The 103,861-nt window shown below is 42.0% G+C and overlaps 1 protein-coding gene across 1 annotated transcript; it reads left to right on the top strand.

Annotated features, from left to right (window-relative positions):
* Positions 1-43,013: 43,013 nt before the first annotated feature.
* On the top strand, positions 43,014-97,756 carry LOC133385118 (amine oxidase [flavin-containing] B-like). The gene is made up of 15 exons (XM_061627492.1): positions 43,014-43,291; positions 62,926-63,020; positions 63,992-64,129; positions 73,628-73,732; positions 75,161-75,252; positions 84,422-84,563; positions 85,038-85,187; positions 86,055-86,214; positions 87,378-87,474; positions 88,133-88,186; positions 89,959-90,016; positions 91,219-91,316; positions 94,465-94,576; positions 95,768-95,830; positions 97,236-97,756. The coding sequence occupies exons 1-15, from the start codon at positions 43,243-43,245 to the stop codon at positions 97,386-97,388; spliced, it is 1,566 nt and encodes a 521-aa protein (XP_061483476.1). The 5' UTR covers positions 43,014-43,242; the 3' UTR covers positions 97,389-97,756.
* The last annotated feature ends 6,105 nt before the right edge of the window (positions 97,757-103,861 follow it).

Below are 103,861 nucleotides of genomic sequence, written 5' to 3'. Positions count from 1 at the left end.
CATTGAGTCCAACCCCCTGCTCACAGCAGGAAATCCACAGCTAGAGCATCTCCCGCAGATAGCTGTCCAGCCTCTGCTTGAAGACATCCAGCGAAGGGGATCCCACCACCTCCCTAGGCAGTCGGTTCCATTGCCGAACTGCCCTTACTGTCAAGAAGTTCCTTCTAATGTCCAATCTGAATCTACGCTCCTGCAACTTAAAACCATTAGACCTAGTCCTGCCCTCTGGGGCAGCAGAGAACAAATCTGTACCCTCCTCTATGTGACAGCCCTTCAGGTACTTAGAGTGTAATCATGTCGCCCCTCAGCCTTCTCTTCACCAGACTGAACATGCCAAGTTCCTTCAACCTTTCCTCATAAGACTTGTTCTTCATACCGGCTATCATCCTTGTCACCCTCTTCTGAACCCGCTCTAACTTGTCTATATCTTTCTTAAAATGAGGCGCCCAGAACTGAACGCAGTATTCCAGATGAGGCCTGACTAATGCAGAATATAGTGGGACTATTACTTCCCTCGACATGGAAACTATAGCTCTGTTTATGCAGCCCAAAACCGCGTTTGCCTTTTTTGCTGCAGCATCACACTGCTGGGTCATGTTCAACTTGCAATCCACTACAATTCCAAGGTCCTTCTCACACGCACTACTGCTAAGCCGGGTATTTCCCATCCTGTACCCGTGCATTTTGTTTTTGTGGCCTAAATGCAGAATCCTGTATTTGTCTTTATTGAATGTCATTTTATTAATTTCAGCCCAATTTTCTAGTCCATCCAGGTCCCTTTGGATTTTATTCCTGTCTTCCATTGTGTTAGCTATCCCTCCCAGTTTAGTATCATCCGCAAACTTCATAAGGCTTGCCTCCACCCCATCATCTAAGTCATTGATAAAAATGTTGAAGAGTATCGGCCCCAGGACAGAACCCTGTGGCACTCCACTTGAAACCTCCTTCCAGTCCGAAGCAGAGCCGCTGACGACCACTCTTTGAGTGCGGTTTTCCAACCAGTTGTGAATCCACCTGACAGTATTTCCATGTAGTCCGCATTTGACGAGTTTGCTAATCAAAAGGTCGTGGGGGATTTTGTCAAACGCTTTGCTGAAATCTAGATAGATGACATCTAAAGCATTTCCACCATCTACTAGGCTAGTGACCCGATCAAAAAAAGAGATGAGATTAGTTTGACAGGATTTTTTCTTGACAAACCCATGCTGGCTCCTACTAATCACAGCATTGTCATCTAGATAGTTGCCAATGGACTCTTTTATTATCCGTTCTAATATCTTTCCCGGTATTGAAGTCAGACTGACTGGCCTGTAATTCCCCGGATCTTCTTTTTTACCCTTTTTAAAGAGCGGGATGACGTTTGCCCGTCTCCAATCCTCCGGCACCTTTCCCGTTCTCCAGGATTTCTCAAAGATGATGGCAAGAGGTTCCGAGAGTACATCCGCAAGTTCCTTCAATACTCTGGGATGCAGTTCATCAGGCCCTGGAGATTTGAACTCATTTAGGTTTAACTAGGTATTTCCTGACTATCTCCTTATCAATCTCGAACTGCAATCCCGACCCCTTACTGAGATTGCTACCGATGCAAGGTTGCACACTGTTCCCTTTTTGGGAGAAAACGGAGGCAAAATAGGTGTTGAGCAGTTCTGCCCAAAGACCCATCTAATCCAGCATCCTCTCCTCACAGTGGCCAAGCAGATGCCTGTGGAAGTCTGCAAGGAAGAAAACAAGCACAACAGCACTCTTCCCACTTATGATACTTAGCAACTGGTATGCAGGTGCATACTACCTCTGACAGTGTAGAACATAGCCACCGATAGACTTAGCCTCTGTGAATTTGTCTAATCCTCTTTTCAAGCTATCCATGTTGACAGCCATCACGACATCTTGTAGGAGCAAACTCCATAGTTTAACTACTCACTTCCATAGCTGAACCTTTCTTTTGTATATCCTCAGTCTTCCAACATTCAACTGCACTGGATGGCCCAGGGTTCTAGTATTAGCAGAGAGGGAGAAAAGCAGCTCTTCGCCCATTTTCTCCATACCATGCATAATCTTACGCATCTTTATTCTGTCCCCCCTTACTTAACCTTTTTTTTTTCTAAAGTAAAAAGCCCCAAGTGGTGTAACCTTTCCTCACGGGAGTTACTCCAGCCAGCTGACCCTGGGAGCTGACCCTGGCACAGATCGTGGAATGGGAGTGCCACCCCCCACCTTAAGAAGGGGCCCTTTAGGGGGGGCCCTGGCCACCCTCTGGCGCAGGCCCTGCTATGCAGCAAGGGAATGGTCACCAATCCCAAATTTGCAGATTCAAAGAATGTTAAATATATATTCATCCAGAACAATTATTTTAAATTTCAACAATGGCTAATACAAGCTGCCCTATATTTAATGCATGTATATATTACACTGAAACTTCCATAGAGTTTCTGCATCATTAGTAGCCTAGCACTGTAGCCGGGTTCTTCTAATAGTTCCAATAGCTGAATAATATTAATTGGTAAAATGCAATGTCTTGTTATTCAAACACTGCAGCCATATTATGTAGCTATGCCAAATGCTGCATTTCGTATCTCCATCCTTTCCCCACCCATCCTATAACATTTTGAGACACTGATGTGTGTCAGTCATCTTTCTAAACTACGAAGTAAAAACAATGAATAATGCCACATAATAGAAAAAGAACTGGTTGTGCCTCTCTCTCGTAAAATATATATATATATATATATATTTAAAAAACACTTTCACTCCAGAACCAACTTAGAAAAATTATTTATAGTAAGACAAAAGAACTCGGACTGTGTGTATTTTCAAATTCCCTTTGCTACCACAGTAGCAGAGCTAGTATCACCACAGTAGGATGCACAAAATATATTTGTCTATTATTGATACTTTGACATGGAATCCTTCCCTTTTGCTACAAAATAATCACAATAATATTCTTTTTGTGACACCAAAGTCACCAATTAACTGTAATGCCATTAAGCCATCTATTCAAACATTAACTGGAGCAGAACAAACGAGTATACAAGTAAGCTGTAAACAGCGTAAACAAGTAGATTTAGGCTGCAATCCAACCCCCCCTTACGCTGACCACCAGTGGAACCCTAACACAGAACAGGCATGCAGGTGGAAAGCCTGCTGGTGGTACCCCACCAGTGAGCCCAGCCCTGAAATGGGGTACCCCAAGGATGAGGCAGGGCTGAGTCAGCCTGGGGCCCACTGAATCCTTAGCTGGTCTCACAGCTGGCACCAGCCAGTATCAGGCCCAATCTGTCTGCTCCCCCCACATTCTGCCATGACACCATAAGTGACTGAGCTTGGAATGTGGCAGTGGCTTTACTGCTCCACAGTGTCATGGCGGCAGTGGGGAGTTTGGATTGTTCTGCCTGGCTGCAGTCCTCACCCTACATACCTGGGAGTAAACCCTATTGACTTCAGTAGGACTTACATTTGAGTAGACATGGTTAGGATTGTGCTGTTAGTAATTCCTAATTAGTCATTAAGCTCTGTGACTAAGTACTTGGTATTTAAAGCTGAGCCAAAACGGTCACTTAATTTTGCTGTTCTGTTGGTAGATAGCAAAATCGCAGGAGTGCCCTGGGGCTTTTAAGGGAGATAGGGTTGGCAAAATTGATGATACTTTGATGCCTAAAGTCAAAGCTCATAATTTATTTGTAGGGAGCTCTATGTTTGGGTTAAAAATAAAAAAAATATACATGTGGAACATTTTTCTCTAAACTTTGGGAACTCTCTGAGGCAGCATTTAAATACAGATAGCTTGTCTCTAGTTCTGATATTTCCCAATATTAGTGGGGATATTGAAGTCAGGTACCATACCTGCTAATATATTTCTCAGGTTTATCTCAGTTCTACTCTCTATGACTGAGTGAGGGGAGTTATTCCCATTTCACAGATGGTGAACTAAGACTGAAGGTAAAATTATGATTTTTATATCAATGTAACTGTCATACTTTCCTGAGATAACCTTGGCAATTGTAGCTTATTGAAAGTTTTGAGATTCTCTTTTAGAGATAGCCAGTCTCCCTCTCAAGACTACAGTTCCCTAGCATGACTGGCTCCAGAGGGTAACAAGATAGGGTAACTGCTGAGGCCCCAGAAGCCAACAGGGGCCTTATCGAGGAGAGCAAAAGAATCTATACAAAACCTTGCCAGGGAATCACACTTCCTAGACAGCATTTTTACAGAAAATGATGAAGCTGCTATGAACTTGGAAGGTGAAATGGTTTGTTTTTTTAAAGAAGACTGTGACAAGTGGAAGGTTTCCAACATGAGTTATTTGGGCAGATGACACTGGGGTGTTCACCCTGCCCCTTGCCCACAATGCCTCTTGCTTGGCAAGAGGAGGCAATCATGGTCTCCTGCATGAGGCCCTCAAAATCCTTGAGCTGGCCTTTTCCCTTGTGGTGAACGAATAACTATTAAACCAATAGAAGACTGTGGCGTATAATATACAGCCCAAGAGATAGTGGCTGTTTTCACATTTTTGTTTTCTCTATTGCATTTTCAAGGTTGGCATTTTACGGCACATGTATGCACACACACTTGAAAACAGAGTCCAGCTTTCACATCAGTGTTGCATTTCCCTTCCTGAATGTGAATAAAACCAGTTCGATTGGGACAGGAAAAACAGCAAAATCTCTCTTGTTTGGCTCTCTCTAATTTAGCTCTTTTTTTATTACAGAATTTGTCACGTCACATGTCCCTATCTGCCTGTCCATTACTAGCTATTGTTATCAAGGCCACGTGTGAAAATGAGCAGGAATTTGTCAAACTAGTTCTTTATTTCAAATAGGGGGGGAAGCTAGTTAAAAAAACCCGATTCATTGAGGTGGATCACTAAGATTCTAGTGAATCATACAGGCATCTTCCTCACTCACACTCACTACGCACAGGGAGCTCCTGGAGGTGTTAATTGAATCTTGTAGCATCTTCAGAGAATGATGTAAATCCAAACATTCCTCACATTTCATTGGAGTGGAATGAACAGTATCCATTTTCCCTCCCCAAGCAACAGCAATCATATTCTGAAGAAAGGAATCAATTTCCCCATTTACAAAGGTTCCAGTTAGGATATTATGGAATGTAATGGGCATGTCCTGAGGGCTAGTTCCTGGTGCCTCCTTCCTGTGTTTTGGTTTTGGAAAGTTGCCTCTGTGTGCTACTGGGATTATTTCCTCATGTCAATATCCATTATCACTGAATCCAGAGACAGGTAGAGGCGGCATTTGCTAGTAATATTCCATCGCTGAAGATGGAGTCTTGTCATAAGATGGCTCTTTTTTATAAGGTGGCTGAAGCCTGCTCATGCTGGTCATGTGCATATTATCCTAATCCATGCAGTCTCTGTTTTGAATAAAGAATGTTCATATTCCTCTTCAGGATTCATGTCTGAGGGAGGATCTAGTATATTATGAACAATGTAGGGAAAGGTTATTTGTAGCATTCTTAAACCTGATTCTGCCCTATTATTCATTCATTCATTCATTAAATTTATATCTCTCATGTACTTCATACATTCTCAAGGTGAGGCCACCCTTAGGTATATCTTTAATAATGTTCCTTGACCGGCTGGGTGGAGGGATAGTAGTTTAAGACTGAAAGGCTAAGCACAGTTACTAGGGAGTAAGGTGAAGGACTGGTGAAGTGCCAGATGACTGGAGAAGAGCTAATGTTGTCCCTATCTTCAAAAAGGGCAAAAAGGAGGAACCGAGGAACTACAGACCAGTCAGCCTAACATCAGTCCCTGGAAAAACTCTGGAGCAGATTATAAAACAGTCAATCTGTAAGTACCTTGAAAACAATGCAGTGATTACTAGAAGCCAACATGGATTTATGAAGAACAAATCCTGCCACACTAATCTTATCTCATTTTTTGACTGAGTAACCTCCCTTGTAGACTGTGGGAATGCTGTGGACATAATACATCTCAACTTCAGCAGAGCTTTTGACAAAGTGCCCCAAGGTATTCTGATTAGCAAGCTAGCTAAATGTGGGCTGGATGGAACAACTATCAGGTGGATCCACAGTTGGCTCCAGAATCGTACTCAAAGAGTGCTTATCAGTGGTTCCTTCTCAAACTGGGCGGAAGTAACGAGTGGGGTACCACAGGGCTCGGTTCTGGGCCCAGAAGACTGAGGGGAGATATGATAGCACTCTTCAAGTACATGAAAGGTTGTCACACAGAGGTGGGCCGGGATCTCTTCTCAATTGTCCCAGAGTGCAGGACACAAAATAATGGGCTCAAGATGCAGGAAGCCAGATTTCGACCGAACATCAGGAAAACCTTCCTAACTGTTAGGGCCATACGACAATGGAACCAATTTCCTAGAGAGGTAGTGGGCTCTCCGATACTGGAGGTATTCAAGAGGCAGCTGGACAGCCATCCGTCGGGAATGCTTTGATTTGGATTCCTGCATTGAGCAGGGGCTTGGGCTTGATGGCCTTATAGGCCCCTTCCAACTCTACTATTCTATGATTCTATGATTCTAAGCCCTGTTGAACTGTGGGGATAATGTTAGATTAAACACATAGAATTGTGTTGTAAATAGGGATGGGTGAGAATTTCAATTCAGTTCACATTTCAAACAGAATTTATCAAGTTCGCACTTTCTGAATCAATATGAGAACTGAAACACAGCCATCCTTAGAAATTTGCATTTATTACAAGGCCTGAACTTACAAAATATGAACAGGGTGGTTTATAACAGATGCTATTGGAGGTCGCTGATTCATACGGTCACCATAAGTCAAAATCAATTTGAAGGCACATAACAACAAAACAATTTTGTCATGTAGTTTGCCAACTAAACAATAGTTTGCATCCACTTGCACACTCTCGCTCTCTCCCAGTCCTCTTTTCCTTGCTGAGTAACCGTTCTCAGCCGGTTAAATCTCCTCCGCCCCTTGCAATTCCCATGATGATTAACCCCTCTGCCCTTCCTCCTCCCCTCCCTCCCCATCCCCTGCGGACAGTTTCACATATCTTAAGCATGATTGCAGGGGAGTAAATCCCATTGAACTCAGGAAGCATGCAAATGATCAATCCATTCTCAGCAAACTTGCACAGCATCCCACTACTTACCTCCTGGATTAAAAAGCAGAGAAATTCACTAACAGACAAAAACCCTTGCGGTTTACGAATGTACCTGTAGCCAACAGATATTTCTATCAACCTTGAAAAAGCAGGGAAATTGGGCAGCTATAGTGAATGCACCAGGGGAGCAGGAGACCTGACCTCCTTTCTGAGATATTGGACTGCCCTACAAATTTGTCAAAATGCCAACACAATTTGAGTTGGTCTTTCACAGTCTAATCCACTTCCTGTGTAGCTTGGAAGAATTTGGTAACATGTGCCTCTGAGCATATGGTGAGTGGTGGCAACACTGCAATCAGCCCAAATAACAGAAACAAGACAAGTGCTGTGATGATGTTGTTTTAGCAGGGAAGAACAATATTAAAACAGTTGATATGTTCACATAGTCACTGTAAATATGTTTGATTTACTTTGCAATTTTAGTGAAGTGTAGTAAATCATTTTCTTTTGCTTCTGTTTCTGTGAATATATAAAGTACAGCAATACTTTGCAAAATTTATACTAAAAAAAAGGTCCAGAAACAATTGTGGAATAATGACACTGACTATTCTGCAGAATAGTTTCCAGTGAACATGAGGAGTGTCTCAGTTTGCACAAGATAAAACAGTGGGAGGTGAAATATATTCTAGCAAAATTCTAGGTGTGCTCTATGTTTTTAATCGACCTTGCCCACCTTTCCTTAAGTGCAGTAGTTTAAGTATAGCAGACTGAAAACATGCATCTTGGGCAGGCCAAGTTTGTTTTTTCCCAACAGCTAGAGTCATGGGAAGGGAATTTGCAGTCATACAAGGCAGCGCGAAGACCTGGATTGCTCTTTTGCTTTTCTAAACAAAGCAGAAGTGCAAGCCCGACCTCTCAGCCAGCATGAAGAGGAGCAAATCGGATGAGCTACAGCAACCAGAGGAAGAGTTTGCTGGGGCTGAAGATGTCCCTATTCTGTCTACCATGGATACCAAGCCTGGGGATTGGGCTACTGCCCTGTCAGATGTGGCTGCCTCAAATCCAAACCCTGCACCTCATCCTGTTACCCGGAGTAAGCCTCCTGATTTAAAAGCAGAAAGACTCGAGGGGCCTCTGCAGAGAGCGGAGCCCTTGGTTCAACAGCGTTACAAGCGGCCGAGACCCTGAGGATCTCTCTGTGGTGGCATCCGAGGGAAAGGCACAACAGCCCTGCCTCAGCAAAAGGGGGCCACCCCACCCGACGCTGCTGCCATCAAGTACATCTCCCCCAAGCACCAGCTTATCAGAATCAAAAGCAACGAAGGCTGCAAGGGAGGCAGCGGTGTCCCCATCACCTGGAGTCCTTTGGCAAGTGCTGGGCCTGGCCAGAAAAAGCTCAATAAGTGTGTGGAGCAAGCGGAAGGCAGCAACATCTCCAGCACCAAGAAGGAGAAATGGACACAGGAAGGCCGCAGCGAGGAAAGGCCTCCGGTGGCTTCTTGCTCTCCCTCCCTCCCCACCGGACTCCACCTTTGGGACCCTCACAAGGCAAACTGGTGGCTCCAGGGCCAGAACCGCCATCCCACCGCCATCGTAAGCAGGAGCCCCGGCTTCCGTGGGCTGAGAGGGCCGCGCCTCTCCCAGAACTATGGGAATAGGACTATGACTGAGGGAGTGTGGCTAGCCTTGCAAAGTAGCCCAATGCCTATAATACCTATTTTGCCAAAGTGAGGGGGGAGGTAGTTTGTGTTAACTTTGAAATGTATTACCCATTGTATTGTTTTTATTGTTTATTGTTTTATTTATGTATTATTGATGTTTTATTGATATATTATTGTTTTATTGGTGTGTTTTTATATGGGTGCTTTTTTGTAAGCCGCCTTCAGGGCCTTTTGGCCGGAAGGCGGGGTAGAAATATTAAAATCAAAATCAAATCATTGCTGAAGTAGCAACTTACTGTAATCACTCTGATTTTACATCAAACTGCAGTTTTAGATTCAACTGTTATTGCACCCAAAATAGAAATAGAGCATAACCTCCAGCTTAAAACTCAAAAGGCTGTCTTCACCATCATATGAAATTGACCAATAAAAAGGCTTTGAAATTAATAACAATAAATTTGACACAGATTTCTAGGAATAATGAGTAATGACCAATGAATAATGAGAGAAATATAATTTTCTAGGTTAGACTCTCTGTAGAAACAGCAGTAACACAGAAAAGAAGCAAAGTAAGAAGAACAGCAACAAACATACAAAAATGTTATTCTCCATCTTTGGAGAGGCAGGTGTTGCCACCACTCACCATATGCTCAGAGGCACGTTACCAAATCCTTCTAAGCTACACAAGAAGTGGATTGCACTGTGAAAGACCAACCCAAATTGTGTTTGCATTTTGACAAATTTGTAGGGCAGTCCAATATCTCAGTGAGGAGGTCAGGTCTTCTGTTCCCCTGGTGCACTCACTATAGCTGCCCAATTTCCCTGCTTATTAAAGTAGATAAAACAGATAGAAATATCTGTTGGCTATAGGTACATTCATAAACTGTAAGGTTGTTTGCCTGTTAGTGAATCAATTACATGTTGCAGAATGCACCCACACAAGAAAAATAAAAAGGTTTGGGTGGGCCCTAAAGCTACTTTCTAGTCTTCAGAGGCAGCAAAGTGTCTTGAACTCAACACAGTGAATTTATGCTAGGCGGTAAGTTCCCATTCTTAAAGAGACTTACTACATTAACAATACACTTGCCATATATTTGGGGCATTCTGAAAGGCTACATTTGGAAACAACCTTGTAATACTCTGTGATATTCCACAGTTCTACCCATTTGGATTCAGAAAACTGGCTCCTGTGAAGACACATTCTGATGAGTTTGTATAAACACCATCTCGGCAAACATTCAAAATACAATTTTCAAAACTCACACTTACATGATCTGCATATATGCTGAACCCTTCCCATGGTCCTGATCTGCATGGGGTTTGAAAAACAAATCATTTGATAGCATGAGAAAAATAGCTGTGTGAACCCACCCTGAGCCTCCCCCTTTCTCCCTTCAGCTCACATAGCTTGACAGCAACAGTCTCTTTCATATCCACACATCTCATTGTGATATAAAGTTTAAGGCTGATGGTATTAGCTTTCTGCTCATGTCATATCACTGTATCAGCAGCAGGACGGTTAAATTTCAGTTAGATAAACTAATAATTTAGTGGGAGTCTGGAATGTTCTGAAGCCAAGCAGTGAGAGATGGGAACTCTGAGCACACAGAATATAATATAACCAAGTTCCTCACTGGTATTGTTTATTTGTAAGAAGTACAGTAAAATGTTTTATATCATGATCTGTCAGGAGGAGGTTGTGATGTCCCAGAACACAATGCTCATTTAAACGCCTAGTAAACTTTGAAGGCTAGGGCATGGGTCCAACAAAGCAGTGATGTGTATGAATAAATTTAAGCACAAAAGTTGCTTTGTTGGTGGGATTGCTTGCTGTTTAAAGTTCTCTACTCCATGCTTAACAGCTTTGGCAGATCAGCCTGCAGAGAAAGAAAACAACTAAAGCAGGCTTCCCCAGCCTGGTGCCCTCCACATGTTGGGACTACAACTCCCATCATCCCCAGCCAGCCTGACCAATGGTTAGGGATAATGTGAATTGTAGTACAAAATTACCTGAAGGGCACTAGGTTCGGGAAGGTTGAATTAAGGGACTCTTTCACATGTGAATTCAGGGAACCCAGAGGGTAACACAATGAGGACTGCTGGCTTGGTGGCAGCTGTTTCTCTACTCAAGCTCTGGCTGATCCAGCTTATTTTCAGACAATGTAATAACAGCAGTGTTGCCTCCAGTTGACCCCATTAATGTAAATAAAAGCTTTTTACCATGGACTGCTGTGTTAATATGTCAGCCCAGCATTTATGTGACCTACTGTTTGTTCAAGGGAAGTGTATATGTAAGCGTGATGCATGATTCAGAATGGTTTCATGATTGTAGCCTTAAGGTTTCATTTCTCTTCCCTAAAGTTGCCATCAAAGAACTTGGAACATACTAAATCCTTTCTGTGACTTATCAGCTAGGACACATTAATGAATTAATTCATTAATTATTTGCCTGCCTCTGCTTGTCATTATATGGTGCCTTCTATGAGCCATTTGGGCAAACAATCCTAAATTGCAAAAAATGAAGCATTGGCTAAATTGCAAACTGACAACATTGCACAATTCCAGATAGATGTGTTTGGTCGCATGGCAAACTGTGCTGGTATTTTTTTGTCAGGCATTGAAATGTGCTATAGTTAAATGTAGTATTTTTATGCTTAGGCAAAGATGTTTAGAATGCAAAGTTCTGGCTGTAATAAGGGATGTTCCAATATTCTTCTGTTCCTGTCTGTGCCCCTTTTTAGTACTGCCTTCACACTTAAGCATGAAACAACATCTGAAAAAAGGGGGGGAACATCTGCTCTGAAGGAACAAATGATGATGTATCATTTTCTGTAAAATAAAATGTACTCAGTGTGTGATCGTATGCCATGAAAGCTGCTGGGAGATTTGCAACTGAGCACAGCAGGAACAGGATAAAGTCCTAATAACAGAAAGACAACTTTGCTTGGCAGAGAGCTTTTGGAAATACAAAGGAGTTGTTGAGAATATCCAAAAGGCATATCAGGAGAGTGGAACAATGGTGTGGAGGAAGACATTTTGTAAGGATGTTGTTATTTCTTTTGATGACTCAGTTGATCTTAAAAAAAAAATTAAAAAAATTGACAGCTCACCTCAAGAGATCACACACCTAATCAGAGCTGGCTCCAGAGGAGGCAAGGTCAGGCATCTGCAAATGCCCCAACAAGGTTCAAGGTCTCACTTCCCCACCAAGGCTGTCATTCTCATTTTTTATGAAGCATCCAAGGAGATCAAAGGTAAGTAGGTGTTGGGTTGCAGTATTACCTTTCCTAGATTCAGGAGAGCATTGTGGGTGCCCTGTCCAAGGACTCCCCAAATCTTTCAGCCAGCTCTGTTCCTAGGTAGTAGACACTGTTTGAGGGGCACTTCAAAAAGTGCCACAGGCAACTGATGAGCCCGGGGCCAGACCAAAACATTTTACCACCCTGAGTAGATGCACTGAATGATATAAGGGATGTACCCCAGGATCCTGTGCAATGATGCAGAGAACGTTGGGACAGGAGACTGGGATTGCACATTCTTTTCACTGGTACTCCTAAAATATTCATGTCTAAAATCACTGCTTGTGTTGTTTGTGTTGAGCTGGCCCTATTGGAAAGTGCAGCAAGTTATGGTTATGTTCTAAAAGGGCATAGAAGTGCAGTCTCTACTTCCTCCAGTGGATGAGGCCAGACAATCATAACCCTGCCTCCTTTTTAAGAAAGAAAGTTAAGTGTGCATATCGGAAGAAACAGGGGCACCCTTTCCATTATGAAAACTGAGGCCTGAGGTGTTGGCTGGCAGCAGATTAGCCAGCCTTGTGAAGAAAAGACCATGGAGAAATAAAGGATAATATATTCTCCAGTAATTGGGAGCTAACTACGAAAGAGATATTTTTAATTTGGTCTTTTTCTGAGAATTACATTTTTTAGAAATACAGATTTCCTAAGCATGCCATTTGATAAACATATCATCTTAAAAAGATTTGGAAGGCAAGATGTTTACAACTGCCCTCTAACAAAAATAAGCTGTCACAGAGTCAGCCTTGGGCTTGCATACTCTCCCTTCCCTCTAATGCTTCACAGCATGACCATGAGGAGACTCGAACCTTTTGCCTCTGTTTTGCTTCACCACAGCTTCTTGTGTCATCTAAAGCAAACTGTGGTTAATCTTAACTATGGTTTGTTTGAAACAAGCCAACTTTGACTAAATGTAACATCCTAACTGAGCCATCAGGGCCTGTGCAACAGATGTTGCTGTTTGAGGCAGGAGAAGGCTTTGCTGGCACCCCACTTCTTCTCTCACTCCCATGCAACTATTGCCCACCTCTCTTCCTCTTCCCACCTGCTTCTGCCACTCCCACACTATCTCTCCTGCCATTCGTTCTTGGTCACCACCACATTCCTTGCAGCAGTAGGAGCTGTTTCCCTGTCTCCACTTCCTTCCTGCCTAACTTTGGGGAAGGGCTGAGGGGGCCCTTCCTCACTCTAGGAGAGGTGGCCAGGGGAATGCCTGTAGTGCTGCTGCTGCTGAGGCAACTAGAAATGCTGTTTAAACTTAGTGAAAAGTTCAAAGTTACCTGAAACATTTTACTAAGTTTAAATATAATCTCTTGTCACTGTGGCAAACCACAGTGACTGTGTAGGTGTTCTCCTGACCACCCACCCAGAATGCCTCACTCTGAGGAAGAACTCCCTTGGCCCTTCTTCAGAGTGAGCAGGGTGGATGGGGAAGCAGAGCAGGGTGGTGGCTGGTGGCAGTGGCAGCAGCAGGGCTGGTGGGCAGGAGATGAGACAAGCAAGAAAGGGACTGTCGGGAGCACCAATTTGCTGGTCCCTGCACCTGCCGCCTCAGCTTGCCTCATTAGAGCACCAGCCCTGTAATGTCCATCATGGTGTACGTGCATGCTTGTAGCTCAGACTGGTATGAACATGTCTACAAAAAGCTAACAAAAATTATCCACAGATAATTTTTAAAATGTTATTTTGTTGAATTACAAAGTTTCAAAGAAAAATTGTGAAATTCAGCCCCAGAGCATTTCACATGATTTCCCTTTCTGCACAGCTAAGAACCACCATTGCATCACCCCCACCATCACCCCCAGGAACAGAAAAAGAACAAAAAGACTAAAAAGATGACCATAAGAATTTCTGGTTCCCAGAAAGTATTGGGATATTCAAAGGGTAAAACGAGGCATTTTAAGAGACATGGTTATCCATGCTCCAGAACCTCCCAATTGGATTACTGCAGTGTGTTATGCTTGGGGCTGCCTTTGAAGATAGTTTGGAAGCTCCAATCAGTACAGAATATAGCAGGGCCAAAGTTTTACTAGGCACTATTTGTTTTGATCATATTATTTACACCAGTATTGAAAGCTTCAGCGGCGTGCTTGTGCTTAAAGTCCTAAATGGCTTGCTGAAGTCCTAAATGGCTTGCTCCAGTTACCTGAAGAAGTGCCTAATCCCCCATCACCCTGTCTGCAGTTTATGAGCAGAAGCTTTTGTCAGTGTGTTGCCCCCAGAAGAAGTGAGGTTGACAACCACAAAGAAGAGAGCCTTTTTGGCTGTAGCACCTGGAATGTCCTCCTCAAAGAAGCTCGCCTGGTACCAACCCTGTATCCTTTTGGTGCCCAACAAACATCTTTTTATTCACCCAGGCACTGTAAAACTTGCTACTCATATATTTTTTTAAAAATGCTAGACATTAATTTGAAGCTTTAAATGTAAATGTACTGCCTTCAAGTCGATTCCGACTTATGGCAACCCTATGAATAGGGTTTTCATGAGGCTGAGAGGCAGTGACTGGCCCAAGGTCACCCAGTGAGCTTCATGGCTATGTGGGGATTCGAACCCTGGTCTCCCAGGTCATAGTCCAACACCTTAACCACTACACCACACTGGCTCTCATTTGAAGCTTTTATGGTACTGTGATTTCTTGTTGTGTTTTTAATTCATCATAAATTGCCTTGAAATTCAGAAATGAAGGACTGCATATAAATATTTTAAAATACAGATGTCTCCCTTCATAATGCAATATGTGACTTAGTAATGGGGATGAAATTCGATTCAGGTTGCATTCAAAAGTGAATCTATCTAATTTGCACTTTCTGAAAAAAATAAATGAACCAAAACACAGCCTTCCTTCAATATTTGTATTTCATTGAATTTTGCAATGCACCTCTCCAGCCAAATAATGTGTACTGAAATTCATATACTAGGATGTGAGTATAAAAATGCATATATTAGTGAAAATAACAGACAAAGGTACATTACATTTGGGGAAATTGTGTTGTAAAAATGTGTATATTAAGCAAAATTCCACTGAAATGTGTACATTAGGAGAAATTTACACTAAAATATTGATTAATTTTCATGAGGCTTTTTCTTTCTTTGTTCTTTTCTTTTTTACTTTTGTCTTTTTACAAAAATTATAAACTGATGTGGAAATGTGGAGAACTTAAGACTGGACAAACGAGAAACTGTGAGAAACGGAAACTGACGGATTAGCCCATCCGTGGTGTGATTTTACACCACTGCATTGTGCATATCCCCACTGTCACCTCACACCACTGGCTAGCATGGGCAAGGAAATGCAATGAACAGACTGATTACATCACATTACACAGTATATTGCAATAGATGTTATAAAGAAGAGAGAGCCAAGAGATTGAGAGCAGCAGCAGCAGCTCCTTATCTCTTATAATGTCTAGTTCCGCCCAGAGAGTACATGGAACAAAGCCATAACCAACTGGTTAGAACCAAAACAGTTCTGGAAAGTCCTGTTTACTTGGCAACCTCAACAGAAAATTATATAATCAGTGGTGGAGCCTAAGCAAAACCACACTTACAAAACAGAAACCCTTGGAACACATAGTACTCTGACTCTTTTCAGGCAAAATTTATCTTCAGTGCCTCTCTGCCAATAACTCATTTTTTTTTACTTTCTTCCTCTTCCCTCCCAAGCTTTGCCTCATTTCATTTAGCCAGCAGCAAGAGAAGTGGCAAGCTGGAACAGACCTCACTAACTGGCACTTGGGAAAAGACTCCAAAAGCATATTCAGTCCCAGAAAACACAAAAAGCGTATTGAGATGGCTGGCTACCTCTTGGCCCTGATACCCTCTTTGGAGGCCCAGCATGGCTCATAGTCCTTCCTGATGCTATTTTTAAAGGGACATAGAAGAAAGGCATATGTAATGTTCTTGCACTTAGGATATCATGCTCAGGACCAGCCCATGACATTTGTGAGCAGCAAATGGCACCTCTCCACTCCCTATCCCAAGCCAAAATACATAGTACTCAAGGTCAGTGAAGTTATTTTGGCACTTGAGGCAGAAAACCTCACAAGCACCTCTCCTCCTCCCTGGCAGTAAAAAAATACAACAATAATAAATGAAATTACAATTTGCTGCTCTTTTATGCCTACAAAAATTAGTTGCCAGAGGTAGCCACTTTCATTCTTCCTAATGGGTTAGGGCCACCCCAACTGGAGGTATAGGGAGCACTTTAAAGATTAAAAAAAGAAAGGAAAAAAGAAAGAAGGATTTAAATTTCCAGATGTAAGTCTTTACCATAAAGCATATCTGTTAGCATGTATGAATGACTGGCAACTCTCTTTTTCCATAACATCATATTTTAGGGATGGCTTTCTGAGAACCTCTTTTTGGATGAGTGGTGTTTGATTACCTAAATGCCCTTGCTATATTTCAGAGTACTGTCAGTAAAAACCAACTTTGTTTGGATACATATTTGGACATTTGAATGGCATATATTGATCTATATGTGTAAACTAAAATGGATGTATAGATGTTTAAATGTTCTGTTAATGTGAGCTGACAGGGTTTTTCCTCATTTTTTCTTTTCATCCTTTTTTCTTTCTTAATGAAGTTGCAATGAAAAAATAAAGATATAAGCTTAAAAAATGAAACAAAAGAAAGATATGACCACTCAAATGTGCCTATGACCAAGGGCGGTCTGTTCATTAGGTTGTAGGAGGGGCCAACATAATCAAACCTGACCTCTGTGCTGTTTGCTAAGACTCCTTTAAAAGCAGCATTGGTGCTAATGGCTGGTAAGAGCTGAGGCTGACTGAAACCAAGCTTCTGTTTGAGCTCCCCAACTATTAGGTTTAACAGCACTTTAACAGGCAGTGCTGATGCAGTAAAAAGGGCTGCAAGTTTATTGTGAGGCCGATTTTAAACAACCAAGTAGATAGCTTTCAAATCAGCCCTTAGATCAGGAATGGAAAACCTGTGGCTTTCCAGATGTTCTTGCGCTCCAACTCCCATCTGCCTGAGCAATGGACAGGGATGAGCTTATGCTAATAGCTGAAGTCCATGCTGTCTATTGACCTGGCTTCAATCAACGTATTCTGAGCAACTAGAAGCTGTAAGGCTTAGTCTTGGCTATATGTGCTTGATGGTTGTCAATGTGCGATCTTGGAACTTCAGCCATTCTCTGAGGAGCTGGAAGAAAAAGGGGGCTACATGACAGCTGGGTAGATGAACACTGCATGGAGATATATGGCATCTGCTGCTGAGGGTCAGGTTGCAGTGGAAATCATAGGTAAACTGGTGCAATGGGATGCCATATAGCAATGTGACCAGGGGCAGCATTATTTGCTGCCATGTGTGGGCATCATCAGCCACAGAAGTGGTTAGAACTGTATTCAGATTTTGGAACATGGCTTTTTAATTTCAGATGAACAAGCTGAAAATTAAAAGGGGAAAAAAGGATTCACATCTTGCATATATAAACTGTTCTTCCGCTAAGATATAATATTATATCCACTTTCAGACAACTTCTGCAAAAACAGCAGCATCCCATTAAGAATTAATTCAATAGGTGCCATTCTTACTTGTTTTTGTTGTTACCTGTTTGAAATCAAGTGAAGTACCTTTGTGATAATTTGATTTGATTGTCTATATATCTTCTGTATTTGCTTGCTTGTTGTCTAATTATCCTTTATTTTCATCCATCTTCCTTCCCCCCTTCTTCTGAATGGTATCTTGTTTGTTCCTATATTGCTATATGAAAAATTGTTTCCAAGAGTTGAAATAAAGAGTTACAATACATACAGTTTTCTTAACCCGCATGTTTTTGGAACATCTTTATCTATCTGCTGGTTTTCCTAGGCTTCTTTCCCATCTGTTACTCTTTTTCCAGGCATGATAAAAAGTTTTATTTAATTAACCAGCAGGTGTCATGATTGACTAACATGAATAATTTCATCCAAGGATGCTTTGTCCCCAGTCATCTGTGCTTTGCAGTTGCTAAAGAATAAAAAAAATTGCTGCAAAACCACACTGACCTTTATTTTGAAAAAATATTTCAACCTAAGTAGGCAAGTATAAATTTTTGTGATAAAAAAGGAATGTTAGCTTGAGTGTGCAATGTCATAAATCTGTAATCTCATGAAACAGGTACACTTTGAGTATGTAGTAAATTGCTGCCTTTAATCTCCAGGGCTGTAATAGCTGCTGTGTAAGAAACAGCTTTTGAGTGAGTATAAATGCACCTTTGTGGGTGATAAACACCACCTCAATGGGCAGATGAACTACCCACCAGCAGGACCTCTACCGTGATTAAACTTTTTGTCACAAGTGGTAGTAACCTGAGGGTGCATTATGTTCTTTACATTTAGCACTCAGCTGGTGCTAAATGAAATGTGTTTACTTATTAAAAAGCATGCATATCCTACTTAATGTCTTTAGTGGTGTTACATTGCATAACAGCATAAATATTTTTCCCCAAATCATTCCGTTCTGAGATCTATGGAGAATTACATCAAACAGAGCATATGATCTGCTTCTAACACTTTTAATGATACAGCTTGAAGTGTTTTTAATTATGCTTTATTGTTTTAATGCTTTTTATGATGCTTGTTTTTGTTGTTTTGAGGAGTTGCACACCACCTTGATCAGTTTCAGGTCCATTTGTAATTGTCTCTCCAGCCTCCTCTGTCAAGGTTTTTTCCTCCCCCAGAATTCTGGGACAAGAATAAACTTAATACGAGCAACAAACATGAAACTGAGTCTGTACTTATCTCTCAATATACTCAGTGAGCAGACTGTTCATGAATCCTGAACACTGAATAGCTATTCTGGCCTACTCTATTCCAGACCTTCCTTGCCTAGCTTCGAGAGGTAGGTTGGCAACTTCCATGGAAAGGAGTAATCACAGTTGAGGCTGCTGCCTTAGGGTGAGTGGGACACTGCCCTACCAACCACAGTTAGGCCCCATCTACCTGCCTTCTTACTTACAACTATCCCAGGGGGTGGCTTGGATAGCACCTTCCTCCTCTTCAGTCTCACTTTTGTCCTTGTTGAGTTGAACTGAGCAGGAAAGAGAATGCAAACAAAACTAGAATGAGTTTGCTCTGCTTGACATTGGGTCTGGCTCCACCTACCATTGCCCTCCCTGCCTTCCACCCTATCAGTCTCATTGAGTAACAGAACTACTGGATAGTCATGGTAGTCTCTTGCAACAAAAACACCAAAAGGGTTTTTGTGGCCCTCTTGTGGCACCTTAAAGACTAACACATTTATTATGGCATAAAAGATTTTGTAGACTCTAGCCTACTTTGTGAGATGCATGAAGTGAAATCATAGTTGGCAGATATATAAAAGAGAAAATCATAAGGTGGAAGGTGCCCACCTTATCTCCCATCTTACCATTTTCTCCAAAGAAAGCATATCTTTCCTTTTTCCACCACCCCACTTCCACTTCTGCACTACTCTTTGCCAGTCAAATTAGTACTAGCAGAACAGATGAGATGTATACAGAGTGCATCACTCCTGTTGAGACAGTAAGATATCAGAATCAATAATATAATGTAGAGTGTTCTGCAGGATATAGAAAATATTACTACTATATCATAAGAATTGGCTTTGGATGGTATTTTTTTACCATTATGATAGATTGATTGGATGACTGGGGAAGGGATGAGAAACATAGGGCTTTCCATACTACAGTTACAATACATTCTGCAGGCAATACCACATGTTATGAGATCCAAGTGTGTGACAGACAATAAGCAAATAAAATGGTTTAAAGATGACAATAAGACACAAAACTGAAAGAATAATTAAATCTGTGGGATTTAATCCAGCTGGCACCATAATCAATTGCTTCATGAAGAAAAAATAAATTGTTCGTGCAGAAAGCAGGGAGTGGAACATTTTGCTTTATTTTTGTACTGGTGATCTCATTACCAGTCAAAGAAACATACTTTTACCAATAGACTTGTATTTCATGCCTTTTATTCTTCTGGAAGGGAAGAGTATATTTTACAAATGGTTGACAAGATTCTTGCTATCACAGTGGGTTCCAATTCACTTGATGCGTATTTTAAAGTAATTGCAAAGGAGAATGTGTACATGCCTCCTTTAGGTGGTGCTAATTCATTGCTGAATTTTGAAAGGAACAACCCTTTTGTTCCTGAATGATGCTAAAATGATGTCTTCCAGTCCCATTCTCTATACAAAATGGACAGTTATACTATTGTCCCAGCATTCTCAATTTGATTTCACAGCAGCCTTTCTCTTAATGATAAACAATGTTTTCTGGGATAATAACACAATATCCTAGAATATCATCAAAGATGTAGCTTGGAGCACTTGGAACAAATGAAACATTTGTGGCTGCAAACTATTTAAATGATTAATACAGAAGACTGGAATCATAAATAAAGGCATGAATACTGTATCACCACCTCAGGTAACAAATAGCTACTATTCTTGGTTCTTTCTTGTAAACATCAGTTGAACATTTTTATTCATATAGAGTCTTCATAACTATAATTGCATCTATATATGGCACACATTGACTGTGGATTAATCTTGTTCAAGATTTCTTATCCTCCAAGGCATTGGAAGGATGAGGATGGATGTAAGATACAAAAATGATATAAATATGTTTGGAATAATGCACTAGCATATAAGCTAACTCAACAAATGTGAGCATTGAGATGGCTGGAAAGTGAAGCTGATTTGTGGGCCAGTGGGGGAGGAGACCAAAGACCTATCCAGACTGAGGGGTGTGTGTGTGTGTATTCTGTAGCATGTAACTGATGCAATTATAGTGTGCTAGTGGTAGATTTCTACTTGACTGTCCACACACACATCATTACACTTTATTTGTTGTTCTGCAATATCACATTATTACTAAGAGTGGAGAGGCACTCTTACATTGTAGTGCAACAAATCAGGATGAAAAAACAAAAAGAGGAATATCTGTGGTATGAAAAGTTGCAGCATTTCAGCTGGAAGCTACTGGATATGTATAGATTGGAAATGAAGTTGAATGTTTTCACAGCAACTATTGAAGGTACAAAGTGTTGAAAGTGGGATTGTGTATAACCATCCTGACACCATAATGAACCCTGAATTCACAATAAAAAAGACATCTGGAGGGGCCTAAAATGAAATAATAACAGTTCACACATGGCTCCACTATAGCATGATCTGCTGAGAGATGAAGAAGAAAAAACTTTATAGGGACATTATTTATAACCATCTCTGTCAAATCCAAATGTATAATGTACCATATGTCATACTTTTTTGTAAAAACAAAAAGTTAATTTTTTAAAAAGGCATTTGGAATTCACCTTTAATCATGAGAACTGAAAAGGTAACTATTGTCAAGCTTTGAGGTGCTTTCAAAATCTGTAAAACTGGTTTGAACATGATATATGATAATGGGACTCCCTCCCCCCATGAACAGATATATCTTGGCAGTGAATGCTGTGCAATGCAACCTCAAAGTCTCTGAAAAACAATTGTTAATACACATCCTTTAGGCCAAATTTCATGCTATATTATACAGCCACAAGAGTGGCTGTATACTATAGCCAGCATGGCTTTTTCACATTCTACCATGTTAAATTGAAAATACCCCCAAACCATTCTGCTGCTTCCCATAAAGTTCATTTCAAAACAAAATCTTATGAAACTTATAGTCCTGAACTCAGAAACTCTTCCTTAACAAGCCTCTTAAGTTTTCATGGCAATACACAAAACGCTCAGAAAGAATCCAGAGTTCAACGTGTAAAATGGGGAAAAAATCTAGACCCCTGTAGGACTTTTTTCTGTCAGAGTTCTCATAATTTGTTGAAATTAATTAAAAATCAGCCATGTTCACAGAGTACCTGTAATCATGTTACTGACCTTGTCTCCTACTCTGACCTTCATCACCTGCAGTTTAAAATTTTCAAAAAATTGCATGGCTGATTTTTAATTAAAGAAGGTTAACATTGGAGTCTATGATAGCGCAGGCATGCTCAGTAAGAACCAACTGTCAGTGTTCTAAAAGCCAGACTCACAGCTCTTTGGCTTGGCTAATCACGGGGCCACACCCACACCAGACATTTGTTCCACTTCGAACAGTCATGGCTGCCCCCAAAGAATCCTGAGAAGTGTGGTTTGTGAAGGGTTCTGACAGTTGTTAGGAGACTCCTATAGCTCCAGCATGACTGTTTAAAATGGAATAAAAGTCTGGTATGGATGGAGCCAGGGACAGCTTTGGTTGAAATTTGCATGGGAGACTACATGTGTCTGCTGTAAAACACAAGCTGGGAAAACCATAAAAAAAATGATATTGTTTACAATGTTTTCCTTTTGGAAAGGAAAAGGGTTTTCACTCTGCCCAGTGCCCACCTACTCAACCTCCTCCCCCTCCCCCTTTCCCTTCCTTTCTACCCATACCATTCCTCATCTCCTTCTCCCTCCCCCACATCCATTTCATGTATCCTAAGCATAATTGCACAGGAGTAAATCCCAAATGAACTCAATAAGCATGCAAATGATCAAACCTACCCTACCCTCCTCCTCCCTTCTCCTACTTCCTTGTGGTTAATTTCACCTATCCTAAGCAATGGGGAATTTTTGGGTTCTTGGACCGGGGCTCCTTGAAGAAACTGAAGACACAGGCTTGCACCAAAAGGGTAGGCCTTTATTCTTTACAAGCTTACGCAGGGTCAGTCTCACCAGAACACGTGGCGAAGATTGCAGTGTGGATCTGCATGGATCTTTTATATAGTTCCAGGACAAAGAAATTAGCATTTCCCAGTCATGACACTACAACTAAGCATTACATAGAGATGCTGCTGCTTACATTATTATCTAGCTCAATCAGATAATATCTAGTTACAAGAGCACATGTACAGGTAATGTTTCATGGTATGCACACCCCTTCTTTGAACCATTGTGCTGTCCACTTGACTAATGCTACTAATATTCTGCTATTTCCCTAACTAATGCACTTGAGGGCACAGAGTACTGGACATGACATTCCACCTTTGTCGTTGGTCTGATAAGCCTAACCAGTGCATCTATCACTAGTGAAGCATTTGCTATGTGCCCCCTTTCCCTTTAACAATATACTTATTAATCAAAATTTAATCAAACACTGGCCTGCTTTGCTCCATCACAGGGGTTCAAAAGTTTAAGATGAACTCCACTTGCCCCTCTGAAGAATAATAATACTGAATCTTAAAGCCTCACAGATCTGTAGGCCTGTTGGTTTATTCCTTGTGATTTTCTTATAGCTCTTAAACATATACCTTCCAATATCTAATGTTATGTAGATATATACAAATTCTCCATTATAAGCTTGATTGCATGGGAGTAAATCCCATTGAACTCAATGAGCATGCAAATGATCGGACCTGCCTTTCCCCTCCCTCTCTCCCTCCCTCTCTGCATTCCCCTCTCCCCTCCTTCCACTTTTCTTTCCCCTCCCCTCCCCTATCCACTCCTTTCCCCTACTCCTCCCTTCTTCCTCTTCCCCCTCTTCCTTCTTCCTCCTCCCCTGCCCACTCCAGCCCTCCCTTCCTTCCCCTTGCTCCTCCTCCCTTGTGGTCAGGGCCAGCCAAAGGGCTGCCAGGTTGAGCCCTGGCCAAAGGCCCTGCCGTCCATAGAGGCCCCTGGAGGGCCTCTCATTAGTGTGGAGGAGTAGCACATCCCGTCCCTGCCATGGGACTTAGGGAGCGAGCTGCCCACTTGCCCGCACCCTCTCGCTGGCTCCTCCGCTTGCCCCCTGCCCACTTGCCCGCCCGCTCACCCCGCCCTCCCACTTGCTCACTCGCCCGCCCTCCCACCCTTCACCCGCCCACTCACTTGCTGTGTAAAAATGCAAACACAATTTGGGTTGGTCTTTCACAGTCCAATCCACTTCCTGTGTAGCTTGGAAGAATTTGGTAACATGTCTCTCTTACAAATTTGTAGGGCAGTACAATATCTCAGAGAGGAGGTCAGGTCTCCTGCTCCCCTGGTGCATTCACTATAGCTGCCCAACTTCCCTGCTTTTTAAAGTTTGATGGAAATATGTGTGGGCTATAGGTATGTTCTTAAACTGCAAGGTTTTTTGATTATTTGTGAATTAGGTGTGTGTGTGTGTGTGTGTGTGTGTGTGTGTGTGCGTGCGCGCGCGTGTGTGTGCGTGCGTGTTTTAAAAAATACTCTGTGGCGGGGTGTCCTGATCTTGACTGAACCGCAGTGCAGGTGATGGGAGTTCAGTTATCTCCACTGCCAAATGCTGCTGTCCAGCTGAAAATCACCACTAAAGCTGCTATTTGCCCTGGGAGAGAAACTGCTATTGCTGCTAATACCAGTTTCTTTCCTCCTGGGGCAAATAACTTCCCCGGTGTGGGTGGGTGGCTTTCATAATTTTTCATAATGGTTGCAGTTCAGGAGGAGGACTAAACACCCACACTGTAGAAGTGATGCAGATCATGGCCTCAGATGGCTGCTTTGAACAATAAAACACCACATAATAAATACATGCCAAGATGCATTTAACACAATGTAGAGTTTGGCCCTTGGAATAGTTATGGTTTACTCAGGTGCTATAGAAAGAATTTGGGCAATATGTAACCATGGTTAAAAGACAACATCTGCCATTCCTCTGCTTGGGCTATGCTTTCTACGTTTCTTTTTTAGATATGTTTACCGGTTCTCAACGACTTTTGCAAAATATGACATGATCAAATTTAGCTATGAAATTTGTCAGCATTCCCTACCACAATTTTGAAATGATAGCCAGTTACCTTTATTTACTTAGAGAGTATTATTTCTAGTGGGCAATTAATTCTTGACATTTTAGAAGACAGAAGTAATTACTGTTATAATGAGCTTGGGGTATTTGAAATCACCAGGCAATATTCTAAATGACATTTTCTTCATCTTGGTTTGTAACTGAAATAATCCTAAAGGGATACTTTGGAGCAAAATATATATGAGGTATTTTGGTGGGTGTGGGAACCCTTCAGAAACATGAAAAAAGGAAGTTCTTAAAGAAAGAAATGTACTTGAAGAATGTAGACTCCTCTTGTCCTATAAAAATACTCAATATATATTCTTTAACTTCACAGTGTGAACAAGTAAACATGGAGGTTCCTGCAGCAAATATCACAGTTGCAGTGCTCCTGTCCCAGTCCTCCTACTGCCACACTAAACTAGGCCTAACCCATGGTTTGGCCTAGCATTATATCCAAATCTGGACTCCTGGTGTGTCCTATTCCAGACAAACCACGGGCTGTAGATAAGGTTTGTTCTATGGCTTACTGCTTGTCATTTGTCTGGGAAAAGACAAATCATAAGCCAGGTTCACATGTGCTAAGCCAAACTATGGTTTAGCTCATAGTAGTGCCTGAGCAGGATTGACATGTCTCAGATGCTGAAACAACTTGGCTGGTTTTGACTTCTCTCTCCCTCTGTGGGGCACCATTTATTCAGGGCATGCACCAGACTGCAGCGGGCTCTCAAAGATGGTGGTGGGAGGCAATGTTGCAGCACTGCACCTGCAGCCATCAGGGGCTTAAATAGGCCCACCTGTGCCAGCTCATTAGCATGCTGTACGTGCATCTGTGCCATCACCCAAGATGGCAGCGGGGAGGGCTGCTGATGCTCCCCCACCATCTTGAGTGAAGGCAAGCATATGCTCATAATGCACTAATGTGCTACTGTGGCCAGACCTACTTAAACCCCTGGAGCAGCAACACAGGAAGTGGTATGGCCAGCCCACACCCGCCAGTGGTGGTGGTGGTGGGTGTTTTTTGGGAGGGTGTCTGCTGCTCCATGATCTGTGCAAGCTACACCAATCCAGTCCCAGCAGCAGGGCCCCTCTCAACTGTACAGGCCCTCAGCCAGTGCCCAACCTGGCCACCCACTGGCGCTGGGCATGCATTTATTGTTCTGGTTTGTGCAACAATGTTTTGTTTTGGCCTTGTTGTATGGTGATGATTATGATCTTCATCTAATATTTGTGTATGGTGCTTTACAGAGTAAAATTTACAAGTATCCTATTTGGATTCAATAGTTTTATTGTTGCATTTTAGTGATTGTTTTTGATGTATTTGAGTGATTATATATTTGTGAGACTATTGTTTTGTAAAGCAGTATGTAGCCTTTTAGAGAAACAGATAAGGTCAGGTCCATGCCCCTAGCAGGTTACATTCTAAATATCAATAGCAGTGGAGATGGAGGGAGGATGCAGAAGGGAGAGGCAAGTAGAACAAACCAAGGAGAAGTGGGAGGGAGGGGAGAGGCTTCATTTGTATGGGAGCAGATGAAGTTACTGTGTACTTAAAACATCATTCCATTTCAGGATAAGAAATAATATTAACCTTACCAAAATATTTATCATTTGTGCATAGTGTTCTGATTCTGACTTCAGAGGTTGTCATTTGCACCTCTGCTGCCTTTCTTGAAGTCTTAGCAAGAGTTTCCCAGAACACTCCTTTCCTTATGTAATTCTTGGCCATCTAAGCACTATGCAGATATTTATTTTTATGTAGGGGTGGGATGGGAGGAAGACCTTCTGCCACCGTTTCCCTTTCCACATGTTCAGTTGAAGGTCTGTAAAGAGCCTTTTCCCGTGCATTGAAAGAATATCTGCATCTAGGGCTCTAGAGAATACTTTTTTTTTTTTGAATGAAATGGAAAAGTTGGCCTGCTACAATCTCCATGAATCACTCTAACAACTGTTTAATGCAGGTTCAGCTGGTACAATGGATATAGCCAAAATGTACACAAATGTCTAGATAGCTAGGCATTAAAAAAAAAGATAGTGCCACACTAACACACTGTGGTTTTTCAGCAACATTGATAACTAATGGGAGCCCTGTGCCAAAACAAATATGAGTATCTATTCCACAGTAGAGGGGGGTGATGCACTCGTTCGGTTCTCTCAGAAAGCAGTGACATCATGCCAGACCAGGAAAGGATAGGTCAGCCTCTTTTCAGTCTGTACCAGTTCTGCATAAGTGATCATAGGTTTCATCCTTTCCATTTCCCCCTAAAACATGCAGTTTTGAATTTATTTCCTCCAAAAATATGCATTTCCCCTTAAATAAGAAGCTCGAGGAAGCTTTGAGCTGAGAACTTTATCACAAAATTTGTGAGAGTGCTAAAACATTAGGGCTGTGCTCTATGTTTGGTCGCTTGCTCAGCATCACTGGTGCACCCCCCCATTGATCAGTTTGTTCAGTGGAGGACTCAGTTCTGCATGGTGCGGATGATGCTCTGCAAACAAGGGAATATCATGAACACAGGATTGCCCCCTCTGCTGATCAGCTGTTCAGTGGAGGGGGTAATTCTGCAGAGTGCTGCAATGCCTCCTATCCCAATCAATGCCTCCGTTGAGGCATTGGTCGGGGGGTCATCAAGGTTTCCTTTCCCCATGCCTCTCCCTGGTACATGTTTAACTCAGAGCGTGGAAAAGTTACTTTTTTGAACTACAACTCCCATCAGCCCCAGCCAGCATTGCACTGGCTGGGGCTGATGGGAGTTGTAGTTCAAAAAAGTAACTTTTCCAAGCTCTGGTTTAACTAAGGTTTTAAAACCCTAATTAAACAGTAGCTCTGCCCCCAAACTTGTTTGGGAGTGAATCCAAGGCAGGGCAGGGGGTAGTTGTTCCAAGGTCAACCCAGACCCCCAGATTGGAGCCACTGGGTGGGTGGGGGGCTGTGCATAGCCTTATAAAATATCATTTGGAGAAGTGCTAAATCCAAAGGATAACTGGGTTCTGATGCATCTATTAGTGTGGGAAGCACCAGTTAGGTCAGTTCATTTAAACAATGTGAATGTAATGAATTTTTCCTCTATTCCTATGTCAGAAAAACTGTATTTACAACTACAGATAGGCTTCATCTACTATATGAAAAGAAAGATAATTTTACAGGTGGGAGTAGCATTTTCCCACCCTCACAAAACCACAATGTTATATATCAGCTCCGGACCTTATACAAACAGAATGAATGAACAACTGTAGGCCAGACTTTCCGAACCTGGTGCTCTCCAGATGTTGTAGATTACAGCTCCCATCAGCCCCAGCCAGCACAGCTTCTCTGCCAGAGCTGATGACAAAGTCCAAAACAGCTGGAGGGCATCAGGTTGGGGAAGGAAAGCTGCTGTAGGCTGTGAAGATGCACAAATGTATTTATTTATTTATTTATTTATTTATTTATAAAAGCTTGCCTTTTGATTAAAAATTTATGAGGTGGATTACAATAACATTAAAACAATTCAATCAAGTGATGGTTAAAAAAAATACTCTAACTGATTACTGCCCTGTTTGAAACTTTATCAATACTTTAACAAAATACCATTTCCAGACCCTGGTTCATAGTCTGGAGAACTGAATACCACTGGTTATCCTGCTCTGGATACTGCGACAACAGGGATGTTGTCAAAGCTCAGTCAGAAGCCACAGAATCACCCATGCCTGGAAATCTTGGAGGGGGCATGGATCTGATTACTTTGATGCAGTATGGCAAGGGCATTACTTAATTTTTTTAAAAAAATCTTCTCTTCATTGGAAGAATCCAACAAAGCTTATTTATTTATTAAAAAGCAGATGATTCCAGTGCACAAAAGTGAGAATAAGATTTTTCACAGATCATATGGATACAATATTTTTCAAAACCAACAAAATAAAAAGATAAGTTAACAACAAACAACAATGAAGGAACAAAGGGGGCAGTTTCTATTAGTACCATTGGGAGTAATGCACCAATGCTTGCAACAAGCAACCTGACCCAGTGTGGGTGGGGTGGGGTAGGGTGGCAGTAGGCAGAAAGACAACTTATTCTTCTCTCACTGGTTCCTTCTTTGGTAACTACTTGTTGACATGTAATTATTTGTCTCAGGGTAGAAACATACTCGCTGTTCTGCCGGTTCCAGTGCATCTCCACCTCTCTTCTGAAAACAGGGACACACAATGCTGATCAAACCCCACCCCTTCTTACTGTAAAACTTGGTGGAGGCAGCTTGTGTGCATTTTTTAAAAAAATTCAGCTTCAGAGAGAATTCACAGTTGATCAGCAGATCTATCCATTCTCCCTTCACATGTGGCTAATGGAAATGCTTTGAGGTAGGCGACTAATGTGTTCACAACCTCACACTCTCCTTCCTGCTTCTTAGTTAGTGTTAACCTCATGACTCCACAATGATTACATGTATGTCTGTACTCAGAATGGCTTTATTTTCCAAGATTAATAAACCTTAAGTTTCTTCATACTTTCAACCGCCAGTCTTGACAGATGATAAAGTCCAATCAATACATCATCTAAAACCCCGAGGCAAAAAGTAAGGTCTTGTAAAGATTATAATGTTGGTGCCAGACTTGTCTCCAGTGACAGTAGGTTGTGCCAAAGTCAGGGTGCTGCCATAGAAATTAGGTCAAAATGATCAATGACCACAATGAAGAATTCATTGAGTGTGCTGATATATATACACAACCCCAAGTACCTAAATGCAGGTGTAACAGGGAATTCCATACAACTGAGGAAAAAGAATGTGAAAGGGATCACCAATATTTTGTGAGATTCACAGGAGAGGAAATTCTAAGCCCTCATTGAGACCACTAGGGGTCAGCATTTTTAGTTCCAAAATCCAAGCTATTTCTCTCAATAAAACATGGCTTTTGACCACACTTATTTTTTTCTAAAACCTCAAATTTAAAGTCAGCAAATGATGACATTTTGTAAAATGCTCCACCAAGGAGCCCCAGATCTCTTATTTTTGATGTTGCTAATATGTTCCCCTATACGTTTCTTGACATTTCTTGATGTTTGGCCTATGTAAAATTTATGGCAACTGCACTGCAATGCATAAATGACATTGGCAGTGTTACAAGTGGAAAATTGATTCAAAGTGTATTTTTTATGATTGACAGGATTAACAAACTCTGTCATCTTGCATGTAAATCTACAGTAGGCACAATCTCCACAGGGATGATGAGCCTTAGGTGCATTTGTGCCCAGTACAGAGTTAAAATCCGGGTGATCGTTATCCCTAAATTCACTTCTGATCAAAATATCCCTCAAGTTCTTAGTTCTTTTAAAGGAAATCATAGGTTTCTTGAGACAAGCAGGAATATGACGTATAACATGCCAATGCCTTTTATGTTTCTGAAAAGCAACTTGCTAACTTATTATGCATGGTAACATAAACATTAAACATGTTCAGGTTTGAAGTTAACAAAATATGTTCTTTTGTATTTTATAGTGTGTCACACAATGGGCAGATTGGTACTTATTTTCATTGCGTTTTTTTCCCTAAGGACATCCTTATTTTCTTTAAAACCTTCTTCAGGATTAACATAGAAACATAATTATTTTGTGATTTTCATACTGCAATTAAAGTCTTTTGAGGAAAAGCTTAAAATAAATGAGAATATATTTTGAGGGGTATGGAATAAGACAGAAGTAGAATATGGAAAATCTCACTAAGAATTAGCTGAGAAATCCAACTAATTGGATTAATCTGAGGTCTTGAACTCTTAATTTTATCTATCAGTGTCCTGGATTAAGCAGAGTATATTGCAGTTTTTGAATATTCAGAAAAAACAGTGTCACACAATGAAAATATAATTGAAAGAATTTGTTGAAGAGTGGCAAATTGTTCAGCATAGCCACCTGTTTGAGTGTGACTTACCAATGTTTGAAGCTAATAAGATTGTATGGTACTTGTATTTCTGCATCTAGAGGAAAAGGAAAATTGGTATGCACTGTTCACCTGCTAAAATAGCAATTTATTGGGGAAACCAAATTACTTCTTTTAAAATGGCTACTTTGGCCACATAAGAGAAGACATGATTCACTAGAAAAGGCAATAATGCTGGGAAAAACAGAAGGGAATAGAAAAAGAGGAAGGGCAAACAAAAGATGGATTGATTCCAAAGGAAGCCACAGACCTGAACTTACAAGATCTGAACAGGGTGCTTTATGACAGATGCTATTGGAGGTTGCTGATTCATAGAGTTGCCATAAGTTGCAAGTGATCTGAAGGCACATAACACATACAAACTGCAACCAGATTTTAAAGGGGTGAAACTAAACATTCATAGATAAGGCTGCCGCTGAAAGCATCACACTCAAGTTGCTGTTGTGCAGTTGCATTGCAAGCTTCTCCTAAGCCCACTGAACTTGATCGGTTGCTGCTTGCTGAGGTAAAGAAATTTGCATCACATCATACATTTTGTATTGTATTTGGGACCAAATTAGATGTGACATTAATTATGTGAATGTGATTAAAGCATTGTTCTTAAAAAATACAGTGAACAGCATATATGGGGGAGGGGGGCTGAGTAGCAGTGAAACCACAGAAGGGGGGGAATTTAAACAATCCCTCTCCAGCCACATTGCTGCTTGGGGAGGGGGGCTGCAGCTGCTATTTACACTTTTCAGAAAAATATATTAACTGCATTCACTCAATTAGCATCAAGTCTCGTTTGACCCACAGGACACATTATTACAGAGGAGGGGAGATGTGGGGCTGCTGCTGTAGGCAGCACCCACTTGTATTCTACTCTGTAATGATATCTAGTTCTAGTGTGTCATTTTCCCATGAGCATCTGGTTGGCCACCATGAGAACAGAGTGCTGGACTGCATTGAGCAGGAGTTGGACTTGATGGCCTTATACGCCCCTTCAAGATTCTATGAAGTTGCTACTACCATGCCAACTTGGTTATGTATGAATTGAGCTTGGAGTTTCCCTCCAGTATCCCCCGCCTCACCCTATAGGACAAGGTGTAGAAAACAGCATGAAAGCTTGATGTGGCTTTAGAGGGCTTCCAGGGCTGGTCTTAACATTAGGCAGAGTGAGGGATCTGCCTTGGGCAGATGTTGAGAGGTAGGGAGCAGCAGTGAGACACTGGAGAACAGAGCTGTGTATCTCATGCACCTGCCCTGTGCCCCCAACCTAGCTTGCCACACTCAGATATGGTGGAGGATGGTGTCCCAATGACACCACTAAAGTAAGATTCACCTAGCAGTCCCGCTGGCTTCTGCACATGGAATTGCAGTTGCCTGTGGCCTCAGGAACCAAAATGTTTTTGGCCAGCCCTGTGTTCTTCCTATTCACTTTGCAGGATGTGGAGGGGGTGGTAGGAAGGAAGATGTACCAGGCTTTGCCAGCAAAACAAGTCACCACCACAAACCTGTTATTGTGTCCTCCAGTCTCTTTCCTGCATCTTCATTTCAGGGAGCACAAGGGTGAGCAAGAGGAGGGAGCTCTGCTTGGATAGGCCAGGAGGTTGCTCTGGGGGTGGCCTTAGCCTTTCTGCCCAATCTCTTATTCACAAACGGTTGGGGATAAACTAATTGATGTCAGCAAGATGATCAAATTACATGAACCATGTATTTTATTTTTATGGCATACAGTGACTTGGCTGAGCCAGTGGCCTCACACCTATCTATTCTTTACATTCTACAGAAAGTGTCAGCATCCAAACACTGGCTGAAACACAGGCTTTGTACCACCCTAGCACTGACTGCAGAGAGGATCCTAGGAGCATAGGAGGTTGCCTTATACCAAGTTAGAACGGTACATCTGGCTCAGTATTGTGAACCCAGACTGACAGCAGCTCTCCAAAGTTTCGGGCAAGAGCCTTTCTGGGCCCTATCTGGATTGAACCTGGGACCTTTATTGTATGCAAGACATGTGCTCTAGAGCCCTTTCCCTTATTTGTCCCTTCCATATTCATGGCAAAGGATACCAAGCATAATGCGCTAGTACTACTTCATGAGTTATGGCATTGCACTGGGGCAAAGGAACACAAATTATGTACTAGTTCAGCAGATCAGCATAGTGTAGTTATATATGTGAGCCACACCGTTCTATTTTCCTCTGCCTCCCACCCCCCCCAGCTCAGTTAGCCAGCATTCTAAGCTGCTCAGTTTTTATGGGGCTATTTTGTTTTTTTCTAAAGATTTTTTCTTCAAACCATTGGGTTAGCCTGAGTCTTCCAATAGCTTTCTCTTGTTTGTAGGTGGTATGGTTTTGGCTATATAAGCATACACACTCAGAAAATTTAGCTGATATTATTGTACTATACAGCCACAAGAATGGCTGTATACTGTAGCCAGTGTGGATTTTTCGTATTCTGCAATGTTAAATTAAAAATACCCTTCATGCTATTCTGCTGCTTCCCATAAGCTTATTTCAAAACAAAACCTTACAAAACTTATAGTCCTGAACTCAGAAACGCTTGCTTAACAACCCTCTAGGTTTTCATGGCAAAACACTCAGAGAGAATATGGACTTGAAAGTCTGAAGTCCCTCATTGGACTTTTTTCTGTCAGTGGTCGCATAATTTCTTGAAATTAATTAAAAATCAGCCATGTTCACAGAGTACCTATAATTGTATTATTGACCTTGCCCCATACTCTGATCTTCATCTTCTGCAGTTTAAAAGTTAAAAAAAAATGCATGGCTGACTTTTAATTAATTTAAGAATATTAACATTGGAGTCAATTATAAGTGCAGGTTTGCTCAGTAAGACCCAACTGTCACTTTTAAAAGCTCACAGCTGTTCGGCTTGGCTAATCAGTGGCAACACCCATGCCAGACATTTATTCCACTTTAAACAGTAATGGCTTCCCCCAAAGAATCCTGGGAAGTGTAGTTTGTGAAGTATGCTGAGAGTTGTTAGGAGGCTCCTCCTCTCCTGACAGTGCTCCAGTGGCCAGAGTGATTTAACAGTCAGCCCCTCTTTTCAGAGAATTCTGGGGATTGTAGTTCTGCGAGGGGAATAGGGTGTCTCCTAACAATTCTCAGCACCCTTCACAAACTACACTTCCCAGGATTCTTTGAGGGAAGCCATGATGGTTAAAGTGGAATACATGTCTGCTGTGGATGTGGCCAGGAACAGCTTTGGGTGGGAGACTACACATGTCCACTGAAGAATAAAAAGGTGGGGGGAACCCTGAAAAATAATTCTGTTAACAATGTTTTCCTTTTGAAAGAGGCTTTCCCTCTGCCCAGAGCCCACCCACTCAATCTCCTCCTCTCCCTCCCCCCTCCCCTCCACCTTCCTCCCTCACCCTCCCCTCCCTCCCCTTCTCTCCCCCTGCCCCCTCCCTGCTCCTCCCCCAGGGTCAGTTTCACCTATCCTAAGCATGATTGCACAGGAGTAAATCCCATTGAATTTAACAAGCATGCAAATGATCAAACCTTCCCTACCCTCCTCATCCCTCCTATCCCGTCTCCTGCCCTCCCCTCTCACTTTCTTACCCCTCCCCTCCCACCTCTCCTCCCTTCCCTTTCAATCTCATCCCCCCTTCTTCCCCTCCTTCCAATCCCCTCCCCCTCCTTCCTTTCCTCTCCCTCTTCCCTCCCTTCTTCCTTCTCTCTCTCCTCTCCCCTCCTCCTCCCTCCCTCCCCCTCCTCCTACTCTCTCTCCCGTGGTCAGTTTTATCTATCTCCCAGCCTGAGGGACAGCTAGATCAAGGAGGGGAGTCAGATGAGAATGAGGTTCCTTGGGAAACTGGAGGAAGGGGAGCGAGTGTGGAGGAGTTGGGCAGACCTCAAACTCCCATGCCCAGCACTTCCTCGGAGGCAGCTCCTGCCCCTCCTGCAAGCCCAGCGCCAGAACAATTGGGAAGCAACTTCCTGATTGCGCCATCCATGCCGGTACAAGAATCCAGGAAGTCCAAGATGGCGACGGGGAAGGAGGATGACAGCGGCTGGGACTCCTTATACCTACCTCGAGAACTGATGGGGATTCAAAGCCATCATTGCTGCCCAGTACACCAGTGCCGATATTAAGATTCTCTGCACTCCGCCACAGTTTTGCTTTGGACAGACCAACAAGACCCCGGAGTTCCTGAGGAAATTTACAGCCAGGGAGCCCTGCCACGGCCACGCTTTTTGAGCCACCGGCCCCCACCTCCCACTCTTCCCCATCTCCGCCTGAGCATGTCAAGCTGGAGCCGAGGTGGAGCAGCCACTGGAGAGTGAGGGAGAGTGCGCAACGGGAACGGGAGCCGGGGCCCAGCAGTAGCGCTTTTAGCGGCAGCAACAGCCCTGCCACCAGTGCCACCAGTAGCACCGCCAACACCAGCAGGCCCATCGAGACTCTTCCTCGCGCAGCATGCCCCTTCCTCATGCCGGTCCCGCAGCGACCTAATCTAACTGTTGCCTTCCTGAGCCGCTTCAAGGAGAGAGTTAGCTACCGGGAAGGGCCTACCGTAGGCACGAAGCCTCCTTCCATCATGGGACTCAAGGCAGCGTATGTGAGGTTTCTTTGCAGATATCCATCCAGGCCTGACATACCCAGACCTGCTTAGTTCCAGTTAGGTAGTGGACTCATGGACTTATGTGCTTTTAGACGGTACCTTGCGGCCAATTTTAGCACTGCAAGTGTTAAGTTGGAAATGTAGGTTGTGATGGTTATTGTCATTATTGTTATTTAACTCTTGTAAATTGTGTTTTGTAAATCGTATTGCTTTACTGTATTGCTTTATTGTTTTATTGATGTATTCTTATATTGTATTTTGATCGCCTTGAGGGCCTTGGGCCAAAAGGCGGGGTATAAATAAATAAATAAATAATCCCCACCAGACACTTCAAACGCTTCCCAGCCAGTCAGTGTTCAGCTTCCAGAGGCCATGCTATCACCCTGCGAAGCTCTGCCATCTGATGTGCCATCTGAGACTCATCCCCCCTCACCCCATGCGAGGAGGTATGAGAAGACAGACTTTCAAAAGGTGAAACTCAGCCAGAGCCGCCACTTGTGTGTGAAAACCTTCCCTACTTAAGCCAATGTCTTCCAGTCAACTCTCCCCAAACGCTGCAGAGACTGCTTAGTTTGGATAGTTAGGATAAGTAGTGAGTCAGAATAGACAGGTATATGAAGCGCACTGCTTTGAATGTAACCAGAACTTTAATAAAAAAAAAAGACATCACCTCGCCTCAGTCTGAATCCTTTGACTCAGGACAGGACAATCCTAAGGATTGTTGCACAGGAGTAGATCCCATTGAACTCAATAAGCATGCAAATGATCACACCTGCCTTTCCTCTCCCTCTCCCCTTCTTCCACCTCTCTCCTTCCTCTCCTCCTTCCCCTTCTTCCCCTCCCCTTTCCCTCCTCCCTCCTCCTCCCTTTTTCCTCTCGTCCCCTCTTCCTTCTTCTTCTATCCCTGCCCGCTCCAGCCCTTCCTCCCTGCCTAATGGTCAGTTTTACCTATCCTAAGCATGATTGCACAGGAGTAAATCCCACTGAAATCAATAAGCATTCAAATTATCAAACCTGCCCTCCCCTCCCCCTGCCTGCTCCCATTCCCCCCCCCTTCCCTCTGCACCAGGGGAGCAGGAGACCTGACCTGCTCTGAGATATTGTACTGCCCTACAAATTTGTCAAAATGCAAACAGAATTTGGGTTGGTCTTTCACAGTCCAATCCACTTCCTGTATAGCTTGGAAGAAAGTGCTTAAACCTCAAGGGGGTTTGGGGTTGGGTTTTTTTGCCTGTTAGTGAATTTCTCTGTTTTTAATCCAGGAGGTAAGAAATGGGTTCCTGTGCAAGTTTGCTGAGAAAGGATTGATCATTTGCATACTTACTTTCAGTGGGATTTACTCCCCTGCAATCATGCTTAGGATAGGTGAAACTGACCACAGAGGATGGGGAGGGAGGGGAGGAAGAAGGGCAGAGGGGTTAATTATCATGGGAATTGCAAGGGGCGGAGGAGATTTAACCAGCTGAGGAACGGTTACCCAGCAAGGAAAAGAGGACTGGGAGAGAGCGAGAGTGTGCAAGTGGATGCAAACTATTTTACCCTCAAAAGGCTTTACAAACAAGTCAGGGCGAGCCACCATTAGTTCTACCACCTCCTTTGGGCCAGAGTGTAAAAGGCCCTGTATGGACAGCATAATGAGGATGTAATGGAAGCAGCAACATGTGCCTTCTTTGTGGCCTTCACTGCCACTGAGTAGGCTTGATAATGAACATTCATCAGTGTTCAATTGCATTCATCTGGAGTTTTCCTCCACTTGTGTTCAAGCCATCTTCCAACTTGTTTTATTGCTCTGATGCCAAACAGGTTCTACAAAGTGGGAGAGGGCACTCAGGGGTGATTGTGTAAAATGCCCCAGGCCATCTGCATGTTCCATATATTAGCCAGGGCTTCAAGATCATATGAGCTGGAAAATCTCCCAGAGTCATTTGGAAACCAGTTGGATGCACCAGCCTCAAAGGGCAGACCATCCTAGTAAGTCTCCCACCTCTGCACAGGGGAAAAGATGCTGAAAGCCTAAATCTCAGCAGGATGTGATCTGACTGTGATAAGGGACTGATGTTAATACCCCCCACTTTCAGATCACCTTTTTCCCACTAGCCAAGAAAACCAGATCCAGAGTGTGGCCTGCCACATGCATCTGGCTGATGACACATTGGGACAGCCCCATGGTTGTCAGGGTAGCGATGAAGTCCTGAGTGCCCCAGAATTAATGGCCCCAGCATGGATGTTGAAGTCCCCCAAAAGTAATGGTCTGGGAGTCTTCATCACTGCCTCTGAGACCATCTCTGTCTGAGCAGTAAACCAGCAGAAACCCTAATCCGTCACAATTAACCAACACCAGGTACAAACACTCTACTCTAGATCCCCACTCAAGTGGACAGCAAACCTCAGGAAGGAGATAGCATCCCTATAGACCACATCAGCTCCCCCTCCCTGACCCTGAATACCTAGGTGGGCATAGCTGGTTGAGACCACCTCCACCCTGCTCAACCACCCAGGATGTGCAATCACCGAACATACTCTTTGCAATGAAAAGGCCCCAGTTGAAATCTCTAGCAGCTCCAGTTAAAAAGGGATTGGGTAGAAAATGATGATGTGAAAGACCTTGTCAGATAGAACTGTAGCTCAGTGATAAAGAACTATATTTGCATCCAAAAGGTCCCTGGCTCAGTTCTGGGCATCTACAGGTAGGGCTTGGTAAGACTCTTGTCTGAAACTCTGGAGAGCCTGAGCCAGTGTAGATGACACTGAGCTAGATGGACCAGTGTCTGACTTGGCAGAAGGCAACCTCCGTGGGCCAATAGTCTGATTTGAGATAAGGCAGCTCCTGCATTTGTACCTTTCCAAAAAGCTGCTTAGTCAGAGCAGTAGACAATACTGGGCTAGATGGATGAATTGTCTGAGCTGCTGTAAGGCAGGGTTTCCTTTCTCTCCTACAGAATATTGTCTGACTCCAGCAAATTTTACAAGATTTGGACACCCCATAAAGATACAGAGGTACAGGACCATAAGTCTGCATGAACATTCTCAGGCACAATCTCCAATTTGATATCATTTCCTCTCCTTCTAATAAAGGGCATGCAGAGCTTATCCGTCACGCAAGGTTGCCTGATACAGTATCCCAGCTCTCCCACCTTGCTTGAGTCCTGCTAAGCACACTCCTAGTCAGTTTAAAAGGAGCAGTGGCTTCCCCCATCTGCCAGGCTGCAGACATGGGCGGGCCTGGCAAAAGAGCATCTGTATCCTTACAATGTAATGTGAGCTACATCCCTGTGAATGGATGCTGAGGATTAGATTGTTGCTAAGCACCAAAGCCAGCATGATAACAACATAAGGTTAATACCCTACAGATCTGGATGGGATTGTGAATTGAAAAACAGTCTTGTTTGAGCAGGATTATTTTGTTTAGATAGAATGGGAAAGGGAGAAGGTTATGTGTTGTTGTTTAGTTAACTGAATGCAAATTTATTCTTTATCCAAGTCACTGAAGCAGAATTCTGGTGGCACTCAAGTAAGGTTATTATCACAGCCAGATCACTACCAGATCAAAGCCTTGTTAAGGCACTCTTCCAAATGGGATAAATAGCACCCTGGTGCCCCCCTCCCAGTTAAGGTTGCCAGGTTCAATCCCTGAGACTGATCCTGTATCTTCAGGAGAAAAGAAAGTCAGCCAAGTGCAGGTGTTCTTGCAACCCTGTAATAAGAAAAACCAGAAGGTGGAATTCTCCCTTCCCCCTGCACAACTTTTAAAGATACAAAAGACCTCTTGGTTGCCAGGCCCAGCCTCCAAGAGGTATCTTTAAAAGTTGTGCAGGTGAGAGGGAGAATTCCACCTTCTGGTTTTTCCCATTACAGAGTTGCAAGAACACCTGCACTTGGCTGACTTTCTCTTCTCCTAAAGATATAGGATCAGTCTCAGGGATTGAACCTGGCAACCCTACTCCCAGTGGTTAGCTTTGCAGGGCCATCTAGTGGTTCTCTATCAGGGTTTATGGTCTTGGTGAGGTGTATTGCTGAGGTTCCTGCTGCTGCCCCACTCAAGGCTCTGCATGTGTGTACAAAGCTGAGGGCTACATTGCAAGAATTATTGTATGCACAGGCTACATGTGAGAATTCTTACCTGCAACTCCTCTTTGACCTGGGATCAATTAGAATGACAGATGTGCTTTGTTTTTTCTTACATGGGGACAAGGGAATAGGGATCGGGTTGTACTTCTCCTGAGTACCTTCTCCACAAGTTTCAAACCCCTTATGGCGGAGCTTCTTTCTGCATCCTGGGACTCGGTCTCACAGGTCTTCTGGTTGTGTCCTGTTACTGGCCTTCTCCACTACTCATTTAGGTTGGATTCCTCCCTTAAGGTCTGGCCTTGCACCACTCCTATGCCTTTCACTGTGGTAACTGCTGCAGAAAATTACTTTCCAGTGGCACCTTGTCTGGAAATCTTAGGTGGCATTCACTCGCTCCACTGCTTTCTGTTCAGCACAAATGACATCAAAGTTGAAATTGAAAAAGAAACATACTTTAAAGCTAATTGAAGGAAGATCATTTTTGTAGTTAGTACCCAAATAACCTGTAGAGCCTTGGAAAAAAGGTTACAGACACTTGCTTTTTGCCACCCTAGTGCACAGTGCAGACAGTAAATTGAAAAACATACAACCGCTGAGCTCAGCTGGGTGCCCCGCTCAGCTCAGTGCCCTGGCCAACCGCCCAGCTAGCCCACCCCTAAGGATGGTACTGCTTCCAAACTATATAGAAATTCACTAATAAGCAAAAAAACCCAACACCTTGTGGTTTAAGAATGTACCTATAGCCAACAGATATTTCTATCAAACTTTTAAAAGCAGGGAAATTGGGCAGCTATAGTGAATGCACCAGGGGAACAGGAGACCTGACCTCCTCTCTGAGATATTGCCCTGCCCTACAAATTTATCAAAATGCAAATACAAGTTGGGTTGGTCTTTCACAGTCCAATCCACTTCCTCTGTAGCTTGGAAGAATTAGGTAACATGTAGTCTCCCACCCAACTATAAACCAAAGCTGTCACTGACCACATCCACACCAGACCTTCATTTCACTTTAGACAGTCATGGCTTCCCCCAAACAATCCTGGGAAATGTACATAAGAACATAAGAAGAGCCTACTGGATCAGGCCAGTGGCCCATCTAGTCCAGCATCCTGTTCTCACAGTGGCCAACCAGGTGCCTGGGGGAAGCCCGCAAGCAGGACCCGAGTGCAAGAACACTCTCCCCTACTGAGGCTTCCGGCAACTGGTTTTCAGAAGCATGCTGCCTCTGACTAGGCTGGCAGAGCACAGCCATCATGGCTAGTAGCCATTGATAGCCCTGTCCTCCATGAATTTGTCTAATCTTTTAAAGCCATCCAAGCTGGTGGCCATTACTGCATCTTGTGGGAGCAAATTCCATAGTTTGACTGTGCGCTGAGTAAAGAAGTACTTCCTTTTGTCTGTCCTGAATCTTCCAACATTCAGCTTCTTTGAATGTCCACGAGTTCTAGTATTATGAGAGAGGGAGAAGAACTTTTCTCTATCCACTTTCTCAATGCCATGCATAATTTTATACACTTCTATCATGTCTCCTCTGACCGGCCTTTTCTCTAAACTAAAAAGCCCCAAATGCTGCAACCTTTCCTCGTAAGGGAGTCGCTCCATCCCCTTGATCATTCTGGTTGAAGGGTGCTGAAAGTTGTTAGAAGAGGTCCTATTCCCCTCACAGAGCTACAATCCCTAGAAGAGGGACTGACTGTTAAACCACTCTGGCCATTGGAAATCTCGTAGGGGAATAGGAGCCTCCTAACAACTCTCAGCACCCTTCACAAACTACACTACCCAGGATTCTTTGGGGGAAGCCATGACTGTTTAAAGTGGAATAAATGTCTGGCATGGGTGTGGCCACCTGGTTAGCCAAGCTATCCGCTGTGAGTCTGGCTTTTAGAACACTGATGGTTCTTACTGAGCATGCCCAGTGCTAGTAGACTTCAATGTTAAATTTCTAAAATTAATTAAAAATCAGCCAGGCATTTTTCTTGACTTTTAAACTGCAGAAGATGAAGGTCTGGGTATGGGGCAAGGTCAGTAATAGGATTGCAGGTACTCTGTGAGCATGGCTGATTTTTATTTAATTTCAACAAATTATGAGACCAGTGACAGAAAAAAGTCCAATGAGTCTGGATTTTTTTCCTCTTGTTTTACATTTTGAACTCTGGATTCTCTCTTGAGTGTTTTGTGTATTGCCATGAAAATTGAGAGGGTTGTTAAGCAAGCATTCCAGAGTTCAGAACTATAAATTTTGTAAGGTTTTGTTTTGAAATGAGCTTATGGGAAGCATCAGAATGGCATGGGGGGCATTTTCAATTTAACATTGCGGAATGCAAAAAATCCACACTGCCTATAGTATACAGCCACTCTTGTGGCTGTATAATAACCTGCACAATGAGAGTTCCTGGTAACAGTCAGGATTCTAAGTGCATCCAACTGGATGCATGAAGAATCCCCCCTTGGATATTCTCCCTCAATGTGGGAAGGTTGAGGGGTGGGACAGAACTGTTTGGGAGTGGGGTTACATGTTATTTCCACAAAAGTTTAAAAGAATACCTGAATAGGGCTCAAGATTTGACATCCTCCCCACTCTGCAAACTCAGTTTGACCATTGTGCCTTAGAAGCTTATGGATCTTGTAGGATTTCCACATGGTCTGGATAATGTTATGTGAGTGTATAATTGTGACTGTTGAGAAGTAAAATAGTAGATAAATGGGTTAGTTGACAGCATTGTCCCAACAATATCTTTACCCCCAGATTTCTGAGGGAGATGTCTAAAACCTCAGTGGTGATGAAAGACTAGTGTTGAACATAACTGAGCACACCATAAGGCTTACTTGCAGGTCTACAAACTGGCAGAAATGGTGGTGGCAAAGAGATCTCTCTGCTATGCCAATACTGCATCAGCTGAGGTTTTCCATATGGTGCAAGGTTTATTATGCCCCAAGACTGGAGCACTGAAAGGTGAAAAATCATGCAAAACAGATTGTTGTGTGGATGCAGTTGCTTGTATATGGTCCAACTTGGGTCGTGGTGAGGATAAAATGGGGAGGGGAGAACTGTGTGCACCATCTTGGGCTCGTTGGAGGAAAGGTGGGACAGAGATGAAACAAACAAACAAATAAAAACCCTAGATATTGGAGGGCATCCACAAGTATGATACTGAAGAAACCATAAGAAGGAGTTGGATGCTTGAGAGACTGTGGGAAGGAGCCATGATCCCAGCAGGAAAGTACATGTGGCTCTTGGATTCAATGGCACACTGGCAAATTTGGGGGGGGGGCACTATTAACGTTGATTTAGTGTTCTTGTGAACAAACCTGGTTCCTCCTCAAAAAATCCTTGTGCAAACAAATCAGGATAAATGCTAAACAAAGAGGCTGTCTGGAATCGACCGAGATTTACCTAGCTATCCTTTCACTTGGATGTGTTTGGCTTCATGAGAAGGATCTGGGGAAGGATAATGATGGAACTAAGCGGCATTGCTTAGTATTCCCGCTATCCATTTTCTCATTTTAATGAAGAGGGATTTTATAAAGCCTTTAGCTGCTGCCTGAGGCGTGACTTCCACTTTAATTGCACCTTCGCAGGAAGCAAGCGGCTTCTGTTGCCGTTCGACCCACAGCTCCTAAAGGCACAGGATCCCTCAGAAAGGTAGCACGATGAGGGGCATAAAGCGCCTGCTCTTTTTATTTTCTCTTCTGGAGGAGAGATTCGGTCCAGCCTGAGGTATATAGACAGGCTCTACTCCCTCCCCCCTTTCCCAGTTCGGCTTCTCAGCAAGTAGACAGCAGGAGGCGGGGCTTTCCTTTGGGCCGAGCGAGCCAAGGGGCGTGTTGCGGACAAGGTCTGCCGCTCCTGCTGCTCCCGGCCCGCAGTCGATCCAGGAGCCTCGGCGGCCGCGAGGAATAGCATCCAGCCAGCCAGCAGACGGGCAGAGCGAGGGAGGCAGCCATGACCAGCAAGAAATGCGATGTGGTCGTGATCGGAGGAGGCATCTCAGGTCAGTGCAGCAGCAGCAACTGCTGCAGCCGGGAATGCTCTATGAAAGCGCGAGAGAGTCTCCGGTGCTGACCCTTCCCGAGAAGGGGACGACAGTGCAACGGCGACGGGTTGGAGGGAGGAGGGGCGTGCGTAGACGTGGGTGTGTCAGACCTGGATCCTTTTACGTTGACGGGTAAAATTGACTGGGGAATTCTAGCATTCTTCTCAGGGAGACTGCCCAGTCCCCATCCGATTCGGCCAAGCCAGACGATTTGCTCTTATCCGCCCTTGTGGTTTGATCTTGTGCTTTTTCGCCGCAGGCCGGCCGGCAGTAAGTGAGGGGTGCCGGCTCCTTCTTTGAGTGGCCCTCTCCCCGACTCCTCTTTCTAACCAGGAACTGCAGCGCTCTGGCTCGCTCAACAAGTATGTCGCGAAGCTGAGAGTATTCTAGCCTCGCTTATCGGTAGAGGCAGTGCCTTATTGTAGCATCGGCTCTCCAAGCTGGTGTGGCTGGTACACACACGTGCTATATTATTTCAAAGGTGTCTGAATGCTGACTGCCTTGTCCCAGGGCATGGAATAACCAAAGAATACCTTGGATGCTGCCCTGGATGGGATGATGACGATGATGACGACGACGACAGTGATGATGATAATAATAAAAATTGGTGTATGGCTAGGGTGGAGATTAGACTAGAAAAGATATTTTTTGTTGCAGATCCTTGGTGTGCATTTATTTGCTGCAGTGGAGTTAGTGGCTCCATTACAGTTGACACACCACAGCCAGTGTGGTGTAGTGGTTAAGGTGCTGGACTATGACCTGGGAGACTAGGGTTTGAATCTCCACACAGCCATGAAGCTCACTGGGTGACCTTGGGCCAGTCACCGCCTCTCAGCCTCAGAGGGAGGCAATGGTAAACCATCTCTGAGTATCGCTTACCATGAAAACCCTATTCATAGGGTCACCATAAGTCAGGATCGACTTGAAGGCAGTCCATTATCATTTCCATGTGTCATTTGACCTAAATAAATTGCTACTGACCTGCACTTGCAAGATTTGAACAGGGTTGTTTACAACAAATGCTATGGAAAATGCTGATTCATAGGGTCGCCATAAGTCATAATTGACCTGAAGGCACATAACACACACACATCTGTACCACACACTAGCAGTGCTAGCAACATGCTCAAATAGCCAGTGATGACAATAACATGAAAATATATAAGCAGAAGGAATGTTTATTACTTCCATAATTCTGTTTTTTTCTTCTCCTGAAAGGATAAGTACTAATGGGTGGAGAAATGCCTTAAGGAGAGGGGGCATATAAGGCATATAAGGAGGAAACAGGGCTTGCAACCCATCAACCATTAAGAACTAGGAAAAATGGATTGCTGTGTGCCTTTTTGGGGCCCACAAAATTTTTGGGCAAAGTTGTTGTTGCCTAAAAATGGTAGGCTAGGGCGGGGCTGTAAGGTGAGGCAAAGGCAAGGTTTGTTTGTAGGTCTTCCACAGTGCAATCTTCTACGTGTCTGCCTGCTCAGAAATCCCACTATGTTCAGTTGAACTTATTTCCAGTTAAGTGTGCTACCTCAGAGTAAGTCCCATTAAACTCAGTGGTATGTACTTCTAAGTAGACATTCATAGAACGGCCCTGGAAGTGTCACAGTCCTATTAACATTTCCAGTCTTAAGGTTATACCATCTGTTAAATAATTATTTTTCTTGCTAGAGGATGTTCTGTCTGCTTTTTTGAAAGCAATAATTGGTTAGTGTTTTTTCCCCCAAAGCATTTTTAATTTTTGCTTTTGGATCCGTTTACACACTGCCAATCTATTTGCTTGAAATTGTGACCTTTTGCTAATTTGTCTTAGTCATATGTTATGCTGTTTATTATTACAAATGATTATGTTACACTGCAGTCTACTTAATGATGTGCTGTTGTTGTTGTTATTTATTAAATTTATATCTCACCCTTCCTCCCAGAAGAAGCCCATGTGCTATAAAACACCAAGGTACCTACTTACCTAACATCATGCATTTAGGGTTCTCTAAACTCATTTTCTGACAGAGTATCTGTGCCTTTAACAGGTCTCTAACAAATAGAAACTCAACTGATACTCTTTTCCTCAGCATGGATATGCCGAGGGAGAGAAGCCAGGCCTTTCAGATTTCTGCTACATATCTGGTACAGAATGACACAGAACATTTGTCATAAAAATGGTTACCATATGTGATCATGATGGCAAGTTTAAAGCCCTATATTTTTGTTAGGTCCAGATCTTAGTGATTTCTGAATTCAGAAGTTTAGTCTGAAAAACTAGAATAGATTCCCCCCCCAGATATTTTGTTATCAATTTATTCTAAATGCTGCATAACAAAGCGGGCAAAGAGCTGGCTTCTCCCTGCTTTGAGTATTAGTCATTAAGTCAGTCAGGACTTTTAAATAAAGTGTTGACACTTCTGTGGCAAGAACCTGTAAGAAACTTTAATTCTGTCATGAATGTTCTTTCAGGTCTTCTGTATTTCATTTTTGACATAAATCTCAAATTTTGTAACAATATGTTGCCTCAGGTGTTAAAAAGTATTTGGTAAACTAACAGTTAAGGTTTGAAATTTCAGATTTACAGTCTTCTGTCATGCCTCAGCAGATGCTAAGAAACAAAACGATAATTTCTGAAGGTTACTGATTCAAGGTAGTATAGTAGATACTTTCAGTTCAGTCAGCAGCTCTGCTGGGTAGTATCAGGTGCCTGATAGATACTGCAACCCTTGTCCCCACTTTAGCTCCTTCCCTTCCACTCTAGTAGACTTTACCCTCAGAAGACCTGCTTGAGGCATTAGTGGTCAGGACGCTCAAAAGAACAGCTTAAAAGAGTTAAATGTATATTGGCAGCTTAAACCCATTTGATTTGGTTAAAGTGTACTGGGGTGACATATATATCTCAATACTTGGTTTTGGAGATGGAATGGAAAGGGATAGGCAATAGGGTTGAGGAAATGTGGGCCTTTGAGCTGCTGAAAAGGTTTAGTTGGGAGACAGGGTGCACTCTTAGGTAAGAGGCATAGGTGCAGACATGGTAAGAGAGCCTGTGCTTCACTTTGACTGGCAACTTGCTCTTTAGTGTGTTATGGAAGATCTTTTCCCTCAGGCCTGGTTTGCCCTTGGCAGGGTCTTATGTTCTCAAACTTTCTCTCCTTGCTTGGAAGTGATTCCCATTCCTTTCAGTGTAACTCACTTCCACTTTCCACATTTCTCAGGTGTATGTGCAAAGTGAGGTGTGCACATTCTTCATAGTTGGGAGATGTACAAGCTGGCTCTGCTTCCTGAGCCCAGACATTACTCTCTTGGCAAAAAAAAGAGAAAGAGAAATGGCTCACCTTTGGTGTGAAACCTTCTTCCCTATAATATGCAAAGGTGCTCCAGGATACAGTGCAGGAAGAGCCCTGGAAGGTTCTGGGTTCCCTGGAAGTCCACCAGAAGGGCTCACCTCATATGAAAGTGCCCTTCCACTGGTGGCCTAGTGGCCTCCAGATCCTTTGGATTAAGAATGTAAGAGTCTGCTAGCTCAGGCCAGTGGCCCACCTAGTCTAGCATCGTGCTGTCAGAGTGACCAACCAGATGCCTATGGGAGTGCAAGAGCACTCTCCCCTTCTGTAGTTTCCAGCAACTGGTATTTGGAATCATATTGCCAATGACAGTGAAAGTAGAACACAGCCATCAAAGCTAATAGTAATTGATAGTCATTCTCCATGAATTTGTCTATAACTCCCAGCTATGCTGGCTGAGGCTGATGGGAGTTGTAATCTGGAAGTAACATTTATTAAATATTATTCAGTGTCTGTGTAGGCTTCTATATCAATTCATCTTTATAACTTGGTTAAAATAATTCTGAATCGAAGAAGTATAGACCAACTTATACTTGGATTACTGCTTCATAGACATTTAAAGTGATATTCCTATCAGTGATTACCTTAAATGCATTAATTTTAGTGGTTCTACTTATTTTATTTATTTATTTATTATTTGATTTACCCTTCCTCCCAGCAGGAGCCCAGGAATCCAAGTCCCTGTTGCACTTGGATTCAATCCAGAGAAACCATTCTCTAGTTAGAAGGACATTCTAGGCAACATCATGTTTAGCAAAACCCAGTCTGAGGATGTCATCGGTCAAAAGAATATATTTGTGGAATTCCTATGCAGCTAGTCAGCTGCAATGTTGTGTGCGTTTTGTTCAGGAGGATTTCAAGGAAAGGCTGGCCCAACATTTGTCAGGGATGCATAGATGCATTAGGACAGTTAACATCCTTACTCCTGTGAATTATCTTATTCTTCAGCAAAACCAGGGCCAGTTGGTCTCATGCATGGTCAGTCACTCTAACAAAATTGGCATCACTTAGCAACATTGTTAGAGACTAGACATCTTTGCACATTATGCTAAGCATACTATTAAAGGAATTGTGATGGCTGACGACTTGATATGAAATAGACTGTCATGGGAATAGCCACTGAAGTGGCAGTCTGGCTTCATTTTATGGGGATTCTTGCAAGTGAAATTGGGAAAAACTCTTATACCCCAAGCAATTGTATTTGGTCCCCTAGTTGCTTTGAGATGAAGCCTATAGTCTCCCCCTTGGTTTAAACTGATGCTCTGATTTAGATCACTTTTAACTAAATTTTGAATCTAACTTCCCTTTTGGTACCCACAAAAAGGCATAACATGGCAAAGTTGCTGCCATTATTGCATTACTTGAATTCAGAATTATAGTGTGAATCATGAAATAATAAATCTATAAAAAGTGGAACTGGTAACAATATTACTTATGAGCGCTGATGCTTTCCATCGCCAGTTGCTTTCTCTGCAAACACTCGTCATACTTATCCTGATGAATAAGATCAGTTAACTTTTGATGTTCAGCCAGCTGTCTCAGGGATGCAGCCACTGGGCTGTTAGTCATTGTTGTGAATAGGGGAATGTTCTCTACCATAATACATAATACAGTAAGCTTAGGCTGTGATACTATGCACACTGACTTGGGATAATTTCCATTGAAGTTGTTGGTAAATACAGGATTCCATACCATATCTCTCTCTACATCCATGATTTCTGTAACTCATTGCAAATAGGTCTCCAACTCTCACAATCTAGTGTGAGGCCCTTTCTGACCTGGTTTGGGTTTCTTCCCCCCCCCCATCTAAATTGTATTTGTGCTTCTCAAACCAGCTGTCTTGCATTTAGAGGTCTTTGAATAGCTACTGGAAGAACAACCTAGTCATATGCCATGTTCTGATATGCCTTTAAGGAAAGGACGTTTAGTCATCGAACTGAGGCAAAAAAAAAGTTCAGCAACTTTTCAGTAGATGGCAAACAATCTTTGACATCATTTCTGAAGAAGAGTTACTGAAGGACTGTTTTGGCTTTTTATAGATTAGGTACATCTTTTATGTACCAGTATAAGGGGTCCAATGTTTCCACTTTATCTACCCCCAAATTAATGTGAGAAAAATGTTTTCCAGCAAATATTTATTTATTTAACAAGTTTTATATACTGTTTGATTGTAGAAAACCTCTAAGCGGTTTACAAAAGAAATAACATTTTAAAAACAAGTAATTAAATTGTTGTTAAAACAATTAAAACTGCAACAGACTAAAAAGATTGGAAATGGAAATGGACTGCCTTCAAGTCGATCCCAACCTATGGCAACCCTATGAATGGGGTTTTCATGGTAAGCGGTATTCAGAGGTGGTATACCATTGCCTTCCTCTGAGGTTGAGAGGCAGTGACTGGCCCAAGGTCACCCAGTGAGCTTCATGCGTGTGTGGAGATTCAAATCCTGGTCTCTCAGGTTGTAGTCCAACACTCTAACCACACTCCACATCAATATCTATGTGTCTGGATAGGCTTGCCTAAACAAAAAAGTTTTCAGCATGCACGAAAATAATACAGCAAAAGGGAGGTGCCTGGTTGATGTCAGTAGTCAGAGAGTTAAAATTGTAGGTGCTGCCACACTGAAATAAAAATTTTTTTTACAAGTGTGGAACAAGTATTATGCACCACTTGTAACAGCGTCAGTTTCGCAGAGTGAAGTACTCAAGTGGGCACATACAGGATGAGGTGGTCCTGCAACTTGCAAGTAAACTGGTCCACAGCTGTTGAGGGCTTTATATACCAATAATAACACCTTGAACTTGGCCCAGTAACAAATCCCTGAACAGTAGTGTTATATGCTGATGGGATTTCACTCTTATCAGCAATCTGGCTGCAGTTTCCGGGTCAAGTGCAAGGGAAGCCCCACATAGAGTGTATTGCAGTAATCCAGTCTTGAAGTCACCAGTGCCTGAACTACTGTGACCAAACTCTCCCAGTTCAGAAACTGTCATCGTTGTCTTACCAGTCACAGTTGTTAAAAGGCACTTCTAATATTTTGGATGAAAAAGCAGGACTGGGGTACCTGACTTGTTTTTCTTAAGTTATGAAGCTGCCCTATTCCATTGGCGTAGGGCATACTGATTCCTAGACATGAAATTCCTTTCTCTCAGATGTCGTTAATAGTTGAAGCTTAGACTTTAACATTTCTAAAATCCATTTTGTAGTGTAATATATATTTTTGGGAAGTGAGAGTCTCTGACTCTGACACTCTTTACAGAAAGAACTGGCTAAGCAAGCTTTAGACCCCAGAGATATGTAGGATGAGGTCTTCATTACTCAAACCACGAATTTTTAGATCTGTCTGACCTCAGGGCTATTGTCCTTCTTTCAAAAGTGAAGCTCCCTTAGTAGCTCTAACTGCAGCCTGATAGAGACAGCTTTCCAGATGTTGTTGGTCTCCAACTCCCATCATCCCCAGCCAGCATGGCCAATGATCAGAGATGATGGGAGCTGCAGTCCCAACAATATCTGGAAAGTATCAGCTTGGGGAAGTTTGGTGTGAGCTGTGAAACTCCTCTGCATCCTCAATGGTGTGTGTTTTCAAACAGCAGCTACCCTGTTGGGGGGGGGACATTTCTCTGATTTATTAACCCCCTGATGTATTTGTAGAACACAGGCTTTCTTTTCTTTTTTCTTTTTGGCAAGGAAGCTTGATATAACTGGTCAGACTTCCTGTTACCACAATTTGATTTCTGCTGAAGTTGAATTTCAGTATCTGCACTCTTCAAAGAATAAGAGCAATGCTGCATTGTTATCAGCTTATTAGGTCATAAGCATAAATTTGTCAGTAGTTTCTCAAGGCTACTGTTCAAAGGCTGACTTCAGGTTTTTCAGACAGAGGTCCAGGTAAGTGTTAAGTAACCTTAAACTTACTCAATACAGCAAATTGAACCTTGCACAGTGCTGAAAATTGCTTTGTGTACTGCTGAATCACCCTCACAATATTCTTTATCTGCTGGTACTGTTAGGTGACTGTAAGCTAGGCAGGCAACATATTAGAAGGATCTGATTCTTTTCTTTACAAACCTTTTATAACAGCAATTTATTTTTACAAAATGAACTATTCTTGTAAAAAAACCCCATACGTGTGCCTTCTTCCAGCTAGTCATGGGTGTGACTTGAATTATTTATTAACTGTGGGATGTTTTTAGTTGTTGAGGATAACTTTGATCTTTGTTTAGGAAATATTGATACTTTGAAAGGAAATACTGATAAAATTATCATTTTTAATATTGTTATTTTAGAGGTGTTTTTTTAAAAAAATCCATTTTTGAAAATAGCTGTGGAAAATCTCTACATGAAAATCTGATGTGCAACTATCGAGAATAAGTGAATTAATGCAAAACTTGGTACCAAATTGAATTGGGTGGAATTCAAGCACATCCATATTGATACCAACTAAAACATGTTTCTGATGTTGCTTGTGAAAATACTTTGGAACAGAGATGGGGGAATCTGTGGTCCTTCAGATGCTGTTGGACTCCAGCTCCCAGGAGTGGCAACTTGCATGGCCCATGATGAGGAATAATGGGATTTGTAGTCTATCATCATCATCAGGTAGGCTGCAGGTTCTTCATACCTGCTGCAGATGGAGCATATTAAAAATCTGTTATTTCCTACAAGCACATAGGTTTCTCTATTATGTTGGGTTACTTGTTATTTTAGATTTGAATCTCTCAGATATTTCTTTGTTGCACAGCATTGTGTATATTCTTGTATATCACATACAGCTGCTCTTTATATATGATCAAGAGTTTCAGATAAGGCATTGGATCCAATATGCTTGGTTTGCAGCATCTGAAGCAGCTGATCAAACAATTTGTGCAACACACTATAATTGCCTGACTAGCTCATAACAGTACAAAATCAATTTGATTTTAATGTTGGGGCCCTGCCAAGGAAATACTGAGGATTGAGACAACTTGTGCAATATCTTTTCATACAGCTGTAAACTCCACATTATCTGAAGCAATACAATAAGACCAGATTTTATGGCATCAAGCTGACTATTCTGGAAGAAAAAGACATTTCTCAAAATGGAGCATTGGCTGTGGGCATCTCAGCCTCCAGTATCTTTCAGGAAGAGCTAAAGTAGATATTGTAGCACTGAGCAATGAAGCCAGAAAGTGGCTTAAATTTCCTCCTGGCTTGCGGCCTTTGACACTGAATACAGTGTTTCTTAGACCTATGCAAACTTTATGGGGAATAGGCTTAGCCCCTGGCATACATCACATTCAGTTGAATGTCTGCATGGAGTCTACATACTTACAATTGTATGTGGCATAGACATCTACTCACATAATCGGAAACACTGCTTTTCCAGGGTTTCCAAGTACAGAGAAAGCCCTATGTCCATAGAGTTGCACAAGCATATTATCTGTGTAGATGTTCAGCTGAACAAATCCAAAAGTTGGGGTGACACCTGTTGCTGCAAAAACCCCTCCCCATGCAAGTTCACTGTGTATAGTAGGAACATATTCATAGGGCTGATCATTACAAGATGAGTCGATTTTGGGCACAATGTCTGAAATTTTTATTTTTATTATTAAATTTTATTTATACCCCGCCTTTTGGCCAAAGGCCCTCAAAGCGGCTTACAAGGAAATATAAGCACAGGTATAAAAATACAATATAAAAATACAATAAAGGAATACAATTTACAAAAATTAAATTAAATAACAAATAACATTATAATAACAAATACAATTAAATAACAAATAGCATTATCATTATCGGCACCGCCAAGAAAGAGGAACTGGTGTTAGCGGGGGCGGCAGCTCCCGAAAGGCAGAAGGGCGACAGGCATTTGTTACAGTGAAGCTGTTTGCTGTTTCAGCGTTGTCTTCCTCTCCATGTGCTCGGGCTCGCTCAGCTGCTGCTCCCCGGGCTTCTGCTGCTGGTGGTGGTGATGATTTATGTTGGGGGGTGGCTGCGAGAGCTCTGGCTCGGGGACCTGGGCCTTGCTTTGACAGGATCATGTGACTTGCAGCCAGTCTTCTCATTCTGAGACAAAAGTGTTTTGCTGGTTCCAGTATGACTCCACCTCTCTTCTGAAAATGGGCATGCATCAACTCTAAAGTATCAACTCTAAAAAAGAAGTGCATGTGCTATCTTCTGAAATGAAACTATTGCTCAACTACTTAGAACTTTGAAAGGATCACTAGCTGCTGTTTCTGTTACTACTAGGATTTTAGTGAAATTTTATTATGGTATAAGAGAGTCAAATATGAGGCTTCCAAAGAAAGCAAATTTCCATTAAAATGTTCATTGATTCTTCCCCTCCTTGCCCAAAAGTCTCTAATAAACATGATTAGCAGACATTCCTTTAAAGTTTCAATACTCCTCATAAACTACAATGATCCTCGATTTGTTCTCTCTGCTCTTCTCATACTGTTTCACTTGGGGTCCAGGTGACCCTCCATTGAGCAGAATGAGGTGACCATCTTGGGATGAGGGAGGGGAGATGCTGAGTGGACTGAGCTGTATGTACCATGCAGCCTGCCCTTCTCCCCATAAGCTAGTCTGCTGCCCTTGGGTGTAGTGGAGGATAAGAACACAAGAAGAGCCCTGCTGGATCAGGCCAATGGCCCATCTAGTCCAGCATTCTGTTCTCACAGTGGATAACCAGTTGCCCATGAGAAACCCATAAGCAGGGCTTGAGTGCAGAAACCACTCTTCCTTACCTTGGTTTCCAGCAACTGGTGTTTGGAAGCACACTGTCTCTGCCTATGGAGGCAAATCATAGCCATCATCACTAGTAACCACTGATAGCCCTTCCATGAATTTGTCTAATCTTTTTGTAAATGTATCCAGTGTAAATTAAGATTAAACTGTCAGTCTTGTTGGCTTCTGTATGTGGAACGAAGCTGTCATTTTGTCCTTTGCCTCAGGCAGCAAAAGACATTGATCTGGCTATAATTTCACTATGAGGTCTCGAGTCTGTTTGGTGTTGGTACATTTTATATCAAAGCAATCCCTTTCATGCCCCCTCCCTCTCACCTGTACAGTTATAGTCAACACACACACACAGAGATTGTTTTTCTTTCTCAAATTACCTGCCAAAGTTAGAGAAATGACATGGACATTCAAAGACACATGAAAACACTGAGCAATTTCAGTACAACCTTATTAACAGAATTTTGCTGACTGACTGCAAGTGAGAACAAAGATCAAGGCACCTGATGCCAAGTTCAATATCTCTGCTGCAACCCAGTAATCAGATTGTTTATATTGTGCTGACTGCTGTAATGATCCCAATGCTATTAAATCCAAGTTTCAGACAAAGTAACGTAATAAGCAGAATACTGGGGCTTTGAAAGAAAATCTAAGCTTGGGGAAATTGCTTTCTAGCTGTGAACAAAAGAAGTTTGCCCTCTCTAGTTCCCACATTGTACATCACATTGTACATTTCTTTTGGTTTCTCTCTCTATTGTAGTGGACTACAAAGTTCATTATGTGTATGCTTTCAAAGAAGTGCTTGACTTGCAAGTTAGTCTGTATATAAGTATAAAATAGAGTCTGATTTGACTAGGCTGAGCTGAACTAAACAAACAAAAAAACTTGAACAGGGCTGGTATTTTGTAAAGGATGTTGCCCCTACAGGATAATTCTAAGTAAATAACACAAGGTGATATCCTGCTAAATCATACTTGGAGTAGACCCATTGAAATTAAGGCACATGGCTACATCCACTAATCTCAGTGGAGGTCTGGTCTGTATGGGGTAGACCCACTGGGTTGCATCCAACTAAGTTTTACTCTTTGAAGTTATCTAAGTTAGTTGTGTCCATTACTTTTAATAGGTCTACTCTGAGTATGTTTGATGTAATCCATAAAATGCCATTTCTGAATAGTCACAAAGTGACACTTATTAGCTTTACCAAACTGATGGCAATGGTTGCAGCCCAGTGCAGTCTGGATTCCCAGGTATGTTGTCTAAATGGACATGAGCTCAGTCACTAAGAGTTGACTCTGGTGTGCGACCATTATTGATTGATTTTTCTGTTGTGTGGCTGATTATGTAAAGCTTTCCACAGCTGTGTTTGAGAGCACAGCCCCCCCCATTTTACTTTATTTTTTTAGAGTTCTGTTTATTGACTAGCTCAGTAGATTCCAAAACCTTTTTCCATGGACTGCTTGAAAATTGCTGATGATCTTGGTGGACCACTTCATTATTATTCTGCTTGTTGTAGCAATTGTAATGCATTGTGCTAGATGCTACAGTATTTCTTATATATATATTTTATAATATTACAATTTGCATTCCATAGAATTGAAACTGTAATACAATAAAATACAATATAAGAAATAAAAGCAGCAAGAAAAATACAATTAAAATTAATATGGGTATTTAATGCAGATGTGCTCTGGACCACCTGAATTAAGATTATGGACCACTGGTGGTCCGTGGGACACAGTTTAGGAACCCTTGGTCTAACCCCAGATATTCTGCTAAACATAATGGATTTTGATTTAGTTGTAAAACTATTCCAAATCTCCAAGTTAGGCCTTAAGTAGCTATTCTGTACAACACTTATGAGAGAAACTCTGGAGGAGGTCTTCAGTGTGAAATAGTATTAAATTTTTTAAAGCAAAGCATTGTATACAGTGTGCAAGGCCGGTGCCAAATGGTGGCCAGGTCAGGCTCTTGCTAAGGGCCCCTGTGGCCACGGGGCCCCTGAGGTGCCCCTGTAAAGAATAGGAGAGCAGTGCTCCCCTTCCGCAATCTGTGGCAGAATCGCTGCCGCAGATCGCAGGGAGGGAAGCTTATGAGCTGCCCTTGCTCCACCTACCTCTCTCTCCTGTCTTTTGCAGCTGCCTGTGCTGTGCACGCAGGGCTGCCATTAACCAAGGTGTGTGCCCATAGCATGCATGCGTGCCATCAACCAAGATGGTGGCGGAGGCTTTGGCCCCTTAGGGAAACCTCGGCCACCATCTTGGTTAATGGCAGCCCTGTGCACGCACAGCTGCAAAAGACAGGAGAGGTAGGTAGGTGGAGCGAGGGAACGGGAGGGCAGCTCACAAGCTCCCTCCCTGCAATCTGCAGCAGTGATCCTGCTGTGGATCACGGAAGGGGAGCACAAGGCAAGGTAAGTAAGTGTGCGTGCTTGTGCTGGGACCCGGGGCAGGGTGATGCCCAAGGGTCCTGGCATGCCTGCTGCTGGCCCTGACAGTGTGCCTGAACTTATTTCAACTTCAATTTTTATTTGTGGGTAAAAGTGACTTTGGACATTTTGAACAAGCTCAGGGAGAAGAAACACAAGTGAGATACACTTCGTTCCCACGCTTGTTTAGTATATCCTTAGCTGACTCTGCGTATCTTTTTCCTTGGAGAATTGCAAGCGTCACACAAGCAAGGACAAAAAGTAAACATTTCTTTACTGAGGGAGAAATGGGGGAGCTGCTTTTGACATTCTCAGATATGGGAAAAGAAAGCAGAGCACCCTTGCTGTTTAGGAAAGTATGAAGCAGCTCTATGCCCTTGCCCTTGGATAGTACAGGAAGATGAAAATTCAGGTGGCTGTTATATTTATTATCTGCCCTTCACCAGCAGGTCCCAGGGTGGGTTACAACCATTTAAAATCCAGTATTAAACAATTAAAACAAATTACAGTCACAGGAATAGTGTGGGTCCTGAAAACACATCTCAAGTGTCAAAGCCATAAAGAGGTGCATCTTCAGCATTTGCCGAAAACTATATAGTGAAGCTGCCAGGTGCACTTCTGTGGGGAGATAATTTCACACCTTAGTGAAGGTGTCCCAGAGAATGCCCTCTCCTGGGCCATGCCCCTGACCTTGTGAGGGGAGTGAACTACTAAGAGGCCCCCCCTCTGATGATCTTAAAACCCGAGAGTATCTGCAGGGAAGGAGGTTGTCTCTCAGATATTTGGAGCCTAAAATTAGTTCTTAATCCAAGGGTGGGAAAAATGCTTATTCTTGTCCCAAGAATACAGACTCTTTTATTTTCTCTGGTAACACAACTTGCAAATGTTATTTAGTCATTGAATCTACCTCGCTAATGTTCCAATCTTTGTTTATGGCTCATGCTTGAAAAGCCAGGGAAAGTAACGAAGCCACTTCCAAAGCTGCCATCTGTAAATCTTTTGATGCCTTCCCTTGACCTTCTGTCACCACTTGTTTGGGCTGGTCTAAGGTGTTTGCAGACTCAAGGAGGTCACAGGTTTTAAGAACAAGACTTGGATGCAGATACTTGTTTTAAAAGAGCCATAGAGACTGAATATTGGAGTACTGCTGCTTCTTGGAATGCTTCCCTTCTATCCCCTTCATCTGGAACTGCCAAGGGTGCCAAAAAGAATTCCTGGGTGTGGTATACTCTATGTAGATGTGGCCTCCTACATTCCCCTCCACACACCCCACTTCCAGGAAATCTATTGGCACAAACCGCTGCTTATGTATATACAGTGCCTTGCAAAATTAATCAGACCTCTGACCGATGCTCTCATATTACTGAATTACAAATGGTACATTGTAATTTCATTCTCTATGTTATTTTATGTTGAAACATGGAAACTCAAAATCAATTATTGTAAGGTGACATTGGTTGTATGTTGGGAAATGTTTGTAAGAAACATAAAAAACTGAAACATGTTGCTTGCATAAGTATTCAACCCCTGTGCTATGGGAGCTCTCAATTTACACAAATGAAAGAAATTGCCCTACTGAGAACACAATTACCTTACTGTTGGCCTCCACCTATGAACCATTAAAATTGCTGTCACATTGTCAGGATAAAAACCCCACTGTTGAAGGATCATTGGTCAGGCTGTGGATATGAAGGAAAATGAAGACTAAAGAGCATTCTACAGAAGTGCGAGATATTGTAATAGGTTAGGTTAGGAAAAGGGTACAAAATAATATCCAAGTGTTTGGATATCCCAATGAGCACCCTTGGATCAATAATCAGGAAGTGGAAGCTGCATCACACCACCCAGACACTGCCAAGAAAAGGCCATCCCTCAAAACTCAGTGCTTGAACAAGAAGGAGACTTGTGAGAGAAGCCAGAGAGAGGCCAACAATCACTTTGAAGGAGGTACACATTTCAGTGGCTGGGAGTGAAGTAATGGTGCACCAGTCAACCATATCAAGAGCTCTGCATGTCAGCCTGTAGGGGAGGGTGGCAAGAAAGAAGCCGTGACTCATAAAGTGCCATCTGAAAGCACCTCTGGAGTTTGCCAGAAACCATGAGAGTGTCCCAGCTGTGATGTGGGAACAGGTTTTGTGGTCAGATGAGACTAAGAGCTTTTTGGCCAAAACTCAAAGCGCTATGTGTGGCGCAAACCTAACACTGCCCATGCCTCAAGACACACCATCATTACAGTGAAGTATGGTGGTGGCAGCATCATGCTATGGGGATGCTTCTCATCAGCAGGGACTGGGCATCTTGTTAAAACTGAAGGAAGACTGGATGGAGCAAAATATAGGGAAATACTGCAAGCGAACCTGCTTCAGTCCACTCAAAAACTGAAGCTTGGGAGGAAATTCACCTGTCAGCAGGACAATGGTCGCAAGCACAAGGCCAAAGGAATACTGGAGTGGCTCAAGACCAAAAAGGTGAATGTCCTACAGTGGCCCAGTCAAAGTCATGATGTCAATCACATTGAGAATCTGTGGCGCTCTTTGAAAATTGTGGTCCACAAGCAACGTCCAACCAACCCGAACGACCTGGAGAGAATCTTCCAAGAAGAATGGGCCAAAATCCCTCCGTGTGCAAAGCTGGTCCATACCTACTCCAAAAGACTTAAAGCTGTTATTGCAGTGAAAGGTGGTTCTACCAAATGTGTGGTGGTTGAATACTTATGCAAGAGACATGTTTCAGTTTTCTATGTTTCTTACAAATATTTTCCAGCATAAAACGAATGTCTCCTTAGCATAATTGATTTGGAGTTTCAGTGTTTCAAAATAAAATATCATACAGAATGAAATTACAATGTACCAATTGTAATTCAGTAATATGAGACCATTGGTCAGGGGTCTGATTACTTTTGCAAGGCACTGTATATTACCAATATTAACAGTTATTTTGAATCTACAGTCTTGATTTAAGATGTATGTATTATTTATTTAACAGATTTTTAACCTTCCCTGCCGACAGGCCTCCCAACCCAGAAGGCAAGTTTCAGAATGCACCTTTCACCTTAAAGAGTGCCTAAGGTTGCTCACCAAACCCTACCCTGTGAAATTCCCTTGCATATCTGCCACAAAAGAGGACAAGCCTCAACTTAGTCCCTCTTGCCCCTCCTGCGGCCAATAATTTCACACAGGGCACTCCGCAGATCAGTCAGAAACAAATCATTAACCAAGTCAGACATATGAACACCATCTGGCTGGTCAAGATCAGCCCTGCCACACTTCACCTCTGGGTGATGTATTACCTCGCCCTGCCAATCAGCAAGAGTGAGCTGGACCTCCCTATTTACTTTCTTACGAATCTTGTTCAGGCTCTTGGTGTCAATTCCCATCCTCCACAACCTTCTGGGGAGGATGTCGGACCAAACAATCACAGTCCCAGGTCACTGTCTACATGTGGCCTCAAAGTCCAGGCAAACCTAAATGATAATGGCTTTCCCCTTCAACATTTCCAGGTTGTTGCCTCTCAGATGAATGACCAAAACCTGTGGAAAGTGCTGCACCAACAAAGTATCCAAAAGTGTTGGTAGGTGTTCCCACAGCATGCTACGTCTACCCAGCCACTGGACTGAAGCACAATGGCTGAGCCCCAACTGGGTTCGTGCCTGGTCTGCGACACTCTCCTCTTGGCCCAGAACACCATGCTGTGGCCACATATGAGTACCTTGACTCTCTCCAGCATCCTCCAACCTGCTACAACAGAAACAACAATTAACAACACGCTCACTAGCGCAACAATTAATGAGGGCCCTCGATTGGCCTGACAAGCCCAGAAAGCACCTGATCGCCAGTGCCCCACCGCCTGTATGGCTGTGCTCCCAAAGCCCAAGGTAGCTACTGTAGAAGCTACACCAATCCTGAAAGAGTGCGTACCGAACTGCCCTGGATCCAAACCCAAACTTGACAAGGCCTATCTAGCAATGGACCAAAACTGAAACTTAGTTAAAGGCTGACCATCCTGATGACAAAATAGCACCCCCCCAAAATTTACCCCTAAGCCACAAAAATGAACCTAAGGCCCAGACTGGACACAGCCCGTCTGCAGGGGAAGAGGCCAAAGTGATGACTGACCCTGGCCCCTCTGGTTAGTCTTTGACTTGCGCAGCTGAATCCAAACACAGCTGCCACTTACTAACAACATCACCTACCTCCAAAGCCCGACTAAAAAGACTCCAAGGGAGGGCGGAGCAGGGCTTAAATAGCCAGCCTGTCCCACCCTGTGTGCTGCCTGGTGCTTTGAAGCCATGCCAAGATTTCTCCCGGCATGGTTGCAAAGGCCCGCTGCTGACAGAGCCCTCCTGGTCTGTCGGCGGGGTGGGAAATCTCTAACTAAATACATTGTGTTTTGCCGTTACATTGTTTTTTAAAAAGCCCTACAGATTTTCATGGGGATGCTATTGTTTTGAACCAAAGCTGACCTGTTATGCCTTAGACTGGTATTAGATTTAGTTTCCAATATTTTTAGAGTGTTTAGGTCTTACATGCCTTTTTAATGATTAGTAAAGACTGAAGGGGCACTCCCCCCCCCGAGTTGATGACAGTTTCAGACAGGGATTTCTGCTTATGTTAGTAAGCAGTGTGTGCTGTATCAAGTCAGCCTGTTGGTTTTTCTAGTTCTGCATTATCTCTACCAGAAGAGGGCAGATTCCTGGCTTGCAGGATCTACATTGCGTTTTACTAGGACCCCATAGGACTCCTCCAGGCTGTTTTGGAGTTTGTTTGCAGGTGCATTCTGCTACATATTGTTGATGCAATAATAATATGCTGGTGGCGGATTTCTACTAGGCTGTCCACACATCATTCCACTGTATCAGTTATTCTGCAGTGCTTCCCCAGTGTTACTGCATTATTTCCATCTGGTGAGATGCTCATGCGCTATAGCACAACAAAACCCAGAACAAAAAATAAACACAAACATTTGTGGTATAAATAGTTACAAGATGTCATCAGGAAGTTATGTGGAATGAATTGATTAGAAATAAAGCAGTGTGTCAACTTTTGTAGGCACAAACAGTATTGAGAGTGGAATTGCATATAACTACTCCAGTACCATTTTGAGTGCGAATCATCATGAATGCACAATACAAAATATGTCTGGAGAGGCCCATGATCTACCAATTGGAGCCAGGTCCAAAAAGTATACATTTAGCAAGAATGTGTGATTTTTTTCTCTCTGAGCAGGTCCTTCTACACAGAAATCAATCCATGAACACCCCAATCTTTCTTTATTCTAGTATTCTAATTTAGGGGAGGGGGTTATTTTTGTTATTGCTATTGTTACAGTTAGGAATCAGAAATCGTTGCAAAACCACTGGTAAATCACCCAGGGATATACCAATAGATCTTCTGTCCACCCCTGTTCTGCACTGACAAGGACTTTTTAGTATTTCAGGGAGGAGTCTTTCCCAAATGTACTAGAGATGATGGGAATTGAACCTGGGGCCTTTTGCATGCATGGTATCTGCTATACTACCAAGCTGTGGTCCTTCCCATTGTTGGGAAACTCATTCCACTTTTGCCTTTCGGTAAACACATTTTGTAATTTTTTTTGTACTGGCTGTCTGACCATTGGAAGAAAAATATATAGTGCCACAACTTGACCTTCTCTCAAGGTCTCTTCATATACAGCCACATCACTTTATGAAGTTATAAAATATGAACTTAAAGTTTGGCCATATTTTTAAAATTGAGCCAACTGGAGAGAACCAGTTTAATGTTTTGTCTTCTTTAATCGATTTGATGTTTTTGGTAGTGAAATGATTGAATCTAAAGCTCTGGTCCATGACTGATAAAATATGAATAATCAGAAATCCAAAAGGCTGAAATCTGAACTCTAATGATAATTATGATTGCTGACATTTTAGTTAAGACAGTAATTTGAATACAGATTACTCTGTGATAGGAAAGTCATTTTTGCAGATTAAACTTGCATTGTAAAAGCTCTTGGAAGCCAGTCTCTGCAATCACAGATCTTCAAGGGGATGCTATTTTATAGTAGGTTGCCATAGTTACTTATGAAGGCTTACTGCAGTTGCCTTCCTTAACCTCCATGTAAGCAGTGCAGTGCCCTTTGTGCAAATAAGATCTATTATGGTGGACTCTCTGTTGTTTGTATTAATTTTGCTACCATTGCAGCTCTTGGGGAAATCTGAGTTAGAGCTACTGAGTTGCCACAGGGCATTCAATGGCTGAATGCAGGCATCACATCAAACCATAATTTGCATTGGAATCATGGTTCCAACAGATAATGCAATATTCTAGCTAAAACTGACCAAATAAAAGCAATTTTGCTGCGAGATACTAGATAGAATTTTTAGTGCAGATTTTTTATGTGGTTGCTTCATTAATCATAATGTTGCAGTGAGATGTATTAGTTTAACTTCCATTTCATATTTTCAGAGTCGAGGCTGAGAGTTAAATTTTAAATTTATTGCAAAATATCAACCATAAAGGAAGAAAAATCTGTCATAGAACATGTGCCTTAATTTTGTGTTTGTGTGTGTAAAATGATTATTAGGGTGGGGTGTTATTTTTTTCTGTGAGAGATGTCTGTAGTTTTCTGCGATCTGATATATTAGAGTGATTATTATCCTTAAAATGGATAAGAAAGGTGGCATAGCTGGGCCATGGTAAAATTTGTCTCACTGCATCACTGGATTGCAAAGACAACCAGATTCTCAAATGGTTGCATTGAATTACACATCATAAACATAAGAGCCCTGCTGGATCAGGGCAAAGATCCATCTGGTTCAGCATCCTGTTTTCACAGTGGCCGACCACATGCCTATGGGAAGCCTGCAAGCAGAACTAGAGTGGACCTGAGTGCAACAGTGATATATTGACGCCAATTGACTATATCCATCCATTGGCAATATTATTTTAGATTTCATAATGACATTTTAACACTGGCCAGGGGATTCATTATTCAGTCATTGTAATTTCAATACTGAGTGGTTTAAACATCTGAAACATTTGATAGAATCTCATAAAAATCAAAGCTTCTTTCATGCAGCTGTGAAATATTTTGGATTGTGGGAAAAGACAAATGTAGTTTTGTCGTTGGGTTTTTTTCTCTAGGTCTGTCGGCAGCCAAGTTGCTGTTTGACTCGGGATTGAATGTTGTGATCCTGGAAGCCCGTGACAGGGTTGGAGGTAGAACATTCACTGTAAGAGTAAGTATTCCTATTGTATCTTGTTAAAATTTGTAACATTTGTATTGTATCTCTTTTCCATCATGGAAGGTGGGGTACATTTTCCCAGGTGGTCTTCCATCCAAATGCTGACCAGACTCATGTCTGATTAGAATCAACAAGTTTCTGTGTCATGTGCCTTCAGACCACACTATTGCCCATAGCATTGCCTCACTACACAAACTGTATATATTGGCTGCAAAATAAAATAAAATAAAATAAAATAAATCTCTTTTTGCACCAACAGGACAAAATGACAAGGGATTAACCGTCTATTGCACCTTGATAGCTGCCTTAGTCCTCCCCATCTATTTCCCCCCCCACACACACACACCATGTTAGACTGCTCCATCTTAAGATGATATTTTGTCCTGCTGGGGGTTGTTGGTTTGTTTGTGGGCCCAATTCAAGGTGCTCACTTTAGTGTTTAAAGCCCTAAATGTATTGGGTCCCAAATAAGTGAAAGGCTGCCTCCATCCCTACTGAAAGTCTTGCATGTTAAGATAGGCAGAGGGGGCTCTTTTGGTCGTTCTACCACCCTGAGAAGTGAGAAATGGTAGCCTGAGAGAGGGTTTTTTTTCCTGTGGCAGCCACTCAGTCTCCATAGAGGTCCGTATAGCTGCCATTGTATAGGCATCTCTCTTTACCCTGGCCTTTGAGAGTTAAGCTATTTTGTGTTGTGGGACCCACCTCTGTTGCTGAATTTATACCATTCTGTTCTAGCTGGAAGGGTGTTATATGTTCTTATACTTGTATATTATGATAGTTTAACCCACCTGGGACTTTATGGTAAAAGGCAGGTAAGAACTATTATAAATATATTTTTTGAATCACACTTTTATATTCTCACCCCATAGCACAAAATTGAGTCTGGTGCAGTAGCAGAAAATATCATGTTTTGTTTGATATTCCGTTGCCAAGAGCATTTCCTTCCCCTCTTTCTTCTATACCAGAATAAACACGTCAAGTATGTGGACCTAGGAGGAGCATACGTGGGGCCAACCCAAAATCGCATCTTACGACTATCTAAGGAGCTAGGACTAGAGACGTACAAAGTGAATGAAGTAGAACATCTCATTCATCATGTCAAGGTATGGTCGGAACTGTTTTTGAATGTGTACGGTTTTGGGGATTAGGGTGGCTGCTCATGCTGCTTTCGTATTCCTCTTGGAATGCTGCTGTTACTAAGTTCTCGAGTTCACTCAAATAGTAAAGAGCACCATCGTTTTTGCAAGAAAATGTATCTTAAACGTTCTGCATTTTTTCAAAAAGTGGAATTGACCTCCTGGTGCGAGGGCAGCACTGGACTGTCTCAAGGGCAAATATGGAAAGACCTATTGGGATGGTTGGTGTGTAATACTGGTCAGCCCGTTGGAAATGCTTCAGCCATGACCTTTCTTGTGGGTTTGGTCAAGACTTCAGTATTGGTCGGTATATTATGAAAGTGCATATGTTACTTTTAACCTTTTTCAATAAATAAATAAAAGTAAAAAAAACAAAGTAAATTGATGTGTACTATATCACGTCGGGCCATTTCTGATACTACCTCTTCAGCATAGGAGCTGTGCTGCAAAGGTGCCTTAGTGCGATTTCAAAAGGTAACATTGGAAGTCCCAGGCCACGTGAGAGGAGTCCACATGGAGGCTCCTCCCCACATCGGTGTTGCCTTTCCTTGTGGCTTGGGCAATGATGGGTTTTGGGGAGGAGGAGCTGCAGTGTGACCCAGGGCCTCTGACATTTCTACCTGAAGCTGTGCTGTAGCTGCTCCTTCCACCGCAATGGTTGCATGGAAAAGGGCCCCTAGAATAGCAAAAACCCAGAAGGTGCCAGCAATATAACGACCAATGTTTAAACAACCTGGAAGGTGAGAAGCAGATAACTGGGGCTGGGAATAATTATGCTTTCTGCAAAAGGTAGGGAGTTTGACTGGATCAGATGATCTAATATGACTGGGGAATCAAATAATTTGGCCAATTACCACAGGAATAAAAAACAAAATTCATTGTAGTGAACCCTTGTTGAAATTTGATTTTTCAAATTTGATCTTTGCCACCCTGGGCTCCTGCTAGGAGGAAGGGCGGGATATAAATCAAATAAATAAATAAATAATATATCTAAGATGCAGAATTATGCAATAAAATGGATGAGTATTCTCTGGCTTTTGAAATGTTGAATGCCTTCTAAAGAGATAAACAAAGTTCTGTTAGATGCAGAGTTTCAGGAAGCTCACTAATGGTCGCATCCTCTAGTTGAGATATTTGAAGTAAAGTATAAAAATACTTTTTCAAATGTTATCATTATTTTAAGGGTTATTTCTACCTTGGTGCTTTAAAAGTGCAGTTTACCAGTGCCACCTTCATTGTACAAGTCTTCAAAGGAAACCTAATTGGTATTTTCTTAAATGAAAACCCACTGGTAGATCTGGTTATAGTGGGGATATTTTAATGCCTGGATAGCTTTCTAATTATGTTTCAAAGGCAATCCCAGGATATAGTGCTAAATTATTTAAGATGGGCCAGAGATTGATTACTAGATTACACAAACTCAGTTTCATTTCTTGAATGGCGAAAGGTTAATGGTGACTGCCTGAGCCATTTTACCTGTGTGTCAGACAAGGACGGAAATATTAATCATTGTTATTACATTACATTGTATTTGGCAGGATCTCACTAACTTTTACTGTAGCAATAATGGCAGATAGTGATCGTCACTGAATGGAAGCAGTTTATAACCCCTCTGGCTTCCCGGATATTGCAAACGTTGCCCGAGGCAGAATAGACAGACAGACTCACATTTGAACTGGTCACTCACTCACTTACTTTGTATTGTGTATTTAGGCCTTTGGCTGAACAGGACAGGGATTGTATGTTGGGAACATCGAACCTAGATCTTGTGTGTCAAAGAGGAACTAGAAACCTGAAAAAATGGTGGATACGTTAAAAATGTGAAATCCCCAACACCAACACTACACACAGACATTCATTCTTCTCTAACTGCTTCTTAGCTGCTGTTGTTTCCTTAAGGTTGCTGGGACACAATGTGGTTTCTGTTGTCAGAAAGCAGCAATTAGCACACAAGGTGAATGCTAGACTCTTGCCTCAAAGTTGCTTTCTCCATCTCTCCCAAGTCTGTCGCCTGTTCACTTCCTTCTCTCCAAGAATGCACAACTCTTCCTGTTCTTAGGAGTTACATGAGGGCTTGCCTTATCCTATTTTCTTCTTGTCTTTTCCTTTCATTTCCTGCTAGCTGTGGTTTTCTTATACGTGGCCTGGGGTCTTTCAGGATCAGAGTTTGGAAAAGTTACTTTTTTGAACTATAACGCCCATCAGCCCAATCCAGTGGCCATGCTGGCTGGGGCTGATGGGAGTTGTAGTTCAAAAAAAGTAACTTTTCCAAGCTCTGTTCAGGATACAACCTGTATTGTCCCACTTCCTGAAGCTACCACTACCCTGTCATTCAGCCTTCCTGTCTTCCTCCTCCTAATAGTATAAGCCGTTTCTGATCTTAAGCACTGCCAAGGTTTCTTCAGACCTCCTATCTCAATAGCTCCTTACTGCCTCACTTATCTTTCACCTTGCTATGAGCTATGACCCTCTTTCACCAACACTTCATTCATGGTCCTTAATCTACTGCCTACTCTGCATGTTTCACTTAGCCGTGCTGCCTCTAAGTTTGTTGCCCCTTCACTCCCTTCCCCCATATTGTGGCCCACAAAGCTACTTCTCTCCCTAGGAAATGTGGTTGAGGATTTAACCTCAGTCAGGCAGATAACTTTCCATTCTGACAGCTTTGTTCTCTGAGCAGTTGAAATCTTTGTGAATATTCAGGCCAGTTGGTATCTGAAACTTCATTGCCAGGAGCACAATCCAAGGTAGATTAGGTTATGGTAGATCTTTTATTTGGCTGAATGGCAAAAGCTAAATATCACTCACAAAATAATGCCTACCAAAAGTTCTTCATACATTGATAGAAATTCTTAGATGATGGCAGTCGCCGGTAAAGTTTCCATGCATGCCCCAGCAGATTGAAGTGCATATACCATATAGTGTTACCAGCCCAGCAGGGTTTCTGCCCAGGCCAGCAAATGCAGGCATGGTGACACTGTGTGTTGGCCCACTGACATGTAGAAGTGTGTTTCAGTACAATTATTTATTTATTTATTTATTACATTTATATACTGCCCTATAGCCGAAGCTCTTTGGGTGGTTTACAATAATGGGATATGTATGAGATGTTTTGCAAGGTTAAGCACTTTACCTCTGACTGCTTTCTCACGTTTTGGCCCTTCAGTGATTCTTATTGATTCTTAACTAATGTTAATGCAATCAAGAGGTCTGTTACAAATTATTGTAAAATGTTGTTTGCTAATTGAAGTCAAGACATTGTAATCAGTAGATTGCACCGAGGTGATAGGGACTTAAATGTATGTAGTTCATACATGAGAGTGTCTTTCACCATATTAAAGCTCCTTTTCATCTGTATAGCTGGAATACTATATCTCATTCTTTTTTAAAATAACATAAGCGTTCTGCAGAATTTTGCATATTTGTCTGATGACTCAAAACAGGAATAATGTCATACTTGCTGATTAAAACATTGCAAGTAATGTGAAGGATTCACTTCTGCATACCTTTGTTGGGCTGGTGACCAGTAGGCATTACTGTCTCTAGTAGTTTTCCATGAAGCCTGCAAGTGTGAAGACGTAACTGTGGTTAAGGGGGAGTTATGTCTATGCTCTGTCTGGGAACGGACTGCCAGGGTCGTTGCTATGGTAGCCATCTGATAACAGCTGGGAAAGTTCTAACAGAGTCTATGTGTTTTCTTCTTCTGAATTATGCCTCTGAGCTGAGAGTTATGTCTTTTGTGTTCATCTATGGAGAGAGATGAACCAGAAGGGGGGTGACTGAAGAATCTCTACATGTATTTACTCTTAAGCCTCTGGCCTTAATGTCTTAATAAAGACTCTTAACATGCTCTGAAGACGTTTTCTTGCTCAACTTAACTCCAACGTAATGTATGCTGTTTCACACAACAACGCACACAAGCCAACAACCTTTGCACTGAAAATTTTACTGTAGGTCATGTAAAACCTCTTGCTGCCTTACTAATGATTAAAACTTCAGTGTTAATTAAGTTCACTAATTGAAGTGCTTCTTTAATTCAAGTAATATGAGCCTTTCTTTCTGATATTAACAAAACATTCTCTGGTAAGGAGGTGCTATGTTTTAGAAAATAATTATGCTATGAAGTAAGTTACTGAGTGGGGGCAAAGATACATAGGATTACCCACTATGGTGTGATTCTTTTTTCTTAAGAGATTATTCATTCTTACTCACACTCGCACATACATTAATCACACATTAATTGCACAAGATCATGTGAGAGGTTTGGTGTGCTGGTTATGGCTGATATGGGGAAGGGTATTAGCTCAGTGCGTGCAAAAGGTCTTAGGTTTAAACTCTGTCATCTCCAAGTAGGGCTTGGAACAACTGTAGTCTGAAATTTGGATTGCTCCTGCCAGTCAGTATAGATAACAGAGTTTGATGGGCCACTGGTAAGACTTGGTATAAGGCAGCTTCCTGGGTTGTCTTTTCATAATATGGATCTTCCATTGCAACTTATGTTTCCATGGCTCCCAGTAGAAGCCAGAGATGTGGAGCAGGGATGGGGAAAAGCACATGTCATGTTAACATCATATTATGGACTGGGGTAAATGAAGCTATATATTATAAGAAGAAAGATCAATATCACACTATGGGAGAACAGTCATGACGTTTCAAAGACTATTTCAAAGAATTAAAATATAATTGGGTAAGGAACAAAACTTTTGTGTCACTCATCATTCAGTGTGGAGAGCATGTGATGGTGACATCCTTGCAGCCACGTTCTACTCCACACTCACGAAAATCCAAGTGGGGAGAAATAATTATATGATCCTAGCAATAAATTGTTGGAGGGAAGATTTCCAGTTTTTATGCAGCAAATAAATTACAGCTGCAGAATTGTTTTTGTAAAATTGATCTGAAAAGGACCCATACTGGTATGGTGAATCTGTGTTTTTGAATAGCCCATTGTTGCATTTGGCATGCTATAATCTGGATGAAATAGGCTGTCCTGGTAGCAGTGTTTAGATTTGGAAAACAGTTTTTCATTTGCAGAGGAGTGGGCTATTACAATTATGTCTAGTAAAGTTGCCCATCTGATGGAGTGTGTAAGTTTTGCCACCTCCTGTGTTCCACCTGGGTAGTTGTAAATAAATTCATAACATTACAAAATGCCATGACCCTCCAGTGACCTTCTTCCAGAGAAAACCAAATGAGGGTAATTTCTTGCTGCTCAGAGAGGTTTGCTGAGCAAAACAATATAATTCTATGCACGCCTCCCTTAATTAATATGACTAGAGTATGTGGTGATCTCCCTTTTTTTGAAAGCCAGTTGTGTTTTGCCTTGTGCCACCTGTACGCCTACCTTGCCATGGGAAAAAAACCCTACACCTGAACCAATTTAGAATGCATTCTACAACATAAGATATTTATCACATGTAAGGTATTTATCTGCAAACATGTATGTGCTTAACTGGAGGATAGGTTTTTTGTTTTCCCTGTCTGTCTCTCTCTTTTTTTGTGGCTATACAGTATTTAACTGAAGACACAAATCTCTCTTGGTGTGAAGTGCACTGATTGCCTTCTTATGTGGCTCTTACCTATGAATTACAACTTTAAGGCTCTCTTAAGTCTTGTTCATTTTCATTTCAGTTCTGGAACTGTCTGTTTATTAAAATGTTATTTGTTGTCTTCTGGTTCATGAATTAAATATGTGAAGCGGCTGTTGCATTCAGACTTAATTAGCCCTGAAGAAAGTGATTACTATATTGGGCCACATTCAATTTTGTGGTGTTTCTTTTATGGCTGGTGTTACATGTGTAAGAGTTAAATACTGTGATTTGTCCTCATCCCTGACATACTCCACAAAATAAATGGCCGTTTCCATGGGCAGAGCTTGGAGCAGAACAGCTTAAATTGATTTTAAATGACTAGATGAAATTGGTTTCATCTTTCTTTTTCAAGCTTTTCTTTGAGACCTGTTCTAATTAAAGCAAAAATATGAGATTCTTCCTCAATTTAAGATAATATAAGATGCTGTCATTATTTTCAGGTTTCTCTCAGCTTTGGGAACATTGGCTGAGGTCTTCTTTAAAGCTACAAATAAGAACACAACATAGGAGGAGCTCTGCTGGATCAAACCAGAGGGCCATCTAGTCCAGTATCCTGTTCTCACAGTGACCACCAGATGTCAAAAGGACTCTCTCCCACTTGTGAGAGTGGGGAGAGTCAGCTACTGGTATTCAGAGGCATATCCCCTTGGATACTAGAAGCTGTACATGGCTAGCAGCTATTAATAGCCTTATCCTTCATGAATTTGTCTAATCCCTTCTTAAAGCTGACCAGGTCGGTTATCATTGCTTACATCTTTGTGATAGCAAATTTCCATATATTAACTAATGCACTGTGTGAAGAAGTACTTCCTGTTGCCTTTCCTGAATCTTTCAACACACAGCTTTATTGGATGTCCCCGAGTGCTAGTATTATGACAGGGAGAAAACCCCTTTTCTATCCACTTTCTGCACACCATGCAGAACTTCATACACTTCTATATGTCTTCCCTTACCTGCCTTTTTTCTAAACTGAAAAGCCCCAAATGTTGTAACTTTTTCTCATAGAGGAGTTGCTCCATCCCCTTGATCATTTTGGTTGCCCTTTTCTGAATCTTTTTCAGCTGTACAACATCCTTTTGGAGACTTGGCAACTGAACTGTGCACGTTTTTCTAATTTGTATAATGGCATTAGGATAATGGTAGCATTATTTTCAATCCCTTTCCTAATGATTCATGGCATCGTACTCACCTTTTTCACAGCTGCTGCACACTGAGCCAACATCTTCATTGAACTATCCACTATAACCCAAAGGTATCATTCCTGATCAATCACTGCCAGTTCAGACCCAATGAGCATATTTGTGAAATTAGGATTTTTTGCCCCAATATGCATCACTTTGCACTTGTTTACAATTGAATTTGCCATTTTACTGCCCATTCATCCAGTTTTGAAAGATCCTTTTGGATCTTCTCACAGTCCCTTTGTTTTAACTATCCTGAACAATTTGGTATCATCCACAAACTTGGCTATCTTATTGCTCACCACCATTTATCATAATTTATGAACGAGTTAAAAAGTGCAGATCTCAATACTGAACCTTGGAGGCCTCCACTTTCTGCATCCCTCCATTGGGCAAACTGTTCATTCTTACACTTTGCTTCCTGTTCCTTAACCAGTTACTGATCCACAAGAGGACCTCTCCTCTTATTCTATGATTGCTAATCTTACTCAGGAGTTTTTGGTGCAAGACTTTATCAAAAGCTTTTTGAAGTTCTAATTTCTACCGAATCACCCTTATCCATATTGTTATTGACATGCTTAAAGAATTCTAAAAGATTAGTGAAACAGGACTTACATTTGTGGAAGCTTCCATGTAAGAGAGCCAAGTCTACTTTTCAGACAAGATTAACTCATGATGACATCTCAGCTCAAATCTCTACACAACCCCATAGCTCAGCCATTTCATGTAGATGTTTAAAAAGGATAGGGGATAAGTTGGAGCCCTGCAGAAGCATATGGAACGAAACCCATGGGACAGCGCAGCAGCCCCACTTTCCCAGTATGACCTTTCTGGCACCTTCATGCAGGTAGGGTCAGAACCATTATGTATGGTGCCTCGAATTCCCCATCTAGCCAAACATCTTAGTGCTGGAAGCCAATGAAAATTCCAAGAGATCAACCTCATTGTCCATTGGGGCATCCAAGGTAGTTAGCATTCTAAATGTTGCTAGACCGATAAAGTTCTTATAAAATATTCCAAGAACTTTTTTTTTAGTGGAGTAGAATATATCTCTGCTTAGCCAATACTGTGCAATTTTACACATGATTCTGCTGTGCGAGTACTGCTTTCCTTTGAATTCAATTTCTAAAGACTTTAAGCTAATAAACATTTAAAATCTCTAGTTTTCTGTGTGTGCTGTATATACAGTTGATATTTCTGCTCTTCTGTGCTTTTGTTATAGTTCATTGTCCTTGCAGCTATTTTGTAACAGCTGTGTACTTTAAATATTCTGACTACCTTTCACCAAAGATTATTTTCAAAGACTCTAAATAAAATGAGGCATAAAATAAGGCATGTGATCCACAAAATCTCCTATCAAGTGATTCATATTGTGATCAATTTATTAACATTCTAAATCATATTATCATGCTTATGTAGCAGTTCATTTGAATTAATTTGCCAGTGTAACTGGACACTTAATCAAATACTTATTAAAATTGAATATCGCACACAAGCAGCATAATCCACAGTCCAATTAAGGCAAAAATGGAAGGCAATTTAGCTGTATTGATGGAAACAAGGAGCCTAACCTAGCCTAAATCCTTTTACATTGAATTATAATATGGGTTGTCACTAATGTGTCCATTTCTAATGCTATGTCCTTAACACGCCTGTCCTAAATATTCAAAACTAATAAACAGAGCTGTCAGCATAGCTCATTGGTGTGGACAAACTGCTGGGGTGTGTAATGCCTTAAAGGAGAAGTGTGCATTATGAGGTCCTGGCATTTTCTCCCAAAAGTTTAAAATCTAAACTGGAGAAGAATTCCTGGCTCACATCCCACCCAAACCACCTCCCTTCCCCCGCTACAATTGGTAGTCCTCCAGAAAACTACATTTCCCAAAGGTCTTCATGGTATGCCAGCCCATCCCGGCGTTGAGTAGGGAGAGACTGACCTCCTTCCTTCACTTCTGCCATGGGTAGTGTCACTGCTAAGCATGTCTTCAAGGGAAAGTTTGGGAGATTATATAAATAGGTTAGGTTGGAATATAGAAACCTGCCTTCTACTGAGTCAGACCAATCGTCTGTCTAGCTCAGTACTGGTACACTGACAGCAGCTCTTTAGGATTTCGGACAGGGAACTCTTCCAGCCCTACCTGGAGATGCTGGGGATTAAACCTGGAATCTTTTACATGCAAACAGATGCTCTACTACTGAGCTACAGCCCTTCCCTTCCCCAGAGGGTAGCCAAATTTGAATTGGCTTGACTTTTTCCCAAGGCAGTGTGATGCAAATCTGAGCTGTGCTTATCACTCCAGCTTAAAAAGCCCACCCAAAGAAGCTCTGTAGGAGTTTGAAGAAGGGCAGTTGAGGAGTAATTGATGACTTCCAGATGTCACCGGAAGAGGAGAGGAAGGGCTTCTGTTGTCTTCTACTTGCTCAGTAAGGCAGCTGAGCTGCTCCTGCTCTGACTGGCTTCCTACAGGTACAATTCAAATATGAGTTCTTTGCACCAACTTGGAAAGAAGGCTGTTGTTTTTCTGGAGTTTCAGGACTAATTTTTTATGTTCATTTGAGAAATTTGTTCTCTAGAATTGATCTCCTGTATTGAATTACATCATTCTATAGGACTTTCTCAGTCCAAGTTGGCAATTCAAAAAATAAAATAAAAATGGATTTGTGTGTTTTTTCTTCCCTCTTCTACTTTGTAGGGCAAATCGTATCCCTTCAAAGGCCCTTTCCCCCCGATGTGGAATCCCATTGCCTATTTGGATTACAACAATTTGTGGAGGACAATGGATGAAATGGGGAAGGAGGTATGGTGATGTAGAAGCTCTACTTTAGTTAAGTAATACAATTGTTTTTTTGTTATGTGCCTTCAAGTCGATCACGACTTATGGCGACCCTATGAACCTCCAAAAGCATCTGTGATGAACCACCCTGTACAGATCTTGTAAGTTCAGGTCCTTTATGGAATCAATCCATCTCTTGCTTGGCCTGCCTCTTTTTCTACTTCCCTCAGTTTTTCCCAGCAATACTGTCTTTTCTAGATTAGCATTTATCAGAATGTCATCCTTTGATTATGGGCTTCAGTGGCCATGAGCCCTCCATCCTGTTCCAGAATACTCCTCTCTCTCACCCTGTCATGCTACAATTTGCCTCTGATCCCTTTCCCCTTAGCCTTTCCCTGTACTGCTGGGTTATTTTTTTGCTGCCTGGAAATAGTCCAATATCTGATAAAGAAACAGGCATGAAAATCTGACTTCAAGATCAAGGCTGCAATCATATGCAAATTAAGTTGGGGGTAGGTCTCATTGGACTTCACAGGATGTACGTCTAAGTAAAGTATGTAAATAGCATAATGATTGATTCTAAGCATGCACAACTAAAACAATAAAATCAAAGTGAACCTATTTCATGGTTCTAAATGGCTTATTTTAAAAAACCAGAATGAGTCATCTTTATTGAACACCGCCATTTAGCCTTAAATGCATAGGCTCCTCCCTTCCATGTCCTCCTCCAGAGTCACTGCAAGGAGATCAGAAGTGTCCAATTCTGTTCTCAACTAACCAGAGTTTGTAATTATGTCTGAACTAGGAAGTGTAGTTAGTTTTTTAACTATGGTTTACCTGAACAAGCCATGGTTCATAAGCCATGATTTGAAGAAACTGAAATTAAAATTAACCACTGTTTATCTTACTTCAGATACGATAGGCCACATTTAACTGAAAATGAAAGCAAATGCTTCCTATCTCCTCCTCACAGCTGCACTAGAGGGCAAGGCATGAGTCCAAGGCTTATGTGCATGATACTACTCTTTAGTATTGCATCCATACTCTTTCACTGAGTTCTGGACTTACTCTGTTGGAAACATAATAAAAATAGTACAGGATTTTAATTTATTTAATCTTTAATTCTGTATGAAAATCTACCCAATCATTAAACATTGCAGTCTGATGGGCACAGTATGCACCAAGGTTACAAAGTTGTGGTTATATTGTACTAAATTGGGAAGCAGAGGGCTTTTCAGAAGGCAAAAGCTCTTTGGTGTCATGGATAAACAGAACTCTTCTGTTTTTCTTTCTATAGGATCCAGTTAATATTCTGCCTCTAAAGTTGCACTAGTCTAGAAGTGACATAGTCTGGTGCTCACAGGGAGAAATGGAGCCAGTGAAGAGAGTGATTGTTTTCTAAATGTGAGATCTGTGGCTTCTTTCCTGAAATGTGTCTCTCTTCTCTCTTAGATTCCCAATGAAGCTCCATGGAAGGCGCCACATGCAGAGGAATGGGACAAAATGACTATGAGAGAATTGATAGACAATTTGTGCTGGACAAAGTGAGATGTGGTTTTGTACATGCCATGTTGATAAATCGGATATCAGTAGTAAATAGTGGCTGGCAGAGCTGCATGGCTGAGACTGCATTGCTCTCCTGACTGCCCAATGCACCATGCCACAGCCACCTACCAAGAGGGGGAGTGTCAAGGCAGTGGGGAGCTTGGCATGGTGCAGCATAGTAGGGGAGCCAATCTGATGCTACATCTGCATGGGGGTAAGCTCCCTGCTACCTTGCCCCTCCCCTTCTTGGTAAGTGGCAGCGCTGCAAAGTGTTAGGAAGTCAGGAGAGCCCCACACCCACCCTGCTAGCCACTCCTGTCAATAACTTCTAGAGCAAATATCCCAGTCCTAAGTGGAGAAGTAGTACCTATTATAACATATAGTAACATCTCTTATATGGAGTGATAAATTGTGTTCACTTTGGGGAAGTGCAATTAAATAATTTGCATAGCAATGTGGTTGCTACCTGTTTCTGATGGTGCGATCCTATAAGATCTACTCTAGCTCCTTTGAGTTCAGCAGCAGTAAAAAGGACAAAACAACAACAGGCAGTGGGGAAAATATAACCACAAAACAGGACCTTAGAGGGCCCCAAATGCCCTCAGAAATAAAACTGGTATATGCCTCCAGAAGGCTAACAGTAGGGAAACAGATCAGGATTAAGCAACCTCTGGTTTTCCAGGTATTATTGTGTTCCAACTCTTGTCAGCCTCAGCCAGCATAGATAATGGCCAAGGATAATATAAATTAAAAGTCCACCAACTTCTGGAAAGCCACAACACTTCAAATTACTCCCAGGAAAAAAAACTGGGAAGCAGTGCAGTTACTTTAGAATTGGTACCATATGCTCTCTTTGCCCCACTCCAGTCAACTGTCAGCTGCAATTTCTGACAGTAGTAGTTTCTGAGAACTCTTCAATGGCAGTCCTACACAGATGCATTACACCAATGGTAGGGAGCTTTTAGGCCTTGGGCTAAGTAGGCATGCCAGGCCTCCCCTTTTGATTTGGCTCAAACCATGCCCATCTGTCTATCACTTAACATCAAGAGCAGAACAGGTAAAGCTGCAGCACCAAATTAAAAAGGAAGGATCAGAAGCACATTCTTAAGCACGCTTTAGATTCTTTCTTTCCAACCAAGGCTGGGAATTCCTTTTGAATTCAGTCTATGGCTGCGACGAAAAAATCTTCCTTTGCACAGTTCAAGCCTGGGCTGTAGAGGAAGTCGTTCTTTGCAGCTGCAGCTTGATTTCAAAATGGGGCTGCAGAGGAAGAATAGATAGTGCACTTTGAGTGCCCTCCCAGTTCTTCATTGAAGTCTTGGGGTGAGCCCAATCTCTCTCTCCTTTTGGAAATCTGTCACTTTGCATGTTTCATGTACTTCTATACATTTGATCTGCCTTTGTGATCAAGATTTATGTTTTTTGAAATGGCTTCTCCTCTCTAGGATGCAATGGAGCAGAAGGGTAATCTCAATTTTTCTTCCATTCTGTTGCCAAATTGAGCAAATTTGCCTTTGTTTGACACTGCATGCTGGAATGTTATTTTGTGCAGTTGGAGATGCATGACATATATTAGGTACCTAGTCCCATTTGGCAAGCTGAAATACAGCAAAAGAATTACATTAGAAATCTGTGTAAATTAGATAATTTCCTATAAACTGTACATATTTCAAATCATGAATCACTCAAGAGCTGCATTACATAAAAAATAAGCCATCAGTTTCTCTCTAATTAGTTCTAAAGGCAGGGAGATAAACCTTCCAGAGACATGGAGTGCATGTAGCCTCTACCATGGCATGTATACATTAATGTTCTACATGAGTGCTGTGATGAAAATTTCTCTGGTATCCTTTTTTTTTACAATTCTCCATCAGTTGATGAGAAAATAAATTGCATTTGAAAATCATCAAAGGGGAGAGAAATTTTCAGTGAAATTCTCATGGGTGGGGTGCAGGTTTTTTCATTATCACCTTACTTTCAAGGTGGCCAAAGGGTATTTGCAAACGTCCTTTCTTCCATTCTGCAAATCATCTTACCAATGATTTGCAGTCTGCAGCCTTCCCAGGTGCCCATGCTGCAATTAAAGTCCTAGGGAAGACATGAGACAACTCCTTCCATAGAGCTTTTTCAGATCAGGAAGTGTGGACAGCCCAGGAGGCTGCAGAGTGGTGAAGAAATGCTTACTGGAAAGAAACATGCACACCACCCTTGATCACCTCACAACTATAAGGTAAGCTCAAAACCCCTCACCCACAGAGATTCTGAAGAAATGCTTAAGCTCCCTAAGAATGAGGCAGAAAAATGGGTGCCTCTTTTCACTGGGGAAGAAAACTCTTGAGAAGCATTTTGGCACACAGTTCTGAATTGATTGGATCATAGAAACACGAAGTCACAGGAACATAAGAAGCTGCCTATACCACATCAGACCGTTGATCCATCTAGCTCTGTACTGTCTACACCAGGGGCAGCCAATATGGTACCCTGCAGATGTTGCTGGACCACAGTTCCCATAATCCCTGTTCACTGGTGGTTGGGGCTGATGGGTGTTGTAGTCTAACAGCATCTGGGAATAATGTTGGCTTTTCCTGGTCCGTACTGATTGGCAGCATTTATCTTAGGGTTTCACACAGGAGTCTTTTCTAGCCTTACCTGGAGATGTCTAGGATTGAAATTGGGACCTTCTGCATGTAAAGCATGCGCTCTGCCACTACCTAATTAGGATTAAAGATGGCTGATTATTCAGGACACAATCCATAGAGCTGCATGTGATGCACGATGTGCTCAGAGGTGCTTCCGAGGACTCACTTCTAAAATATTCAACAAATGTTTAGAAACTTTGGGGAGATTTGGTAGGATCTTCCAACACAGCACAAGAAAATGTTGATTGGATAAAACAAAGAATTAGGACTTGTACTATTTAAGAAGCTTTTTTTATCCCAGTCCTATTCTTTGCCAAGATGGTAGTACTGAAGCATTCCTTGTCTCCTCTTAATTTCTTAAAATACTAAATGTTGTCAAAATACAGACAAGGGAAACATTTCACCTCCAGTTATGGAGTTACAGTTCTCTCATACCAAAATATGGATCTATATGCCAGAGAAATGTTTAATCCATTTCTTATCTTGTCAAACAGCAGGGAAAGAAATCTTTGACATTCTGGATCACATTTATCATTCATTTGTTGTCCTGTCCAAGGCACCTCAGGAAGGTGATGAACAGCAGTGAACTTGTATATGAAAACATGTAATAAGTATTGCACAAAACTGCAGTGTTGCTATTTCAGTTGTTGATCATTTAGAAATATTACTCTGCTGTCATCATCATTCATGCTAAAAGATCAAATGCCAGGTCTCCCCAGAGGCTAACATCCTCCTTAAGCACAGTGTGCTCTTTCAGGTAGGAACAAATGGAACATGCTGGTTTGTGCAAATAATGAAACAGAAAAAATAACATTGCCTGAATAATATTTTCTCTTTCATTTTCACTTATTTGATATTTTCTTGGCTCCCTTGATTAAAAAACCCTATTTAAATTAAAGGGTTGTATTCAGCATAGCGCTAAGCAAATCATTCCATCAGCACAAGGATTTATCCATGTGCAATGGAACTGTCTCCCTTCCTCCTTCCCCATGCACCTCCTAAAATTGTTCTAGGTATTCCCGAGCCCTCCAGAACAGATTTGGGGATGATGTGGGGCCCACACGGGGAAGGAGGGAAAAAATACTAACCCTTGCACTAGCACAACATATTCGTTGAATACTGCCCCATTTTGTTTTTTAAAAAAGCAGTCTTTTCAGTATAGGAATTATTTGCTATTATTATTTATTGGAATGATGAATGAAATGTTTAAAGGAACATTCAACAGAACGTGTATAGCTAAGCTAAGAATCTTTAACTGCATCCCATCAAATGTGTGTGTACATATTACTGTATGCATAAGTGTAAATGTACTGCCTTCAATACATGTGTAAAATACATATACATTCAGTAGCTGTTGAACTTTTAAAAATGCCCCTAGCAATTGGTACCCTGTTTGCTGATGAAAAGTTGTTCATAACATTTTTATAGTATCCTTTAAGCATCACAGTAAAATAACAGCAGTTAAAACAAGTTCAAACTTAAAATCACAGTGTGTGTGTGTGTGTGTGTGTGTGTGTGTGTGTGAGATTATATAGATGTGTCATGTAGGGCCTGGTCATCTCCTTTCTTTACATGATTCTTTACATTGTTTTTCCCTTCTCTCTTTATATTTGTATTATTAATTTAATTTATTTAAAGTATTTCTATCCTGCCCTTTTATCCGACAGTAAAGCACTAAGGTGGGGGCTCACAGTGACATCATACACAATAAATATACACAAAAAACATTAAAATAGATTTAAATGTGTAAAATACAGTATTAAAATTAAACCTCTTTGAAATACAGTGGTCTTGTGGATTGACTACAGGATATTGGTGCCAGGCTTCCTAAGCTATGCCCCTAGAATAGCCAGTTCACTTGTTCTATTTTCCATACGATCACAGGCCCGTACACATAGGTGGACAGTATTAGATGAACTGCAAGACGCCAAGCTTCACCATGTGTGACTCAGCCTATGCCCTTTGAGCCCCTGCCCCCCAGTCTCTGATTCTAAGGTTAAAGAATGGATACATGCGCAAACACTTAAAATGTCGCCATCATGAATCAACTAGAAGGCAGAAAGGCAGCAGATCTATACAGGCCACCCTGGAATTATTGTTGTTATTATTACTGTTACATTTGTCACCTGCCCTTCACCAGCAGGTCCCAAGAGCAGGTTAGAGCAATATTAAAACACAATATTAAAAACAGTTAAAACAAATTACAGTCACAGAAATAGGGTCACTCTAATGGGGAATAGCAAATGAGGTATCTCTTACTTTTCGGGAGAATATTAAATAAACTCAAAATAATTTAGGTCAAATGCATGTTTGGTCAAATGGTTTGGAGTTGATCAACTAGAATATTTTGTTTCGATTCGCCTGTTGTGATGTCTCTCTGCGTCCATACTTATATTTCTTCTAATGTTGGCAAATTCCCCATTCCTTCCAATATGACCTTGCTATTTCCAGGACATAGTCGGAGGGCGCATGATACAGCCACCTTGAGAACATAAGAACATAAGAAGAGCCTGCTGGATCAGGCCAGTGGCCCATCTAGTCCAGCATCCTGTTCTCACAGTGGCCAACCAGGTGCCTGGGGGAAGCCCGCAAGCAGGACCCGAGTGCAAGAACACTCTCCCCTCCTGAGGCTTCCGGCAACTGGTTTTCAGAAGTATGCTGCCTCTGACTAGGGTGGCAGAGCACAGCCATCATGGCTAGTAGCCATTGATAGCCCTGTCCTCCATGAATTTGTCTAATCTTCTTTTAAAGCCGTCCAAGCTGGTGGCCATTACTGCATCTTGTGGGAGCAAATTCCATAGTTTAACTATGCGCTGAGTAAAGAAGTACTTCCTTTTGTCTGTCCTGAATCTTCCAACATTCAGCTTCTTTGAATGTCCACGAGTTCTAGTATTATGAGAGAGGGAGAAAAACTTTTCTCTATCCACTTTCTCAATGCCATGCATAATTTTATACACTTCTATCATGTCTCCTCTGACCGGCCTTTTCTCTAAACTAAAAAGCCCCAAATGCTGCAACCTTTCCTCGTAAGGGAGTCGCTCCATCCCCTTGATCATTCTGGTTGCCCTCTTCTGAACCTTTTCCAACTCTAGAATATCCTTTTTGAGATGAGGCGACCAGAACTGTACACAGTATTCCAAATGCGGCCACACCATAGATTTATACAATGGCGTTATGATATCGGCTGTTTTATTTTCAATACCTTTCCTAATTATTGCTAGCATGGAAATTGCCTTTTTCACAGCTGCCGCACACTGGGTCGACATTTTCATCGTGCTGTCCACTACAACCCCGAGGTCTCTCTCCTGGTCGGTCACCGCCAGTTCAGACCCCATGAGCGTATATGTGAAATTCAGATTTTTTGCTCCAATATGCATAATTTTACACTTGTTTATATTGAATTGCATTTGCCATTTTTCTGCCCATTCACTCAGTTTGGAGAGGTCTTTTTGGAGCTCTTCGCAATCCCTTTTTGTTTTAACAACCCTGAACAATTGAGTGTCGTCAGCAAACTTGGCCACTTCACTGCTCACTCCTAATTCTAGGTCATTAATGAACAAGTTGAAAAGTACAGGTCCCAATACCGATCCTTGAGGGACTCCACTTTCTACAGCCCTCCATTGGGAGAACTGTCCGTTTATTCCTACTCTCTGCTTTCTGCTTCTTAACCAATTTCTTATCCACAAGAGGACCTCTCCTCTTATTCCATGACTGCTAAGCTTCCTCAGAAGCCTTTGGTGAGGTACCTTGTCAAACGCTTTTTGAAAGTCTAAGTACAGTATGTCCACTGGATCACCTCTATCTATACGCTTGTTGACACTCTCAAAGAATTCTAATAGGTTACTGAGACAGGACTTTCCCTTGCAGAAGCCATGCTGGCTCTGCTTCAGCAAGGCTTGTTCTTCTATGTGCTTAGTTAATCTAGCTTTAATCATACTTTCTACCAGTTTTCCAGGGACAGAAGTTAAGCTAACTGGCCTGTAATTTCCGGGATCCCCTCTGGATCCCTTTTTGAAGATTGGCGTTACATTTGCCACTTTCCAGTCCTCAGGCACAGAGGAGGACCCAAGGGACAAGTTACATATTTTAGTTAGCAGATCAGCAATTTCACATTTGAGTTCTTTGAGAACTCTCGGGTGGATGCCATCCGGGCCCGGTGATTTGTCAGTTTTTATATTGTCCATTAAGCTTAGAACTTCCTCTCTCGTTACCACTATTTGTCTCAGTTCCTCAGAATCCCTTCCTGCAAATGTTAGTTCAGGTTCAGGGATCTGCCCTATATCTTCCACTGTGAAGACAGATGCAAAGAATTCATTTAGCTTCTCTGCAATCTCCTTATCGTTCTTTAGTACACCTTTGACTCCCTTATCATCCAAGGGTCCAATTGTCTCCCTAGATGGTCTCCTGCTTTGAATGTATTTATAGAATTTTTTGTTGTTGGTTTTTATGTTCTTAGCAATGTGCTCCTCAAATTCTTTTTTAGCATCCCTTATTGTCTTCTTGCATTTCTTTTGCCAGAGTTTGTGTTCTTTTTTATTTTCTTCATTTGGACAAGACTTCCATTTTTTGAAGGAAGACTTTTTGCCTCTAAGAGCTTCCTTGACTTTGGTCGTTAACCATGCTGGCATCTTCTTGGCCCTGGCGGTACCTTTTCTGATCTGCGGTATGCACTCCAGTTGAGCTTCTAATATAGTGTTTTTAAACAACTTCCAAGCATTTTCGAGTGATGTGACCCTCTGGACTTTGTTTTTCAGCTTTCTTTTTACCAATCCCCTCATTTTTGTGAAGTTTCCTCTTTTGAAGTCAAATGTGACCTTATCAAAGCTAAGCAGGTCTAGGTCTGGTCAGATGAAATACCGTATACATTGCTTGAAATTTCATGAAGGAAGTAAGGCAGGATAGCATGTAGCACAATAAATAAATAGTTCCCTCCCTCATTCCTGCAGTGCTACATCCTATTACTTCTTTTATCTTACCTTTCCTCCTTAAGGAAGCTACGAGTGGCATATATGGTTCTTCTCCTCCCCTCTGTTTTCTATCTCTGCAACATCCCTGTGAGTAGCGATGGGTGAGAAATTTGATTCAGTTTGCATTTTAAGCCAAAACAATCAAATTTGCACTTTCTGAAACATGAGAACTGAAATACAGCCATCCTTCTAAATTTACACTTACTGAAATTTAGCAATGCAGTGTGCCAAGGAAACATTATTTACAAAAATGTATATGTTAGGAGAAAGTGTGCATAAAAATGAATATATGAGTGGAAATAACATACAAAATGCATTATATGATGAGAAATTACTTGCAAAAATGTGTACATGCTAGAGAATTTTCATGAGGATTTTTTTTTAAAAAAAATGCAAATTGCTGCAGAAATGTGGAGAACTGAATTTAAGATTGGAAAAATGAGAAACTGAGGGAACCAAAATTGACAGAACTTTCTGTTCCTACCTGAGAGGTGAGAGAGGGTCAGGGCTAGCTTAAGATAATTTGCTGCTTGAGGTAGAGCAGCCCCCACCCATCCGCAAGTTGTTATTGTTTTGTGCCTTCAAGTCAATTATGACTTACGGTGACCCTATGAATCAGTAATCTCCAAGAGTATCTGTCATGAACCACCCTGTTCAGTTCTTGTAAATTCAAGTCTGTAGCTTCCCTTATGGAATCAGTCCATCTCTTGTTTGGCCTTCCTCTTTTTCTGCTCCCTTCTGTTTTTCCCAGCATTATTCTCTTTTCTAGTGAATCATGTCTTGTCATGTGTCCAAAGTATGATAACCTCAGTTTCATCATTTTAGCTTCTAGAGACAGTTCTGGTTTAATTTGTTCTAACACCCAATTATTTGTCTTTTTCGCAGTCCATGGTATGTGCAAAGCTCTCCTCCAACACTACATTTCAAATGAGTTGGTTTTTCTCTTATCTGCTTTTTTCACTGTCCAACTTCCACATCCATACATAGAGATCGGGAATACCATGGTCTGAATGATCCTGACTTTAGTGTTCAGTGATACATCTTTGTATTTGAGGACCTTTTCTAGTTCTCTAATAGCTGAAGTGTATAATATCCAAGACTGCTCAAGTTATTTTGGCACCTGCGATAGAAAAAGTGCCTCTCCTCCTCCTTGGCAGTAAAAACATAACAATAATAAATTAACAATTTGCTGTCCTTTCATGAAGCACCTTGGAGATGGTGACTGGCCCAAGGTCATCCTTTATGCAGCTGTGTAGCTTGTTTTTCCTTCAATAATAGGTGTGAGCCTTGTTCTTACAGGGAAGACAGCATCTGAGGAGGAAAGGCTAATCTCTTCAATCATCCATCATGATTGAAACTGAGATTCCATTCCTTCCATGAGGTGGGGGGGGGAATGAAGCCACCCCTCCCTTCCCGTGTATTTTCCCAGTGAGACTCTGGCTTCCACATACCTGCAATTATTTAAGGAAAAACAAGTTTTGTAGCTACATACAGCATTGTTACATGACTGTCTAGTTTGACTCTGACTTAACATTATTCCTCTATTTTGGATTTGCGTGCAGTGCTGCCAGACGGTTCGCTACTTTGTTTGTCAATGTTGATGTTACCTCTGAGCCCCATGAGGTCTCCGCTCTTTGGTTCCTGTGGTATGTTAAACAATGTGGAGGGACAGCCAGGATATTTTCAACAACTAATGGAGGCCAGGTATAGTATGCCGGAATTTTTGTTGGACCATCATGGCAATAACACACTATCCAGGTGTTCAGCTTCATTGTGCAAGGGCTGAATGTGTACAGAGGACTGGGCACATATCTGCTGGCTCTAACCTCCAGTATCCCCTGTGCACTGGGCGCATCCTTTCATGTTTTAATTGTGAAGGCCTGAAGGGGGCTTCTGTGTTCAGCTAAAGATGCTTAGAAGCCTTTTTGAGATTGGAATCCCTAATAATACAGGGTTTCTGACTGTGAAGAGGCAGCTGAACGTGGTTAGAAGCTGCCTTTACACCTTCATGCTCAATATATGAAGGTGGAGGGCAGCAGCTGATGTGCAAGGGCATGGTGTGTGTGTGTGTGTGGGGGGGGTAGCCCAGCCCAAAAACAGATATAAAAACTGTAGGCATCTGTATTTTTTTTTAAGCCATCAACCATTGAATTATGTTATCTTTTCTCTATTTTCCAGGAAAGAAAATTTGTTGGAGGTTCTGGACAGATTAGTGAGAGGATTATGAAATACCTAGGAGAGCAGGTTAAACTAGAGAAGCCTGTAACCTCTATTGATCAAACAGGTGAAAATGTCATAGTGGAGACATTGGATCAAGAAACATATGAGGTGATTTAAAAGCTTGGAATTTAATATCTAAAAAACTTTGCTTTTGGTCACTTAAGGAGAAGACGATACAAAGGACATGTTTGCATGATGTTTTGCAACCCCCCCCACAAACAGTCCCAATAACCACATCTGAAAACCATTCAAACATATTGACTGCATTCAAACATGACAGCAAACCATAGTTTGTTGTTACAAGCAGGGGCAATCTGAGCCTTGGATCTGCAACTTTCTTCCCCTTCTTCTGCTTGCAAGAGAAGAGATGAGAAACCTTTGCTTTGCAGGCAAACTGAGTTTTCACAAACCATGGTTTGCCAGGTTTGGACCACAAAACGGTTGCTGCACCACCAAGAATGGAAGCTTCTAATCTCCCTTCATACCCCCAAGGAAGCAGGGAAGCATAGGAGGGTGTATGCAAGCCATGCTTTGAATGTCTGAATGCAATCATTGATTCTGTAACATGTTCATGCTATTGTACTTTCATATTTTCTGACTGTTTTTCATTATTTCTCTTGGCTTTTGTGATTATACTCCTTCATTGAGGCTGCCATCCTATACACACTTTCCCAGGAGAAGCCCTATTGATTTCTTACCTAAAACTAGCCTTGTGTTCTTCGTGTTGCAAAGAGCCTTTTCAACAGTTTCTTCACCCCTTTAGAAAAGTACAGAAGTCCATTTTTCTTTTGCCATTAACTAATAACTGCTTGTCACTTTACAATTTCTGTGACTATAACTCAATGAGAAATTTGTTCCATATCTTGAGTGACTTAAATTGGCAATGAAATATAACTGGAAGTCTCGTGTAACAACACAAGCCTTTTCATTTGTCCTGCGAAGATAGATTTAATTTTATTTGCATTTCTTTCCAAGGCCCAATATGTTGTTAGTGCCATTCCTCCAGCACTTAGTCTGAAGATTCACTTTAACCCACCACTGCCTTCAATGAGAAATCAGTTCATCAGCCGGGTTCCTATGGGATCAGTCATCAAATGTATAGTATACTACAAGGAACCATTCTGGAGGAAAAAAGGTATTTCGTGTCAATTGAAGAAGAGAGGAAAAGTGCCTAGCAGGAGGGGAATGTGCTTTGGTTTACAGAAATCCAGGGGTGGAAACCTCAGACCCAGGGGCCTTTAGGCCTCTCTATCTGACCCTCAGGATGCTGTCCAGTCCGCACCCTTTCCCCAGACCACAGCTCTCCTCAGCCCTGCTCCAGACCTCCTTCAAGTGGAGGAGGAAGGGCAGGATATAAATTTAATAAATAAGTGTGTTTGCCTGGCTGGATCAGCCATGAAGAGACGATGGTGAAACCAAAACTAGCAAGACAAGCCCTATTAAGACATTTTTAAAGGAGTCTAAAAGGCCTGGCAGATAGTGCTGAGAAGACATTGGAGCCTCCCTGAGGAGAGTGTTTCAAAGATGCAATTATCTCGCTTATGTTTATGATTAGCATGGTACACTATGGAGAGCATAATCTTATGCAAAGACTTGGGGATATTCTCTGTGCCTGAAGAATCACCGGTATCTGGCATCCACCAAAAGAATGTCAGCTTTTCTGTGCTATGTCACATGGCTGCAGAATAAAAAAATATATAGAGATCTAAGATCAGAACATTCTGAAGATTCAGACACACTGGTGATGGATGGCTATTTAGGGTATTTTTATTGGCCTCAGTCCTGAGCTCAAAGCACTTTTTTTCTCTGTACAAATTTGGGTTCAACCTCTGGTATCTCCTTGAGAGCTAATGTGATGTAGTGTTGGACCAGGGTTCAAATCCCCACTCAGCCATGAAGCTCACTGGATGCCCTTGGCCCAGTACTGTCTATCATCCTGGCCTACCAAACAGGGTTGTTGTGAGGATAAAATGGAGAGGGGGAGAAATATGTACACGTCCTTGAGCTCTTTGGGATAAAGGTGGGGTATGAGTGTAATAATAACTAAACTAAAAAAATGAATCTCCACAGTTAGGGATTTCAGGCAGATAGACTGGGCAATACCTCTTTCTGGGTCACTGGAGGAGGGCTTTTGAAAGCTGCTTTCATACCGTAGCTTATCCCAGCTACTCTAAGCCTTTGTGAGGGCCACCCCCAGTAGCTATATTTTGTTGTGACATTGTAATTTGCTGCATATGCATATTCATTAGAACTACCTGGACTGCTGACATCAAGATTCACATTTCACTCCTTTTTCAGATTACTGTGGCACTATGATAATTGAAGATGAGGATGCAGCTATTGGCTTGACACTAGATGACACCAAACCTGATGGAAGCTTTCCAGCAATCATTGGGTAAGGAATAGACAAAGGCTGCCTTTTCAGACAAGTCAGAGGGGAAGGGAGAGCAGCAGAAACTAAATGTGGAGAGAACCTTATCTGTGTCTTACAGTTGGAGCATTATTTTTTATGGAAAAGGCACCATAAATACAGGATGGTGCTTTATGTTTCCTGTGTGGTATAGAAAGTTGTCCATGAAGAAGAATGCTGGTGGATTCTTATCTTATTCTAATATGTTTTACTTTGCAGCTATTTAGCTTTTAACCTTTTCATAAGTTATGTAGGAGTACTGAAAGAGAGAGTACAAATCGCTCATTCTTTTACACGCTTCCGTGGTAACATGAAGTGTGTAGTTTCATGATTTTGTGTGCAAGATGGATAAGCTATGCCAACCTGTATCAGGTGCCATCATGTCTTTCCATAAGGAAAATGCACACTTCCCCTTTTCCACAGTGTCCTAGAAGTTTGAAAGGAGAACCTGTGGTTACTCCATAGTTTGTGTTTGTGCTGCTATGTAAACTGGAAAGATGCTGTTTGCTGGAGTCTAAAAAGTTTCAAAAAAAGACTTTGGGACATGATTGAAAACCACGTGCATCAGTTGGTCTTAATCTAAAATATATTTAGTTATTATGATAACAGAAGTATGATTCTATTCTATATTTTTACATTTTAGTTTCATCCTTGCTCGGAAGTGTAGAAAATTGAGTCACCTCACCATGGAAGAAAGGTATGAACAATAAACATCTTGGGTTTTGTTTCTGACAATAAAGGTCAGAGTGGTTTAACAGTCAGCCCCTCTTCCTAGAGAATTCTGGGAACTTGAGCTCTGTGAGGGGAATAACGGTCTCCTAACTACTCTTAGCATCCTTCACAACTTCTCAGGATTCTTTGAGAGAAACCATGACTATTTCAAATGGATTAATAGTGGAATAAATGTACAATGTGAATGCAGCCATATATTTCAATGGTGAGCAGGGTATTTTTTAATCATGTTTGGTTGGTTTTATAAAAAATGTTATACACAAACAATTCCAAGTTCTCCATTCTCACCGCCATCCCCCCCACCATATACATAGATGTCCCATACATTTTGAAATGTTTAAAAATATTTTTTTATGTGCCAGTTCCTTGGTGGATAAGCATTTAGGGCTGCCATAAATGCCATACTATATTTGTTGTCAGTGCACAAAGAGCTATTGAACATCTGTACCTCTTGCGTGGTTCCTGTTGCTGTAAAATGAATGGATGCCTAAGTTATTTATAAGGGAGCATCATAAAAGAACTGAGCACTTTACTGACCAGTGAAAATATCTGATTCTGAAAACGCTTCATGACTGAAAATTAGCATTTAAAACCAGGACATGGAATATTTGCTAAGTTCAAGTATTTTATTTGGTGCATAGTTAAGATAATCCCCACTCAAGTAATATATATGTACTTTGGGAACATCTGTGACCATGTATTGTGGGAAGCTGGGCCTGGAATCTGCCATGGTCCCACCACAGGTGACTAGCAGTGTGTATCCACAGGGGGCTCTTCCTGCATCAACCTTTGTGTATGGGGAACATATCGAGAAGGCCTACCTATGAAGCTCATTTTCATTCATGGGTTCCTCTTTGTGCCTCAGGCCCTTACTGAAATTGCACAAGCAGTCTTTGGGAGTTTGTTTGTTTATTTATTTATTTATTGTACTAGTATACTGCCCCATAGCTGAAGCTCTCTGGGCGGTTTACAGTAACTAAAAACAAATACAATTTAAAATACATCTTTTAAAAAACAATTTAAAACACAAACACAAGTTCTTTGAGAAACTGGCTCACAGCAAGCACAAGGGATTGGATCCAACGCATGTGACACAGAGCTGCCTATAATGCACATATAGAACTCTTTTTTTTTTTTTTGTGAAAATCCCACTGAGCAGCTGTTGGCAGGGCAGGGTAGCAGGGGGCAAATCCTCCTCCTCTGAACAGACAATTGGCAAGTTTTTTTAGCTTTTTAAAGAAAGAGATCCATGCATGCCACCTCAGCTGTTAGAGCTGCATATGCAGGATCTGTTTGCACATGTGGCTACTCATCAGGGTCAGCCCAAGACATTTTTCTATCTGAGAAGGAGCAGAAATGGCTTCCACTCCACCCAAATGCAATAACAAAAAATTAAATAAAATTTTGCTGCCTTTTCATGACATCCCGAATCAACTGCCTCAGGGAGCAGCCTCACTCTGCCTAATAGTAGGGCTGGTCTTGTTGCTAGTAATGTTGTGTGCAGACTGCAGAAGTGTGCACGTGCGTATGTGATCGCCTAATAGGCTCAGGCCAGTGATGTTTACAAGAGGCTTTAGAAGCCATTTTCTAACATCCAGCACCAGTCCTTGTGAGTAAACCATTAGCAAATTTGAATCTTAAAAACCAATGTGTTAAAATTAAAATTCAGAACAAGCTGTGGGTTGTTTTTATAAAGTAAGCTCAGCAATGTGTATCTTTCTGATATTTCTCTTATAGGAAAACAAGGATCTGTGAGCTCTATGCAAAGGTGTTGGGATCACAGGAAGCCTTACATGTAAGAGTTTAATTGCCAGTATAATCTATCATGTTTAGCTTACAGCACTGGCCCTGACAATACAGCTAACAGACCTTTGTGGATTCCCCTCCTTTAGCAGATGACGCAAGCAGTAACAAATCCCAGTTCATATGTTTGGTTTCTGATGGCAGCACAAAGTCTTTCAGGGGGATTCCCAGAGCAGAGCCTGGGCATCTTTGGGAAGATTTTTTTCAGACAAGTTTTCGAACTAGTTTTAAGACTAGTTTTAAAACTCGGTTGAGGCTGTGGATTGTGTGTGCAACTTATTTGAAAATATTCTTCTGTCTTGGTATTTAGGAATATTTCATGTTATGTTAATCTCACTGAACCATGGCCACATTCACACCATATATTAATTCCACTATTATTCCATTTTAACAGTCATGGCGTCTCCCAAACAATCCTGGCAAGGGTAGCTTGTTAAGGATAATGGGAATTATTAAATGTAAATGTACTGCCTTCAAGTCGATTCCAACTTATGGCAACCCTATGACTAGGGTTTTCATTAAGCTGAGAGGCAGTGACTGGCCCAAGGTCAGCCAATGAGCTTCATGGCTGTGTGGGGATTCGAACCATGGTCTCCCAGGTCGTAGTCCAACACCTTAAGCACTACGCCACACTGGGTGGTTATTGGGAGACCCCAATTCCCCTCACAGAGGTACAGTTCCCAGAGTTCCCTGGGAAGAGGAATTGATTGTTAAACCACTCTGGGAATTGTAGTTCTGTGAGGAGAATAGGGGACTCCTAACAACTCTCAGCACCCTTCACAGGCTGCAGCCATGATGGTTTAAAGTGGAATGGTAGTAGAATAAATGTATGGTGTGAATGTGGCCCATGTTGAGGGTTCATTGATTCCTGCCCCTCCTGCCTCCAGGATATATTGGGAATAGCTAGTGTTTGCTACACTTTGTACCTCTTTATTATACATTTCTAATCCTTTAACAAAGTGTTGAGGTAAAGAGAGAGAGTAAAGTTGATGTGCGTGTCCCGTTTCCCCCCCTCTTTTTAAGTAGTTTTACTTGCACATCTAAATGTGTTCCCTAACCTGTGCCTTTATTTGTAAATAGGTAAGTAAATTTTGAAGTGGTATGGAAGATCACCAGCTTTCTTTCTGAATTTTTAAATATGTTTTCTATTTTTATTTTTATTTTAAAGAAAGCTTCCTCTTTTATCCTTTTTAGCCAGTGCATTATGAAGAGAAGAACTGGTGCGAAGAACAGTATTCTGGAGGATGCTATACAGCCTATTTCCCACCAGGGATAATGACTCAATTTGGAAGGTATGTTAACAATAAGGATGGATGTCTCATTACAGAGCCTACACACCAATGGGATGATATCCAAAGCATAATCTCTAATGTGATTTAGCAATGATTCGGAGGGGGTTGTTTTTGTTTCAGGAGCACATGAAAATGGTAAAGAGATTTATATTTTGTTGGGGGGGTTGGGTTAATAATTTTTATTTACGTATAACAGAACAAACAGGAAATTTAAGAATATCTTAACATCGTATTAAGAATCAGCAAAAGTATATAAAAAGTGCAAATTTTTCTACACCTAGAGTCAAATAAAAAATGTATAATACAAAAAGTTGTTCACCTTTATAAAATCCATAGATTGCAGAAAACCATGGGAACCTTGGTATTGCTATCTACCTCATTGGTATAAGAAATAAAACTCCACCATTCTGCAACAAATGTGTCCCTTAGTTTTCTATCAGTGCTAACTACCAAATTTTGTTGTATCACCAGAGGGTGAGATTTTATTGTTGAATGACAACCATGCCTTCAACCGGCTAATTAGCTCTCTACAGCTCAGTCCTATGCAATGTTCTCAGAAAGAAATCCCCCTGTGTTCCCTGGGACTTACTCCCAGGAAAGTGTGTATAGTATTGCAGTCTTAATGAAACAGATATTACAACACCTTACTGCCGATGACAGTTTGAAGGTGTTCAATGAAGAGAAGTTCCTCACTCAAGATAACACATTTAATATTTGAAAGTACCTTCAACATATTTGAAACAAAGGTTATATGTTGCCTGTTTATATCAATGCCATCAGCAGCGAGCATCCTTCCATATGCAACAGCTTTGATTAACATTCGGTTTAAAATCTGGGTTTATTATATATCACTAACAAATCAAATGAATAACGGATTAAGTCATAAATGTTCTTCACTCTTAATATTGGAATTAATTGCCCTAATCCAACAAGGGTGATCTATGTATGATCCGACAAACTTCTGTGCATACAGTTCTGGTCACCTCATCTGTCCTCAAACAGGATTTTATAGAGTTGGAGGTTCAGAAAAGAGCAACTAAAATGATGAATGGGTTGGAGTGGCTCCCCTACGAGAAAAGGCTATAAGACTTGTGGCTTTTTAGTTTAGAGAAAAGGCAAGTAAGGAGGAAGAGGCTTGATGGAGATGTATAAGATTATGCCTGGTGTGCAAAAGGTGGACAGAAAGAAGTTTCTCTCTCATATAGGGAGAACGTGGGGACATCCAAAGAAGCTAAATGGTGTATGTTACAGAACAGACAAAAGAAAATGCTTCTTCACACAGCACATAATTACACTATAGAATTCCTTGCCACAAGATGATGTAACGATGGCCACCAACTTGGGTGGCTTTAAAAGAAGAATAGAAAAAATCATGGAGGAGAAGGCTGTGTTCTACATCTACTGTTGGAGGCAGTATGATTCTGAATATCAGTGCTGAGAATTGTAAGTGGGGAAAATGCACTCAATCGTGCTTGAGGGCTTCCCATAGGCCCCTGGTTGGCTACTGTGAGAATAAGATGCTGGACTGGATGGGCCACTGGCCTGAGCCAGTAGGGCATTTCTTATGTTGCTATGATCCCCTTGCTCACATTCCATGAATACCGAAGGGTGCTATCCTGGGCTTTGCATACAGTTGCTTGTGCTACATCGGTTTGTGCACATGATCACTTGGAGATAAATAAAGGCCTATCACATTTGCTGTGGAGCAGAACAGGTATGGAGGCCTGAAACTAAGATCTCTCCCCTTAGCAGAGGATTAACTTTATCCCTGCTGACTCAATTCAAATCTGTTTGTAAAGTATGAACCTTTCAAATCATCTTCCACAGTAATATGCTGGTACACTTTCTACTTCTTACAGGTGTTATTGAGACAAGAATATGGTAGTTAGAAGCCAAATAAACGAAGTGTGCTGTATAAAAAAGTTTATATAAATCCCTATTAAAAAAAAAGAGGCAGTGCATTTGTTTAGCATCACTTGGGCTCCGTAATTGTACCAGACGTATATTCATGTTCTGTGTTCTTTTCCTTACCAGAGATTTTCTGCAACTCCAAAACTATCAACGTACATTTCTCATTGTTTGTGTCTGACTAGCGTTGACTTAAAAAAAATATTGTCCTGAACTTCCAGTTGAGGTAGTTTTTCCACCCCCTTCCAGTTAGAAATTAAGTCTTACAGGAATTTATCCAGCTGGTTTGCTGATTGTAAATCATTTTGGGTTCACTTTTGTGAAGAAAAGTGACTAATTAATTAATTAATAGGACTACACAGATTGAGAGGAGAGAGCTTTATTTCATTTCATTTATTTGTTATATTTGTACTCCACCGTTCTATGTAAAAATTCTCAAGGCAGATAACAATAAAATCCATAATAGAAAAATGAGCAATTCAAGAAACAAAAGAAGGAATAATATAACACCTTATAAAAATTAAATAAGAGCAGATGTAAGTTTTTAAAAGCAGCCAATTAAAAACCTAATTGATGTTAAAATATACAGCAGGAGCAATGAACAATTGGCTTAATACAAGGGTAGCCAACATGGTACCTTCAGATGTGGACTACAGCTTCCATCAGCCCCAGGCAGCAGTGCCAATGATCAGGGATGGTGGGATTTGTAGGCTACAACTTCTGGAGGGCACCACATTGGCTACCCCTTGCTTAGTAGGTGAAACATAGGAGCACAGGAAGCTACCTTATACAGTGGGTCCATCTAGCTCAGTTCTGTCTACAGTGACTAGCAGCAGCTCCAGGGAGTCAGACCGGGGTCTCTCCCAGCTATACCTGGAGATGTTGGGGAATGAAGCTGGACCTTTTGCATGCAAAACAAATGCTGAACCACTGAGCTGTGCTCCTTTCCCAATTTTACGTCATCCCCCACAGAGCATCAGGGGGAACTCTCCATTGGCACCAGTGGACTTCCCTCTGAGGCAAATAGCAGCTTCAGCAGGGTATTTACAGTTCACATTGATTTTAGTCATGCAGTTGATGTCACCTCTAGTTTGGCCCCAGATTTATGGAGAAAGAAGTCCAGAAAAGAACCTGCCATAGGCTACAACTTTGGTGGAGTGATATTAGGAATGTTCTTGGTCAACTTGTGATCAGAGAAATGTGTCCCTCATGCTTTCAATATTTTATGCCTGTTTTAAAGGGTAATTCGTGAGCCATATGGGAGAATCTTCTTTGCAGGCACTGAGACGGCGTCAGAATGGAGTGGCTACATGGAAGGTGCAGTACAGGCTGGAGAGAGAGCGGCCAGAGAGGTACCCAGGGTGCTGCATAATAAAGCATTTTAAGGTTGCAATCTTATAGTCACTGACCTGGAGCAAGCCCCACTGGATTCAGTGGGGCTTACCTCTGAGTAGATGCATAGCAGATTGCACTGTGAATATGTTTGAACAAAGGGCAATTGTATTTCGATGGTTAAAATATTTATATTCTGCCTTCTGACCAAGCAGCTTATGATTTACCAATTAAAAGCAAGTGTGGTGTAGAGTGTTGGACTATGACCTGGGAGACAAGGGTTCGAATCCCCACGCAGCCATGAAGCTTACTGGCTGACCTTGGGCGAGTCACTGCCTCTCAGCCTCAGAGGAAGGCAATGGTAAACCCCCTCTGAATACCGCTTACCATGAAAACCATATTCATAGGATCTCCATAAGTTGGAATCGACTTGAAGGCAGTCCATCATCCATCAACCAACAAAACATCCAGTAAAAACAAGCAAGCCACAAAAATGCGAAGTCAGTATTCAAAATCAAAACTACAGAAAGGGGGGGGGGTCGTCAAATGAATACCAAAGAAATGGCAAAACAAAGGCCTTAAACTGATATGGGGAACCTGTGGCCCTCCAGATGTTGCTGAGCTGCAACTCCTATCATTCCTCGCTACTGGCCATGCTGGCCAAGAACATCTGGAGGACCACAGATTCCCCATCCCTTGTCTTAACGAAAGGTCTTAAAAATGCACTGGAGTGCTAATAAAGTGGGGGCCAGTTCAGCCTCCCTTAGAAGAGGGTTCCAAAACTTGAGCACTGCAGCTGAACAGGCCCTGTCTTGCCAGCTGAACTTCATGCTAAAAAGACTGCATGGTATTTTAAATGGGAAAGAGAGCCTGAAATTGAACATTAAGGTTGAGGGTAGACCTGCAGTATTTTGAACTATTTCCAGGAAATAGTCTATTTAAAAGCCAGTCTACGCTTTACTTTGTTTGCAGATGCAGGATTTGTTCCCATGCGTGCCTATATGGGGAAAATATTTTGCGTGCCTTGATAGGATTTGCTCCAAATTCACATTGCATGTGCTTTTGTGCAATGCCTGCTCCTTTCATAACGATCTGAAACCTTCCTGTGCCTTTCTGTATAAGTGTTTTTTAAACTTTTACCTCAGCACTGGGCAATAGGTAGAAGTCATCCCCAGCCCTTTGGAAACTTTTTTCTCTCTTATCTTTTATAGATACTGTACTCCACGGGGAAAATTTCCAAGGGAGAAATTTGGAAGTCAGAACCAGAATCAATTGTAAGTTTGCAATTCTTCCTTTTGCTGATGGTGATGATAACACTGAGGTGAAATAGTGCCACACTGTGACACTTTATTCATGACTGGTAATTCACAGAGCAATCTTACGCATGTTTACTCAGAAGCAAGTCCCACTTAATTTAGTAGGCCATAGTTATGGCCAAATGAATGGGAATAAGATTGTAGCCTAAGAACATAGAGTTTGCTTTGCTGCATCAAAAGTAAGTTCATTTTTGAAAAAAGTGACCAACAAATATAACAATAATTTAAAAAATCATCCCAAGATCCATATAGTACAGCATTTTTGCTTTGAATAGCAGCCAGCCCGATTATTCTTAAAGCACAAGCAAGGCAGAACCTATGCTTCTCATCCCCAGCTTCTGGTGCTCATTATTGCCAGAAGGCAGTGGCCATCACAACATCAGATGGTAGTGAGCTGTAGAAGGTAACCATGTGTTGTGTGAAAAATTACTTGCATTTGTTTTTCCAGAACCTACTGCAAATCAACTTCATTGGATAACCTCAATATGAGAGAGAGAGAGAGAGAGAGAGAGAGTGGGAGCAGGAGAGAGAGAGAGAGAGTGCGAGCGCACAAGAGAGAGCGTGGGAGCGTGGGAGCGTGGGAGCGTGGGAGAGAGGGAGCGTGGGAGAGAGGGAGGGAGCGTGGGAGAGAGGGAGCGTGGGAGAGAGGGAGCGTGGGAGAGAGGGAGGGAGCGTGGGAGAGAGGGAGGGAGCGTGGGAGAGAGGGAGGGAGCGTGGGAGAGAGGGAGGGAGCGTGGGAGCGGGAGAGCGAGAGAGCGAGCGCAAGCACGCAAGAGAGAGAGAGAGAGGGAGAGAGAGGGCGGGCGGGAGAGGGGGAGAGAGTGAGTGAGTGTGAGTGAGAGAGCGAGAGTGTGTGTCAAGGGGTTAAGAGGGCAGTTGTAGTCCTTGCCATAATCCCTGGGTATACTCTTTATTCTCCCTCCCCCGTTGGCAATCCCTTTCCTAATTATCCCTAGCATGACATTTGCATTTTTCACCACTGCAGGACACATTTTATTCCTTTTGTCCTTGCATGATTAGCGTTGTATGATTGTATGATTAGGGCTGCCCTTTTCCTATATCCTCTTCATGTTTTCATCCATTTTCTATTTCAGCGAGGAGAAAGGTGAGGAGAGAAATGCCCTGTATTATTCTCCACTTTAAATCTAATTCTTTCATTTATTAGAATTTTTTAAAAATGCAATATTTATCACCTTTGTAAATAGTATCTCTTAACTTTTATCCATAGAAGTCTGGAGAAGAGTTAAGGCAACTTAAAAGCACCAGGATCAGAAACATGTTTAAGCCTCTTTTGAGTTTCTTGTGCTCCATTCTATCAGAATGGAGGGGAGTCCACACTAACGATGAATGTTCTTCCATCCAGGACGTCCCAGCCCTACCAATCGCTACGACCTTTTGGGAAAGGAACTTACCTTCTGTACCTGGACTCCTGAAGTTGATTGGCTTCTCTTTCTTTACATCAGCAGCTGCAGCTGGGTTCTTCGCATGCAAAAAGGGGCTCCTGGTGCGAAACTGAAAATGGATGTGCTAATATGAATTATTTTACTTGTGCCAGGCAGTGATTATTGCAGTTCTCAATTATCCCATGCATTTATCCTATGAAACTTGGTATCATGGAAGGGTCCAATATGTGTTTCTGAGGCCACTAGGTGTGGGCTGCCATTTTTTTAAAAAAATGGTGGCCCAGAGCCCAGTGTCACAACACTTCTTTTTTGTGTTCACAAAATCAACTGCTACATGGATCTCGCCACGATGGCAAAGCAAAAATCATTGCACAGTGGGAGACAAGTAGTTAATGTGAACCTACCCATTGTCTCCAAATGTTTTAGGGAAATGATAAGTATGTGAGGAGATTATATGAGTGAATAAATTCCAGAAACAAAATTCCCGCATGGATTTGAGGTCTATGTTCTTCAGCAGTATCTTTTGGTTTCTCTTCTGATCTTTAGACCCTTTACATAGAAACATTACTAAAAGGGTGAAAGAAAATCTCTTTTTGGGGGCATTTCACTCCATGGCACATTTTCCAAATTGCAAATATTCATTTATGTGTAACTCCTAGAATGCAAGAGCAGCCACATCTGAGTATATTTAACAAATGCAAATACATTAAGTCATGAGATCTGTGTTTGCATATATATTATTTATATGGGCATGCCTTAATCAGACCATTAAACATAGTCAGGACTGGAATAAGGCATGCAAGGGACTTTGGGCATTGATGCTGTTGGGACTCCTGATTCTGTTTCTCTCCTACTTCCTGCCTTCAACTCTTGACATTATGAAAAACACAGGCTGAATATAGATGCAAATCCCAATTAAGGATAATTTCCAGTGCTATGTTTCCGCTCTAATGTCTTTTGGTTGGCAGTACAAAATGGGGGAAGAAATCACCAAATATGAGAATCTGTAAGTTGCTGCCATACACTGAATCAGATTATTGGTCCATCTAGCCCAGTAATATCAATTATTTGACTGAAACTTTTCTGGCTCTCAAGTAGAGGCCCTACAACTTAGTCCTTTTAGCTGGAGGTGTAATCTGGGGCCTTCTATGTACAAAGCCTGCTCTCTGCCACTAAGCTGTGGCCTCTCAAAATAGCCTTGTGATGATCCCGTAATATTGCAGCAATGAGACATAAAGAACTTGTTGACCTGTTCTCTGAACTTTGGAGGGTTCATGTGATGTTTTACTCTGATGCTTGCAGTGTTGTGAAGGCTTGTGTGCCCTTTGTATTTGGAAACCCCCTGCTATTGTGAGTAGTTAGCAACAAGTTGAAGGATGAAGGTAAGTGCATGGGCTTTAGAGGTAGGGGACAGAGGTGGAGCAAAGACAGGAAATAATATTCATGGCAGGAGGACAAAGAAGTGTACCTCCCTAACCATTCCAAGATCTCAGCTTCAGCAACAGATTCTGGATTTTTAATTTGCGTGATCATCATTTAAGGTATCTTAAAATACAATCTGGGATGCATGTCTACCTCTGAGGCTTTCAAGAACCTTGTTGTACTTGCATCATCTTGGGGATACATCATATCTTTTGCATTTCTTGGATCTGCAATCAGAACTAATACTTAATGTTGTCTAGACTTTACATTTCCTTAGAAATGGTTCAGCACACTTCCCAATATTAACATCCTTGAACAGGTTAAAATGATTTCTTAGTGCCATATGTGAAAATGCTTCTGCTTTGGCTTCTAATGCGATAACACACAAGGGAGGATGTAGAAGCAAAAATGCACTGTGGGAATGGGCCTGAAGCCTATTATTCACGTAGAAACAGGATTGTAACATCTTGCTGTTCAAGCAGCCCCACTGATATCAAGAGAGCCCACTACAATATTTCATAATATCAGATTTCAGCTTGTTTGGAAGTCTGTTGCTTGCTTCTGGCAAAAATTAAGCTGTTTCTCTGTGCTCTGGCTATGTAGCATGTCGCTGTGATCTGAAGGCATCTTTTTAACTTGTGAGAGAATCTTTTAGGGATCTGAAAGGAAGAGGAACAAACTATGGTACAGAGGTGATTGCCTATATGTAGTAACCATTATATGCTTATCACCATGAATTTGATTATAATAATAACCATAATTCCCTAAGACATAATATGTATTATCACCATAACACTTTTAACAACATGTCTATTCTTTACTACTAAATATTAATTATTAACAACTATATATGTATAATAACCATTATATGTTTATCACCACGGATATGATTGTAATATATACCATAATTCTCTAAGACATATAATGTATAATAACCATTAATTATTCCCACCATGAATATTCTTATAAAACATACATGCATGTAATAAGACATAACAGTAAACTCACTAAATAGAACTTACCATACGACTAATGAACAGGGAATTATGAAAGAGTTGCGCATGTACAAAAAGTCTTGGAGTTCAGTTTTGCATCCTCTCCTAACTTAAGATCACCTTTTTCTAGTGACATTGTGACTTCCTCGGAGTTACATGTACACTAACTGCCAAGTTGCATCCCTTGATCAAAATGGGATGCCAAAGTTTATTATGTTTTGGCTTGATGTATTTGACATGTTCTTCCTCTTTTTTGTGTATGTTTTTGTTTCTGTTTTTTTCCCTAATCTCTCTGGCCAACCTAGGCTTCTTAATCATACCAGAGAGTTGCTGTTATGAAGAGATTTTCTTTTTCTTTTAAAAATTATTTTATTTATTCTTTATTCAATGTATGTCCTGCCCTTCCTCCCAGAGGAACCCAGTGGCTCACTATTACACAGTTTTTTCTCATGGGTACAAAGGAAAGCTCATGACTATAGGGCAGTAGCCAGGATCTGAAGAGGCTCCCAAGGCACAAAGCACTTGCACATGCACACTGTGGACTCCTTCTGTTCCTAGCCCCCTTTCTCTTTCAGCTGACAGTACTGGAGGGTGCTCCCATGCTCTCTCATGTTTTCAGGAGCAGTTGTCAAACTATGTAGGGGCAGGCTTTCAAGTAATAACATTGGGTTTGGTGGTGTGTTTTTTTTTTTTTTGAAGGGATAGCCTCTGTCCAGCCTTGTGGCTTCTGGCATGGGCCTGAAAAAGTTTAAAGCAAAATGTGACTAATCCGGGACTCTCCAGATGTAACTGGATTTCAACTCCCATGAGCCTTGGCCAGCTAATAGCCATGAATTATGGGATTGTAGACCACAGGTTCCCTATCCCTGGTTTAAAAAACATAGGAGTTATGGAATTATCATGTTCTACCAGGGCTTAGGGTTCACAGGGGAAGTAGTAACAAACTTGACCTGATGCAACCTTGCCAAAGTTAAGCATCTTCCAGTAAGATCATGTGAACACGTCTTAGCGAGCAGGTTGACATCAGGTAAGGGTCATATCAGGCTTTGGGCCAGAAACATACCTAAAGTCCTTATCAGAACCACAGAGGATTCCCAGTGAACAATGCTGATAGTGGAGGGTATTGTATCAGCAAAGGGCTTGAAGCATCACACAGGCTGGTGAGGTCTGTGATGCAGTTGGCCCATCTCCCTGGAGAACCTGGCTATGTTCTTTTTAAGGACCCTTGTGGGATTCTGGAAATACTGTTTCTTTGTTTTTTTACAAGATGGAAAAGATGGAGATGGTGCTGGGGACTCGGAGCCCAAGGAAGGTGGAAGGACCTCAGATGGGATGGGAGGAGGTGCTGAAAGTTGCTCCTAGAGGGGGACAGTCTGTTGTATATGCTCATCATCCTCAGGGTTGTGCTGGGTTCAGGGATCATGCCAGGAATTCTAGATCCTTCACTTTTTAATTTATTTTTATTTTATTTATTGTTTTAGTTATATCCTGCCGTTCTTCCCAGCAGAAGCCCAGGGTGGCACTTTTTCTCACAAAAGCAGGGAGTGCTATTCAATTGCATATCCTGATCAATCAAAATGTGGTTGGTTTTATCATCAATTCAATTGGAATTCATTAATCAAAATGGTAAAGCTAGTCCATTTTAATTATTAAAGAAATCAGTATTTAAATCTGTATTCCTGTGCACACTTACTAGGGAGTAAATGGAACTTAGTTCTTGGGGAATGTTTCCTAGAATTACACTTAGACTGATGTCAAAAGTCTTATATTAACACCTGAATATAGAAAGATCTCTTACAGTTGGGCCCTCAGAAGGAAGTCTGTGATAATGTAGGTTGCCAAGTCAGATCACTGACCCATCTATCCCAGTACTATCTGCTCTGACTGGCAGCAGCTCCCTATTGTCTCAGGCACAGGCCTTTCTTGGCTCTGGTAGCTGAATTCATTTTAGCTAGAGATGCCAGAGACTGAACCTGGAACTTCACCATGCAAAGCATCTGCTCATCCACTGAGGAAGAGGTAAAGAAGTGCTCTACACTTTTGCTTTGTGGATCATCCTCTTAGAGGTTTGCCTACCTCGATACTTGGTGCAACACCAGCACAGGCTGCAGGGACGGGGGGAGGGGTGCTGTAATCCACAGAATTGCCATCTCTGTCACCAGGAAACCACTCTGTCTTGGAGCTGGCTGTGAGGGCCTGCACCTGGTGTCGGGCCAAGGAGACAGTAATCTAGGGTTGCTGCTTCTCTGACCGAGCTGGCAGAGGCCATCTCAGCTGTGGTATTGGAGGAGTCCAGAACACTAGTCCTGGATGATTTCAATGTCCATGCTGAGGCTGCCTCTAGTGTTCCAGCTCGGGACTTCATGGCCTCCATGATGACCATGGGGCTGTCTCAAGTTGTCACCTGTCTGACATAGAGAGCAGGGCACACCCTCGACTTGGTTTTTGCCCCAGATGGAGGAAGGGGTGGTCTGGAGATAGGGGGATGGACATCAGCCCATTGTCATGGTCAGACCACTTTTTGGTGAAGTTTAGACTTATGGCTCCAATCCTTCCCTGCAGGGGTGGTGGACAGATTAAGATGGTCCGCCCCTGGAGATTAATGGAATCCACTGGATTCCTGAATGCTCTGTGGGAGTTCCCAGTAGATAGACCAGATGAATCTGTTGAAGCCCTTGTCATGCTATTAAACGACAAGGCATGTTGTGCTCTTAACATGGTTGCCCCTGAGCTCCCTCTCCAGCATTGTGGAGCCTGGTTTACACCTTGATACACCAGTGAACTAAGGGCAATGAAACAGGCTGGACAACAGCTAGAGTGCAAGTGTTGAAAGACGTGCTATGACGCTGATCGGGCAAGAGTAAAACATCATAACCATGCCTACTGTGTGGCGGTGAGGGCGGCGAAGAAGACATCCTCAAGTAGCTGTCCAGTGGAGCTTTTTCATATTGTCAGGGGTCTCTTGACATCAACTCCAAGAAATTGAATTTTAGACCCTTCGGAGGCCCACCGTGAATTGTTTGCAAGGCACTTTGAGGGTAAAGTTGCTCGCCACTGTAGCAATCTTGCTGTCCCATCCTCATATACTGTAGTCCCCAGTGAATTGTCCAGTGTAACATCTACAGCAACTTCTTGGGATTGGTTTCAGTTGATGTGGCCTGATGATGTGGACAAGGTGCTTGTGATGATTCTGCCAACAACGTGTCCTCTCGACTTTTGTACTTCTTGGCTTATTAAAGCTTGCTGAGGGGGGTTGACCAAGTGGATCCAGTGTGTGGTCAATGCGTCTTTGTGGGAGGGAGTGGTCCCAGCTGCCCTCAAAGACATGGTTATCTGACCACTCCTGAAAAAGCCCATCCTGGACTAGTAGTGTCAACTACCACCTGGTCGCAAATACCCCCTTTTTAGAAAAGGTGATCGAGAGAGTGGTGGCGCAAGAATTGCAAGTACTCTTGGATGAAAGATTATCTTGACCCATTCCAGTCTGGGTTCAGGCCTGGTTATGGGACTGATTTGGCCTTGGTCCCTCTGATGGATGACCTTCATTGGGAGAAGGACAGAGGGAGTGCAACCCTGTTATTCTTACTTGATCTCTCTGCGTCTTTTGATACCATTGACCATAGTATCCTTCTGGTGAGATGGATATTGGAGGCACTGATTTACCTCCAGGGCAGAGCTTGGAAAAGTTACTTTTTTGAACTACAACTCCCATCAGCCCCAGCCAGCATGGCCACTGGATTGGGCTGATGGGAGTTGTAGTTCAAAAAAGTAACTTTCCCAAGCTCTGCTCCAGGATCATTTTCAGAGAATAGCATTGGGTAATTGTCTTTCAGCCCCCTGGCAGTTGTGCTGTGGGGTGTCTCAGGGTACAGCATTTTCCCCAATGCTGTTTAACATCTATATGAAATTCTTGGGAGCAGTCATCAGGAGATTTGGGGTGAGGTGTCAGCAGTATGCTGATGATACTGAGCTCTCTTTCTCTGTAACATCTGAATCAGGAAAGGCAGTGCAAGTCCTGGACCAGTGCCTGGAGTCAGTGGTGGGCTGGATTGAGGGTTAATAAACTGAGTCTGAATCCTAGCAAGACAGTACTGTGGGTTGGTAGTTCTCGAGTTTGGATAATTGGTCAGTTTCCTGCTTTGGATGGGGTTGTACTCCCTCTGAAAGAG

The sequence above is a fragment of the Rhineura floridana genome, chromosome 5, assembly GCF_030035675.1.
Source record: "Rhineura floridana isolate rRhiFlo1 chromosome 5, rRhiFlo1.hap2, whole genome shotgun sequence".
Lineage (NCBI taxonomy): Eukaryota > Metazoa > Chordata > Lepidosauria > Squamata > Rhineuridae > Rhineura > Rhineura floridana.
Note: the sequence above shows the minus strand (reverse complement) of the source record. Positions and strands in the feature narration are given on the sequence as shown.

Bases quoted from the DNA above. Each gene is read 5' to 3' on its own strand.
- LOC133385118 (XM_061627492.1), top strand. From the start codon at position 43,243: ATGACCAGCAAGAAATGCGATGTGGTCGTGATCGGAGGAGGCATCTCA. The intron at 63,021-63,991 runs GTAAGTATTCCT...CTTCTATACCAG, and splicing joins GTAGAACATTCACTGTAAGA to AATAAACACGTCAAGTATGT. The intron at 91,317-94,464 runs GTATGTTAACAA...CCTGTTTTAAAG, and splicing joins ATAATGACTCAATTTGGAAG to GGTAATTCGTGAGCCATATG.